General features: G+C 34.3%; 1 protein-coding gene and 1 pseudogene across 1 annotated transcript; both read left to right on the top strand.

Annotated features, from left to right (window-relative positions):
* The first annotated feature begins 50,142 nt into the window (after window positions 1-50,142).
* On the top strand, window positions 50,143-109,254 carry LOC139849232 (F-box protein VBF-like; annotated as a pseudogene).
* Window positions 109,255-118,548: 9,294 nt separating this feature from the next.
* On the top strand, window positions 118,549-120,514 carry LOC139885691 (putative pectinesterase/pectinesterase inhibitor 22). The gene is made up of 2 exons (XM_071869443.1): window positions 118,549-119,497; window positions 119,704-120,514. The coding sequence occupies exons 1-2, from the start codon at window positions 118,549-118,551 to the stop codon at window positions 120,372-120,374; spliced, it is 1,620 nt and encodes a 539-aa protein (XP_071725544.1). The 3' UTR covers window positions 120,375-120,514.
* The last annotated feature ends 23,665 nt before the right edge of the window (window positions 120,515-144,179 follow it).

The raw sequence follows: 144,179 nt of genomic DNA, 5'->3' as shown, positions 1-144,179 counted from the left end.
TCCCAACAACAATAATAACCGCAACAACAACAACAATCAGAAGCAACTATGCCAAAGGTGTGAAAAGAATCACTCGGGGTTCTGCACCAAATTTTGCAACAAGTGTAAAGGAAATGGTCATAGCGCGGCGAAGTGTGAGGTCTACGGACCAGGGGTTAATAGAACGAAAGGAACAAATGGTGTCGGAACGAGTAATGGTGGAGCAAGTAGTGTCGGAGCAAGTTATGCCAATGTAGTTTGTTATAAATGTGGAAAACCAGGCCACATTATTAGAAATTGCCCGAACCAGGAGAACACGAATGGACAAGGCCGTGGAAGAGTTTTCAATATTAATGCGGTAGAGGCACAGGAAGACCCGGAGCTTGTTACGGTTACGTTTCTTATTGACAATAAATCTGCTTACGTTTTATTTGATTCGGGTGCGGATAGAAGCTATATGAGTAGAGATTTTTGTGCTAAATTAAGTTGTCCATTGACACCTTTGGATAGTAAATTTTTACTCGAATTAGCAAATGGTAAATTAATTTCAGCAGATAATATATGTCGGAATCGAGAAATTAAACTGGTTAGCGAAACATTTAAGATTGATTTGATACCAGTAGAGTTAGGGAGTTTTGATGTGATAATCGGTATGGACTGGTTGAAAGAAGTGAAAGCGGAGATCGTTTGTTACAAAAATGCAATTCGCATTATACGAGAAAAAGGAAAACCCTTAATGGTGTACGGAGAAAAGGGCAACACGAAGCTACATCTTATTAGTAATTTGAAGGCACAAAAACTAATAAGAAAAGGTTGCTATGCTGTTCTAGCACACGTCGAGAAAGTACAAACTGAAGAAAAGAGCATCAATGATGTTCCCATTGCAAAAGAATTTCCCGATGTATTTCCGAAAGAATTACCGGGATTACCCCCACATCGATCCGTTGAATTTCAAATAGATCTTGTACCAGGAGCTGCACCAATAGCTCGTGCTCCTTACAGACTCGTACCCAGCGAGATGAAAGAACTGCAAAGCCAATTACAAGAACTTTTAGAGCGTGGTTTCATTCGACCAAGCACATCACCGTGGGGAGCTCCTGTTTTGTTTGTCAAGAAGAAAGATGGTACATTCAGGTTGTGTATCGACTACCGAGAGTTGAACAAACTTACCATCAAGAACCGCTACCCACTACCGAGAATCGACGACTTATTTGATCAACTACAAGGCTCGTCTGTTTATTCAAAGATTGACTTACGTTTCGGGTATCATCAAATGCGGGTGAAAGAAGATGATATTCCAAAGACTGCTTTCAGAACACGTTACGGTCATTACGAGTTTATGGTCATGCCGTTTGGTTTAACTAATGCACCAGCTGTGTTCATGGACCTTATGAACCGAGTGTGTGGACCATACCTTGACAAGTTTGTCATTGTTTTCATTGATGACATACTTATTTACTCAAAGAATGACCAAGAACACGGTGAACATTTGAGAAAGGTGTTAGAAGTATTGAGGAAGGAAGAATTGTACGCTAAGTTTTCAAAGTGTGCATTTTGGTTGGAAGAAGTTCAATTCCTCGGTCACATAGTGAACAAAGAAGGTATTAAGGTGGATCCGGCAAAGATAGAAACTGTTGAAAAGTGGGAAACCCCGAAAACTCCGAAACACATACGCCAGTTTTTAGGACTAGCTGGTTACTACAGAAGGTTCATCCAAGACTTTTCCAGAATAGCAAAACCCTTGACTGCATTAACGCATAAAGGGAAGAAATTTGAATGGAATGATGAACAAGAGAAAGCGTTTCAGTTATTGAAGAAAAAGCTAACTACGGCACCTATATTGTCATTGCCTGAAGGGAATGATGATTTTGTGATTTATTGTGAGGCATCAAAGCAAGGTCTCGGTTGTGTATTAATGCAACGAACGAAGGTGATTGCTTATGCGTCTAGACAATTGAAGATTCACGAACAAAATTATACGACGCATGATTTGGAATTAGGCGCGGTTGTTTTTGCATTAAAGACTTGGAGGCACTACTTATATGGGGTCAAAAGTATTATATATACCGACCACAAAAGTCTTCAACACATATTTAATCAGAAACAACTGAATATGAGGCAGCGTAGGTGGATTGAATTATTGAATGATTACGATTTTGAGATTCGTTACCACCCGGGGAAGGCAAATGTGGTAGCCGATGCCTTGAGCAGGAATGATAGAGAACCCATTCGAGTAAAATCTATGAATATAATGATTCATAATAACATTACTACTCAAATAAAGGAGGCGCAACAAGGAGTTTTAAAAGAGGGAAATTTAAAGGATGAAATACCCAAAGGATCGGAGAAGCATCTTAATATTCGGGAAGACGGAACCCGGTATAGGGCTGAAAGGATTTGGGTACCAAAATTTGGAGATATGAGAGAAATGGTACTTAGAGAAGCTCATAAAACCAGATACTCAATACATCCTGGAACGGGGAAGATGTACAAGGATCTCAAGAAACATTTTTGGTGGCCGGGTATGAAAGCCGATGTTGCTAAATACGTAGGAGAATGTTTAACGTGTTCTAAGGTCAAAGCTGAGCATCAGAAACCATCAGGTCTACTTCAACAACCCGAAATCCCGGAATGGAAATGGGAAAACATTACCATGGATTTCATCACTAAATTGCCAAGGACTGCAAGTGGTTTTGATACTATTTGGGTAATAGTTGATCGTCTCACCAAATCAGCACACTTCCTACCAATAAGAGAAGATGACAAGATGGAGAAGTTAGCACGACTGTATTTGAAGGAAGTCGTCTCCAGACATGGAATACCAATCTCTATTATCTCTGATAGGGATGGCAGATTTATTTCAAGATTCTGGCAGACATTACAGCAAGCATTAGGAACTCGTCTAGACATGAGTACTGCCTATCATCCACAAACTGATGGGCAGAGCGAAAGGACGATACAAACGCTTGAAGACATGCTACGAGCATGTGTTATTGATTTCGGAAACAGTTGGGATCGACATCTACCGTTAGCAGAATTTTCCTACAACAACAGCTACCATTCAAGCATTGAGATGGCGCCGTTTGAAGCACTTTATGGTAGAAAGTGCAGGTCTCCGATTTGTTGGAGTGAGGTGGGGGATAGACAGATTACGGGTCTGGAGATTATACAAGAAACTACCGAGAAGATCATCCAAATTCAACAACGGTTGAAAACCGCCCAAAGTCGACAAAAGAGCTACGCTGACATTAAAAGAAAAGATATAGAATTTGAAATTGGAGAGATGGTCATGCTTAAAGTTGCACCTTGGAAAGGCGTTGTTCGATTTGGTAAACGAGGGAAATTAAATCCAAGGTATATTGGACCATTCAAGATTATTGATCGTGTCGGACCAGTAGCTTACCGACTAGAGTTACCTCAACAACTCGCGGCTGTACATAACACTTTCCACGTCTCGAATTTAAAGAAATGTTTTGCTAAAGAAGATCTCACTATTCCGTTAGATGAAATCCAAATCAACGAAAAACTTCAATTCATCGAAGAACCCGTCGAAATAATGGATCGTGAGGTTAAAAGACTTAAGCAAAACAAGATACCAATTGTTAAGGTTCGATGGAATGCTTGTAGAGGACCCGAGTTCACCTGGGAGCGTGAAGATCAGATGAAGAAGAAATACCCGCATCTATTTCCAGAAGATTCGTCAACACCTTCAACAGCTTAAAATTTCGGGACGAAATTTATTTAACGGGTAGGTACTGTAGTGACCCGAACTTTTCCATGTTTATATATATTAATTGAGATTGATATTTACATGATTAAATGTTTCCAACATGTTAAGCAATCAAACTTGTTAAGACTTGATTAATTGAAATATGTTTCATATAGACAATTGACCACCCAAGTTGACCGGTGATTCACGAACGTTAAAACTTGTAAAAACTATATGATGACATATATATGGATATATATATATAGTTAACATGATACTATGATAAGTAAACATATCATTAAGTATATTAACAATGAAGTACATATGTAAAAACAAGACTACTAACTTAATAATTTTTAAACGAGACATATATGTAACGATTATCGTTGTAAAGATATTTAATGTATATATATCATATTAAGAGATATTCATACATGATAATATCATGATAATATAATAATTTAAAATCTCATTTGATATTATAAACATTGGGTTAACAACATTTAACAAGATCGTTAACCTAAAGGTTTCAAAACAACACTTACATGTAACGACTAACGATGACTTAACGACTCAGTTAAAATGTATATACATGTAGTGTTTTAATATGTATTTATACACTTTTGAAAGACTTCAATACACTTATCAAAATACTTCTACTTAATAAAAATGCTTACAATTACATCCTCGTTCAGTTTCATCAACAATTCTACTCGTATGCACCCGTATTCGTACTCGTACAATACACAGCTTTTAGATGTATGTACTATTGGTATATACACTCCAATGATCAGCTCTTAGCAGCCCATGTGAGTCACCTAACACATGTGGGAACCATCATTTGGCAACTAGCATGAAATATCTCATAAAATTACAAAAATATGAGTAATCATTCATGACTTATTTACATGAAAACAAAATTACATATCCTTTATATCTAATCCATACACAAACGACCAAAAACACCTACAAACACTTTCATTCTTCAATTTTCTTCATCTAATTGATCTCTCTCAAGTTCTATCTTCAAGTTCTAAGTGTTCTTCATAAATTCCAAAAGTTCTAGTTTCATAAAATCAAGAATACTTTCAAGTTTGCTAGCTCACTTCCAATCTTGTAAGGTGATCATCCAACCTCAAGAAATCTTTGTTTCTTACAGTAGGTTATCATTCTAATACAAGGTAATAATCATATTCAAACTTTGGTTCAATTTCTATAACTATAACAATCTTATTTCAAGTGATGATCTTACTTGAACTTGTTTTCGTGTCATGATTCTGCTTCAAGAACTTCGAGCCATCCAAGGATCCATTGAAGCTAGATCCATTTTTCTCTTTTCCAGTAGGTTTATCCAAGGAACTTAAGGTAGTAATGATGTTCATAACATCATTCGATTCATACATATAAAGCTATCTTATTCGAAGGTTTAAACTTGTAATCACTAGAACATAGTTTAGTTAATTCTAAACTTGTTCGCAAACAAAAGTTAATCCTTCTAACTTGACTTTTAAAATCAACTAAACACATGTTCTATATCTATATGATATGCTAACTTAATGATTTAAAACCTGGAAACACGAAAAACACCGTAAAACCGGATTTACGCCGTCGTAGTAACACCGCGGGCTGTTTTGGGTTAGTTAATTGAAAACTATGATAAACTTTGATTTTAAAGTTGTTATTCTGAGAAAATGATTTTTATTATGAACATGAAACTATATCCAAAAATTATGATTAAACTCAAAGTGGAAGTATGTTTTCTAAAATGGTCATCTAGACGTCGTTCTTTCGACTGAAATGACTACCTTTACAAAAACGACTTGTAACTTATTTTTCCGACTATAAACCTATACTTTTCTGTTTAGATTCATAAAATAGAGTTCAATATGAAACCATAGCAATTTGATTCACTCAAAACGGATTTAAAATGAAGAAGTTATGGGTAAAACAAGATTGGATAATTTTTCTCATTTTAGCTACGTGAAAATTGGTAACAAATCTATTCCAACCATAACTTAATCAACTTGTATTATATATTATGTAATCTTGAGATACCATAGACACGTATACAATGTTTCGACCTATCATGTCGACACATCTATATATATTTCGGAACAACCATAGACACTCTATATGTGAATGTTGGAGTTAGCTATACAGGGTTGAGGTTGATTCCAAAATATATATAGTTTGAGTTGTGATCAATACTGAGATACGTATACTGAGATACGGGTAGGTACTGTGACGACCCAGAAATTTCCGACCAAATTTAAACTTAATCTTTATATGAATTCGACACGATAGGCAAAGTCTGTAATGTTGAGTCTCAAAAATTTTGAACTGTTTACATAGATTCATATATACCTTTGACTATTCCCGACGATTCACGAACAATTGAATGAATATATATATATATATATATATATATATATATATATATATATATATATATATATATATATATATATATATAAGTGTATATATAATATTAATAAACTATATTGTGATCAATTTAAATTAAAATTGTATAATAACAAAGTTATCAGTAGGATGAATATATATAAATAGATATATGATATTATTATGACACTATATATATATATATATATATATATATATATATATATATATAAGATCTCTAATAGTAATTATTATATTATAACATTTATAAAATATATAAATATTAAATATTCAATAGATGTATTCATATAATATATGATATAATTACTAAATATTATATAATTAATAAATGCAATTACAAGTGTAAGTATAGTTGTTATATTATTATCATTAATAATGTTAATATTAAAATCAGTATTATTAATAATACTATATAACGCACAAATATGAAAGTTGATACATTTGATTTGTTATATTATCATTATTGATATTATTGTTACCATTATTAATATCATTATAACTTGTAGAAAAATTATAGTTTTGGATAATATTATTACTATTATCATTAAGAATTATTATTATTAATACTATAAACTATTACTATTATCCTTATTATTATCATTATAGTTATTAGAGAGTAATAATATTTATAAGTATTATCATTAATAACATGATCATTATCATTTTTATAAGTAAAACTATAATTGTCACTATTTAATATCATTAATATTATTATTATTGATATTATTATCAGTATTATTATTATTATTATTATCACTATCACTAATAATATTATTATTATTATTACTATTATATTATTAGTATTTTTAGTATTATTATTATTGTTAATTGTTAATAATATTAATATTATTATTATTATTAATTATTAATATTAATATTAAATATAATATTTATTCTATATCTCTATCTATCATCTGTGTATTTTTTTTCCTCTTCTTTTAGTTATTTTTCTTTCCCTCGTGATACAACAGTCGATCTCCACCATCACTAAATAACAAAGCAATCAATTCAATGTTTTCTCAATTATAAATGTAGGATAAATCATTCACGCACAATATAAGTCCTAATTGATATTCGAATCATTTGAAAACAAAATTTATTTTTTTTTCTTTCTTTCTTCTTCACGACAGGTTAAAATTCAGAATTTAATTCCGAACCAATCATCAAAAATTAATAATGCAGAGCTGTTAAGGATCATCTAGTGAAGCACTCTATAATTTTTCGAGCTTTAATTCATCAAATTGTTTGTTAATTTGGTAGTCAAACTTTATGATAAAAATTCAAATAAATTTTCCATGAACGAATTTGAATTGCCTGTTATGATTAATGTTCAATTGAGGATTAACGAAGTTTCTCTGATGGAATTACTATCTATTTCAAGTAGTAATTATAATCAAAAGTGTCCAGAAGATTAAAATCAAGATTTGATTATATATATATATATATATTTTACAAGTACAGCATCTGTTAAAAAAAAATTTCTTATCTTTCTGGTCCATCGATCAAACCCTCATAACAGGATTGTTATTTTAATTTCAACCCTAAAGTTAAACATGTAACTTGATGCTACGAATTGCTTCTGGTCGATTGGATTACGAACAGAAGGAAGAAGAAAGGAAGTAAAAAGAAAGAGGGTTAAATATATTTTGGTGTGGGTTTAATCATAAAAACGGGGACGGAGGGAATGGTAGGAGAGTGTTACGGGGAACTAGAGGTCTCGGGTTCGAACCCGGTGTGAGGCATTTCTTTTTAATAAACCTTATAAAGGTAGTTTCTTTTTTTTAAAAATTATTATTATTATTATTATTATTATTATTATTATTATTATTATTATTATTATTATTATTATTATTATTATTATTATTATTATTATTATTATTGTTATTGTTATTGTTATTGTTATTATTATTGGTATTATTATTATCATAAATATATATAATTTACTATTTTAATATAAAAATAACATAAATATATAATTTACTACGCATGTATTCTCACTTGTGTTTTTTTTTTACTACGAAATACAGTACTGTGAGTTTCATTACTCTCTGTTTATATATATATTTAGGACTGAGAATACATGCGCTGTTTTTATGAATATTTTACGAAATAGACACAAGTGATCGAAACTACATTCTATGGTTGGATTATCGAAATCGAATATCACCCCTTTTTAGCTTGGTAACTTAATAATTAGGAAACGGGTATGGCCCCTAATTGACGCGAATCCTAAAGATAGATCTATGGACCTCGACAAGTCCCATCTGGGGTACATATGCTTTAGTACTTCGAGATTATTATTATTATACAGACGAGAGGTTCTGTTTGGGGATATCCTATGCATTAAAGTTAAGTCGGTTATCAAGCGTTCACCATATGAATCATTTTTAATTCGAGGGTTACACGTGTTATTTTGTACTCGGGTTACGTGTACAATTAAATATATGAAATCTTGTGGTCTATTAAAATGATGAAAATGAATGTTTATGATAAACTAATGAACTCACCAACCTTTTGGTTGACACTTTAAAGCATGTTTATTCTCAGGTATGAAAGAAATCTTCCGCTGTGCATTTTCTCACTTTAGAGATATTACTTAGAGTCATTCATGACATATTTCAAAAGACGTTGCATTCGAGTCGTTGAGTTCATCAAGATTATTATTAAGTTAATTATATTTGGATATATTATGAAATGGTATGCATGCCGTCAACTTTCAATGTAATGAAAGTTTGTCTTTTAAAAACGAATGCAATGTTTGTAAAATGTATCATATAGAGGTCAAGTACCTCGCGATATAACCAAATGTAATGTATTCGTCCAGATGGATTAGGACGGGTCCTTTCACGCATACATATACTTAATTATATATTATATAAATTAACTTTTTAATGTATTTTTATAAATATCCGCAGGTAAAACATGCGGGTAATGGGTATCCGTTACTAAAATTTCATTAAAGTGTACATTTTGTAAACCCGCGGGTTTACCCGCGGGTCGCGGGTACACGCGGGTTGCGGGTACGGGCAGAAAGGTTTACCCGTTGGCGGGTGAACAGGTACTCACGGGTAAAAAAGAAAATCTGGCGGACGGGTCGTGGGTACCAAGGACCCGTGCCCATCGCTCGCGGGTGCCATACTTAGTTTGGACAAGTTCTTTAATTTATTTAAGCATAGGCCCATTATTGGTGTTTAGGCCCATCTCTATGAGCCTTCATATAAAAGGCTAATGTTGAATTATGAGAATCAATATTCAGTTGATTCTCAATCTACATACACACATACATACTGTAGTGACCCGAACTTTTCCATGTTTATATATATTAATTGAGATTGATATTTACATGATTAAATGTTTCCAACATGTTAAGCAATCAAACTTGTTAAGACTTGATTAATTGAAATATGTTTCATATAGACAATTGACCACCCAAGTTGACCGGTGATTCACGAACGTTAAAACTTGTAAAAACTATATGATGACATATATATGGATATATATATATAGTTAACATGATACTATGATAAGTAAACATATCATTAAGTATATTAACAATGAAGTACATATGTAAAAACAAGACTACTAACTTAATGATTTTTAAACGAGACATATATGTAACGATTATCGTTGTAAAGATATTTAATGTATATATATCATATTAAGAGATATTCATACATGATAATATCATGATAATATAATAATTTAAAATCTCATTTGATATTATAAACATTGGGTTAACAACATTTAACAAGATCGTTAACCTAAAGGTTTCAAAACAACACTTACATGTAACGACTAACGATGACTTAACGACTCAGTTAAAATGTATATACATGTAGTGTTTTAATATGTATTTATACACTTTTGAAAGACTTCAATACACTTATCAAAATACTTCTACTTAATAAAAATGCTTACAATTACATCCTCGTTCAGTTTCATCAACAATTCTACTCGTATGCACCCGTATTCGTACTCGTACAATACACAGCTTTTAGATGTATGTACTATTGGTATATACACTCCAATGATCAGCTCTTAGCAGCCCATGTGAGTCACCTAACACATGTGGGAACCATCATTTGGCAACTAGCATGAAATATCTCATAAAATTACAAAAATATGAGTAATCATTCATGACTTATTTACATGAAAACAAAATTACATATCATTTATATCTAATCCATACACAAACGACCAAAAACACCTACAAACACTTTCATTCTTCAATTTTCTTCATCTAATTGATCTCTCTCAAGTTCTATCTTCAAGTTCTAAGTGTTCTTCATAAATTCCAAAAGTTCTAGTTTCATAAAATCAAGAATACTTTCAAGTTTGCTAGCTCACTTCCAATCTTGTAAGGCGATCATCCAACCTCAAGAAATCTTTGTTTCTTACAGTAGGTTATCATTCTAATACAAGGTAATAATCATATTCAAACTTTGGTTCAATTTCTATAACTATAACAATCTTATTTCAAGTGATGATCTTACTTGAACTTGTTTTCGTGTCATGATTCTGCTTCAAGAACTTCGAGCCATCCAAGGATCCATTGAAGCTAGATCCATTTTTCTCTTTTCCAGTAGGTTTATCCAAGGAACTTAAGGTAGTAATGATGTTCATAACATCATTCGATTCATACATATAAAGCTATCTTATTCGAAGGTTTAAACTTGTAATCACTAGAACATAGTTTAGTTAATTCTAAACTTGTTCGCAAACAAAAGTTAATCCTTCTAACTTGACTTTTAAAATCAACTAAACACATGTTCTATATCTATATGATATGCTAACTTAATGATTTAAAACCTGGAAACACGAAAAACACCGTAAAACCGGATTTACGCCGTCGTAGTAACACCGCGGGCTGTTTTGGGTTAGTTAATTGAAAACTATGATAAACTTTGATTTTAAAGTTGTTATTCTGAGAAAATGATTTTTATTATGAACATGAAACTATATCCAAAAATTATGATTAAACTCAAAGTGGAAGTATGTTTTCTAAAATGGTCATCTAGACGTCGTTCTTTCGACTGAAATGACTACCTTTACAAAAACGACTTGTAACTTATTTTTCCGACTATAAACCTATACTTTTCTGTTTAGATTCATAAAATAGAGTTCAATATGAAACCATAGCAATTTGATTCACTCAAAACGGATTTAAAATGAAGAAGTTATGGGTAAAACAAGATTGGATAATTTTTCTCATTTTAGCTACGTGAAAATTGGTAACAAATCTATTCCAACCATAACTTAATCAACTTGTATTATATATTATGTAATCTTGAGATACCATAGACACGTATACAATGTTTCGACCTATCATGTCGACACATCTATATATATTTCGGAACAACCATAGACACTCTATATGTGAATGTTGGAGTTAGCTATACAGGGTTGAGGTTGATTCCAAAATATATATAGTTTGAGTTGTGATCAATACTGAGATACGTATACACTGGGTCGTGGATTGATTCAAGATAATATTTATCGATTTATTTCTGTACATCTAACTGTGGACAACTAGTTGTAGGTTACTAACGAGGACAGCTGACTTAATAAACTTAAAACATCAAAATATATTAAAAGTGTTGTAAATATATTTTGAACATACTTTGATATATATGTATATATTGTTATAGGTTCGTGAATCAACCAGTGGCCAAGTCTTACTTCCCGACGAAGTAAAAATCTGTGAAAGTGAGTTATAGTCCCACTTTTAAAATCTAATATTTTTGGGATGAGAATACATGCAGGTTTTATAAATGATTTACAAAATAGACACAAGTACGTGAAACTACATTCTATGGTTGAATTATCGAAATCGAATATGCCCCTTTTTATTAAGTCTGGTAATCTAAGAATTAGGGAACAGACACCCTAATTGACGCGAATCCTAAAGATAGATCTATTGGGCCTAACAAACCCCATCCAAAGTACCGGATGCTTTAGTACTTCGAAATTTATATCATATCCGAAGGGTGTCCCGGAATGATGGGGATATTCTTATATATGCATCTTGTTATTGTCGGTTACCAGGTGTTCACCATATGAATGATTTTTATCTCTATGTATGGGATGTGTATTGAAATATGAAATCTTGTGGTCTATTGTTACGATTTGATATATATAGGTTAAACCTTTAACTCACCAACATTTTTGTTGACGTTTTAAGCATGTTTATTCTCAGGTGATTATTAAGAGCTTCCGCTGTCGCATACTTAAATAAGGACAAGATTTGGAGTCCATGCTTGTATGATATTGTGTAAAAACTGCATTCAAGAAACTTATTTTGTTGTAACATATTTGTATTGTAAACCATTATGTAATGGTCGTGTGTAAACAGGATATTTTAGATTATCATTATTTGATAATCTACGTAAAGCTTTTTAAACCTTTATTGATGAAATAAAGGTTATGGTTTGTTTAAAAATGAATGCAGTCTTTGAAAAATGTCTCATATAGAGGTCAAAACCTCGCAACGAAATCAATTAATATGGAACGTTTTTAATCAATAAGAACGGGACATTTCACATACGCCTTTCTCTCTCAAATATTAGGGTTTACATTCAATTCATTCTTCAACTGATTGGATTGTTAGAGTCTATTAACTTGAACATATTGTTCAAGTTATTCTGTAATAGTTAGTATGTGTTTTCATATTGTATGAGATTTCTGAGTGTTCATGTATTCTGGATGATTTGATTTGATTAGAGTATTGATATTGTTGATTGAATCTTCATCTGTTATATTTCTTGACATGGTATCAGAGCCAGGTTATGGCATTGCAGACTTGGTCATTCCTCAAGTCCAGTTTTACACATTCTTCAAAATAAGTTGAACATTGACAAAAAGGACATTGAAATTCCTTGTGAAATATGTTTGAAAGCAAATCAAACTAGGGATCCTTTCCCTTTAAGTGAGCATAAAACAACTGGGTTGGGAGATTTACTTCACATGAATTTGTGGGGACCTTATAGGGTTGTCAGTAAGGAAGGATATAAATTCTTTCTTACAGTTGTAGATGATTTTACTAGAGCTGTGTGTGTTTTCTTGTTAAAAGCAAAAAATGAAGTGGTAGATAACATAACAAATCTGTTTCACCTAATCAGTACACAGTTTAATAAAAAAGTTAAGATCATAAGAACTGATAATGTACTGAGTTTGTAAATTTTCAAATGTGTAATTTAACCAATTCATTAGGAATTATTCATCAAACCACTATTCCTTACACACCCCAACAAAATGGGGTGGCTGAGAGGAAACACAGACACCTGCTTAATGTAGCTAGGTCTCTTATGTTTCAAGGGAGAATACCTCTAAGTTTATGGACTGAATGCATTCTAACTGCAACATATCTTATCAACATGACTCCATCCAAGATTCTAGTAGGCAAAACTCCTTTTGAAATGTTTCATGGTTTTGAACCAAACCTCTCTCACTTAAAAAACTTTGGTTGTCTTGTTTTTACAAAGTTTTTAAATTAAAATGACAAGTTTGCTTCAAAGTCTGAGAAATCCATTTTTAGTGGTTATTCTAGTGTCAAAAAAGGTTACAAACTGTGGAGTCTTGAAAGAAATCTTATGTTTTATTCCAGAGATGTTAAGTTTTTTGAAGAAGTTTTTCCTTTCAAACTTGTCAAGTTAAAAGTTTCTGAAACTGATTTTGGTCCTTTAAATACTCTAAATTTTTTTGATCTATATTTTAATGAAAAAGATGCTAAGGTTTATGAAAGTCCCAATGATGAAGGGACAGGACTATCAGATGAAGATTGCCAGGTGTCAACCCCTACTGCTGGTAATCCCATTGTATGGTGGAGGTAACCTTGGTGATAACTCCTAAATTATACAGTTTTTTTTAACATTTTAAGGAGTTATCTTAGAATTTTAAAGTCATTTTAATCCTAAAACACACTAAAATAGGTAAAATAGAGAAAAAGGTAATTCTAATAATTTTATTAAACTTATGTATCAAACGGGATTAAAAACAAGAAAAATTGCAGAAAAGGCTATGAAGCCGCCGACATGGATACAAGGAAGCTGCCGCCTTGAGAAGAATATTCCAGAATGTTCTAGAATTGATCGCAGAATTTGATGAACTTGTTGACCAAGCAAAATTTAGTTAAAGCCGTCGGCTTCACACTGAAGCCGCCGGCCTAAATTACACGATTTCTCGACTTGCCGACCAAGTTCAAGTTAAAAATGAAAACCAAATCAAAAAGATTGCTGGATCTTTGAAGCCGCCAGCCTGCCATCAAAGCCGCCTGCTTGACTAAGACGGTTACGCGTTTGTGCTTGCGGATCAAGTTAAACTTGCAAAAGGAGTCATCGACCCAAGGAAGCCGCCGACTTGGCCACCGAATCTGAAAAGTATAAAGAGAGGTCTCATGTTTCAGTTTTAAATATACCTTCAATACTTAGATATCAGTTTCTTTTTTCTTTTAGGGTTTTTCTCTAAAACCCTTAGATTAGGTTTACTTTCAATTGTAATCAAGATTATCAAAGTTATTTATTCAAGTTCTTTTCATCTACCTTTTGAGGTATGATTCTATCTTTATTTTATCGTTTGGTCTGTTTTATTTACTTTAATTGTTTCTGTTCGTCTTCCACTATGAACTAAATGTTCGTAGTGGTTACTTGGACGAAAACTAAACTTTGTCTGGGAATCAGATGAAGACGCCGGCTTCCTCAGTTAAAGCCGTCGGCTTTACTGAGACAAAGCCGCCGGCTTCATGCTTCATCCGTACAGTCTCTGGTTCTTTTCTAGATCTGTATAGTCGAGTTTCTGTAATGATGTTTGAACTGTTTTGAATCTGTTATGCTTTAATATACTTGTTTTCCATGCTTAATGATTAGATAACATGATTTTAGGGTTGATTAATACTTAGTCCGATGATCTATTATTCGATTCATGCTACTTGTTTAGATCTAGTCCTTCAAACTTGTTAAATTGAATTGCATGTAACTAGGTTAAACAACATAATAGTGATAAACTTGTTTAATTTGATTTACGCTTATATAATAGAGTTTGATATTGTTAGGCATAATCGAAGATCCTTTGTTTGAATTTGTTTAATTAATGATTGCATGAAAACTTAGTAGTAATTGACTTTCAGCTAGTAACTTGAGTTGATCTACTTAGTGTTTAATAGCTTATATAATTTGTCAATCTATTTGCATATTGATCCGCATCATAAGGTTGATATGTATCATGTAATTGAATTGAACATGAAAATTGAGATGTTAGTTATGCACATCACATATCTAGCATATGCTTTAAGTCCTACCTATTGAATAATATGCAACACTTAGCTTTGCCTGTTAAGGGATAATAGTTGGTCTATGATTATTATCTTACTTTGTGTTAATATAAGTCATGAAACTTGTCTAATATGATTCATGTATGAGTATTCGTTCATGTAACTGCTTTTATTTATAATTGTTTGTTTTGAATCTTCAATTCCTTATTATTTCAATTGTTTTGTTTATCTTTAAATCATCTCTTTCCTAAGAGATAAGAATCTATCCTATTAAAAAAGACATAAAAATCTATCTTTAATTCTTTATTAAGAATTAAACTATATAATAAAACAACTTATAACGCATCTACGCTCTCTTGGGGCGATAGCATAAAATACTACATCTGATCGGGTTTTGTTGCTCGTTAGGGTGTTAAAGTGTATTAATAAAGGTTTTATAAATTTAAAAGTTGAAATAAAAAATTAAGCACTATTGCATACACTTTTGACACATCACTTGGTGACTCCAGTAGTGATAATGATCATTTATATGATATCCCTGAGGGCAATTCTAAACAGCTTAATTCAAATATTAATTTGGATGAGCCTGCTGAACTTGAACCTAGGAGATCTGATAGGCAGTCCACCTTTCCTAGAAAATATGATGATTATATTATTGAAGGCAAGGTTAAATATGGAATTGAAAAGGTTGTTAACTATTCCAACTTGTCATAATAAATATTGTTTCATCTCAAGTCTAAATAAATCCATTGAACCTAAAGCATATAGTCAAGCTGTTACAGATCCTAATTGGCAAACTGCAATGAATGATGAAATGGAAGCATTATATAGAAATAAAACCTGGATCTTAACAGAGTTACCTAGTGATAGGAAACCAATAGGTTGTAGATGGATTTATAAGATTAAGTATAGGTCTACTGGAGAAATTGAAAGATATAAAGCTAATCTTGTTGCTAAGGGTTATAGTAAAAAAAAAAGGCATAGACTATGATGAAACTTTTTCACCTGTGGTTAAGATGGTAAATGTTAGGTGTTTGTTAACATTAGCTGTACAAAATGACTGGAAATTGTTTCAGTTAGATATTAACAATGCTTTCTTGTATGGAGATTTAACTGAGGATGTTTATATGGAGCTTCCTCAAGGTTATTTTTCTGAAAATGAAACAAAAGTATGCAAGTTGATAAAATCTGTGTATGGTTTAAAACAAGAACCTAGGCAATGGAATGAAAAGTTAACTATGGCTTTAAAAGAACATGGTTTTAAACAGAGCATAAATGATTATTCTTTGATTGTTAAGAGTAGTGGTTCTTTGTTTATGGCACTTTTAGTTTATGTGGATGATATTGTAATTACAGGCAATAATGTAACTGAGATTGATAATTTTAAGACATTTCTATAAACAAAGTTTTTAATAAACGACTTAGGAGAACTTAAGTATTTTTTAGGAATTGAAGTTTTAAAAACTGAAATTGGTATTTGTTTGTCTCAAAGGAAATATTGCATTGAGTTATTAGATGAATTTGGGCTTGTTGGTTGTAAACCAGTTGGTGCACCATTAGAGACTAATCTTACTATATCATCTGAACCAACTAAAAGTGATCCTCTTCTTGATAATGTTACTGAATATCAAAAGTTAATAGGTAAATTAATTTACTTAATCATGACTAGGCCAGATATTTCATTCTCTGTTCAATGTTTAAGTCAGTTTATGCACTCACCTCTTCAATCACATCTTAAGATTGCTCTAAGACTGCTTAGGTACTTAAAAGCTTCTCCATGTAAGGGAGTTTTAATTACCAAGTCTGATTCAACTTCTCTAGTTGCTTATGCAGATGCTGACTGGGGTAAGTGCACTTCTACTAGAAAGTCTGTAACTGGCTATGCAGTTTTCTTTTGTAATTCACTTGTTTCTTGGAAAAGTAAGAAGCAAGCTGCTGTATCCAGATGCTCTACAGAGTCTGAATACATAGCAATGGCTTATGTGACATGTGAAATTTTATGGATTATAAAAGTTTTAACTGATTTACATTGTAACAACTTGTTACCTGTTAGACTTTTCTGTGATACTAGATCTGCAATTCAACTTGCAGCTAATCCTATTTTTCATGAAAGGTCAAAACATTTTGAAATAGATTTACATGTTGTTATGGAAAAGTCTGTTTCAGGAGTTATTGAAATTGTTAACATAGATTCAGAAAATCAAATTGCAGATATATTCACAAAGGGGTTGGGCATTAATCAACATAACTTCTTTTGTGATCATTTGAATCTTGTTGACATATTCCATGCTTAGATTAAGGGGTCATGATAAATATATATCTAATCTAGCATGGAATATGAAATATTTTGTTACTTATTATGTTAGTGTGTTTCAGGAATGTTAGAATGATCAAATGCATAAGCTTATGGTATTTTGCTGTTTCTGGAATGTGAGTGTTGATAGCTGAAGGTCTGATGATCATGATTGTTGCAGATTGGGCTTGTTGCAGCTTATGGACTTAATTTATATCTCTACATGGGCTGTTTGGACAAGTTCTTTAATTAATTGAAGCATAGGCCCATTATTGGTGTTTAGGCCCATCTCTATGAGCCTTCATATAAAAGGCTAATGTTGAATTATGAGAATCAATATTCAGTTGATTCTCAATCTGCATACACACACACATACGCCTTTATCTCTCAAATATTAGGGTTTACATTCAATTCATTCTTCAACTGATTGGATTGTTAGAGTCTATTAACTTGAACATATTGTTCAAGTTATTCTGTAATAGTTAGTGTGTGTTTTCATCTTGTATGAGATTTCTGAGTGTTCATGTATTCTGGATGATTTGATTTGATTAGAGTATTGATATTGTTGATTGAATCTTCACCTGTTATATTTCTTGACAGGAAACCTTCATCGAATAATGAAGGACCTAACTGATACAGACAAAATAAACAGGATAGGCTCGAAACTAGTAAACGTCACAAATCGACGCTTACTCTAACCGAGCCAAACTAATACCAAAAACGCTAATACTAACTAAATGTGTGTATTTAAACTTCGAATTTGATTTTATGATGTAAATATTCGTCTATTATTAATACGCAAATTTGATTGAATATCTTCAAATATGTTACTTTAGTTCACAAAAATATATAATTTATTTACAATTTTTGATCAATGTATTTTGATTAATTTAATTACATTTATTTAAGATATTTTTATTTAATAAGTTTTAACGTTACTAAACTACTTCTAATACACGTATATATACACAGTACGATGAATTTATATTAATTAATTGTTGAAAGTATGAACCAAAAATATTAGTTAATTGTTTGAAAGTATGAACCCAAAACATAAATAGTAAAAGGACCACAATGCTAACAATTTAAAATCAGTTTCAAATTGTAACGTGTTTATCGTCTATATTAAACTTTACTTTCTGTAATTAATGTGTGAAGGTAAGAGTAGTCTCAACGGCAGTGTTCTGGGTGCCGCCCAGCCATCCGCCCTCCTGGGCGCCGATGGCAGCGAGCCGCTCAGGGGTCTGCCCAGGTGGTCGCCCAGGTGATTGTGTTGCATGTCGTGTTTTCATAACATTTCTGTGGACGGATGATTTGGCAAAAAGTGACCGTTTGAAATAAAAAAAATAAAAAAGTGTAAAGGCTAGCTGCTGCAACGTATCTATTAACTACACTCCATTTCTACATTTTACACAACTACATACTACAGTCCACACCATGTCGAAGCCGATGTCGAACCCGAAGAATAACCCGTGGCCGATGTTCGAGGGAAAAAGTGAGGTGTCCGAAAGTTCCTTGGACCGACTTGGAAACAAAAATTTTAGCCGAGCGTTATGTGTATGTTTCCGAACATCCGTGTAACATCCCGCCTTTTTCCGTTTACTTTTCCATTTAACTATTTAAATTCCGTTATATGTTTATGACATCCCTCGTTAATACGCGTTTTAAAATATCTCGTTTAGGTAATTCACGCACCCGAATGAAACTAGAGGGACCATTGTTGCCAAGAGAGCAAAGAGGTGACTAGGTCAACTAGTCAACCCTTCACTCTCATCCATTCATTAATTCCCTCTCTTTTTCCATTTTCTTCACTACTTTCTTATTTTCTCTCAAAACACCATTTCAAAGAATCATCATCTAAATCCAAGCTAGCGGGTGTCTTGCAAAACAAATTACATATTTGGAATCCTTGCAACTTCCTCTTCGATTCCATACCGATTTCATTACGTTTGGGTAACTTTCTAAAATCACTAGATTTTGGGTTCTTGATGTTTTTAACTTATAAAGTTGTTAATTAGTGTCTATGGCTCAAGTCTAACATGAATATATGATTTATATGTTCGATTTTGTTATTTGAAGTAACTAGCATGAATATAAACTTTGGTGTGTTTGATTTGGTGATTTGGTTGTGTGGATGATGTTAAATGTTATAAATGCATGTATTAAATGTGTTCCTAACATCACTAGCTTCAATTTGATGTGTAGGTTGTTTTAGAAAACTTCATAAACATGATTAGTGATTTTGATGTTGTTGGTTAGGGTTTGATAGAATTGAATGTGAACATTTAATGTATTGAATGCCATGAATTGTGGTTGGTAAGTGGTTAGTTAGATTGTATGCTTGATTACCTATGAAACGGCGTGTCATATGTATGCATTTAATTCCCGAATCCTATTTTGTGCATTTATGAACTTGAGTATTAATTGAGCATTAAATGTTGGAAAGTCGGTTATTGTGTGATGACCCAGAAAATTCTGACCAAATTTAAACTTAATCTTGTATGATTAACGTTTCCGACACGATAAACAAAGTCTATGAAGTTAAATCTCAAAATTTTGAACTGTTCAATTAATCTTCGATTGTTCTCAACGAAACGCGAACAATTATATATAGATACATATACTATAACTTGAAAACGTAACAAAGTGTTGAGGATATGATACTGTGCATTAAACTTATTGGTTTAATTATCTGATTGATATATTTAACTACAGAGTTAAAAGATTATGCCAAACGATTCAAGTAAAAGATATTTACCGAGTCTCTTAAGAATTATGATATTATTACGAGTCTCTGTTGAGAGGTCCACTTGATTTGAGAAATCATTCATTTTAACGGTATTCGGAATAAATGGTGAATTATTTGTTTAAATAACGTAATTTGGACACATACAATAATAAGGAATATTAACTGTTAAGAATTAATTATATGAATAACTTGCGATACGTATTTTAAAACGTGTTTATAAATATTGAGAATAGATATTAACTTGGTTATGAAACATTTGATAAATACTATTATATTAATAAATAACGAGAGAATGATTTATAGAAGTAAATGACCAAAATACTCTAAAGTTTAAGATATACTCTGGGTGGTATAATTTAGGGATAATTTAAGCCTATATTTTGACAAAGGTACGTGTCCCAGAATGAAAATTACAAGTTTTCTCAGCGTACGAAGGGACACTCGAAAAACCGGAACCGGGACATAAGTCGCGTAACAACGTACGACTTATCGAAACAAAAATTACAAGTTAACTATGCATGTGAATTTAATATAATATATAATTAATTATATAAATTAAATATATTATATATATTATTAATTATTATGTCGACAAACAAAAAAACAAAAATATGTGAGCTGGATCTGACGGCCATGCGATCGCATGAGAAATAGGCATAAAACCCATGCGATCGCATGGGCATCAGAATCAGGAATTATGCCTATAAATACCAGGTTTCTGCGCGAGTTGTTTTACACATATATTACTATGTGTAAATTTATTTATTTAAATTATTATTATTATTATTATTATTATTATTATTATTATTATTATTATTATTATTAAGATTATTATTATTTATTTTATTATTATTAATAGTATTATTATTATTATTATTATTAATTATATCATTTAAAATACTACGACGAGGTCATGAGCGTGTCACTTTCAAAATGGGTTTTCAAGTGGGATAGAGCTAAGGAAACTATGGATTATTACTAAGGAGGTTATGGGTATTGTTCGAGGGTTTTGCTCATAAGTCAAACCTAGTGTTTATCATCTCCGTTACTTCTACGTACTATCCTACAATATTGAATCTCAATATTGATACGTAAGCACTCATATTTTATCTTTTATATATTAATTGTGTATCCATGTCTAGTGCTCGAGTATATATATTTATACATACGTGTATGCTAAATTTCGTCGTTAAATAGTTTATAATAGATCACGAATTAAATACATATATTACTGGTAAAAGGTATATGATATACATGTTTTTGGAAAGCTGACGAAAAATCAATAACTTTTCATTTAGATATCGAATAATTTCGATGAATCGATTAAAAGATATGAGCAACTGAATTATGATTGAAGTTAATTGAAATTGCTTTTGAATCTACAATTAAGATTTAAACAACTTGTTTACGAGATTGATAAATTGGATTTTTGAATATTACCAACCGAGTAAATGAATCCTTATATAAGGTACGTCTCGTTTTGTTAAACTATTGTCAAAATTGACTTTTTGAAACGACTTTGGATAACTTTTATATGTCGATCTCGAGCATTAGGATTGTGATACACTATGACCTGACCTAGATTGATAGACATTTATTGACCAACATATGTTCTCTAGGTTGAGATCTACGATTCTTTGATATACCGAGTTTCGGTTACATTATGATGAACAACTGTATGTGCTGCTAAGGTGAGTTTCATCTGCTCCCTTTTTAATTGCTTTTGCAATATATATTTTTGGGCTGAGAATACATGCACTTTATTTTAAACACAATGGATAAAAGTACATACTAAATTCTACACTGAGTTTGAACCGAAAATCCCTTAGCTTTGGTAACTAGTAACTGCCAGTTATAAGAACTGGTGGGCGCGAGTAGTAGTATATGGATCCATAGGGCTTGATATCCCCGTCCGAGCTAGATCACTAGCCTTTTAACGGACGTATGCTATTTGAGAAGCGTACACGTTGGTTTGCGTGTATTATTAAGATGATTATACAAAGGGTACAAATTATATATACGTTAAGTTTAGTTACCAGGGTGCTCAATTTCGTAGAATATTTTGATAAACGTTTCTGGATGAAACAACTGAAATCTTGTGATCCATCTTTATATACAGATTATGCAAAACATACAAACTATGAACTCACCAACCTTTGTGTTGACACTTGTTAGCATGTTTATTCTCAGGTTCCCTAGAAGTCTTCCGTTGTTTTCTTATATGATAGACAAGCTATGTGCATGGAGTCTTATATGGCATATTTTTCAAGAAAACGTTGCATTCACCAATTCATCATCATGTACCTTATTTTGACTGCATTGTCAACGGAAGTACTATTGTAAACTATTATATACGGTGATTGTCTATATGTAGAAATCATCAGATGTCGAAAACCTTTGATTTAAATATTCATTTATGGTATGCCTTTTCAAAAGAATGCAATGTTTACAAAACGTATCATATAGAGGTCAAATACCTCGCAATGAAATTAATGAATGACGTGTTCGTCCATTTGGATTTGGAGCGATCGTCACAGTTGGTATCAGAGCGTTGGTCCTAGCGAATCAGGTCTTGCATGAATGTGTCTAACTGATAGTTGTTAAGATGCATTAGTAAGTCTGGACTTCGACCGTGTCTGCAAGTTAAAAGTTTTGCTTATCATTTCTTGTCGGAAATTACATGCTTATCATTATTAAGTCTAGACACGTTTTCCTGCATTTATTGCATAAATAGTGTATAGACAAAAATTCATATCTTAGCGTATCTGTTACTGTAAACTTTTCCTGATATCTTCCGAAAATTTCTCCGTGATTTATGGAATTTGGTATTATATATACATATGTAAATTATGTATTGAAGAATACCAAACTAAATTCTATAATCTAATTCATATCAAAAATCATCTCCCTATTTATACAAGATGGATCCCGTATCTAGTTCAAACTCTGACAGCTATTCCGATATGGATATTCACCTGAATTCCGAAGACAGTGTAACCGGAATGGATCAACCAATTAGCCATCATCTATTCTGGATGAATTGGGGATGAGTTCATAGCCTACTTAATTATTGGAGACAAGAAGAAGGCGATCCCTTTCACCCACCACATTGCCCTCTTGGCGAAGAACCTGAAGCACTTACCGGCGAACCTATTCGAGACACCATTTTCTCTCTCATTTCCAGAGTATCTCGTCACGATAATATACTATCTCAAATTCTGGATCTTATTCATCCGCTCGTCCGAACCACCAATCATCCCGGTGTAGTAGAAGAAGTCAACGAGCTTCGTGCTCGGGTAGTGGCTTTGGAGAATATGGTGCAAGGGTTACAAACACCAGCAGTATCACCGGCATCAACAGTACCACCGACAACAACACCAACAGTACCATTACCACCACCAACAACATCCGCATCGCAAACCTCAACTTCACAATCTGTTCCACGAGCATCAACGTCATACGCACTGTAGTTACCAAGAAATACCAGCAACAATAACCGATGAAGTATTAACTTATTTCCCCTGAAGAAATTTTATGTATATTTAATATATATGAATTTTGAAATCAAAATAAATATTTTCGTACTAAGCTATTACGTGTGAATCTTAACTGGTAGGTACTACTCGGTTAGTTCATATTACTAATATGCAATGATGTACATCCTTCATTAACGGCTTAATCATCGATAACTATAATCTCTATTTCAATTCAATGAATTTCATTTCATAATAAACCAAGTGTATTATTCAATAACATGGTTGATTTTACACTTTCATCTTCGATGCACTCGAAACTTTCTAGAAAACATCATTTGCACCTTGCGAAGTTTGCAAGAATTCCACGAATATCAACACCCTTCACCAAGGAATATCAATAAGAATAAATAATAAAGTATTGATTTCATTAGTGAAATACTCCGCGAAGATTATGTAATCTCTAATGTTTTAGAGATTATTCATTTCTAATTCAAGTTAAAAATCAAATGAGCTTAATATGATATTAACTCATTAAATCTGTATTACATCTGAAGAAATATACATACATATATTTTCATAAAGACTGTACTGAAAATTCTTTTGTACAAAATATTAATTGTGAAATCTTTAAAGGGTAGGTAATACTCGGGAATATATAAGTTCACAATTAATATGTTACACTGTACATTCTTCAACTTTGATTCAAAAATTATTATCTATGCTCACAGCGATATACAATTGTTTCCATACAAATTCAATTACATATTCTGATATTGACGGATCAGAATCCAAGTCAAGATTTAACGGGTGACATCATTCTTAGATCTCTACATCTTTCAAAGCTATACTTTGACTTCAAAAATGTGAAAGATCCTTTAGCATTGTTATTACTAAAAATAATCTTGCCATCCTTTTCAAAGTATCCAGTTTTATCACACTTTCAACCAGTCAACTTCGACTTTTCAGATTAACCTTATTGTAACCTTGACATATACGTTTTTGTTACCGGGGAACCTTTTATGTCCCACCACATTAGCAGTAAATTTACTAACAACTTCATTAATCCTTGACCTTCTAAAAAATCATTATACTCATTAAAACCCTATCATGTACTCATCCACATCTTGTAACAATAATTGTCATACCAACTACCGGGAATTAGCAACCAGTATTTTGAATTTTGCAGCAATTCTACGCCAACAGTTATATATATACATATAATGTCTATCTTCTAGACTTACATACTTCGAATGTAAAGTTTCTGAAAAACACACCAAACTACGAAACTAGTTCTACGAATTTTGGAAAAATGCTGATGAATCAGCAAAAACTATAAATGACTTTAACAGTCGAAAGTTTGATGATAAAGAGTAGTGTGTTGGAAAAGTACAGAAAAAGAGAAGGTTTGAAACTGGAAACGGGTTGAGCAAAGTATGAAGGAAGCTGTAGACAAATCACAAGGAAGAAATCTACCTTCAAAGAATCCAAATGATTCAGTGTCTGCTGAAACCATTAGTAAGAATCTTACTTCTTATTCCAAACCTTCACAGACAGATTTTCCGCATCATCCTCCGATATTAAAAATTCTAAGATATCATCGTATTTTCCATTATAAATATCCTCCATATTTCTGAAGATATTTTCATAACTATTCTTATCTGAAATCATTTATCTCTTCACGCTATCTGTGTTACATCATAAAAGAAACTATTTTAGTTTCTAATTTCTGAAAATTTCGAAAAATGGATGTTTTTGAAGTAGTGTTGGGAATTGAAGCATGAGTTAGTATAATATAATGACATTTGATCAACGTGATTATATTACAGTAAGTCATGCTGAGTTTCTAATGGAACGTGATAAAGGTTCACAGATCATACCCTCATTATGCACCATGTTACATAACTCTTTCATTCTATATAATCTCTAAAAATATCAAGAAAATATTTTCTTAATGATTCGGTCTTTTTCAAGGTATTCTGGTAATTTGGCAAGTCAGATTGTGCTATTACCGTTTCTTTCTTAGAACATAAATTATGTTCATTCCGAAATGTATAGCTACGAATTTAGAACCATTATTCGCTTGACTTAAAGTCGGGAAGAGAAAACGAAAGCATGAAGCTCCGAAATATAATGGAAAATATAAAGCCCGAAAACAACCCCGAAATTTACAAACCGTGTATATCAATACGTATTGCAACGTAAAGAAACGGGAAAATTAATAACACTATAACCCCAAGATAAAAGTAAAAGTAAATAAAATCCTCCGGTGGTAAATGAAAGAGAAGAATGACAGATATGAAGGTTAGGAGTATATCAAGAATCAGAACTGGATGAAGCAATTCACAATCTTTTGGAAGTATGAAATGAGGAAGAAGATGTGGGAGTGGTGAAAATAATGAAACGGAAGTGGGCAATTTATAGCAAAATATCAGACATAACAATCGAGGCAGATTACGCAATTAATCAAAGGAAATCTTAATTTTCTTAATTCCCGAAGAATCAAATCTTATTTAGATTATGAAGATTTTCTATTCCTTAAATTCCGGAAATCAATCGTTACTACGTCAAGAGATAAGACGCATCTCTATTCTCCATTTCACTTTATTACGACGGCTTCTCTCATACGCTTCAAGTAATTGGATTGTTTTATCCATATTATTCAACGGTGATAAAACTCTATTTATCGACTCATATTCGTCATAAAAACTTTTTTTTATTGTTAGCCATGACAACCTCACTCAAATTTTCGGGACGAAATTTCTTTAACGGGTAGGTACTGTGATGACCCAGAAAATTCTGACCAAATTTAAACTTAATCTTGTATGATTAACGTTTCCGACACGATAAATAAAGTCTATGAAGTTAAATCTCAAAATTTTGAACTGTTCAATTAATCTTCTATTGTTCTCAACGAAACGCGAACAATTATATATAGATACATATACTATAACTTGAAAACGTAACAAAGTGTTGAGGATATGATATTGTGCATTAAACTTATTGGTTTAATTATCTGATTGATATATTTAACTACAGAGTTAAAAGATTATGCCAAACGATTCAAGTAAAAGATATTTACCGAGTCTCTTAAGAATTATGATATTATTACGAGTCTCCGTTGAGAGGTCCACTTGATTTGAGAAATCATTCATTTTAACGGTATTCGGAATAAATGGTGAATTATTTGTTTAAATAACGTAATTTGGACACATACAATAATAAGGAATATTAACTGTTAAGAATTAATTATATGAATAACTTGCGATACGTATTTTAAAACGTGTTTATAAATATTTAGAATAGATATTAACTTGGTTATGAAACGTTTGATAAATACTATTATATTAATAAATAACGAGACAATGATTTATAGAAGTAAATGACCAAAATACTCTAAAGTTTAAGATATACTCTGGGTGGTATAATTTAGGGATAATTTAAGCCTATATTTTGACAAAGGTACGTGTCCCAGAATGAAAATTACAAGTTTTCTCAGCGTACGAAGGGACACTCGAAAAACCGGAACCGGGACATAAGTCGCGTAACAACGTACGACTTATCGGAACAAAAATTACAAGTTAACTATGCATGTGAATTTAATATAATATATAATTAATTATATAAATTAAATATATTATATATATTATTAATTATTATGTCGATAAACAAAAAAACAAAAATATGTGAGCTGGATCTGACGGCCATGCGATCGCATGAGAAATAGGCATAAAACCCATGCAATCGCATGGGCATCAGAATCAGGAATTATGCCTATAAATACCAGGTTTCTGCGCGAGTTGTTTTACAGATATATTACTATGTGTAAATTTATTTATTTAAATTATTATTATTATTATTATTATTATTAAGATTATTATTATTTATTTTATTATTATTAATAGTATTATTATTATTATTATTATTAATTATATCACTTAAAATACTACGACGAGGTCATGAGCGTGTCACTTTCAAAATGGGTTTTCAAGTGGGATAGAGCTAAGGAAACTATGGGTTATTACTAAGGAGGTTATGGGTATTGTTCGAGGGTTTTGCTCGTAAGTCAAACCTAGTGTTTATCATCTCCGTTACTTCTACGTACTATCCTACAATATTGAATCTCAATATTGATACGTAAGCACTCATATTTTATCTTTTATATATTAATTGTGTATCCATGTCTAGTGCTCAAGTATATATATTTATACATACGTGTATGCTAAATTTCGTCGTTAAACAGTTTATAATAGATCACGAATTAAATACATATATTACTGGTAAAAGGTATATGATATACATGTTTTTGGAAAGCTGGCGAAAAATCAATAACTTTTCATTTAGATATCGAATCATTTCGATGAATGGATTAAAAGATATGAGCAACTGAATTATGATTGAAGTTAATTGAAATTGCTTTTGAATCTACAATTAAGATTTAAACAACTTGTTTACGAGATTGATAAATTGGATTTTTGAATATTACCAACCGAGTAAATGAATCCTTATATAAGGTACGTCTCGTTTTGTTAAACTATTGTCAAAATTGACTTTTTGAAACGACTTTGGATAACTTTTATATGTCGATCTCGAGCATTAGGATTGTGATACACTATGACCTGACCTAGATTGATAGACATTTATTGACCAACATATGTTCTCTAGGTTGAGATCTACGATTCTTTGATATACCGAGTTTCAGTTACATTACGATGAACAACTGTATGTGCTGCTAAGGTGAGTTTCATTTGCTCCCTTTTTAATTGCTTTTGCAATATATATTTTTGGGCTGAGAATACATGCACTTTATTTTAAACACAATGGATACAAGTACATACTAAATTCTACACTGAGTTTGAACCGAAAATCCCTTAGCTTTGGTAACTAGTAACTGCCAGTTATAAGAACTGGTGGGCGCGAGTAGTAGTATATGGATCCATAGGGCTTGATATCCCCGTTCGAGCTAGAGCACTAGCCTTTTAACGGACGTATGCTATTTGAGAAGCGTACACGTTGGTTTGCGTGTATTATTAAGATGATTATACAAAGGGTACAAATTATATATACGTTAAGTTTAGTTACCAGGGTGCTCAATTTCGTAGAATATTTTGATAAACGTTTCTGGATGAAACAACTGAAATCTTGTGATCCATCTTTATATACAGATTATGCGAAACATACAAACTATGAACTCACCAACCTTTGTGTTGACACTTGTTAGCATGTTTATTCTCAGGTTCCCTAGAAGTCTTCCGCTGTTTGCTTATATGATAGACAAGCTATGTGCATGGAGTCTTATATGGCATATTTTTCAAGAAAATGTTGCATTCACCAATTCATCATCATGTACCTTATTTTGACTGCATTGTCAACGGAAGTACTATTGTAAACTATTATATACGGTGATTGTCTATATGTAGAAATCATCAGATGTTGAAAACCTTTGATTTAAATATTCATTTATGGTATGCCTTTTCAAAAGAATGCAATGTTTACAAAACGTATCATATAGAGGTCAAATACCTCGCAATGAAATCAATGAATGACGTGTTCATCCATATGGATTTGGAGTGATCGTCACATATTGCAAATGATATTTTTGGTTGATGAAATGTGTTTAGTTGTGTTCTTTGTCAAATTAGCTTTCCAACGATATAAAATGCGTATCATAAGTGTTTACGGTTTGTGATTTGTGTTTGATCGAAGTTCGGAAAAAGACTTGAACAATTGAAACTAACCAGGCACCAGCACACGTTATGTGCCGCGGTGCGGCCAGCCTATGTCGCGGCGTGACATAAGGCGTGTCCAGGTTCTGACCTCCTTGGTCAAAATAAGAAAAATGTTTGGCACGCTATGGACCTCCGATTCACATGAGACTTGTTCTAACATGCTTATATATGAATAAAAACCTCAGAAAAATAGTTCGGGACCCGACCCGAACGTGTTGACTTTTTCGTTCACTTTGACCGACCAAAGTTTGACTTTTTGTCAAACTTAACCAAATGATTATGCAATCTTTCTAACTTGTTTCTATACTTGTATCTTGCATGAAACTTGGACAATTTGATTCACATGCTATTATGATCGAGTCTTAACGAGCCATAGGACTAATTGAACATCTTTAACCTATCGTGTTTACCGTTATTGATACGACCTATTTGTTTAGGTCAAGACTAGCATTGTCCTTTGCACACGTTACTTTGTGAAGTACTTTCCATACGTGCACTCAAGGTGAGATCATAGTCCCACTTTTGCTCTTTTGAACTTACATTTGGGATGAGAAAACATAAACGTTTCTTTTTACTAAGTGAACACAAGTACATGAAAACAAACATTCTACATACGAGTTTGAACAAAAATCCTCAATTCGATTATCATTAGTTACACTTGTCGGGTGTAAGCGAGAACTTATGTTATATGGCCATATGGGTTTGACAAACCCTCATTCAAACGGTTCGCTACCGCTTACGAATGAAATATATTTTCGAGAAACAGTGTATGTTCTAACACTATTGTGATGGGGTTCTATGGAAGGAATGTTAAGCACTGATAATTGGGTGCTCATGAAACAAACTTTTGGAATGTATTACTATTATATCAATGTTACAAATCTTGTGGTTCACTTGTACTTACTTACTTAAACCTATGATTTCACCAACGTTTTCGTTGACAGATTTCTATGTTTTTCTCAGGTCCTTGAACGTTTTGTGATACATGCTTCCGCTCATTACTTTTGATACTTGCTTGGATGTCGAGTATATACATGCATACATGGAGCATCTTTTGGCTACTTTTAAATCGTGTCTCATAGATTTCAATTGTACTTATAACTTTGTAACGTAACTTTTGGATGAACGATTCTTGTAAACTTGGGAACAAATCTTAACTTTTGAAATGAATGTGACATATTTTCGGTCAAACGTCATTTTAAAGACTTATGACCACGTAATGGGACCTAAGTAGCCGGCGTCGTCAATGACGATTTTGTCGGGTCGCTACAGATGGTATCAGAGCGTTGGTTGTAGGGATTTAGAGTTCATTGGTGTCAACCCCGAGTCATAGGGTGCATTAGTGAGTCTAGACTACAACCGGCATATAGACTTGAAGTAGGAATTACTTGACTACTTGTGCATTTATACTCGAACTCTTCTATCATATCTAATTCTTATTCAATCTTAATCTCACGTTACTTGATTTAATTGACGCGCCAACTTGACTATATGAAATAGTGTCGAATGCACATATGAATTAGGGTAATATAATTTCCGGGATTATATTACGGTGACTCATATGAACATTCCGACATTATGACATAAAGAATTTAAGGTGAGTCAAGGAAAATTTCTCTCTATCCTTATTCCATATCATGATTAGTATTTTTGAAAATACTAATCAACGGTATTCTTGTGTTTTGAAGGGACAATGCCTCCTCGTCGTGTGCCACGCCATGAGACTCCTGAACAAGCTCTACAACGAATGGTAGCCACCGCCATAGAGGCGGCCATGGCCGGTCACTCCTCCAACAACAACAATAACAACAACAACAACAACAACAACAACAATCAAGGAGCCGGTAACTCAAGCGAGGGATGCTCCTATAAAGCCTTCATGGGGTGCAAACCTCATACTTTTGATGGGACCGGGGGACCAGTTACTCTCACTCGATGGTTCGAACAAATGGAGGCCGTCTTTAGCATAAGCGGTTGTCGGGACCAAGATAAGGTCAAATACTCCACTCACACTTTCGCCGGTGTCGCCCTCACATGGTGGAACACCTATGTACAATCGGTGGGTACCGATGAAGCTCACGCCCTCTCTTGGGTCAACTTACGGGAAAAGATGATCGTCGAATATTTCCCTCGTGAAGAAACCCGAAGGCTCGAACAAGAGCTAAGAACTTTGAAAGCGGTCGGAAATGATCTCAAGGCTTATAATCAACGATTTTCTGAACTAGCCTTGATGTGCCCAAACCTTGTGAACCCTGAAGCTTTAAGGGTTGAACTTTACATGGATGGTCTCCCAAAGAGCATCAAACATGGGGTAATGTCATCCAAACCCACTAATCATCAAGAAGCTTTGAACATGGCCCGCAAGTTGATAGAAACGGTGGATGAAATCGTAGTGCCGGCACCTAAAGCCGAGGATAAGTCGGGTAACAATAAAAGAAAGTGGGAAACCCCCCAATCCAGCAACAACAATTTTGCCAAGAAGCCTTACACCTCCGACGGCAAGAAGGGTTATGCCGGAAACCTACCTCTTTGCATCAAATGCAACAAACATCACTTTGGCGAATGTGGCAAGCTAATTTACTATCAGTGCCAAGGAGTTGGTCATAAGGCCAATGAGTGTAAAAGTGTCGCCCCCATCACTCGAAAGGGGCCCAATGCACCAAAAACGGGCACTTGTTACGAATGTGGCCAAACGGGCCATTATAGAAATGCATGCCTGAAGAAGAAAGATAACCCCAACACACGCGGCCGAGCTTTCAACATCAACACCGAGGAAGCCCGAGATGACAATGAATTAGTCACGGGTACGTTTCTTCTCAACAACACTTATGTTACTTGTTTATTCGATTCGGGTGCCGATAAATGCTTTGTATCCAAGACTTTGATTCATTCTTTTAGCACTCCACCACTCCCATTAGATACCACTTATACCATTGAAGTGGCCAATGGGAAACTATTGAGTGCCGACACATATTACCGAGGGTGTATGTGACGATCGCTCCAAATCCATATGGACGAACACGTCATTCATTGATTTCATTGCGAGGTATTTGACCTCTATATGATACGTTTTGTAAACATTGCATTCTTTTGAAAAGGCACACCATAAATGAATATTTAAATCAAAGGTTTTTGACATCTGATGATTTCTACATATAGACAATCACCGTATATAATAGTTTACAATAGTACTTCCGTTGACAATGCAGTCAAATAGATACATGGTGATGAATTGGTGAATGCAACGTTTTCTTGAAAAATATGCCATATAAGACTCCATGCACATAGCTTGTCTATCATATAAGCAAACAGCGGAAGACTTCTAGGGAACCTGAGAATAAACATGCTAACAAGTGTCAACACAAAGGTTGGTGAGTTCATAGTTTGTATGTTTCGCATAATCTGTATATAAAGATGGATCACAAGATTTCAGTTGTTTCATCCAGAAACGTTTATCAAAATATTCTACGAAATTGAGCACCCTGGTAACTAAACTTAACGTATATATAATTTGTACCCTTTGTATAATCATCTTAATAATACACGCAAACCAACGTGTACGCTTCTCAAATAGCATACGTCCGTTAAAAGGCTAGTGCTCTAGCTCGGACGGGGATATCAAGCCCTATGGATCCATATATAACTACTCGCGCCCACCAATTTTTATAACCGGCAGTTACTAGTTACCAAAGCTAAGGGATTTTCGGTTCAAACTCGGTGTAGAATTTAGTATGTACTTGTATCCATTGCGTTTAAAATAAAGTGCATGTATTCTCAGCCCAAAAATATATATTGCAAAAGCAATTTAAAAGGGAGCATATGAAACTCACCTTAGCAGCACATAAAGTTATTCATCGTAATGTGACCGAAACTCGGTATATCAAATAATCGTAGATCTCAACGTATTAATATTGAGATTCAATATTGTAGAAAAGTACGTAGACATAACGAAGATGATAAACACTAAGTTTGATTCACAATTATACCCTCGAATATTACCCATAACCTCCTTGACAATAACCCATAATTTCCTTAGCTCTAGCTTACTCGAAAACCCGTTTCGAAATCATTTGGACATCCCTCCGTCTTGATATTTTATATATATTATTATTTTTGTATCGTAAAAATAATAATACTAATACTATTAATAATAAGATTAATATTAATAATCTTAATATTAATAATAATAATAATAATAATAATAATAATAATAATAATAATAATAATAATAATTATAAATAATAAATTAAATAAATAACATAAGTAATACGGAGTAATATAAAGAGTGTGAGAAAACTGAACCAGAAGTCGAGCAATTTATAGCACCTTTCCTGAAAAAGCACCCCATGCGAGTGCATGGGATTTTAGTGCAAATCTCATGCACTTGCATGAGCTCATGCACTTGCATGAGTTTTATGCCTATTTCCCATGCGATTGCATGGCCGTCAGATCAAGCTCACATATTTTTTGTTTTCTTGTTTGTCGACATAATTAAATATAATATATATAATATATATAATTTAAATAATTAATTATATATTATATTAAATTCATGTGCATAGTTGACTTGTAATTTTTGTTCCGATGACTCGTACGTTGTCACTCGACTTATGTCCCGGTTCCGGTTTCTCGAACGCATTTTCGTACGCTTAGAAAACTCGCAATTTATGTTTTGTGACTCGTACCTTTGTCAAAATATAACCTTAAATCATCCATAAACTATACCACTCAAAGTTTATCTTAATCTTTCGAGTGTTTTGGTCATTTACTTCTATAAATCATTGTCTCGTTATTTATTAATATAATAATATTTATCAAACGTTTCATAACCAAGTTAATATCTATTCTCAATATTTATAAACACGTTTTAAAATACATATCGCAAATTATTCATATAATTAATTCTTAACAATTATTATTCTAATTATTGTATGTGTCCAAATTACGTTATTTAAACAAACACTTTATCGTTTATTCCGAATACCGTTAAAAAGGAATAATTTCTCAAATCAGTGTGGTCCTCACAATAGAGACCCGTAATAATATCATAATCCTTAAGGGACTCAATAATTATCTTTTAATTCAATTGTTTGGCATAATCTTTTAACTCTGTATATAAATATATCAATTAGATAATCAAACTAATAAGTTTAATGCACAGTATCATATACTCAACACTTTGCTACGTTTTCAAGTTATGGTATATATATGTATCTATTTACCTATAATTGTTCGCGAATCGTTGAGAACAATCGAAAGGTAATTGAATAGTTCAAAAATTTTGAGATTCAACTTTACAGACTTTGCTTATCGTGTCAAAAACGTTAAAGATTAAGTTTAAGTTTGGTCAAAAATTTCCGGGTCATCACAGTACCTACCCGTTAAAGAAATTTCGTCCCGAAATTTGAGTGAGGTCGTCATGGCTGACAATAAAAATGTTTTCATGATGAATACGAGTTGGTAAATAGAATTTTATCACCATTGAATAATACGGATAAAACAATCCGATTACTCGAAGCGTATGAGAGAAGTTATCGTAATAGAGTGAAATGGAGAATAGAGATTCGTCTTATCTCATGATGTAGTAACGATTGATTTTCGGAATTTAAGAAATAGAAAATCTTCATAATTTAAATAAGATTTGATTCTTCAGAATTTAAGGAAATTAGGATTTCCTTTGATTAAATGTGTAATCTGCCTCGATTGCTATGTCTGATATTTTGCTATAAATTAACCTCTTCCGTTTCATTTATTTTCACCACTCCTATAATCTTCTTTCTTATTTCATACTTACAAAAGATTTGTGAAAATGCTTCATCCAGTTCTGATTCTTGATATTTTCTTGGCTATCATATCATTCATTATTCTTTTTCATCTGCCACCAGAGGAGGTTATTTTCTTCTACTATTACCTTGGGGTTATATTGTTTTTCATTCTCTCGTGTCTTTATATTGCTATACGCATTGATATACACGGTTTGTAATTTCGGGGTTATTTTCGGGCTTTATATTTTCCATTATATTTCGGAGCTTCATGCTTTCATTTTCTCTTCCCGACTTTAAGTCAAGTGAATAATGGTCCAAAATTCGTAGGTATGGATTTTGAAATGAACATAATTAATGTTCTAAGAAAGAAATGGTAATGGCACAATCTGACTTGTCAAATTACCAGAATACCTCGAAAAAGACCGAATCATCAAGAAAAATATTTTCTTGATATGTTTAGAGGTTAAATAGAATGAAAGAGTTATGCAACATGGTTCATGATGAGGGTATGATCTGTGAACCTTTATCACGTTCCATTTGAAACTCAGCATGACTTACTGTAATATAATCACGTTGATCAAGTGTCATTATATTATACTAACTCATGCTTCAATTCCCAACACTACTTCAAAAACATTCATTTTTCGAAATTTTCAAAAATTAGAAACTAAAATAGTTTCTTTTATGATGTAACACAGATAGCGTGAAGAGATAAATGATTTCAGATAAGAATAGTTATGAAAATATCTTCAAAAATATGGAGAATATTTATAATGGAAGATACGATGATATCTTAGAATTTCTAATATCAGAGGACGATGCGGAAAATCTGTCTGTGAAGGTTTAGAATAAGAAGTAAGATTCTTACTAATGGTTTCAGCAGACACTGAATTATTTGGATTCTTTGAAGGTAGATTTCATCCTTGTGATTTGTCTACGGCTTCCTTCATACTTTGCTCAACCTGTTTTCCAGTTTCAAACCTTCTCTTTTTCTGTGCTTTTCCAACACACTACTATTTATCATCAAACTTTCGACTGTTAAAGTCGTTTATAGTTTTTGCTGCTTCATCAGCATTTTTCCAAAATTCGTAGAACTAGTTTCGTAGTTTGGGGTGTTTTTCAGAAACTTCACATTCGAAGTATGTAAGTCTAGAAGATAGATGTTATATATATATATATATATATATATATATATATATATATATATATATATATATATATATATATATATATATATATATATATATATATATATATATATATATATAACTATTGTCGTAGAAAATGCTGCGAGATTCAAAATACTGATTGCTAATTCTCGGTGGTTGGTATGGTAATTATTGTTACAAGATGTGGATGAGAACATGATAGGGTTTCAATGAGTATAAGAATTTTTTGAAAGGTCAAGGATTAATAAAGTTGTTTGGTAAATTTACTGCTAATGTGGCGGAACATGAAAGGTTCCCAGTAACAAAACGTATATATCAAGGTTACAATAAGGCTTAATCTGAAAAGTTGAAGTTGACTGGTTGGAAGTGTGATAAAACTGGATACTTTGAAAAGAAATTGCAAGATTATTTTTGGTAATAACAATGCTAAAGGATCTTTCACCGTTTTGAAGTCAAAGTATAGCTTTGAAAGATGTAGAGATCTAAGAATGATGTCACTTGTTAAATCTTGACTTGGATTCTGCTATGTCAATATCAGAATATGTAATTGAATTTGTATGAAAACGATTGTATATCGCTATGAGCATAGTTAATAATTTTTGAATCAAAGTTGAAGAATGTACAGTGTAACATATTAATTGCGAACTTATATATTTCCCGGGTATTACCTACCCGTTAAAGATTTCACAATTAATACTTTGTACAAAAGAATTTTTATTACCATCTTTATGAAAATATATATATGTATATTTTCTTCAGATGTAACACAGATTTAATGAGTTAATATCATATTAAGCTCATTTAATTTTCGGCTTGACTTAGAAATGATTAATCTCAAAAACATTAAAGATTACATAATCTTTGCGGAGTATTTCGCTAATGTAATCGATACTTTATTATTTATTCTTATTGATATTCCTCGGTGAAGGATGTTGGTGCTCGTGAAATTTTTGTGAAGCTTACAAAGCACAGATGATGTTTTCTGAAAAGTTTCGAGTATATTGAAATTGAAAATGTAAAATCAATTATGTAATTTATTAATACACTTGGTTTATTATGAAATGGAATTCATGGAGTTAAAACGAAGATTGTAGTTAACAATGGTTAAGTTGTTAAGGAAGGATGTACATCATTGCATATTAGTAATATGAACTAACCGAGTAGTACCTACCAGTTAAGATTCACACGTAATAGCTTAGTACGAAAATATTTATTTTGATTTCAAAATTCATATACATTAAATATACATAAAATTTCTTCAGGGGAAATGAATTAATACTTCATCGGTTATTGTTGCTGGTATTTCTTGGTAACTACGGTGCGTATGACGTTGATGCTCGTGGAACAGATTGTGAAGTTGAGGTTTGCGATGCGGATGTTGTTGGTGGTGGTAATGGTACTGTTGGTGTTGTTGTCAGTGGTACTGTTGATGCCGGTGATGCTGCTGGTGTTTGTAACCTTTGCACCATATTCTCCAAAGCCACTACCCGAGCACGAAGCTCGTTGACTTCTTCTACTACACCGGAATGATTGGCGGTTCAGACGAGCGGATGAATAAGATCCAGAATTTGAGATAGTACATTATTGTGACGAGATACTCTGGAAATGAGAAAGAAAATGGTGTCTCGAACAGGTTCGCCGGTAAGTGCTTCAGGTTCTTCGCCAAGAGGGCAATGTGGTGGATAAAAGGGATCGCCTTCTTCTTGTCTCCAATAATTAAGTAGGCTACGAACCCATCCCCAATTCATCCAGAATAGATGATGGCTAATTGGTTGATCCATTCCGGTTACACTGTCTTCGGAATTCAGGTGAATATCCATATCGGAATAGCTGTCAGAGTTTGAACTAGATACGAGATCCATCTTGTATAATTAGGGAGATGATTTTTGATATGAATTAGATTATAGAATTTAGTTTGGTATTCTTCAATACATAATTTACATATGTATATATAATACTAAATTCCATAAATCACGGAGAAATTTTCGGAAGATATCAGGAAAAGTTTACAGTAACAGATATGCTAAGATATGAATTTTTGTCTATAAACTATTTATGCAATAAATGCAGGAAAACGTGTCTAGACTTAAGAATGATAAGCATGTAATTTTCGACAAGAAATTATAAGCAAAACTTTTAACATGCAGACACGGTCGAAGTCCAGACTTACTAATGCATCTTAACAACTATCAGTTAGTACATTCATGCAAGACCTGGTTCGCTAGGACCAACGCTCTGATACTAACTGTGACGATCGCTCCAAATCCATATGGACGAACACGTCATTCATTGATTTCATTGCGAGGTATTTGACCTCTATATGATACGTTTTGTAAACATTGCATTCTTTTGAAAAGGCACATCATAAATGAATATTTAAATCAAAGGTTTTTGACATCTGATGATTTCTACATATAGACAATCATCGTATATAATAGTTTACAATAGTACTTCCGTTGACAATGCAGTCAAATAGATACATGGTGATGAATTGGTGAATGCAACGTTTTCTTGAAAAATATGCCATATAAGTCTCCATGCACATAGCTTGTCTATCATATAAGCAAACAGCGGAAGACTTCTAGGGAACCTGAGAATAAACATGCTAACAAGTGTCAACACAAAGGTTGGTGAGTTCATAGTTTGTATGTTTTGCATAATCTGTATATAAAGATGGATCACAAGATTTCAGTTGTTTCATCCAGAAACGTTTATCAAAATATTCTACGAAATTGAGCACCCTGGTAACTAAACTTAACGTATATATAATTTGTACCCTTTGTATAATCATCTTAATAATACACGCAAACCAACGTGTACGCTTCTCAAATAGAATACGTCCGTTAAAAGGCTAGTGCTCTAGCTCGGACGGGGATATCAAGCCCTATGGATCCATATATAACTACTCGCGCCCACCAGTTTTTATAACCGGCAGTTACTAGTTACCAAAGCTAAGGGATTTTCGGTTCAAACTCGGTGTAGAATTTAGTATGTACTTGTATCCATTGCGTTTAAAATAAAGTGCATGTATTCTCAGCCCAAAAATATATATTGCAAAAGCAATTAAAAAGGGAGCATATGAAACTCACCTTAGCAGCACATAAAGTTGTTCATCGTAATGTGACTGAAACTCGGTATATCAAATAATCGTAGATCTCAACGTATTAATATTGAGATTCAATATTGTAGAAAAGTACGTAGACGTAACGGAGATGATAAACACTAAGTTTGATTCACAATTATACCCCCGAATATTACCCATAACCTCCTTGACAATAACCCATAATTTTCTTAGCTCTAGCTTGCTCGAAAACCCGTTTCGAAATCATTTGGACATCCCTCCGTCGTGATATTTTATATATATTATTATTTTTGTATCGTAAAAATACTAATACTAATACTAATAATAATAAGATTAATAATAATAATCTTAATATTAATAATAATAATAATAATAATAATAATAATAATAATAATAATAATAATAATAATAATAATAATAATAATAATAATTATTATTATTATAATAATTATAAATAATAAATTAAATAAATAACATAAGTAATACGGAGTAATATAAAGAGTGTGAGAAAACTGAACCAGAAGTCGAGCAATTTATAGCACCTTTCCTGAAAATGCACCCCATGCGAGTGCACCCCGGTTTCTCGAACGCATTTTCGTACGCTTAGAAAACTCGCAATTTACGTTTTGTGACTCGTACCTTTGTCAAAATATAACCTTAAATTATCCATAAACTATACCACTCAAAGTTTATCTTAATCTTTCGAGTGTTTTGGTCATTTACTTCTATAAATCATTGTCTCGTTATTTATTAATATAATAATATTTATCAAACGTTTCATAACCAAGTTAATATCTATTCTCAATATTTATAAATAAGTTTTAAAATACATATCGCAAATTATTCATATAATTAATTCTTAACAATTAATATTCTAATTATTGTATGTGTCCAAATTACGTTATTTAAACAAACACTTTATCGTTTATTCCGAATACCGTTAAAAAGGAATAATTTCTCAAATCAGTGTGGTCCTCACAATAGAGACCCGTAATAATATCATAATCCTTGAGGGACTCAATAATTATCTTTTAATTCAATCGTTTGTCATAATCTTTTAACTCTATATCTAAATATATCAATCAGATAATCAAACCAATAAGTTTAATGCACAGTATCATATACTCAACACTTTGTTACGTTTTCAAGTTATGGTATATATATGTATCTATTTACCTATAATTGTTCGCGAATCATTGAGAACAATCGAAAGGTAATTGAATAGTTCAAAAATTTTGAGATTCAACTTTACAGACTTTGCTTATCGTGTCAGAAACGTTAAAGATTAAGTTTAAATTTGGTCAAAAATTTTTGGGTCATCAAAGTGTACTTTAAACATTTTGGGTAATGAGTTTGAAATTGACTTGATACCCATGGAACTAGGAAGCTTCGATGTAATAATCGGTATGAATTGGCTAGCCAAAACGAAATCTCACATCCTTTGTGATCTTAACGCAATCCGGATTCCAATCGAGAACGGCGAATCTTTGATCGTCTATGGCGATAAGAGTTGCACCGGACTCAACCTCATTTCATGCATTAAAGTTAGAAAACTACTCCGTAAGGGTTGTTTTGCGATCCTTGCTCACGTTAAGAAAGTCGAGTACGATGAGAAGCACATCGATGATGTGCCAATTGTTAGTGACTATTCCGATGTATTTCCCGACGAATTACCGGGTCTTCCACCTCATCGACCGGTTGAATTCCAAATCGATCTTATTCCGGGAGCCGCACCCGTAGCACGTGCACCATATAGACTCGCTCCATCCGAAATGCAAGAATTGCAAAGTCAAATCCAAGAACTACTTGATCGTGGTTTTATCCAACCTAGCCATTCACCTTGGGGCTCTCCGATTTTGTTTGTTAAAAAGAAAGACGGATCCCTGCGAATGTGCATTGATTATCGTGAACTAAACAAATTGAAGGTTAAGAACTGATATCCTCTTCCTCGCATCGATGACCTCTTTGATCAACTACAAGGGTCTTGTGTATATTCGAAAATCGATCTTCGCTCGGGTTATCATCAATTAAGGGTTAAGGGGAAAGATGTCTCCAAAACCGCTTTCCGAACTCGTTATGGTAGTTATGAATTCCTTGTCATGCCATTTGGTCTCACTAACGCACCGGCGGTATTCATGGATCTTATGAACCGCGTGTGCAAACCGTATCTTGACAAATTCATGTTCATCGATGATATTTTGGTTTATTCTAAAAGCGAAGAAGAACACGAGGAACACCTCCGACTTGTGCTTGAACTTTTAAGACAAGAACGACACTATGCCAAATTCTCCAAGTGTGAATTTTGGTTGAAGGAAGTTCAATTTCTTGGTCATGTTGTAAGTGACCAAGGTATTAAAGTCGATCCATTAAAAATCGAAGCCATTAGTAAATGGGAGACTCCTACAACTCCTACTCACATTCGTCAATTCTTGGGTCTCGCCGGATACTATCGTAGATTCATCAAGGATTTCTCTTTGGTTGCTCGTCCTCTAACCGCGTTAACTCATAGGGGAAGAAAATTCGTTTGGACAACCGAACAAGAATCCGCATTTCAAATCTTGAAAACGAAGCTAACCACCACTCTTATCTTGTCACTTCCCTAAGGCAACGATGATTTTGTTGTGTATTGCGACGCCTCGAAACATGGTTTTGGGTGTGTGTTGATGCAACGAACGAAAGTCATTTCTTATGCTTCTCGACAACTCAAAATTCATGAACGAAACTACACGACACATGATCTCGAACTCGGAGCCGTTGTCTTTGCACTTAAAATGTGGCGACACTATCTTTATGGAACCAAGAGTACAATCTTTACCGATCACAAAAGTCTCCAACACATCTTCGATCAAAAGCAACTAAACATGAGACAACGAAGGTGGATTGAAACCTTAAACGATTACGAGCTTCGTTACCATCCCGGAAAGGCAAATGTAGTAGCCGATGCCTTAAGTCGAAAAGAAAGAGCGGTGCCTCTTCGTGTCCGAGCTTTAAACATCACCATTCACACCAACCTCAATAGCCAAATTCGTGTAGCCCAAGACGAGGCTCTTAAGGATGAAAACATCTCTCTCGAACACTTGAACGTCCTCACCTCCCGATTCGAAGTTAAGGAAACCGGACTCCGATATTTACTTAAAGATCACGACCCAATCCGACGTCCTCCAAGTCGAGTTAAAAGTCAAAGGGATTCGTACTCATCCAATGTCGCGAGTCGTATGTCATCGGACGAAGTTCGGATAAAGATAGCTCAAACCACCGAAGCTTCTCAACTAGCGGCGACTAAAACCATGGAAAATGAGTAGTTTATTTTTAGTATTTTATTTTTATTTATGTCGCATTTTATTTTAATTATTGTAACGTTTTTCTATTTTAATGAAATTTTAGTTTTATATTAATACCTTTTATGTTTAATTTTAATTATTTAATTGTTTAGAAAAATAAAATAAAAAGTAATTAAAAAATATGGAAGAAAGGTGTAATTGTTGGGAGGGTTTAGTTCTGGGTTTAGTCCTGGGAAGGAAGTGCTGATATGGCGCTGATGTTGCGTCTGGTCCTGGAGGACTAAAACTAAACCATTGTAACCTCTCTAATTCATGGAAAATTTGAAATACTATTATTATTATTATTAAACATTGAATGTTAAGGCTATATATGGTGAGTAATTTTCATAGCATAAAAAACATATTCAATGAAGTATATACGTATACTGTATACATACATACACATGAGTAATTAATCTTTTAATTATACTAATGCAAATACTAATGCTATTTTTTTTTAAAGATATTAACATACAATTATTTTATTATATAGTATAGTCGTAAGTCGTATAGATATAGATAGATGATATAATATAGAGATAGATAGATATAGATTGACGTATAACTTAGATTTTAGTATTCTGTACAACTTCGTATTAAAATCCTATATGTAAATCTGGTTAGTAAATATTTGATCGCTATAAAAATCTGCGTCTACACCCGACACACTTATTTAATATTAATTTACACTATTTTTCCGATAGAAGTAGATTGTGTCACGATTCAATTCCAATTATAACTACTAAACCGTATATATTATATATTTATTTAACACTAAAATAATTCATAGAGTAGTTTATTAACACACAAGATCACTTCCATGGTTAATTTGCTGCTAATAATTATATTCACAATCACTCTCTCAGGGCTGCCGGAAGATACTAATAAGATGGCTAAAACAAATTTGCAAGTCGATAAAATCGAGTTCGTCGAGAAAGAAGACAAGAGGAAGAAAAGAGCTGAAGAAAACACAAACGCCGATTTACAGACAACGAGAAGCAAACGGCGCAAACAAGCTAAAAAGAGCCCGAATGCAGCCAAGACGTTTAAGTGCAAGGTTTGCGATAAGGTGTATAATAGCCACCAAGCTTTGGGAGGCCACAGTGCCTCCCATAAAAGACAGATTGGAGCTGATAGTGATGATCAGCTCCAGTCTGATCAAAAGTCAAAACTGCATCATTGCAAGATATGCAATAAGGGGTTTGAAATTGGTCAGTCATTAGGGGGCCATATGCGGATGCATTGGAAGAACCCATCGAAGAACAAAAAGGAAAGTTCGAATAAAAAAGTTAAATCGAAAATAGTGAAGAATGATGAAGAAATTATCAAGGAAGAAAGTTTGAATACAAGACTTGTGTTATATAATCATGGAGAGTGTTCTTATCCTTCTAGTGCCATTACAAGTAATTTAAACGGTAAAGAAGGTTTTGATTTTGATCTGAACTTGACACCTCAACAGAGTGAATCGTTTGATGACGATTGAATGCATGATCATGAGATCTCGTGATCATGAACTCTGTCTTTTAATTTTCTAACTTGATTAGTTATAAATTTTTATTTGTGTTCAAGAACTCAGATTTGAGATATGTAGATGTATAGTTATAAGTTTTAATGGAGAGTATACTTTTTTTGTCGTCCCTGTTATTGAATTCTCCTAGTTTTTGGTGGTACCGATGCATTAATTACTTGTTTATTGCTGCGTTTCGGATGTTAGTTTGTTACATGACTTGCTTTCTACGTTTGAGATTTATATTATGTGTACAAAAAAGATATACTATAAAACAAAAACTATAGGATGAAAAGGATAATGATGATTTGGTGGCGTTTCAGTTATTGGGCCTTATGTTATTATTATAATCCCTTACATCGTATACCATGTTTTGGGCCAAGATTGACATAACCGATCCAACGGGCTGATTTTAATTCCATAAGCATAGACTTGCTATGAGAATTCGGAGGATTCCTTCGGCATCAATGCATTGTTGAAATGATGGCAAACAACAACAGACAGCAAAAACAAGATATCTTATATATAAGCTCGTTAATTCTCTAATACTCTAAATTTAGTTGATAAAATTAATTACTATTACTATATTATCTATTACACAAAAATTATGAATAGTTAACCATCCAGGCTTTTCTGAGTGGCCACCGAGTTGCCCAATGAAGCACACCACCCAGGTTCAATCCTTGGCTCTGCCAAATTGTTCAAAAAGTTAAAACTCGTTCTCGATAGAGCAACTTGGTCATTTAATGGACTTCCCACTAGAAACGGAAGTCATTCAGGAGCTTCAGCTTACTCTTTCAAAGGAAGAAGAAGCTCAAGAAGAGAAAAACAACCGATATACAGCCGCAATCCCTCCCTAAGGGGAGAAAGTCGCTCGGTAGTAGACAACTCGCTAGCTCAGTAGCTTCAGTCTTCTACTACTAGTCTAATTGGTAATTCAACTCTGCTTCAGTCTCTTATTCATTCGTATCAGAAGCTTGGGGATCATGCTATCGGTCCCATCCAACACTTCTAACACTCGATGCCCATAACAAACCTCTATGCGGTTGAAAAAACCCAAACAAGAAAAGATTCGGGATGGAAATCAATGGGCGCAGACAGCGGACGCATTTACAAGAGGGTGCGCATAATGCGCAATTCACCCGGTACCAGGTCTCGCGCTTGGGGGCTTGATTACCCGAGGTTTTACCTTCTATGGGGGAGCCAATGTGGTCGTTCATATGAGAGTTTCCTTGCTTACTAAAAAAAATTATAAATAGTTCTGAGGGTATTTTCGACTTTTCACCCTTTTTTTTTCTTTTCCTTTTAACTAAATTTCATTTCACCACAAACACCTCCCACACTTTGTTCAAAAATTAAAATCGACCCCCAAAACAAGGGGTAAGTGTCAAAATCAACATTTTCATAAAAAAATCTTAAATAAATCCCACTCAAATATTCAATGGGTCATATCTTCTCCCTCGCAACGAGTTAAATTTTTCCGACACCATCGTTAAACTCGAAATAATTTTAGGAACACAATGTCACTAGCTATAGGCAAAACGGACGCTTTTTAAAAAACGCTAAATATTTGGGGTACTTTTCATACACGTTGATTTTTCACTCGCAGGCTCCGTAACTATTTTCATCTATTAACAACAAACACATATGGGTCTTATTATTATGTTTTAATTATTTAGTGATTTTTTAGATATGTCTCAATAAATCTTCTACTCTTAAATCATATAAAGTGTTAATATAAGATAACGACTTAATTGCGTTAAATTTTTAAAAGTCAACGATTCCATAGCTCCGTAACTATTTTCATCTATTAACAACAAACACATATGGGTCTTATTATTATGTTTTAATTATTTAGTGATTTTTTAGATATGTCTCAGTAAATCTTCTACTCTTAAATCATATGAAGTGTTAATATAAGATAACGACTTAATTGCGTTAAATTTTTAAAAGTCAACAATTCCATAGCGAAACGCGGAGATGCACATATATTGTTAACTTAAAATAACATTTAAATCTTTGACGGATTATACATTTTAGTTCGACTCGAATTGCGCTTCAACGACATGATCGTTAGCCACATGCAACTTCTAACGTGCGATGAAGGGCTACACATTTTCTTGAATCCAACTCCCAAACCAGACTTCTAGTCTTCACGGTCCCCTAGGCTCTAATACCATTTGTATTTTGCCTAACAACATGTTATATAAATTAGCACACGAGTTCTAATACTATGAAACCAATTGGTGTTAGATCATATTTTCAATTTGTTGGTTTGTTACCAATCATATTTTATTACACTCCCTCACCACACTTCGTCATAACACGTACTATAATAAGAACTCTCTTTCCACAATACTTTCACGTCTCATGACACTAAACCAATTCTAACCATGACGCCGTCATAGACACTTCCTCAACGCCACACACTACAAGAAAAATCATTTTTTGTGACGAGATTTCTCTCCGCAATTAAAACAAAAAATCGCCGCAAATGATTAAAAGCGGCGATATCTCGCCGCCGAAAACCTCGTCACCTTATGTTCGCCGTCTTAAATATTTTGCGACGAGTTTTAGCGGCGAGCCAAAGTGGGGCCCACTTTTCTTAAGAAAAGGAAAAAGAAAATGGGAAAACTTTTTCTGCGGCGAGCTTTTAAATAGAGAAACTTCCTTTTTGCGGCGAATTTTTTGCGGCGATATGCCTTTTGGCGGTATTTTTTGGGAGGGAAAAACTTGGAGGGAAAAAAGCCGATTATTAGCGGCGATATATGTCGCCGCAAAAAAAAAAAAAAATAACGTTTGACCGTCTATGAGAAAAAGAAATGTGACAACCCGGAAATTTTTGACCAAATTTAAACTTTATCTTTAAATGATTTAATGTTTTCGACACGATAAGCAAAGTCTGTAATGTTGAGTCACGAAAGTTTTGGAACTATATTCATGTAATCAATTATTCTTTGACTGTTCTCGACGATTCACGAACAATATATATATATATATATATATATATATATATGATTTCAAGTTATTTATTAAACGATAGTAACATTCGATTATTGATTTGATTAATATTTAGATAAGTTAACTAAAACGTTTAAAATGAACCAGTAAAACACTAATTTGCTACATTATTTTTGAATTGCTACAGTACCCGAAAAGCTACAGTGTTTTTGAAAATCACTATTTGTTAGTGTGTTTTCGAAAATCGCTATTTGCTACAGTAACTTTGCTACAGTAAAACACTATTTCAAAATGAAAATGTATATATGTATATGTATATACTACGAGACGATGATTTATAGAAGAAAATAATCAAAACACTTAATTGATTAAAGCTACACTTCGAGTGACATAGTTTATCAATGATTAAGTTTAATTTTTGATAAAAGTACACGTCGCGTAACGAAAAGTACTAGTTTTCTAAGCGTACGAAAATGCATTCGAGAAACCGGAACCGGGACATAAGTCGAATGACAACGTATGAGTCAACGGACCAAAAATTACAAGTCAACTATGCACGTGAATATAATATAATATATAATTAATTATATAAATTAAATATATTATATATAATTAAATAATATGTCGACAAACTACACGATAAATCAATTGTGAGCTGTAATCTAGTCCCATGCGATCGCATGGGAATGTGGCTTGATAGCCATGCGATCGCATGGCTATGGAATCCAGGAAAGATTTATAAAGCGAGCTCGTTTCTCATTTCTCTGATCACTCTATCTCTAAATCTCTCAACTCTCTGTATATATTTATAATTAATATTATTAATATTATTATTATTATTATTTAGTATGAGTATTATTCTTAGTAGTATACATAAAATACTACGACGAGGTCATGAACGAGTTATTTCAAAACGGGTTTTGCGAGCGGGATAGAGTTAAGGAAACTATGGGTTGTAGCTATGGAGGTTATGGGTAATGTTCATGAGTATTGTTCGCAAGTCAAACCTAGTGTTTATCATCTCCGTTGCGTCTACGTACTTTCCTACAATATTGAATCACAATATTGATACGTGAGCATTCATATCTTATCTTTTATATATTAATATTGTATCCATGTCTAGTACTCAAGTATATATGTTTATGCATGTTTGTATGCTTTAATTTTGTCGTTAGATAGTTTATGATGAATCACGAATTTGATACATATGCTACTGATATAAAGTATATGATATGCATGTTTTTGGAAAGCTGGCGAAAAATTATTAATTTTTCATTTAGAAATCGCGTGATTTCGATGAACGGATTAAAAGATATGGTCAACTGAATTATGATTAACATTAATTGAAATTACTTTTGAATTTGCAATTGATATTTAAACAACTTGTTTATAAGATTGATAAATTGGATTTTCAAATATTACTAATCGAGTAAATGAATTTCTATATAAGGCCCGTTTTGTTTTGTTGATCAATTGTCAAAGTTGACTGTCTTATCATGTTTTAAAGTTTTATAAACACTATAATCTGATTTTACAAGTATTGAAAAACTATATGAAATAATAAAACATGTTTGATTGCCATGATAATTCAAATATAATATAGCTCCTGAAATAAATAATATTTTGAGTTTGATAAACTATAATTTCGTTCAATTATCAAGACTTATACTATGTTAATAAACATGTATAGATTTAAAGATCATAGTGGGTCAGTTTGACTTTTGAGATGACTTTTGTTAACTTTTGCATGTCGGTCTCGAGCATTAGGATTGTCATACACTATGACCCAACCTAGCTTATTAGACATGTATTGACCAACATATGTTCTCTAGGTTGAGATCTACGATTAATTTTGCATTCCGAGTTTCGGTCACATTTCAGTGAATGACCTTATGTGCTGCTAAGGTGAGTTTCATTTGCTCCCTTTTTAATTGCTTTTGCAATATATATTTTGGACTGAGAATACATGCACTTTATTTTAAACGCAATGGATACAAGTACATACTAAATTCTACACTGAATTTGAACCGAAAATCCCTTAGCTTTGGTAACTAGTAACTGCCAGTTAAGAACTGGTGGGCGCGAGTAGTTGTATGTGGATCCATAGGGTTTGACATCCCCGTTCGTTCCAGGTATAGAGACCCTAGCCTGAACTATAAAGCGGACGTATGCTATTTGAGTTTAGTACACGTTGGTTTGCGTGTATTGTACATGTTGGTTGCATGTATGTTAAAACAGGGGTACTTATTATATAGACGTTAAAGTTTAGTTACCAGGGTGCTTAATCTTGTAGAATATTTTGATAAACGTTTCAAATGAAACAACTGAATCTTTTGATTCACCTTTACTATTCATATCACATGTTTTTCCCGTCATTAGTATATTGCACTCTATGTTTCTCATTAATTAAAATATATCCACTTCATCAACCTTTTAAGCACTATAATTATGTTGCTTTGAATCTCATTCATTCTAAACTCAAACAAATACAGCGTTTGAGCAAACAACTTGCAAATTAAAAAATAAAAACAAAATTGACGATATTACCACCAGTCAACCATGTACTTTTTCAACTCTAATTTCCCAGAAACATCGTACCACTTGATCCACCCACTCACATCCTATATCCTATATATATATAAATCATTCTTTTAACATACACAAACGAAGTTACTAAGACATAAGTTTACTAAGTACATAATTTTTTTGGAAACTAAAAAATGGACATCAGCAGAATGAACATGTTGCCAGAAGATTGTGTTTCAACAATTGTATCTCTAACATCTCCACCAGATGCATGCAGATTAATGCTTGCATCTTCTTCGTTACGATCGGCTGCTGAATTTGATATCGTTTGGGGACGATTTTTGCCTTCTGATCTCCATGACATTCTTTCAAGATCACAAATAATCAGTACTCAACTCAACTATTCTTCTAAGAAGGATTTGTATTTTCTTCTTTGTGATTCCATTCTCATGGATGGTGGAATTAGGGTAAGTTAAATAGTTAATTATACCAATTCCATGTTAACTTCTCTCGCCTGTTTAAGAAATAATAAGAATAAGATTAAATATATATTGTTTTAATTGATTAATTATATCTGATTTTGTTTTTTTATAATCCATGCAGAGGTTTAGTTTAAACAAAGTTAGTGGGAAAAAGTGTTGTTTTTTATCAGCAAGAGCACTTACCATTTCCTTAAGCAATGAGCCAAATCATTGGACATGGACCACCCATCCTACATCAAGGTTATCAGTTACTACCTTTTGACTTTTTGGTTAAACTTGATGTTTTTCAATTTCACAATCTTTACAAAAATAGTAAGTTAACTTCTCTTTAAAATGTGCACAACACAAATAATAATGAAGATGAAAAGTGAAAAAGTTTGAGATACTTTAATCTATATTTACTAATTACTAATTGAAAGTAATATATGTCGTGACTTTCATTAAACATCAAAAGGGTATATATACATGTACATATCTTGGTCACCAAGCTGGTCTAAGAGTCCTATTTACATTCAAATATTGACTTGCCATATATTGTATACAAAAGAATATTATCGGCTATTACTCCCCCGCAGTCGGAGCGAGAGGAGGACGAACGCCAAGACTGGAGCGAAAATCATCAAACAACACTCGAGGTAAGCCTTTGGTGAATATATCGGCAATCTGAAATCGAGTTGGCACATGAAGAATTCGAACTTGACCTTTAGCAACCTTTTCACGAACAAAGTGAATATCAATTTCGATGTGTTTAGTCCTTTGATGTTGAACCGGATTACCAGATAAATAGATAGCACTGACATTATCACAAAACACCAATGTGGCTTTAGAAACCGGAGATTGTAATTCAAGCAATAAATTCCGAAGCCAACATGTTTCAGCCACTACATTTGCAACGCCCCGATATTCAGCCTCGGCCTAGAACGAGAAATAGTAGTTTGACGTTTTGAGGACCATGAGATAAGATTATCACTCAAATAAACACAATATCCGGATGTGGATCGGCGAGTGTCTGGACAACCTGCCCAATCAGCGTCAGTATAAGCAATAAGCGCCTGAGAGGACATTTTTCGAATATGTAATCCCATAGTCAGTGTACCACTAATGTAACGTATAACTCGTTTTAACATGTGCATGTGATCAATTGTTGGCGCATGCATGTGTAAACAAACCTGTTGTACTGCGTAAGAAATATCGGGACGAGTAAACGTCAGATACTGCAAGGCACCTGCAAGACTACGATAAAGTGTCGGTTTGTGATAAAGTGTTCCACTAGTCGAACTGAGTTTTCCTTGTGTATCAATGGGAGTAGAAACATGATTACACGATTCCATTCCAGCACGAGCGATAATGTCATGAGCATATGCATGTTGTGTTAAAAATAACCCTGTCGTAGTGCGTTTAACCGAGATTCCCAAAAACGAGTGTAACGGCCCTAGATCTTTCATAGCAAACTCATTAGACAATAAGGTCAGAAGCTGTTTGCGCAAAGTAACAGAAGAGGTTGTAAGAATGATGTCATATACATATAATAGCAAGTAAGCAGTATCAGATCCATGATGATACGTGAATAACGAATGATCACATTTACTATTTCGAAACCCAATGGTAGTGGCAAAATCTGCAAAACGTTGATACCAAGCCCGGGGTGCTTGCTTCAACCCATAAAGTGACTTTTTCAATAAACATACATAATTTGGATGTGTCTTACTTCGAAAACCAAGTGGCTGGTACATGTAGACCGTCTCTGAAAGATTACCATGTAGAAACACATTCTTGACATCGAGTTGATAAATTTCCCATGATTTAGAAACTGCAATACTAAGAACAGTGCGAATAGTAGCCGGTTTAACAACCGGACTAAATGTCTCATGACAGTCGACGCCTAGTTGTTGAGAGCGACCATCACCTACCAACCGTGCTTTGTAGCGCTCAAAAGATCCATCAGATTTCATTTTGTGCCGAAAAATCCACATAGAACGAATAACCTGCATATCTGGTGTACGGGGTACAAGAACCCACGTCTTATTTTCCAACAAAGCTTTATACTCATCAGCCATGGCACTATTCTAATTTAGGTCAGACAGAGCGGTTCGAGGATTTGTGGGAATGGGGGAGAGTGTGGTCGTAGAGGACAAATCAAAAATAATTTTTGGTTTGGAGATACCCGATTTACCCCGAGTAGTCATAGGGTGCGTCGGAAGAGGAACAATAGGCGGGTTTGGTTTTGTGTGTACAGAATTATGAGGTGGACAAGATTGTGTGGAGTGGAGTGGGCTGGAAGGCCCAACAGGAGAGGAGGTCTGGGCTGGTGGCAAAGTAGGAGATGAAACAGGAAGTGGGCTTGATGGTCCAAGTGGGATAGTGGGAGTGGACTGAGGAAAAGAAACAGAGGGGGAAAAGAATAAAGGATTAAAAGGAGGACTAAGAAAATCATATGATGGAGAAGAATTATGTTAAGTTTCAGAGAATGGAAATCGTGTTTCATCAAAAATGACGTGTCTAGAAAGAATGAGTTTATTGCGCGAGAGATCAAGACATTTATACCCACGATGATGTGTTGGATATCCTACAAAGACACATGGTTGGGAACGAGGTTGGAGTTTATGTATTAGTTGAGATGGAGTAAGGGGATAACATAAGCACCCAAAGGTTCGTAGATGCTTATAAGATGGGATGCGATGATAAAGAAGTTGTGTTGGTGAAAGATTTTTAAGTGTTTTTGTAACACCCGCGTTTTGGGCCTAGATGAAATGACCATTGTACCCTTAGGGTATGGTGTAATTAGTGATTTTAATAATTATATGTTTATAATTATTTGATTATTTAGTTGAGACCAGTTTGTGACAAGGGTCACAGAACAGGTTCGTTTGTTGAATTTGGACTCCGTTAGGGCCTCCTAACGATGTACGAAAGATATTAGATAACTGGTAAATACCCGTGTGTCGCGGGGTATGGGTTTTAAACCCCTTAAGTGTATGTATCTGCTTCTTTCACCCATTTTTCTAGACTTTTCCTAATTAAGAACGTACCTAACTCCTTCATCCTCTCAAACCCTAAAAATCAAAGCTTGTTAGTTTGTTGAATTCGAGCTAGTAATCTGTTACTTGTGTGTTGGTGATCATCACAAGGTAAGTGCTTCGTCGATTCATGCTTTGATTCTTGTTCAAATTGGGTTTTTTTTGTGTTCTTGACTAAAAGTGTGAAATTGGGCTTGGATCTTCATGTTTGATGTTTGTTATGCTTAATTGATGTTAGAAATAGGTTGTATATATGTTTAGTAACTTTCTTGTGCTTAAAATTTGGTCAAAAATACTTAGAAATCGAGTTTTTGGGGAAGAAATCACAAAATCAGCGAAATTGGTTCGAAACCCAGTTTGCTACAGTACCCGAGTTGCTACAGTACCCCCGAGTTGCTACAGTACCGAGTTGCTACAGTATCACTATTTGCTACAGTGTCACTATTTGCTACAGTGTCGCTATTTGCTACAGTCCCACTATTTTCTACAGTGCCGAGTTGCTACAGTACCCCGAGTTGCTACAGTACAGAGTTGCTACAGTGTCACTATTTGCTACAGTACCTTTTATGAAATTGAAACGGGCGTAACTTTCAAAACGTAACTCCGTTTTTGATGAATAAACTATCGTTAGAATCGTAATAAAGAATACTTTTCAATGGTGAACTTTTAAGAAACTAGATCAAACTGTTTTTGGGTCGGAAAAGGAGTTTTAGTGTGTATGTCGTGTTTTGCACGCACCTGTATGCCATTATTGAATGGAGTCATGATGTAGACTTATAAAATTATGAATATATGGTGTTATGACCTAGTTTATAGTATGATTTGATTATACTATTGATTGAGATATGTATATTGACTTCGTTGTGTTGTTCTCAGGTGATAAGAACAAGGAAGAAGCTCAGAAGTAAGATAACTGAGCTTTAGCTGGTAATCGGTGAGTGGGATTATCTCCGGGTGTAGTATAGAGTAGCAAGTTGTGCTACTATGTTATACTGTTATAGTTGCTATGTGATAATGCTAAAAACGAACATATATTTCATAGCATTATTCCTCAAGAAAGACAAGCTTTTAGTTGCAATTGTTCTATTTACAAGTGATATTCGTTTAAATAATAAAAGGTGAAGACAAAAGACAGATTCGACGAATTGAAGACGCAAACGACCAAAAAGCTCAAAAGTACAAAAGACAATCAAAAAGGTTCCAATTATTGATAAGAAACGTCTCGAAATTACAAGAGTACAAGATTCAAAACGCAAAGTACAAAATATAAAATTGTACGCAAGGACGTTCGAAAATCCGGAACCGGGACCAGAGTCAACTCTTAACGCTCGACGCAACGGACTAAAAATTACAAGTTAACTATGTATATAAATATAATATAATATATAATTAATTATATTAATTATATATATATTATATATATATTATAAACCGTCGGTAAACAAAGAGCCAAACTCCTCTGAGCTGTAAAAGTAACCTCCGCGACTCGCGGAGTTTGAAGAGGTTTTCACCGCGAGTCGCGGAGCCCCAAAATTCGACTTTTCCTATAAAAGCAACCGAATTCTGATCGCAATTCATAATCTTTTTCTTCTTCTTATCATACGTAAACGATATATATATATATATATATATATATATATATATATATATATATATATATATATATATATAATTTATATTTTAATTTTAATTTTAATTATAATTCTAATAATAAGGGTATGTTAGCGAATATTGTAAGGGTGTAAGTCGAAATTCTGTCCGTGTAACGCTACGCTATTTTTAATCATTGTAAGTTATGTTCAACCTTTTTACATTAATGTCTCGTAGCTAAGTTATTATTATGCTTATTTAATCCGAAGTAATCATGATGTTGGGTTAATTACTAAAACTGGGTAATTGGGCTTTGTACCATAATTGGGGTTTGGAAAAAAGAACGACACTTGTGGAAATTAGACTATGAGCTATTAATGGGCTTTATATTTGTTTAACTAAATGATAGTTTGTTAATGTTAATATAAAGATTTACAATTGGGCGTCCCTATAAATTACCATCTACACTCGATCGGACACGATGGGCGGGGTATTTATATGTACGAATAATCGTTCATTTAACCGGACACGGGAATGGATTAATAGCCACTAGAATAATTAAAACAGGGGTGAAATTACATTCAAGGGTAATTGGTGTAATTGTTAACAAAGTAGTAAAACCTTGGTTTACACGCAGTCGATAACCTGGTGTATTCATTAAACAAAGTATTAAAACCTTGTTACAATTCGAATCCCCAATTAGTTGGAATATTTAACTTCGGGTATAATAATAATTTGACGAGGGCACTCGCACTTTATATTTATGACTGATGGACTGTTATGGACAAAAACCAGACGGACATATTAAATAATCCAGGACAAAGGACAATTAACCCATGGGCATAAAACTAAAATCAACACGTCAAACATCATGATTACGGAAGTTTAAATAAGCATAATTCTTTTATTTCATATTTAATTTCCTTTATTTTATATTTAATTGCACTTCTAATTATCGCACTTTTATTTATTGTTATTTAATCGCACTTTTAATTATCGTACTTTTTAATTATCGCAATTCTATTTTATCGCACTTTTATTATTCGCAATTTCATTATCGTTATTTACTTTACGCTTTAAATTAAGTCTTTTATTTATTTAATATTTTACATTAGGTTTTAACTGCGACTAAAGTTTTAAAATCGACAAACCGTCATTAAACGGTAAAAACCCCCCTTTATAATAATAATATGACGTATTACTTATATATATGTTTGTATTTTTATATAGCGTTGAGCTTTGTTTAAAGATTTCCCTGTGGAACGAACCGGACTTACTAAAAACTACACTACTGTACGATTAGGTACACTGCCTATAAGTGTTGTAGCAAGGTTTAAGTATATCCATTCTATACATAAATAAATATCTTGTGTAAAATTGTATCGTATTTAATAGTTTTTTTCCTAGTAAAATATAAACTATTTCGTATACCTTAGCTTCATCATCAAGTATTTTTGGCGCCGCTGCCGGGGAACTCTTAAACGCCGGAAGCGCAACGCTAATATAAAAAAAAAAAAAAAACTTTTTAAATATTCGAAAATATAAAAAGAAAAACAAAAATATAAATATTTTTAGGAGTTTGATAAATATTTAAGTTTTATAAAGTTTCTTTGTTTTTATAAAAACATAAGTTTTATTTAAATCAAGTTTTAAGATTTTTATTTATAAAATTATAAAGTGATTCTATTTTTATTTAAGTTTTAAATATAAGTTTTATTTATACACATATTTTTTTTTATAAACAGAAAAAATTAAAAACAGAAAATAAAATAAATAAATAAATAAAAAAAACGCGTTGAAGATATAACCTGTCAGCTGAATTTTGGAACCCCGCGACTCGCGGGGTTTGATGCTTTAATTGCCGCAACTCGCGGAGCTGCTCTGACACGCGAACAGGAAGCCCTAATCCTGCATTAATTACGGATAATTATTAATTATTATTATTATTTAACCCTAATTATTATTATTATTATTATTAGTTTTATTTTAACTTTTACTTTTTAATTAATTTGTATTTAGTATTAGTTAGTTTAATTAAATTGTAAAATTAGTAGTTTTATTAAATAAATAATATAAAAATAATATTTTTATAAAAATTGTAATTTTTACAACTTTTTGTATATTTTTATATTTTGTCCCTTTTTAATCGTTGTAGCATAACTTTTGTATTTTTAGCTCATATTTAATTTTAAACTTAGTTTTTGCCATAGTCATTTTTACTCCTAGATTTTTAAGCTTTGCCGTAGAATTCCTTAAGTGCTTTTTCTTTAGACTAAGATTTAGGTACTTTAGAATTTTGTGACACCTTTTTAAGTTTTAGTTTCTTTTTAAGTTATTTCCATTTGGGATTTAGTTTTTCCTGTAAGCTTTAATATTTTTAGACACCTTTTACTATGTATCAATCATCATTTCAATTAGTAATTTCAATTTGCGATTATAATTTTAAGTTAGTTGTAGTAATAAGGTTAGGTTAGTCAAGTATTTTTAAGTTTTATAAGTTTCTTTTATTTTTTCGTCACCTTTTATTTTTCAACCATTTTTCTTTTTCGACCTTTTTCGACGAGCTCTTTTTCTTTCTTATTTCTCGCTATTCTAGTTTTAGGACATAGATTTTTATTCTACTTCTTATCTAAATTTCTTAAAATTACGAAAATTTATTTTAAGTGGTTAAATTGATAGACATCAAAATTTTCTGGTTCGTAGTAATAGTTGGATTTGTACGTGGACCGGGTTATTGGAGCCAAACAGTCCTCAATTATATTGAGACCAAACGAATCCTGCCCCTCTGCTGCATCTTTTGGCTATTCGAAACGTGGGCAAAATCAGAAAAGTCTATTGATTGGATAACTTATTATAATTTTTCTTTCCTTTTTAAAACTAATAGGATATTCAGTGAATGCACCGAGCAAGACGTTCACCACCTTTTGTACGTTCACCACCTGTAACTCGATCAAGACATTTAGCAAATATTACTGCCGTTGATTTTTCTTTAGAATCGTCATCCAGTCGACCAAGTACTTCAGTTCAAATTTCCGATAATCCATTTTTTGAACCCGACCTCACAATTGAGAATCCGGAGAATATTCAGGAACGGTTCGTAGATCCTGAACCACTAAACTTTCCTCCGGAGCCACCAATCATTCAAACAGAGATTGTTGAGGAACGAACCATTAAATCAGAATCATCTAGTGATACCGATTCAACAAATTCAATTATGGAGAATCTGGAACCTTTAAGTATGGAAGACCGAATGAGAGCTAAACGCACTGGCCAAGGTCACGCAATTACTCATCCAGACATTAATGCACCAGATTATGAAATCAAAGGACAAATTCTACACATGGTGACTAATCAATGCCAATTTAGTGGTGCGCCGAAGGAAGATCCAAATGAACATCTACGTACCTTTAATAGGATCTGCACACTATTTAAAATACGAGAAGTGGAAGATGAACAGATATATCTCATGTTATTTCCCTGGACTTTAAAGGGAGAAGCCAAAGATTGGTTGGAATCGTTACCTGAAGGGGCGATCGATACATGGGACGTTTTAGTTGACAAATTTCTTAAACAATTCTTTCCTGCATCTAAAGCCGTAAGACTTCAAGCAGAAATTGTTACGTTTACACAGAAGCCAAATGAAACTCTATATGAGGCGTGGACAAGATATGGAAAGTTATTAAGAGGATGTCCGCAACATGGTTTAGACACCTGTCAAATAGTACAAATATTCTACCAAGGATGCGACATCACTACAAGAAAAGACATAGATATAGCAGCTGGTGGTTCTATTATGAAGAAAACCGAAACTGATGCTTACAAAATTATTGATAACACTGCTTCCCACTCACATGAGTGGCACCAAGAAAAAGATATCGTTAGATCATCTAAAGCAGCTAGAGCCGATTCTAGCCATGACTTAGATTCCATTTCCGCAAAGATAGATGCTGTGGAGAGACGAATGGAAAAGATGACTAAGGATATTCACTCAATACGAATTAGTTGTGAGCAGTGTGGAGGACCACATTTGACAAAAGATTGTCTCAGTATTGAATTAACAATGGAACAAAGAGAGAATATTTCATACATAAACCAAAGGCCTGGAAATAATTATCAGAATAATTATCAACCGCCAAGACCAATTTACAATCAAAACCAGAATTATAACCGAAATATTCCATACAACAACCAACAAGGTCCTAGCAATCAACAAGTATCCAATAATACTTACAATCAGCAAAGACCTAATTTTCAAAACAAACCACCACAACAAACCGATGATAAAAAGCCGAATTTAGAAGATATGATGACGAAGCTAGTTGAAACTCAAACGCAGTTTTTCACCTCTCAGAAACAAACCAATGAACAAAATGCTCAAGCATTTAGAAATCAACAAGCTTCTATTCAAAATCTGGAACAAGAAGTGAGTAACCTAGCAAGGTTAATAGGTGAAAGAAAACCGGGAAGTCTACCTAGTGATACAAATGCTAACCCTCGGAATGAAACAGCTAAAGCCATTACCACAAGAAGTGGTACAACACTTAAACCACCTGAAATACCTGTAACTTCTGATAAAGCCATTCCTACTCCACAAGAACCACAACCTGATCAAGATAAGGAAAAAGAACCGGTAGTTGAAAAGGTTAATGAAGATAACACAGTTAAGGATAAACCTTATGTTAAACCATATCAACCACCACTTCCTTACCCGAGTAAAATGAAGAAAGAGAGACTTGAAGCCGAGCAATCCAAATTTTTGGATATGTTTAAACAGATAAATGTAAATCTTCCTTTCATTGATGTGATTTCAGGAATGCCTAGATATGCTAAATTCTTGAAAGATCTAATCTCAAATAGAAAGAAAATGGAAGAACTCTCGGCTGTTACTATGAATGCTAATTGTTCAGCAGTGCTGTTGAATAAGATACCAGAAAAATTATCTGATCCAAGAAGTTTCACAATTCCATGTTTTCTGGGTAGTCTTAGTTCAATAGAAGCATTGGCAGACTTAGGTGCTAGTATAAATCTAATGCCGTATTCACTATACGCTAAACTAGACCTTGGAGAATTGAAACCAACCAGAATAAGCATACAACTAGCCGATAGATCAATAAAATATCCTAGAGGGATAATGGAGAACATGTTAGTTAAAGTTGGTACTTTAGTATTTCCAGTAGATTTTGTTGTTTTGGACATGAAAGAAGATTCTCAAGTTCCTCTCATATTAGGAAGACCATTCTTAAACACGGCTAAAGCAATGATAGACGTGTTCGGTAAGAAACTGACCCTAAATATAGAGGATGAGAGTATTACCTTTTCAGTTGATAGAGCAATGCAACAACCACAATCTACAGATGATACATGTTATTATATTCAAACTATAGATGCACATGCAGAATTATTAGAAGAATTTCCATAATTACAAGGAACAGGAGAATGTTCTTTAGGAGAAGGTAATGAACCAATTGATGAAGCTGAAATGTTAGCTACACTTATAGCTAATGGATATGAACCAACAACAGAAGAAATTCAAATGCTAAAAGAAGAAGACAGATATCGATATAAATCATCGATAGAAGAACCTCCGAAATTAGAGTTAAAGCCACTTCCAAACCATTTGGAATACGCTTATTTACATGGTGAATCTGAATTACCTGTAATAATATCGTCTTCTCTTACTGAAAATGAGAAATCACAACTCATTTCTGTGTTAAAAGCTCATAAACCAGCCATTGCATGGAAGATTCATGATATTAAAGGAATAAGTCCTTCGTATTGCACACATAAAATCCTTATGGAAGAAGGTCATAAAATGTATGTGCAACGCCAATGAAGACTAAATCCTAATATGCAAGATGTAGTTAAGAAAGAGATTATTAAACTGCTAGATGCAGGTTTAATTTATCCAATTTCTGATAGTCCATGGGTAAGCCCAGTTCAATGCGTGCCTAAGAAGGGTGGCATGACTGTCATTACAAATGAGAAAAATGAGCTTATTCCTACTAGGACTGTAACAGGATGGCGTGTGTGTATTGATTATAGAAAATTAAATGACGCCACCAGAAAAGATCACTTTCCCTTACCTTTCATAGATCAAATGTTGGAAAGATTAGCCGGAAATAGTTACTATTGATTTCTAGATGGATTTTCCGGATATTTTCAAATTCCAATAGCACCCGAGGATCAAGAGAAAACCACATTCACGTGCCCTTATGGTACTTTTGCTTACAAACGCATGCCATTTGGACTTTGTAACGCCCCTGCAACCTTTCAAAGGTGCATGATGGCGATTTTTCACGACATGATAGAAGAATGCATGGAAGTATTCATGGATGACTTTTCAGTCTTCGGTGATACATTTAAATCATGTCTAGTTAATCTGGAACGAATGCTAATTAGATGCGAACAATCAAATCTAGTACTTAATTGGGAGAAATGCCATTTCATGGTTAAAGAAGGCATCGTTCTTGGACATAAAATTTCAAAAGAAGGAATTGAAGTGGATAGAGCTAAAGTAGATGTAATTGCTAAACTTCCACATCCCACCAATGTTAGAGGAGTTAGGAGTTTTCTAGGGCATGCCGGTTTTTACCGACGTTTCATAAAAGATTTTTCAAAAATTGCCACTCCTATGAATAAACTCCTAGAAAAGGATGCTCCATTCATCTTTTCAGATGAGTGTATCAAATCTTTTAATATTCTTAAAGAGAAACTCACTAATGCACCGATCATGATAATACCCAATTGGAATCTACCATTTGAACTAATGTGCGATGCAAGTGATTTTGCAATGGGAGCCGTTTTAGGACAAAGGATTGAAAAACGATTTCAACCTATATATTATGCTAGTAAGACTTTACAAGGAGCACAAACAAACTATACAACTACTGAAAAAGAACTCCTTGCTATTGTCTTTGCTTTTGACAAATTTCGATCATATCTCGTTCTAGCAAAAACGGTGGTCTATACCGACCATTCTGCTCTTAGATACCTATTTTCAAAACAAGATGCTAAACCAAGATTAATCTGTTGGATCTTACTCTTACAAGAGTTTGATATTGAAATCCGAGATAAAAGAGGAGCATAAAATCTCGCCGCTGATCATCTTTCTCGTCTTGAAAATCCTGAATTAGAAGTTCTAAATGAATCGGCCATACAAGACAACTTTCCTGATGAATATCTATTGAAGATAGATTATAATGAAATCCCATGGTTTGCAGACTATGCAAACTACTTAGTTTGTGGATTCCTTGAAAAAGGATTATCGTACCAAAGATGAAAGAAATTCTTCAGTGATATAAAACACTATTTCTGGGAAGATCCACATTTGTTTAAAAGTTGTCGAGATGGAATAATACGCCGATGTGTATTCGGAGATGAAGCCAGTAAAATATTAAACCATTGTCACACAGGACCAACAGGAGGGCATTATGGGCCTCAACTAACAGCAAGAAAAGTTTATGATGCTGGATTCTATTGGCCTACAATTTACAAAGACGCACACCTTCTTTGCAAATCCTGTGATGCATGTCAAAGGGCCGGAAAAATAAGTCAACGTGATGAAATGCCACAAAATGTCATCCAAGTATGTGAAGTATTTGACATTTGGGGTATTGACTTTATGGGTCCATTTCCAAAATCTCATAATAATCTATATATACTCGTAGCCATTGATTATGTATCTAAATGGGCGGAAGCACAAGCTCTCCCAACTAACGATGCACGAGTTGTAGTCAACTTTTTAAAACGTCTTTTTGCAAGGTTTGGAACACCAAAAGCTTTGATAAGTGATCGGGGTACTCATTTCTGTAATAATCAACTTGAGAAAGTTCTTAAAAGATATGGAGTAACTCATAAAATCTCCACCGCATATCATCCACAAACAAGTGGACAAGTTGAAAACACCAACCGAGCCTTAAAACGTATTCTAGAGAAAACCGTAGGATCAAATCCGAAGGAATGGTCCATTAAATTGGAGGATGCACTCTGGGCTTTTAGAACAGCCTACAAAACTCCAATTGGAACCACACCTTTTAGACTTGTTTATGGAAAAGCATGTCATCTTCCAGTAGAAATTGAACACAAAGCATTTTGGGCTTTGAAGACATGTAATCTTGATTTACATGAAGCTGGACGTCTACGATTAAGTCAACTAAACGAATTAGAAGAATTAAGACATGAAGCATACGAAAATTCGTTAATCTATAAAGAAAGAACGAAGAAATGGCATGATAAAAGAATCAGAAGTTCAAAAGAATTTAAAGAAGGAGACAGAGTTCTTCTTTTCAATTCACGATTCAAGCTATTTCCTGGAAAATTGAAATCAAGATGGTCTGGACCATTCATAGTCAAAAGAGTTTTCCCATACGGAATGATAGAATTAATAAATTCAAATGGGATTGAATTTAAAGTTAATGGTCACAGAGTTAAACATTACATACATGGTCCGATGGAAGTCGACAACGAAGTTAATCACAATTTCGACACCACAGCTAACTAAGTGTGGGGAGAATCAAGTCTTTAAAGGATAATATGTATTTCTGTTAGAGTTAGATTGTCTGTTTTCGTGTAGTTCTCGAAAATGGAACCCGAATGGTCTTTCCCTAGCAGACCCTAAAGAACTAGTCTTCTCCCCCCATTCTGAATTTTTATTTTTTTTTAGGTTTTTACAAAATGAAGACTGCCTGTGAACTAAACCATGGTCTAATGCTACACGCTTTGATCACTAAACGTAATAATGACATACTACCGAGTGAATTAGTATCAGTAATCAGAGAAAGAATGGACGGAGTTAGAAAAGAATCCAGATGCGAAGATAATAAGTTACAATTTGGTAAAGGAAAATCAAAATCCGCAGCGAAAAGAAGAGCACGACACCTAGAAAGATGTCACAAATGCGGAAAATGGTCACATGGAGGTAAATGTTCAAATAATCAAACCTATTCAAATACCGAATTTGTTACTTTATGCAGAGACGGACCGTTCATATGTTTAGAAGAAAAGACACTGAATGCTCGAGGTTACGCCTATGTAGCCATGTAAAACTAATTAAACCGACTATCTTATGAATGGGATAGATCATATAACTAAGAAATCTATTTCACAGGTATGTCTGTACAGTTTTTATTTTTATTTTTATTTTTAACCTTTTGATAATAAACGCTAATTTGTTCGCTAAAAAGTATTAAATTGGTATTGAATAAAATTAGGTTTGGCGACCGAAATTATTGATATCATTCAAAAATTTATTACATCACTACGAAATTTAACGTTTATTCTTAAGGTATAAATATCTTTAAACAATCAACCCAAAATATTTCAAAAATTCGTCATGAGTTAAATTAGGTCTTGGAACCGAAATTACTTTACCGAAAAGAGGGGCGCATATTTTTGATAATATTTGATTGATTAAAGTGGGATAAAAAGACAAAAAGATTTTTAATTTTATTTTTTTTACCATGTTTTTAAAATTAATATTTAAATCTTAAATTAATATTGTAAACTTTGTAAAAACAATATATTTAAAATTGTAAATATTTGAAAAAATTAATATAAGTTTGATATGAATTTATAAATTTTTAAATTAAGTTTGGTGTGAATTTTTAATTTTTAAAATATAAATTTTTAATTTTATGCATTTCAAAGTTTAAGTTTGGTGTGAATTTTTAATATTAATTTTGAATTTTATATTTAAGTTGTGTGAATTTAAAAACAAAAATTTACTTTATCTCATTAAGTTAAGAATATGATTTTTAAAATTCGTCGTAAGTTGAAGAGTAGGTCTTTGAACCGAAATTGCTTTACCCGAGGGAGGGACGAGAACTTTTATTATAATTATTTTTAATCTTATTGAATTAAAGTATGCCAAAAACATTGAAAAAACCCAAAAAACTTAGCTTTTAAAACAATCGCTACAAAAAGACAAATTTTAAAATTTTGTCGAGGGACGGACTAGGACATCGATCCGAAACGACCTCGTCCTAAATAACAAGGGAAACAAAATTTTAAAATTAATTACTTAATTGTTTTAATAAGTTAATGATTATAAAAAAAAAAAAAAAAAAATACCAAACTCCGCGACTCGCGGAGTTTGGAGCTTAAATCTCCGCGACTCGCGGAGGGACCAAAACCCAGAAAAAAAATAAAACGTAAAAAACAGAGCAGTTCACTCCAACACCCAAAAATACTGCGAAGAACAGCGAACAAAAACCCCAAAAACCCGAAAAATACAACCCAAAATCACAATTTTTAACCGTTAATCACCAAATCTTTTACTAAAATCATGTTGAGAAGGATGCTATCTAAGAATTACTCAAGAAAAACGGTAAATTTCTACACCTAAACACCATTTAATTCGAAATTTGATGTTCTTGAGCAATTTTTTTTCCCAATTTGATTTTGATGCTTTTTAGTGTAATTAGACTTAAATTGTTTATGTATTATGCTTGTATAACCTAGATTGATGCTGTTTAACATGATTAGAAGCCTTAAACTTCAAATTTTGAATAATCTAGGGTTTGTGTTCTTGAGCAAATTTGGGGCTTTTTGATATAAACAGGTTATGGCCGATTTTTGTCATGAATTGTTGCTAAATTAAGTAGTGTAACATGTTTAGGTAGTTAAATGATCCAAACTTTGAGCCTAAACATGATTTTGAGAATTAAAGTGGACTTTTTCAAGTCTAAAATTCATGAACTTGATTTTTGAAAGATAATGCCATTTGAGACTTGTTTAATTGCTAGTAATGATTATTTTGACATGTTATTTGAGTTGAATGCTTATGAACTTGGCGAACATTTTCGTATATGCTTATTTGAAAAAGTGTAGATTTGATAAAAATGTGAAAATGAGCTTAAGTTTGATATAAATTGATAATGTCATTGTAATTATTTTGATTGATGATTTTGCTGACACTAATGCATATTTGGATGCACAAAAATTGTGTTTGATGTGTTTTGCAGAATGAAAGGGGTGAATCTTCATCCCAAGCCCGCAATGCTCCTGCTGAGAATTTGGAACAACAGGAGGTGGATAACTACTACAAGCAGGATATACCTCATCCAGTCATGACCTTTTCTGATATGCACTTGGAAGAGTTGCACCCGAACCTGAGATTTGACAGACTTTGGATAGATTATCCAAAATATCAACGGGGTTTGCATACTCTTCATTCTAAGGTTGTTGAGGTACCGAGGGTCATAGAATGGGGACCCTTAGAAGCTGTAGAATTGGCCGGGCCAATTAGGGAATTACTTGTACAGAGGTATGGTAATTCTTCTTTTAATGACTGGGTACATTTATTCACCATACGTAGACCTGTATATAAAGTATGGTGTGAAGAATTGTTATGTAGTATAGAGTTGAATGATCGGGTAGCTAGTTTAACCGATCGTTCTTTTATTAGATTTTTGTTAGGCGGTTCGATGCGCCACATGTCTCTACTGGACATGGCTCAGGCTTTACGTATATATACGCCTGAGGAGTTAGTGTCTGCCGATTGTAGAGGATTGATACTAAACGGTAGAAAGATAGATGAAAATTTTGATACACACGGTGTGTGGAGTCAAATGACAAGCCATCACCGTTTTAAAGGGGGAAATTACTCTTATTTGGATATAGATAGAGCCGAATTAAGAGTGATACATAGGTTTTTAGCTAATTCGATTACACAAAGGGGTAAGAACAAGGAAAAAGTAAATGAACAGGATTTGTTTTACCATATGTGTATTCGAGACAAAGCGCTGTAAGTATACCATATTGTGTGGGTTATTATTTATCAGCTATGGTTCGGGGGATGCGACCGCATAGCATAATAGGAGGTGGTATTTTTATTACTTTGATTGGTGAATATCTCGATGTGGATATAAGTCGGGGGGGATTATTAGTAGAAGAACCAGAACCCCGCGATACTATAGGTTTAAATGTATACCATGGTGCGAAAGTTTTGAAGAGGCGAAATAACGCCGCAGTACGATACCATGGTAGACATCCACAGGTGGAGAGAAACCAACAGCAAGGTAATGTAGGAGGGGGGAATGAGATGCAAGAAATGCATAGGTTTATAGCTTCTCAGGAATACGAAAATGCTAGACAGAGAGCATTTGAAGATTGGCAAGTTCATCAGAACCAAATCATAGCTCATTGCCAACATATAGGTAGAAACTATATTCCTACACCGAAACCCATCTTCCCTCCCTGGTCTATAGAGATGCAGCCACCATATCCTACGTATGACCCTGCCGAAGCATTCTATAGCACCTATGGTTATGCCTGGAACCCCTATTGGTACCAATATCATCCTTAGTTTACTTATTATTTTTTTTATTTATTTTGTAATTTGTAATTATTGATACGTTTAATACTTTTGTTAATATTGTAATCATTTTTATAATTATCTAACTTTTATTCTTAGATTTTAATAATTTTTGAATGTGGGGTAATATACCAAACTTCAAAAATATGTATATATGTTTGCAGTTTATCTTATGTACACAACAGGGTAAAACAACGCATTTTCAAAGACTGGCATTAAGTTCAGCAAAAGTAACTAATTTTGACGACAAGATGCAAAATATATGTGAAATAACAACAAGACGGAATGAACAAATGATGTGCACCATTTATCATTCAGCAAACAAACGCCAATATATTTGGAAACTTTGGTAAAATTTAATCATTTTCACACAAATCACCCTCAATAATTTAAATTGTTACTGATTTCTTGCAAATGAGGGCATTGCAAGATCTTAAGTGTGGGAAGGGGTTAAATTCTTTCGGATTTTAAAAATTTTTACTTTATACACTTGGTTACCATTAAAAATACTAGTAAAGCAGTAGTTGTATTAGAATTTAGTGCTCTCTGATAATAAAGAACAGCCATAGTCTTATATACTGACTACCCAATTCTAGTAAAATTTTTCAAAATTTTCAATTAAATGAATTCAAAATCATGTTTATACATATTTATGAACGATAAAACTAGGTTTTAACACCGAAATTATTGTTACCTCGGAAAGGACATAAATTGAGAAACAAACTAAAATGTTAAAATTCATTTAAAATGGAATAGAGGACGATAAAAAGGAAAATAAAAGCCAAGTGTGGGAAAATTCTCCAAGTTATTCAAAACATATATCACATATATCTGTAACAAATAACTGAAAATACTTTTGCTTTGAACTAAACTAAACTGTTTTACCCAATGAAAGAAAAGAAGAGATGGATCTACATGATGAATCAATTCCATCATTAAAAGGAAGTAAAGTCTTCCGAAAAAGACACGCGCTTCTTGATTTAGGTCATGAAGTTGTCGTCCAGACCAGCTGTAGGTTGACGAAAAATCTAGAAAAGTCATCACTAAAATCAGCAGGAAATCCACGGACCTCAGCATTAAACAGGGTCGCCAAGTGGTCAGATTTATCCTAACCATGAGAAGGATTTATCTCGTACAATGGGGGGGCACCATGCAAATTAGCTGGACAAGACTAATGAATCAGATCCCCAGAAAGAATAATCTCCTTAAAGATTAAAAATCAGCTTTTAAGACTGATATTACTCAATCCTTGAGATTGACCTTAAAGATTGAGAATTACAAACTCATGGAATTCAATGATATCTAAACTCGAGCTTGAACGAGAAAATATTTTGATCAAAATTACAAACCGATTTGTTTTCTGAAAACCCTATTTTTAATGCGTTCATTACCATTGAACGTAAAATCCTAGAAATTCACCTGGAATTCATTAGGTCACCTGAACTAAATCGGGTGTCAACCGTAAGAACGGTGGTTGCATAGTGGTCAAAGACAGGACCTTGTGCCATACCGAAAAATTATAAGGGTGAGCTTTACTATTGCTCCTACCAAGGATAGTAATTGCGTCCGACACGTTATAGACCATAATTAAAAGCATGTCAGGGGACATTGACTTAACAGTTGCTTGTTCAACGCTTTCCTTTCAACCGGACGGTAGTTTACAGAAAGGTAATATACGGGACAAGTAAACTGGACGTGTTGCTTTCCAAATACAAGGTTAGCAAGTGGGTGACACAAAACCGCAAGTTTGAGCTAAAATTTTCAAATCTGAAACCCACCAAACCCACAAAAATATTTTGCAAACACCGGTAAAGGGTTATTCCGAAAAACTTATCTAGGGTAAAAACTAGATTTAATTTTCAAAAGATCAAATATTTTCATAAAGATCCAATTTCCTTAATGGATCTAAATTTTTATAGTCATGTGGGACTGTAAACCATATCGTTACTACCATTGTTTATACCACCCTATAGAAATCACTAATGTACAAAGTGTGAAGAATAAAGAAGTGATTCTAGTATTTCAAGACGATATTGCTTGAGGACAAGCAACGCTCAAGTGTGGGAATATTTGATAATGCTAAAAACGAACATATATTTCATAGCATTATTCCTCAAGAAAGACAAGCTTTTAGTTGCAATTGTTCTATTTACAAGTGATATTCGTTTAAATAATAAAAGGTGAAGATAAAAGACAGATTCGACGAATTGAAGACGCAAACGACCAAAAAGCTCAAAAGTACAAAAGACAATCAAAAAGGTTCCAATTATTGATAAGAAACGTCTCGAAATTACAAGAGTACAAGATTCAAAACGCAAAGTACAAAATATAAAATTGTACGCAAGGACGTTCGAAAATCCGGAACCGGGACCAGAGTCAACTCTTAACGCTCGACGCAACGGACTAAAAATTACAAGTTAACTATGTATATAAATATAATATAATATATAATTAATTATATTAATTATATATATATTATATATATATTATAAACCGTCGGTAAACAAAGAGCCAAACTCCTCTGAGCTGTAAAAGTAACCTTCGCGACTCGCGGAGTTTGAAGAGGTTTTCACCGCGAGTCGCGGAGCCCCAAAATTCGACTTTTCCTATAAAAGCAACCGAATTCTGATCGCAATTCATAATCTTTTTCTTCTCTTATCATACGTAAACGATATATATATATATATATATATATATATATATAATTTATATTTTAATTTTAATTTTAATTATAATTCTAATAATAAGGGTATGTTAGCGAATATTGTAAGGGTGTAAGTCAAAATTCTGTCCGTGTAACGCTACGCTATTTTTAATCATTGTAAGTTATGTTCAACCTTTTTATATTAATGTCTCGTAGCTAAGTTATTATTATGCTTATTTAAAACGAAGTAATCATGATGTTGGGCTAATTACTAAAAATGGGTAATTGGGCTTTGTACCATAATTGGGGTTTGGACAAAAGAACGACACTTGTGGAAATTAGACTATGAGCTATTAATGGGCTTTATATTTGTTTAACTAAATGATAGTTTGTTAATGTTAATATAAAGATTTACAATTGGGCGTCCCTATAAATTACCATATACACTCGATCGGACACGATGGGCGGGGTATTTATATGTACGAATAATCGTTCATTTAACCGAACACGGGAATGGATTAATAGCCACTAGAATAATTAAAACAGGGGTGAAATTACATTCAAGGGTAATTGGTGTAATTGTTAACAAAGTAGTAAAACCTTGGTTTACACGCAGTCGATAACCTGGTGTATTCATTAAACAAAGTATTAAAACCTTGTTACAATTCGAATCCCCAATTAGTTGGAATATTTAACTTCGGGTATAATAATAATTTGACGAGGGCACTCGCACTTTATATTTATGACTGATGGACTGTTATGGACAAAAACCAGACGGACATATTAAATAATCCAGGACAAAGGACAATTAACCCATGGGCATAAAACTAAAATCAACACGTCAAACATCATGATTACGGAAGTTTAAATAAGCATAATTCTTTTATTTCATATTTAATTTCCTTTATTTTATATTTAATTGCACTTCTAATTATCGCACTTTTATTTATTGTTATTTAATCGCAATTTTAATTATCGTACTTTTTAATTATCGTAAGTTTATTTTATCGCACTTTTATTATTCGCAATTTCATTATCGTTATTTACTTTACGCTTTAATTTAAGTCTTGTATTTATTTTATATTTTACATTAGGTTTTAACTGCGACTAAAGTCTTAAAATTGGCAAACCGGTCATTAAACGGTAAAAACCCCCCTTTATAATAATAATATTACTTATATATATGTTTGTATTTTTATAAAAGTAAACTAATATAGCGTTAAGCTTTGTTTAAAGATTTCCCTGTGGAACGAACCGGACTTACTAAAAACTACACTACTTTACGATTAGGTACACTGCCTATAAGTGTTGTAGCAAGGTTTAAGTATATCCATTCTATAAATAAATAAATATCTTGTGTAAAATTGTATCGTATTTAATAGTTTTTCCTAGTAAAATATAAACTATTTCTTATACCTTAGCTTCATCATCAAGTATTTTTTTCCATCATTAAAAGGAAGTAAAGTCTTCCGAAAAAGAAACGCGCTTCTTGATTTAGGTCATGAAGTTGTCGTTCAGACCAGTTGTAGGTTGACGAAAAATCTAGAAAAGTCATCACTAAAATCGGTAGGAAATCCACGGACCTCAGCATTAAACAGGGTCGCCAAGTGGTCAGATTTATCCTAACCATGAGAAGGATTTATCTCGTAAAATGGGGGGGCACCATGCAAATTAGCTGGATAAGACTAATGAATCAGATCCCCAGAAAGGATAATCTCCTTAAAGATTAAAAATCAGCTTTTAAGACTGATATTACTCAATCCTTGAGATTGACCTTAAAGATTGAGAATTACAAACTCATGGAATTCAATGATATCTAAACTCGAGCTTGAACGAGAAAATATTTTGATCAAAATTACAAACCGATTTGTTTTCTGAAAACCCTATTTTTAATGCGTTCATTACCATTGAATGTAAAATCCTAGGAATTCACCTGGAATTCATTAGGTCACCTGAACTAAATCGGGTGTCAACCGTAAGAACGGTGGTTGCATAGTGGTCAAAGACAGGACCTTGTGCCATACCGAAAAATTATAAGGGTAAGCTTTACTATTGCTCCTACCAAGGATAGTAATTGCGTCCGACACGTTATAGACCATAACTAAAAGCATGTCAGGGGACATTGCCTTAACAGTTGCTTGTTCAACGCTTTCCTTTCAACCGGACTGTAGTTTACCGAAAGGTAATATACGGGACAAGTAAACTGGACGTGTTGCTTTCCAAATACAAGGTTAGCAAGTGGGTGACACAAAACCATAAGTTTTGAGCTAAAATTTTCAAATCTGAAACCCACCAAACCCACAAAAATATTTTGCAAACACCGGTAAAGGGTTATTCCGGAAAACTTATCTAGGGTAAAAACTAGATTTAATTTTCAAAAGATCAAATGTTTTCATAAAGATCCAATTTCCTTAATGGATCTAAATTTTTATAGTCATGTGGGACTGTAAACCATATCGTTACTACCATTGTTTATACCACCGTATAGAAATCACTAATGTACAAAGTGTGAAGAATAAAGAAGTGATTCTAGTATTTCAAGACGATATTGCTTGAGGACAAGCAACGCTCAAGTGTGGGAATATTTGATAATGCTAAAAACGAACATATATTTCATAGCATTATTCCTCAAGAAAGACAAGCTTTTAGTTGCAATTGTTCTATTTACAAGTGATATTCGTTTAAATAATAAAAGGTGAAGACAAAAGACAGATTCGACGAATTGAAGACGCAAACGACCAAAAAGCTCAAAAGTACAAAAGACAATCAAAAAGGTTCCAATTATTGATAAGAAACGTCTCGAAATTACAAGAGTACAAGATTCAAAACGCAAAGTACAAAATATAAAATTGTACGCAAGGACGTTCGAAAATCCGGAACCGGGACCAGAGTCAACTCTTAACGCTCGACGCAACGGACTAAAAATTACAAGTTAACTATGTATATAAATATAATATAATATATAATTAATTATATTAATTATATATATTATATATATATTATAAACCGTCGGTAAACAAAGAGCCAAACTCCTCTGAGCTATAAAAGTAACCTCCGCGACTCGCGGAGTTTGAAGAGGTTTTCACCGCGAGTCGCGGAGCCCCAAAATTCGACTTTTCCTATAAAAACTACCGAATTCTGATCGCAATTCATAATCTTTTTCTTCTTCTTATCATACGTAAACGATATATATATATATATATATAATTTATATTTTAATTTTAATTTTAATTATAATTCTAATAATAAGGGTATGTTAGCGAATATTGTAAGGGTGTAAGTCGAAATTCTGTCCGTGTAACGCTACGCTATTTTTAATCATTGTAAGTTATGTTCAACCTTTTTACATTAATGTCTCGTAGCTAAGTTATTATTATGCTTATTTAATCCGAAGTAATCATGATGTTGGGTTAATTACTAAAACTGGGTAATTGGGCTTTGTACCATAATTGGGGTTTGGACAAAAGAACGACACTTGTGGAAATTAGACTATGAGCTATTAATGGGCTTTATATTTGTTTAACTAAATGATAGTTTGTTAATGTTAATATAAAGATTTACAATTGGGCGTCCCTATAAATTACCATATACACTCGATCGGACACGATGGGCGGGGTATTTATATGTACGAATAATCGTTCATTTAACCGGACACGGGAATGGATTAATAGCCACTAGAATAATTAAAACAGGGGTGAAATTACATTCAAAGGTAATTGGTGTAATTGTTAACAAAGTAGTAAAACCTTGGTTTACACGCAGTCGATAACCTGGTGTATTCATTAAACAAAGTATTAAAACCTTGTTACAATTCGAATCCCCAATTAGTTGGAATATTTAACTTCGGGTATAATAATAATTTGACGAGGGCACTCGCACTTTATATTTATGACTGATGGACTGTTATGGACAAAAACCAGACGGACATATTAAATAATCCAGGACAAAGGACAATTAACCCATGGGCATAAAACTAAAATCAACACGTCAAACATCATGATTACGGAAGTTTAAATAAGCATAATTCTTTTATTTCATATTTAATTTCCTTTATTTTATATTTAATTGCACTTCTAATTATCGCACTTTTATTTATTGTTATTTAATCGCACTTTTAATTATCGTACTTTTTAATTATCGCAATTCTATTTTATCGCACTTTTATTATTCGCAATTTCATTATCGTTATTTACTTTACGCTTTAAATTAAGTCTTTTATTTATTTAATATTTTACATTAGGTTTTAACTGCGACTAAAGTTTTAAAATCGACAAACCGGTCATTAAACGGTAAAAACCCCCCTTTATAATAATAATATTACGTATTACTTATATATATGTTTGTATTTTTATATAGCGTTGAGCTTTGTTTAAAGATTTCCCTGTGGAACGAACCGGACTTACTAAAAACTACACTACTGTACGATTAGGTACACTGCCTATAAGTGTTGTAGCAAGGTTTAAGTATATCCATTCTATAAATAAATAAATATCTTGTGTAAAATTGTATCGTATTTAATAGTTTTTTTCCTAGTAAAATATAAACTATTTCGTATACCTTAGCTTCATCATCACAATGCTTAGTAGATATGTTGTAATAATGATCATCGTAGAGTTGCCATGCTAGTCGTAGGAACATTTGTTCGTAGTGGTAGTTGCTTAACAGTTGTGTGCACAAGTTGTAGTTGCCTGTTGGAACCTATTGTTGTTAGGTTCAGCTCAGAGAGGTCAACCTTGTTGTGGTTGGGTCCAGTTGGCTACTGTTTGTTGAGTGTAGTGCTGAATGACGCATCACCTGCGTGTGGATTTACTATACTGGGGATTCAGTAGTAAGGACTTTCGGTAGACGCTAGACTGATCAGCTAGTGGTCGTGTGCTCGTACAAGCCGCTGAGTCTCTAGTTGGAGCATAGTTGCTAGTTGATTATTGCCAGTTGATAGTTGCTAGTTATTAGTTGTCAGTTGCCTGTTATGGATTGTTGTAGTTGCTGTAGTTGTACAAGTTGGTACTGTATGCTAGATCTGTTAGATGATTCCATTCACTTAGCCTCGTGCTAACCCCCCTCACCTCCTCCCTTGCAGGTTTTCGATCTTAGTGCTGGTAGGGACGGGAGTTGGGTTGACGATATGTTTGACAAGACGAACTCTGATGTCTTAACTTTTATAAATATGTAACTAGTTATTTAACGTAACACCGGTTGTTTGTAATAAGTAACTAGCTAATGATTTGTGATAATCATGTTCGTAATTAACTAAGGGTATTTATGTGAATTAAGACTTCCGCTGTGATTTAAAAAAAAAAAAAAGCAGGGTGTTTCAACTTGGTATCAGAGCACAGGTTTGGCCGCATGTACATTGTGTTGAATGTCATGTTCCCAAACCTTGTGTTGTGTCAAACATATATGAGGGAACGGGTTAAGTGAATGTAGGGATTACATGTGTTAGTTGATAGGTACTAACCTGTTTTCCACTAAGAGTTTGTGTGAGATGTTGTGGTAGTACAGATATGGCAGATAATACAGGAAACGCAACTGGTCCGTCAGCCCCCGAAACATTCAGAGCCCCAGATGAAGACGGATATGTGTCAGAAGAGGATCCGCAGGAACAAATTTTAGATTTGCAAAGTAAGTTAAAGGAAGCACGTGATCGAATAAAGGAATTAGAACAATGCCAGGTAACCGTGAATCCAAGTGGTAGTGTACCGAATCAGACGATTAGTGGGTATCCGGTGCAGTCAAATAATTATCAGCAAATTGGAAGTGCTTTCCAACAACAGCAATGGTTACCACCTCAATATCAGTTTCCTCAACAGTTTCAGATGCCACCTCAGTTTAATCAACAGTTCCCAAATCAGATGTGGGGTCCGTATCAGACGCCAATGTTTCAACAACCAAAGAAATGTACCTTCAAACAGTTTCTGAATTGTAATCCACCAGAGTACTCAGGAAGTTTTAACCCAACGGTAACACTTAACTGGTTAAGAGAGATAGAAAAGGTTTTTGAGGCCTGTCAGTGCGAACCAGAATTACAGGTTATTTATGCTAGTCGTATGTTGAAAAATAGGGCAATGGTTTGGTGGGATACGGTTATTTCTAGTATACCAAAAGAGCAAGTGAACATGATTACTTGGGAACAATTTTATAGTAAAGTTTGTGAGCAGTATTGTTCGTCTTATGACCTCAATCGAATTAAGACGGAATTTCTGGCAATGAAAATGACACCTCAGATGACGATAGATGAGGTGATTGAGCAGTATATGGATAAATTAAGGTTTGTGCAACAGTGGGTTCCAGATGAGCAGTCCAGAATTCAGCACTTTGTTAATATAATTTTACCGGAGTACAGAACAATGGTTAGGATGGCGACGACGTTATCGCAAGCGTTTGTTATGGCAAAGATGGTAGAGGATGACGTCAGAGCAGCAAGGAATAGAATAGTAGGTTATGAGATGCCACAACAAGATCAGGTGATGAGTCATTCAGACTCTAGGTCAAAGAAGTCTGTTAAGTTGAAACAGAAGAGTGGGTCAGAACATAGTGGGTCAGTATCAAGTCAGAATTCTTGGTGCTATAGTTGCAGATCATCTCATAGTGGTCCTTGTTCAGATTCAACCAAAAGATGTTTGAGATGTGGTATTGTGGGGCACGAGATTCGAATGTGTTCATTCCAAGAGGATGTATGTTGGAAATGTCATCAAGTGGGGCATAGGTCAGCTCAGTGTCCGTATGTAAGAGGATCAGGTTCTGGGGCGGGGCCAGGAGCGCAGTCGGGATCAGTAGGTGGATCTTCTGGTTCTCCAGTTGGGCAGAAAAGAAAGAATCCACCTACGGCAACAGCAAGAGCTTATCAAATGGTTGCAGATGCAGATGTTGATTATGATGTGAATGCAGGTATGATTTAAAATCCTCGTACTGTTTAGTTGTATATATGTATGATTGTGTATATATACATATATGTGTGTTTTAGATTGATAAATCTTGTTGGTAGTGTAAAATTTATTTTGTTGTGCTATGTTGTTGTATGCTTAGTTGCGACCCTTGTGTGCCTGGTTGGGTAAGGGAGACCTTTAGGTTAATTTTGAGATTGAAAACTGTGACTTTGATAGAGATGTGTTGGGTACCCTGATGTAGTGGACTTTTTGTCGACATGAGATTATATGATAGTAACACTGTTGTAACAGATATGATAGAAAGAGGACTGTGCTGATTGGATAATTCCTTTGCTTAAATAGATGTATGATACTGCTAGTTGAGCGTATTTTTGACATTGATGAACATATGTTACGATTTCCTATGCTTGTTGGATGTGTAGTAATGTTGGTAGATTATATTTGAGTATTTGATGGACAATGTTTTGAGTAACTATGATTGGACAGATGTTGTGATTGATTAGTCATAAAGTAGTTAAATTAATTACCGATGCTTATTGAGGTGATTGATTGGACATAAGTTAGTGAATGAGACAAGTAGAATTTTTTCGTTACGAGCAACTCAGAATGAAGGTATGATTTAGGATAATATGCTTGTGTCTGGCCAACAGAAGTATATTGTGATAAATCATACGGAATTTCTGGGAAGCTGAAGGAAAATAAGGCGGCCTGTGCTATATTGGATTGTGATGTGACTGGATATGAGATGAATAACCTGAGAAGTTCTGTTGACTTACGAGGCAATTTCGTAGACATAGGTATAAATTTTAGCATGATGACTAATTCTATTGCCTAAGCTTTGGATAATTGGGAAAAGTGGACAGTATAAAGAGTTGAATTGGATGACAGATCGTGAAATTTATGATGCGGAATGGCGAAGAAACACGAATTTGACTCTGATTATTTGACTTGATCGTGTAATTTGTGGGCTTAAGTGGATTAACGGACGTTGATCGATGAAGATTATGACAACTTATTTTGTACCGGGAGTGTATTGACGTCAAGAATCTCATTTTCCTTTGCAATTGTGGTGGATATTGTCGGTATTGGGGATAAGATTGATAAAGTTAACCGTGTGTTTTGGCGGTTCGAGTAACAATTTTTGGGTTTGTTGACCATAGTTGACCCGATTCCGAGGACGGAATCTCTTTTAAGGAGGGTAGATTTGTAACACCCGCGTTTTGGGCCTAGATGAAATGACCATTGTACCCTTAGGGTATGATGTAATTAGTGATTTTAATAATTATATGTTTATAATTATTTGATTATTTAGTTGAGACCAGTTTGTGACAAGGGTCACAGAACAGGTTCGTTTGTTGAATTTGGACTCCGTTAGGGCCTCCTAACGATGTACGAAAGATATTAGATAACTGGTAAATACCCGTGTGTCGTGGGGTATGGGTTTTAAACCCCTTAAGTGTATGTATCTGCTTCTTTCACCCATTTTTCTAGACTTTTCCTAATTAAGAACGTACCTAACTCCTTCATCCTCTCAAACCCTAAAGATCAAAGCTTGTTAGTTTGTTGAATTCGAGCTAGTAATCTGTTACTTGTGTGTTGGTGATCATCACAAGGTAAGTGCTTCGTCGATTCATGCTTTGATTCTTGTTCAAATTGGGTTTTTTTTGTGTTCTTGACTAAAAGTGTGAAATTGGGCTTGGGTCTTCATGTTTGATGTTTGTTATGCTTAATTGATGTTAGAAATAAGTTGTATATATGTTTAGTAACTTTCTTGTGCTTAAAATTTGGTCAAAAACACTTAGAAATCGAGTTTTTGGGGAAGAAATCACAAAATCAGCGAAATTGGTTCGAAACCCAGTTTGCTACAGTACCCGAGTTGCTACAGTACCCCCCGAGTTGCTACAGTACCGAGTTGCTACAGTATCACTATTTGCTACAGTGTCACTATTTGCTACAGTGTCGCTATTTGCTACAGTCCCACTATTTGCTACAGTGCCGAGTTGCTACAGTACCCCGAGTTGCTACAGTACCGAGTTGCTACAGTGTCACTATTTGCTACAGTACCTTTTATGAAATTGAAACGGGCGTAACTTTCAAAACGTAACTCCGTTTTTGATGAATAAACTATTGTTAGAATCATAATAAAGAATACTTTTCAATGGTGAACTTTTAAGAAACTAGATCAAACTGTTTTTGGGTCGAAAAAGGAGTTTTAGTGTGTATGTCGTGTTTTGCACGCACCTGTATGCCATTATTGAATGGAGTCATGATGTAGACTCATAAAATTATGAATATATGGTGTTATGACCTAGTTTATAGTATGATTTGATTATACTATTGATTGAGATATGTATATTGACTTCGTTGTGTTGTTCTCAGGTGATAAGAACAAGGAAGAAGCTCAGAAGTAAGATAACTGAGCTTTAGCTGGTAATCGGTGAGTGGGATTATCTCCGGGTGTAGTATAGAGTAGCAAGTTGTGCTACTATGTTATACTGTTATAGTTGCTATGCTTAGTAGATATGTTGTAATAATGATCATCGTAGAGTTGCCATGCTAGTCGTAGGAACAGTTGTTCGTAGTGGTAGTTGCTTAACAGTTGTGTGCACAAGTTGTAGTTGCCTGTTGGAACCTATTGTTGTTAGGTTCAGCTCAGAGAGGTCAACCTTGTTGTGGTTGGGTCCAGTTGGCTACTGTTTGTTGAGTGTAGTGCTGAATGACGCATCACCTGCGTGTGGATTTACTATACTGGGGATTCAGTAGTAAGGACTTTCGGTAGACGCTAGACTGATCAGCTAGTGGTCGTGTGCTCGTACAAGCCGCTGAGTCTCTAGTTGGAGCATAGTTGCTAGTTAATTATTGCCAGTTGATAGTTGCTAGTTATTAGTTGTCAGTTGCCTGTTATGGATTGTTGTAGTTGCTGTAGTTGTACAAGTTGGTACTGTATGCTAGATCTGTTAGATGATTCCATTCACTTAGCCTCGTGCTAACCCCCCTCACCTCCTCCCTTGCAGGTTTTCGATCTTAGTGCTGGTAGGGACGGGAGTTGGGTTGACGATATGTTTGACAAGACGAACTCTGATCTCTTAACTTTTATAAATATGTAACTAGTTGTTTAACGTAACACCGGTTGTTTGTAATAAGTAACTAGCTAATGATTTGTGATAATCATGTTCGTAATTAACTAAGGGTATTTATGTGAATTAAGACTTCCGCTGTGATTTAAAAAAAAAAAAAGCAGGGTGTTTCAGTTTTACTAGGAAGAATATTGAGAAGGTAAGTGGACATGTCAAGAGCATGGTGCCAATAATTAGGAGGAACTGATGAATGAGAAAGGATACTCCTAATGATGTTGTTAATAGAACGGATTTTTCGTTCGGACTTGCCATTTTGAGAAGATGTATAGGGACATGAGAAGCGAAAAGTCATTCCGGTTTGGTTAAAAAAAAGTATGAAAGGTCGAGTTATTAAATTCCGTACCATTATCACATTGCAATGTTTTGATGTTAAAGCCAAATTGAGTTTTTACATATGTGTGAAAGGCTTTAAAAATGGAAAAGACGTTTGATTTATTTGCAAGTGGAAAAGTCCAAAGGTAGTTTGTATAATCATCAAGAAAAAGGACATAATATTTATGTCCTCCATTACTCATAACAGGAGAGGTCCACAAGTCACTATGAATAATCTCAAATGGTGCAAAGGTACGAGAAGTAGAGGACTCAAAAGGTAATCTGATATGTTTTCCAAGTACACATGAGGAACACACTTTATTAATGAGCTTGGAATTACAATCAATAAACTTATTATGACTAAGAGTTTTCAAAACATCAACGCCTGGATGACCTAATCGTTGATGCCATAAATCACAAGAAAAAGCAGTAAAAGTTGATGGAGACTGGAGTTGTTGCAGCAAGGAAGCATTGAGTGGATAGAGGTCACCGATACTGTTACAGCGCATGATGGGGGGTCCCCTTCGGAAAGTCCTTCACAGTAATACCAAAAGGATCAAACTCAAGAGAAAGATTATTGTCAGTAGCAAGACGACGTACGGATATTAAATTTTTAATAAGATTAGGTGCATAAAGAACATTAGATAAGAAAAGAGGACGAGTGGCTGATGAGATTTTAGTGTGGCCTGTCCCAAATATAGGAACACCGGTACCATTACCAACAACAATTTTGTTAGAAAAGCTCGAAGGAAAATATGACTGGAGTTTACCTTGTGAACCCGTCATGTGAGAAGTAGCACCCGTGTCCATGTACCAACTTTCATCCGGAGCATTGAGGTTCATGGTATACATAGCTTGTTCAATATCAGTGGGAGTAGAGGCTACTGATTGCACATAATTGGGCTGCTATTGTGGTCTTGGGCCGAGGCCAAGAAGACTTTGTTGGTTGTTGTTGCTGTTATTAATGGGCATGGGCCAAGATGTAGTAGGATGAGGGCATGGAGCTGCTGCCCAATGTTGATTCCATGGATTAGTCCAATATTGTGGCCCATTATTCCAACCAGGTGTGTATGAATTAGTCGACTGATAATTAGTGTAGGATGAATTTCGGCCACGACCCCGATTGTTAAAATTTCTTCCTCGATAATTCCCACGACCACGTCCGCGAGTCTGAGGATTATGAGGACGTGGTGTAAATTAACTTGCAGGAGAGGACTTACTTTGTAAAGAGTTGGAGCTGGTGGCCAAAAAACAGTCGACGATGAAGAAACTTGTTTATTTTTGCGAGATTCTTCCAATATTAACATGGATCTTGCTTCATAAAATGTAGGTAGCTTTTCGCGATGTGTTATGAGGGATTGAAGGCTATCATAAGAGTCATTAAGCCCGGTCACCAATTGGAGGAATAATCGATCTTCTTCAATGGTTTGACCAACGTTGGCGAGTTGGTCGGACAGAATTTTCAATTCCTGACAATAAGCTGATGCATCTGTGAAATTTTCAATACGGGTATTTGTAAACTGATGTTGAAGATGAACCGCACGTGAATGCTTATTGTCATGAAAAATATTTTTGAGATGCTCCCACGCTTGTTGTGTAGTCGATTCCGGTTTGAAGATGGTTTGTAACAGATCATTAGAGATCGTGCCATAGATCCATTGTAAAACAATGGCATCTAGGTGATCTCAAACAGCAGCAAAAGGTCAGTTATTGGATGATGAGTCTGTGGTGATCGTCAAAGACTGATCAGTTGCAGTAATAGGAATTATGTGATCAAGAACCTCGTATGCCCGGTAGTGGATTTGAAATAGACCTGTGATGTCAAAGCAGAGGGGTATATAAAATAGTTAATATTTTACTAGAAAAATACTATTAAATACGATACAATTTTACACAAGATATTTATTTATTTATAGAATGGATATACTTAAACCTTGCTACAACACTTATAGGCAGTGTACCTAATCGTACAGTAGTGTAGTTTTTAGTAAGTCCGGTTCATTCCACAGGGAAATCTTTAAACAAAGCTCAACGCTATATTAGTTTACTTTTATAAAAATACAAATATATATATAAGTAATATTATTATTATAAAGGGGGGTTTTTACCGTTTAATGACCGGTTTGTCGATTTTAAGACTTTAGTCGCAGTTAAAACCTAATGTAAAATATTAATTAAATAAAAGACGTAATTTAAAGCGTAAAGTAAATAACGATAATGAAATTGCGAATAATAAAAATGCGATAAAATAAAATTGCGATAATTAAAAAGTACGATAATTAAAAGTGCGATTAAATAACAATAAATAAAAGTGCGATAATTAGAAGTGCAATTAAATATAAAATAAAGGAAATTAAATATGAAATAAAAGAATTATGCTTATTTAAACTTCCGTAATCATGATGGTTGACGTGTTGATTTTAGTTTTATGCCCATGGGTTAATTGTCCTTTGTCCTGGATTATTCAATATGTCCGTCTGGTTTTTGTCCATAACAGTCCATCAGTCATAAATATAAATTGCAAGTGTCCTTGTCAAATTATTATTATACCCGAAGTTAAATATTCCAACTAATTGGGGATTCGAATTGTAACAAGGTTTTAATACTTTGTTTAATGAATACACCAGGTTATCGACTGCGTGTAAACTAAGGTTTTACTACTTTGTTAACAATTACACCAATTACCCTTGAATGTAATTTCACCCCTGTTTTAATTATTCTAGTGGCTATTAATCCATTCCCGTGTCCGGTTAAATGAACGATTATTCGTACATATAAATACCCCGCCCATCGTGTCCGATCGAGTGTATATGGTAATTTATATGGACGCCCAATTGTAAATCTTTATATTAACATTAACAAACTTTCATTTAGTTAAACAAATATAAAGCCCATTAATAGCCCATAGTCTAATTTCCACAAGTGTCGTTCTTTTGTCCAAACCCCAATTATGGTACAAAGCCCAATTACCCAATTTTAGTAATTAGCCCAACATCATGATTACTTCGTTTTAAATAAGCATAATAATAACTTAGCTACGAGACATTAATATAAAAAGGTTGAACATAACTTACAATGATTAAAAATAGCGTAGCGTTACACGGACAGAATTTCGACTTTACACTCTTACAACATTCGCTAACATACCCTTATTATTTAGGATTTAAAATTAAAATTAAAATTAAAATATAAATTATATATATATATTACGTATATATTGAGAGAGAGATAGATATTATGTTTTTAGAAAACGGATGCCAGAAGTCGCTTTAAATAAAATGTGGCCTGGAAAAGGGGGTCATGCGACTCGCATGAGTTTCCCCTTCCAGCCATGCGAGTCGCATGGCAAGAGATTCCAGCTCATGATCTTTTGTCTGATTGCTTGCCGACATAATAAATAAATAATATAAATATATAAATAATTTTAATAATTATTTATATATTATATTATATTTATATGCATAGTTGAGTAGATATTTTTGGTCCGTTGCGTCGGGCGTTTCTTCTAGGCTCAGGTCCCGGTTCCGGATTTTCGGACGTCCTCGCGTATTATTTTAAATCGCGTACTTTGCGTCTTGTAACTTGTACTCTTGTCATTTTGAGACGTTCCTCATCAATATTTTGAACCTTTTTAATTGTATCTTGTACTTTTTAGCTCTTTGGACCTTTTTGTCTTCAATTTGTCGAATTTGCCTTTTATCTTCTCTTTTTAATATTTAAACGAATATCGCTTGTAATTTGAACAATTGCAACTAAAATCTTGTCTTTCCTGAGGAATAATGCTATAAAATATGTGTTCATTTTTGGCATTATCAATATTCCCACACTTAAGCGTTGCTTGTCCTCAAGCAATATAGTCTTGAAACACTTGAGTCACTTCTTTATTCTTCACACTTTGTACATTAGTGACTTCAATACGGCAGTATAAACAATGATAGTAACGATGTGGTTTAAAGGTGGGTGTGTCTTTTTATGGTTGCCTCGGGTTTAGGTCAACGACACTGGCAATCAAATAGCCGATTTACTTTCGGTTTCCAAAGCAAAGTGCACATTTGAAAGGCGGTTTACAGTCCCACATGACTAATAAAATTTAGATCCTTTAGGAAATTGGATCTTTATGAAAACATTTGATCTTTTGAAAATTCAAGCTAGATTTTACCCTAGACAAGTTTTCTGATTTGATCCATCATCGGTGTTGCAAAATATATTTGTGGATCAATATTTTGGCTGAAAACTTTTAGGCTCGTGTAATCCACTGCTATCCCGGTATCGAATAGCACACATCCAGTTTACTTGTTCCGTATATTACCTTTCGGTAAACTACCGTCCGGTTGTAAAGGAAAGCGATGAACAAGAAACTGTTAAGGCAATGTCCTGTGACATGCATTTGATTATGGTCTATAACGTGTCGGACGCAATTACTATCCTTGGTAGGAGCAATAGTAAAGCTCACCCTTATAATTTTTCGGTCTGGCACAAGGTCCTGTCTTTGACCACTATGCAACCACCGTTCTTACGGTTGACACCCGATTTAGTTCAGGTGACCTAATGAATTCCAGGTGAATTCCTAGGATTTTACGTTCAATGGTAATGAACGCATTGAAAATGGATTTTCAGAAAACAAATCGGTTTGTAGTTTTTATCAAAATATTTTCTCGTTCAAGCTCGAGTTTAGATATCATCGAATTCCATGAGTTTGAATTCTCAATCTTTAAGGTCAATCTCAAGGATTGAGTAATATCAGGCTTAAAAGCTGATTTTTGATCTTTAAAGGAGATTATCCTTTCTGGGGATCTGATTCATTAGTCTTATCAAGCTAATTTGCACGGTGCCTCCCCATTGTACGAGATAAATCCTTCTCATGGTTAGGATAAATCTGACCACTTGGCGACCCTGTTTGATGCTAAGGTCCTTGGATTTCCTGCTGATTTTAGTGATGACTTTTCTAGATTTTTCGTCAACCTACAGCTGGTCTGGACGACAACTTCATGACCTAAATCAAGAAGCGCGTGTCTTTTTCGGAAGACTTTACTTCCTTTTAATGATGGAATTGATTCATCGTGTAGATCCATCTCTTCTTTTCTTTCATCGGGTAAAACAGTTTAGTTTAGTCCAAAGCAAAAGTATTTTCAATTATTTGTTACAGATATATGTGACATATGTTTAAAATAACTTGGTAAATTTTCCCACACTTGGCTTTTATTTTCCTTTTTATCGTCCTCTATTCCATTTTAAATGAATTTTAACATTGTAGTTTGTTTCTCAATTTATGTCCTTTCCGAGGTAACAATAATTTCGGTGTTAAAACCTAGTTTTATCGTTCATAAATATGTATAAACATGATTTTGAGTTCATTTAATTGAAAATTTTGAAAAATTTTACTAGAATTGGGTAGTTAGTATATAAGACTAGGGCTGTTCTTTTTTTATCAGAGAGCACTAGATTCTAATACAACTACTGCTTTACTAGTATTTTTAATGGTAACCAAGTGTTTAATATAAAAATTTTAAAATCCGAAAGAATTTAACCCCTTCCCACACTTAAGATCTTGCAATGCCCTCATTTGCAAGAAATCAGTAACAATTTAAATTATTGAGGGTGATTTGTGTGAAAATGATTAAATTTTTACCAAAGTTTCCAAATATATTGGCATTTGTTTGCTGAATGATAAATGGTGCACGTCATTTGTTCATTTCGTCTTGTTGTTATTTCACATATATTTTGCATCATTGTCGTCAAAATTACTTGCTTTTGCTGAACTTAATGCCAGTCTTTGAAAACGCGTTGTTTTACCCTGTTGTGTACATAAAATACATACAATACAAATATAATCATACATGTAATTTGAAATGGAACTTTGGCATCCCACTTTCAAATTATAAGAAAAATATTAGTACACAATAATAATAGAAATATCAAACATTACATAAACGTAATAAAAATGTTAAGTGTTTAAAATAATAAAAATATAAATTACCAACTTATCTCTACTGATCAGGAGGTGGGTTAGGAGGATAATTAGGATAAGGATCCCAATTCATGTTCGCGTCCGGGTTCCATGGCTGTTGATAGGTAAACTGGTATGCTGCGTCATAATCATATAAATCATAGGGTGGTCTCATTTCTGGCTGATGTGCAGGATAGTATGCGGGTCGGGTCGGATAATACATCTCGCAAGGCTGCAACTGGCTTATAATTTGGCGCTGATGATAATCCCATCGGCCATGCTCTCGTTGCCGGGAATGCTCGTAGTCATTCCGACGTTGCCATGCCTCGTACTGCATATGCCTATCATAGTTCGTCATGTATTCATCCTCCATACGAACGCCTAAATCAAGAGCAGTCTCCCGAACAACTCCTATAATGTTGTTCGCCTCCTCCATCTCGTCATCCGAACCTCTTTCTACCTGTCGCTGAGGTCCCTCGTATCGATATACCCGACCACGTCTCATCAATAATACCCTTGCACCGTGATAAAGGTTTGAACTTATAGTTTCACCTTCGTCCTCTATTTCGTTCATTGGACCCCCTTGGTGCTTATCCACACCTAAATACTCTCCAATGAGAGTAATGAAAATACCACCACCTATAATACTCCCCGATTTCATCCCCGAAACTACATTAGCGAGATAATAACCAACACAATAGGGAATGTTAACAAAACTCCTCGGGTCTCTAATACACTTGAGGTAGAACAAATCGTTTACGGTCAATTTCTCCTTATTCTTACCCCTTTGTGTAATTGTGTTTGCTAAGAATCTATGAATCACCCGGAGTTCAGCTCTGTCTATATCTAAGTATGTATGATTTCCACTGGCGTGAAATTCATTAAAGTGGGACATACGCCTCCAGACGGCGTTAATATCAAATTCCCTATCTATCCTTTCTCCTTGGGCAATCAGGCTATTACAGTCGGGGCTCAAAAGTTCAGCAGGGGTGTAAATCTGTAAGGCCCTGGCTAAATCTATCATGGACATTCTGTACATGCGTCCACCTAACAGAAATCTAATAAAGCTTCTATCATCTATCCTCCTAACATCACTGTTTAACTTAATAGTACTAAGTAATTCTATACACCATTCCCTATATATGGTTCTACGAATGGAAAATAGGCGCATCCAATCGTTAAACTGAGAATTACCATACCTTTGCACCAATAATTCCCGAATCGGTTCGGCAAGGTCAACTGTTTCCAAAGGTACCCAGTCAATTGCCCTTGGCATTTCAACAACCTTAAAGTAGAGAATGTGCATGTTCTTTTGATAATCTGGATACTCTATCCAACATCGATCAAATCTCAGATTTGGGTGTAACTGATCTTCATTAATGTCTAAACTCAGAATCATTTGATGTGGAGCGAATTGACGAAACTGATTCATGAATAATTGATCTTGATCGTGATATGGAATATGTTGCTCCTCATGTTCTTCTTCTTCTTGTTGCATATGTTGTTCTTGTTCATGAAACATTTCCGGTTCGGGCTCTGGTTGTCTGGACGATGATGCACCGTCCGTATCTGTATTTCTCTGCAAAACACATTAAACACAAAATTTGTGCATCCAAATATGCATTAGTGTTAGCAAAATAATAACTTGAAACAATTATGATGACATGTTCAATTCATAACACATTTTATACACATTTTCTTAACAATAACAATTCTACACTTTTACATACGAAAATGTGTACAATGTTTTATCACATTTAAACTCTTAACCATGTCAGCAATAATCATTATAGCAATTAAACACTTGTTACATGGCATTCAAATCAAACTAGTGCTCATTTTCATATTTTTGTCAAGTCTACACTTTGTCAAATAAGCATATACGAAAAATGTGCATCAAGTTCATAAGCATTTATCTCAAATAACATGCCAAAATAATCACTACTAGCAATGAAACAAGTTTCAAATGGCCTTTATATCAATTTAACCTAGTTCATGAATTTTTAGACTTAAAAAGTCTACTTTAATTCTCAAAATCATGTTTAGGCTCAAAGTTTGGATCAATTAACTACCTAAACATGTTACACTACTTAATTTAGCAACAATTCATGACAAAAATCGGCCATAACCTGTTTATATCAAAAAGCCCCAAATTACTCAAGAACACAAACCCTAGATTCCTAAAAATTTTAAGTTTTTTTAGCTTCAATTCATGTTAAATAGCTTCAATCTAGGTTATACATGCATAATATAACAACAATTTAAGTCTAATTACACTAGAAATTAACAAAATCAAAATATAAAATTTCTAGCTCAAGAACACAAAAAATTCGAATTTAAAGAGATTAGGGGTGAAATCTTTACCATTCTCCTGAAGGAGTTGAGACTACTGAATCTAGGCATGATTGTTGTGAAGTTTTGCAAGAAATTTGGTGAAAAATGATGAATTTTTAAGGGGATTTGGGAGAGTTTTCGTGTTTGTGTATGTGTGTTTGTGAAAGAAGCAGAACTCGACTGAAACTTGTATCTGACCTGTTTTTCTGGTCCATGCGAGTCGCATGGTTTTGCTCTTACCCCCATGCGAGTCGCATGGGGTGTAATTCTGGTATTTTTTTTTTTTTTTTTTTTTTTTTTGCATACTTTAAATCAATAAGATTAAAAATAATGATAATAAAAGTTCTCGTCCCTCCCTCGGGTAAAGCAATTTCGGTTCAAAGACCTAGTCTTCAACTTACGACGAATTTTAAAAATCATATTTTTAACTTAATGAGATAAAGTAAATTTTTGTTTGTAAATTCACACAACAAAAATATAAAATTCAAAATTAATAAAAAAAAATACACCAAACTTAAAATTTGAAATGCATAAAATTAAAATTTCATATTTTAAAAAAAAATTAAAAATTCACACCAAACTTAATTTAAAAATTCATATTATAAATTCACACCAAACTTATATTAATTTTTCAAATATTTTAAATATATTGTTTTTACAAAGTTTACAATATTAATTTAAGATTTAAATATTAAGATTAAAAACATGGTAAAAATAAAATTAAAAATCTTTTTGTCTTTTTATCCCACTTTAATCAATCAAATATTATCAAAAATATGCGCCCCTCTTTTCGGTAAAGTAATTTCGGTTCCAAGACCTAATTTAACTCATGACGAATTTTTGAAATATTTTGGGTTGATTGTTTAAAGATATTTATACCTTAAGAATAAACGTTAAATTTCGCAGTGATGTAATAAATTTTTGAATGATATCAATAATTTCGGTCGCCAAACCTAATTTTATTTAATACCAATTTAATACTTTTTAGCGAACAAATTAGCGTTTATTATCAAAAGGTTAAAAATAAAAATAAAAAATAAAAACTGTACAGACATACCTGTGGAATAGATTTCTTAGTTATATGATCTATTCCATTCATAAGATAGTCGGTTTAATTGATTTTCCATGGCTACATAGGCGTAACCTCGAGCATTCAGTGTCTTTTCTTCTAAACATATGAACGGTCCGTCTCTGCATAAAGTAACAAATTCGGTATTTGAATAGGTTTGATTATTTGAACATTTACCTCCATGTGACCATTTTCCGCATTTGTGACATCTTTCTAAGTGTCGTGCTCTTCTTTTCGCTGCGGATTTTGATTTTCCTTTACCAAATTGTAACTTATTATCTTCGCATCTGGATCCTTTTCTAACTCCGTCCATTCTTTCTCTGATTACTGATACTAATTCGCTCGGTAGTATATCATTATTTCTTTTAGTGATCAAAGCGTGTAGCATTAGACCATGGTTTAGTTCACAGGCAGTCTTCATTTCGTAAAAACCTAAAAAAAAATAAAAATTCAGAATGGGGGGAGAAGACTAGTTCTTTAGGGTCTGCTAGGGAAAGACCATACGTGTTCCATTTTCGAGAACTACACGAAAACAGACAATCTAACTCTAACAGAAATATATATTATCCTTTAAAGACTTGATTCTCCCCACACTTAGTTAGCTGTGGTGTCGAAATTGTGATTAACTTCGTTGTCGACTTCCATCGGACCATGTATGTAATGTTTAACTCTGTGACCATTAACTTTAAATTCAATCCCATTTGAATTTATTAATTCTATTGTTCCGTATGGGAAAACTCTTTTGACTATGAATGGCCCAGACCATCTTGATTTCAATTTTCCAGGAAATAGCTTGAATCGTGAATTGAAAAGAAGAACTCTGTCTCCTTCTTTAAATTCTTTTGAACTTCTGATTCTTTTATCATGCCATTTCTTCGTTCTTTCTTTATAGATTAACGAATTTTCGTATGCTTCATGTCTTAATTCTTCTAATTCGTTTAGTTGACTTAATCGTAGACGTCCGGCTTCATGTAAATCAAGATTACATGTCTTCAAAGCCCAAAATGCTTTGTGTTCAATTTCTACTAGAAGATGACATGCTTTTCCATAAACAAGTCTAAAAGGTGTGGTTCCAATTGGAGTTTTGTAGGCTGTTCTAAAAGCCCAGAGTGCATCCTCCAATTTAATGGACCATTCCTTCGAATTTGATCCTACGGTTTTCTCTAGAATACGTTTTAAAGCTCGGTTTGTATTTTCAACTTGTCCACTTGTTTGTGGATGATATGCGGTGGAGATTTTATGAGTTACTCCATATCTTTTAAGAACTTTCTCAAGTTGATTATTACAGAAATGAGTACCCCGATCACTTATTAAAGCTTTCGGTGTTCCAAACCTTGCAAAAAGACGTTTTAAAAAGTTGACTACAACTCGTGCATCGTTAGTTGGGAGAGCTTGTGCTTCCGCCCATTTAGATACATAATCAATGGCTACGAGTATATATAGATTATTATGAGATTTTGGAAATGGACCCATAAAGTCAATACCCCAAATGTCAAATACTTCACATACTTGGATGACATTTTGTGGCATTTCATCACGTTGACTTATTTTTCCGGCCCTTTGACATGCATCACAGGATTTGCAAAGAAGGTGTGCGTCTTTGTAAATTGTAGGCCAATAGAATCCAGCTTCATAAACTTTTCTTGCTGTTAGTTGAGGCCCATAATGCCCTCCTGTTGGTCCTGTGTGACAATGGTTTAAAATTTTACTAGCTTCATCTTCAAATACACATCGGCGTATTATTCCATCGGGACAACTTTTAAACAGATGTGGATCTTCCCAGAAATAGTGTTTTATATCACTGAAGAATTTCTTTCGTTTTTCGTACGATAATCCTTTTTCAAGGAATCCACAAACTAAGTAGTTTGCATAGTCTGCAAACCATGGGATTTCTTTATAATCTATCTTCAATAGATATTCATCAGGAAAGTTGTCTTGTATGGCTGATTCATTCAGAACTTCTAATTCGGGATTTTCAAGACGAGAAAGATGATCAGCGGCGAGATTTTCTGCTCTTTTTTTATCTCGGATTTCAATATCAAACTCTTGTAAGAGTAAGATCCAACGTATTAATCTTGGTTTAGCATCTTGTTTTGAAAATAGGTATCTAAGAGCAGAATGGTCGGTATAGACCACCGTTTTTGCTAGAACGAGATATAATCGAAATTTGTCAAAAGCAAAGACAATAGCAAGGAGTTCTTTTTCAGTAGTTGTATAGTTCGTTTGTGCTCCTTGTAATGTCTTACTAGCATAATATATAGGTTGAAATCGTTTTTCAATCCTTTGTCCTAAAACGGCTCCCATTGCAAAATCACTTGCATCGCACATTAGTTCAAATGGTAGATTCCAATTTGGTGTTATCATGATCGGCGCATTAGTGAGTTTCTCTTTAAGAATATTAAAAGATTTGATACACTCATCTGAAAAGATGAATGGCGCATCCTTTTCTAGGAGTTTATTCATAGGAGTGGCAATTTTAGAAAAATCTTTTATGAAACGTCGGTAAAAACCGGCATGCCCTAGAAAACTCCTAACTCCTCTAACATTTGTGGGATGTGGAAGTTTAGCAATTACATCTACTTTAGCTCTATCCACTTCAATTCCTTCTTTTGAAATTTTATGTCCAAGAACGATGCCTTCTTTAACCATGAAATGGCATTTCTCCCAATTAAGTACTAGATTTGATTTTTCGCATCTAATTAGCATTCGTTCCAGATTAACTAGACATGATTTAAATGTATCACCGAAGACTGAAAAGTCATCCATGAATACTTCCATGCATTCTTCTATCATGTCGTGAAAAATCGCCATCATACACCTTTGAAAGGTTGCAGGGGCGTTACAAAGTCCAAATGGCATGCGTTTGTAAGCAAAAGTACCATAAGGGCACGTGAATGTGGTTTTCTCTTGATCTTCGGGTGCTATTGGAATTTGAAAATATCCGGAAAATCCATCTAGAAAACAATAGTAACTATTTCCGGCTAATCTTTCCAACATTTGATCTATGAAAGGTAAGGGAAAGTGATCTTTTCTGGTGGCGTCATTTAATTTTCTATAATCAATACATACACGCCATCCTGTTACAGTCCTAGTAGGAATAAGCTCATTTTTCTCATTTGTAATGACAGTCATGCCACCCTTCTTAGGTACGCATTGAACTGGGCTTACCCATGGACTATCAGAGATTGGATATATCAAACCTGCATCTAGCAGTTTAATAATCTCTTTCTTAACTACATCTTGCATATTAGGATTTAGTCTTCGTTGGCGTTGCACATACGTTTTATGACCTTCTTCCATAAGGATTTTATGTGTGCAATACGAAGGACTTATTCCTTTAATATCATGAATCTTCCATGCAATGGCTGGTTTATGAGCTTTCAACACAGAAATGAGCTGTGATTTCTCATTTTCAGTAAGAGAAGACGATATTATTACAGGTAATTCAGATTCACCATGTAAATAAGCGTATTCCAAATGGTTTGGAAGTGGCTTTAACTCTAATTTCGGAGGTTCTTCTATCGATGATTTATATCGATATCTGTCTTCTTCTTTTAGCATTTGAATTTCTTCTGTTGTTGGTTCATATCCATTAGCTATAAGTGTAGCTAACATTTCAGCTTCATCAATTGGTTCATTACCTTCTCCTAAAGAACATTCTCCTGTTCCTTGTAATTCTGGAAATTCTTCTAATAATTCTGCATGTGCATCTATAGTTTGAATATAATAACATGTATCATCTGCAGATTGTGGCTGTTGCATGGCTCTATCCACTGAAAAGGTAACACTCTCATCCTCTATACTTAGGGTCAGTTTCTTACCGAACACGTCTATCATTGCTTTAGCCGTGTTTAAGAATGGTCTTCCTAATATGAGAGGAACTTGAGAATCTTCTTCCATGTCTAAAACAACAAAATCTACTGGAAATACTAAAGTACCAACTTTAACTAGCATGTTCTCCATTATCCCTCTAGGATATTTTATTGATCTATCGGCTAGTTGTATGCTTATTCTGGTTGGTTTCAATTCTCCAAGGTCTAGTTTAGCGTATAGTGAATACGGCATTAGATTTATACTAGCACCTAAATCTGCTAATGCTTCTATTGAACTAAGACTACCCAGAAAACATGGAATTGTGAAACTTCCTGGATCAGATAGTTTTTCTGGTATCTTATTCAACAGCACTGCTGAACAATTAGCATTCATAGTAACAGCCGAGAGTTCTTCCATTTTTTTTCTATTTGAGATTAGATCTTTCAAGAATTTAGCATATCTTGGCATTCCTGAAATCACATCAATGAAAGGAAGATTTACATTTATCTGTTTAAACATATCCAAGAATTTGGATTGCTTGGCTTCAAGTTTTTCTTTCTTCATTTTACTCGGGTAAGGAAGTGGTGGTTGGTATGGTTTAACATAAGGTTTATCCTTAACTGTGTTATTTTCATTAACCTTTTCAACTATCGGTTCTTTTTCCTTATCTTGATCAGGTTGTGGTTCTTGTGGAGTAGGAATAGTTTCATCAGAAGTTACAGGTATTTCAGGTGATTTAAGTGTTGTACCACTTCTTGTGGTAATAGCTTTAGCTGTTTCATTCCGGGGGTTAGCGTTTGTATCACTAGGTAGACTTCCCGGTTTTCATTCACCTATTAACCTTGCTAGGTTACTTACTTCTTGTTCCAGATTTTGAATAGAAGCTTGTTGATTTCTAAATGCTTGAGCATTTTGTTCATTAGTTTGTTTTTGAGATGTGAAAAACTGCGTTTGAGTTTCAACTAGCTTCGTCATCATATCTTCTAAATTCAGCTTTTTATCATCGGTTTGTTGTGGTGGTTTGTTTTGAAAATTCGGTCTTTGCTGATTATAAGTATTATTGGATACTTGTTGATTGCTAGGACCTTGTTGGTTGTTGTATGGAATATTTCGGTTATAATTCTGGTTTTGATTGTAAATCGGTCTTGGCGGTTGATAATTATTCTGATAATTATTTCCAGGCCTTTGGTTTATGTATGAAATATTCTCTCTTTGTTCCATTGTTAATTCAATACTGAGACAATCTTTTGTCAAATGTGGTCCTCCACACTGCTCACAACTAATTCGTATTGAGTGAATATCTTTAGTCATCTTTTCTATTCGTCTCTCGAAAGCATCTATCTTTGCGGAAATGGAATCTAAGTCATGGCTAGAATCGGCTCTAGCTGCTTTAGATGATCTAATGATATCTTTTTCTTGGTGCCACTCATGTGAGTGGGAAGCAGTATTATCAATAATTTTGTAAGCATCAGTTTCGGTTTTCTTCATAATAGAACCACCAGCTGCTATATCTATGTCTTTTCTTGTAGTGATGTCGCATCCTCGGTAGAATATTTGTACTATTTGACAGGTGTCTAAACCATGTTGCGGACATCCTCTTAACAACTTTCCATATCTTGTCCACGCCTCATATAGAGTTTCATTTGGTTTCTGTGTGAACGTAACAATTTCTGCTTGAAGTCTTACGGCTTTAGATGCAGGAAAGAATTGTTTAAGAAATTTGTCAATTAAAACATCCCATGTATCGATCGCCCCTTCAGGTAACGATTACAACCAATCTTTGGCTTCTCCCTTTAAAGTCCAGGGAAATAACATGAGATATATCTGTTCATCCTCCACTTCTCGTATTTTAAATAGTGTGCAGATCCTATTAAAGGTACGTAGATGTTCATTTGGATCTTCCTTCGGCGCACCACTAAATTGGCATTGATTAGTCACCATGTGTAGAATTTGTCCTTTGATTTCATAATCTGGCGCATTAATGTCTGGATGAGTAATTGCGTGACCTTGGCCAGTGCGTTTAGCTTTCATTCGGTCTTCCATACTTAAAGGTTCCAGATTCTCCATAATTGAATTTGTTGAATCGGTATCACTAGATGATTCTGTTTTAATAGTTCGTTCTTCAACAATCTCTGTTTGAATAATTGGTGGCTCCGGAGGAAAGTTTAATGGTTCAGGATCTATGAACCGTTCCTGAATATTCTCCGGATTCTCAATTGTGAGGTTTGTTTCAAAAACTGGATTATCGGAAATTTGAACTGAAGTACTTGGTTGACTGGATGACGATTCTAAAGAAAAATCAACGGCGGTTATATTTGTTAAACGATGTCTTGATCGAGTTACAGGTGGTGAACGTACAAAAGGTGATGAACGTACAAAAGGTGATGAACGTACAAAAGGTGGTGAACGTCTTGCTCGGTGCATTCACAGAATATCCTATTAGTTTTTAAAAGGAAAGAAAAATTATAATAAGTTATCCAATCAATAGACTTTTCTGATTTTGCCCACGTTTCGAATAGCCAAAAGATGCAGCAGAGGGGCAGGATTCGTTTGGTCTCAATATAATTGAGGACTGTTTGGCTCCAATAACCCGGTCCACGTACAAATCCAACTATTACTACGAACCAGAAAATTTTGATGTCTATTAATTTAACCACTTAAAATAAATTTTCGTAATTTTAAGAAATTTAGATAAGAAGTAGAAAAAATTCTAATTCCTAAAAACTAGAATAGCGAGAAATAAGAGAGAAAAAGAGTTCGTCGAAAAAGGTCGAAAAAGAAAAAAAATGGTTGAAAAATAAAAGGTGACGGAAAAATAAAAGAAACTTATAAAAACTTAAAAATACTTTACTAACCTAACCTTATTACTACAACTAACTTAAAATTATAATCGCAAATTGAAATTACTAATTGGAATGATAATTGGTACATAGTAAAAGGAGTCTAAAAATATTAAAGCTTACAGGAAAAACTAAATCCCAAATGGAAATAACTTAAAAAGAAACTAAAACTTAAAAAGGCGTCGCAAAATTCTAAAGCACCTAAATCTTAGTCTAAAGAAAAAGCACTTAAGGAATTCTACGGCAAAGCCTAAAAATCTAGGAGTAAAAATAACTATAGCAAAAACTAAGTTTAAAATTAAATATGAGCTAAAAGATACAAATATTACACTACAACGATTAAAAAGGAACAAAATATAAAAGTTATAAAAAGTTATAAAAATATTAGATTTTATAAAAATATTATTTTTATATTTTTTTATATTATAGTATTAAGTAAATAAATAATAAAACTAAACAAAAGTAAAAATAACTAAATAAATTAAAAACTTAATAATAATAATAATAATAGTTTTAGGGTTTAGAATAATAATAATTAAATAATATCCGTAATAAATGCGTGATTAGGGTTTGGATGTGGCCTGGTCAACCCCTTCATGCGAGTCGCATGGAATAAGGGGGTGGGTCATGCGACTCGCATGGACACCCTGAACTGGTTCAATTGGACTGGTTCAAATGACAGGTCACGTAATTATTTAATATTTATTTTTAATTTCTGTTTTATATATAATATAAGATATAAATATATAATTTAAATAAAAACTTAATAAATTACTAAAATAAAATACAAATACTTTAATATTTTGTAAATAATAAAGAAAAACTTAAAATACACTTTAAAATATGTTTTTTTTTTTTTAAACAAAAATATAAATTTTACAAAAACTAATTATAACTAAAAAAAATATATGGCGTTTCGCTTTGGCGATTCCCCGGCAGCGGCGCCAAAAATACTTGATGTCAAAGCAGAGGGGTATATAAAATAGTTAATATTTTACTAGAAAAATACTATTAAATACGATACAATTTTACACAAGATATTTATTTATTTATAGAATGGATATACTTAAACCTTGCTACAACACTTATAGGCAGTGTACCTAATCGTACAGTAGTGTAGTTTTTAGTAAGTCCGGTTCGTTCCACAGGGAAATCTTTAAACAAAGCTCAACGCTATATTAGTTTACTTTTATAAAAATACAAATATATATATAAGTAATATTATTATTATAAAGGGGGGTTTTTACCGTTTAATGACCGGTTTGTCGATTTTAAGACTTTAGTCGCAGTTAAAACCTAATGTAAAATATTAATTAAATAAAAGACGTAATTTAAAGCGTAAAGTAAATAACGATAATGAAATTGCGAATAATAAAAATGCGATAAAATAAAATTGCGATAATTAAAAAGTACGATAATTAAAAGTGCGATTAAATAACAATAAATAAAAGTGCGATAATTAGAAGTGCAATTAAATATAAAATAAAGGAAATTAAATATGAAATAAAAGAATTATGCTTATTTAAACTTCCGTAATCATGATGGTTGACGTGTTGATTTTAGTTTTATGCCCATGGGTTAATTGTCCTTTGTCCTGGATTATTCAATATGTCCGTCTGGTTTTTGTCCATAACAGTCCATCAGTCATAAATATAAATTGCAAGTGTCCTTGTCAAATTATTATTATACCCGAAGTTAAATATTCCAACTAATTGGGGATTCGAATTGTAACAAGGTTTTAATACTTTGTTTAATGAATACACCAGGTTATCGACTGCGTGTAAACCAAGGTTTTACTACTTTGTTAACAATTACACCAATTACCCTTGAATGTAATTTCACCCCTGTTTTAATTATTCTAGTGGCTATTAATCCATTCCCGTGTCCGGTTAAATGAACGATTATTCGTACATATAAATACCCCGCCCATCGTGTCCGATCGAGTGTATATGGTAATTTATATGGACGCCCAATTGTAAATCTTTATATTAACATTAACAAACTTTCATTTAGTTAAACAAATATAAAGCCCATTAATAGCCCATAGTCTAATTTCCACAAGTGTCGTTCTTTTGTCCAAACCCCAATTATGGTACAAAGCCCAATTACCCAATTTTAGTAATTAGCCCAACATCATGATTACTTCGTTTTAAATAAGCATAATAATAACTTAGCTACGAGACATTAATATAAAAAGGTTGAACATAACTTACAATGATTAAAAATAGCGTAGCGTTACACGGACAGAATTTCGACTTTACACTCTTACAACATTCGCTAACATACCCTTATTATTTAGGATTTAAAATTAAAATTAAAATTAAAATATAAATTATATATATATATTACGTATATATTGAGAGAGAGATAGATATTATGTTTTTAGAAAACGGATGCCAGAAGTCGCTTTAAATAGAATGTGGCCTGGAAAAGGGGGTCATGCGACTCGCATGAGTTTCCCCTTCCAGCCATGCGAGTCGCATGGCAAGAGATTCCAGCTCATGATCTTTTGTCTGATTGCTTGCCGACATAATAAATAAATAATATAAATATATAAATAATTTTAATAATTATTTATATATTATATTATATTTATAAGCATAGTTGAGTAGATATTTTTGGTCCGTTGCGTCGGGCGTTTCTTCTAGGCTCAGGTCCAGGTTCCGGATTTTCGGACGTCCTCGCGTATTATTTTAAATCGCGTACTTTGCGTCTTGTAACTTGTACTCTTGTCATTTTGAGACGTTCCTCATCAATATTTTGAACCTTTTTAATTGTATCTTGTACTTTTTAGCTCTTTGGACCTTTTTGTCTTCAATTTGTCGAATTTGCCTTTTATCTTCTCTTTTTAATATTTAAACGAATATCGCTTGTAATTTGAACAATTGCAACTAAAATCTTGTCTTTCCTGAGGAATAATGCTATAAAATATGTGTTCATTTTTGGCATTATCAACCTGCCCAAAAAGAGTATTGGCTTTTCTCCATCTCGAGGGTGATTGGGATAAAGTTTTTAATATTGTTAACTGTGATAGCTGGATGAATCTTTGATTCTGACATGTTGTTGATGGAGAGGGATTGGTATAGTGATTTATGAGATAAAGAAAGAAGAGCAGAAAGAGAAGAAATCAACAGAAGAATATCGATAGATATGTAGGATAAACCTAGGCGTATGATACCATGACAGAATTGATAAATCATATAGTTTAACAACATGCACAACATCTAAGTCTAAGAGATTGTAACAACCCAACCCATGTGCAATCGAAATATGAAAAAAAAAAAAATTGTACAGCATAGTGGCGCGGCGCGACACTGACCTGCTCGGCGCGCCAAAACGGCCTGTCCAACTTTTCCTTTTTTGTGAAAAAGATCGCCCACTTCCCGACATATTTAGATGAAACGCTTTTAACAACATATTCCAATATATAAAACTAACACGATTTAAACATAAAATAAGTTTTACAAAGCGGGGCCCACATCGACCCGAATTACGAGTTTATTACATAACGTGAGTTTCGACCGCAAAAAGTTTAAATACCAAACGACTCTACGAGCATGGTGTTTGGGGTTAAACTACTCAATTCTCGGTCAAACTCCAAAAGCTAATATCTCCAAAAGGGTCCCCTAACACAACGGGATCTTTACTCCAAACAAACACCCTTACCTTTGTCCATACCTGAGCCTATAAAAAGGTAAACAACGAGAGGGTAAGCAAAGCTTAGTGAATGCAATAATTACACATACATATATATAACCCATCTATTTGCAATCACATTCATTAAATACCTCGTACGAACTCGTAACTCAATTAGCATGTCATCGTACCCAAAACACTTAACAAGTCGTACGTTATCACAAAACCGCATTAGCATATACTCAACACAATGTATATATATAAACAATATGCTAAATAATCGACAATCTCAATATGGTTAACCATAAACGCTATGGTGCTACCGGCTCGTGGTTCACACCATTCGCAATTGAGTCATACTCTTTTATAGTGCTACCGGCTCGTGGTTCACACTCGATGCTACCGGCTCGTGGTTCACATCTTATTTTATAGTGCTACCGGCTCGTGGTTCACACTCGATGCTACCGGCTCGTGGTTCACATCTTGTCGCACACATGTTATGGCACTACCGGCTCAATGGTTCATACCATAACACCCACAAATAAACACGTCATATACACATACGTATAATTACTCCACTCACCTCAAAATCTCTTGTGAAAGATAATAAAGCTCGGAAATCTTCAATGTAACGTACCTATTACATTATACATAATATCAATCACAAACTCAAGTTGGTCAACCAACTAAAACTCCATTCTAGTGTTATCTTGACCCATGGTGCAATTTCGACCCATTTGCACCCTTAACCCTAATATTTGGGCTAACATCCCCAAAACCCTAATCATTAGCCAAGTTAGGTTTAAAACACATTTCAACACAAGTTTTATGCATTACACACCAACATTAACTAACTTAGGTCCATTTTGACCCATTTGACCAAATTAAGGTCAACACACCCATTTCGGGTCATCCACTAACCCACACAACGCCCATTTACTTATCTCTAGGTGTGCTAGTAATTGACTAACTAATTTAAGCTCATAAACACCAATTAATACCTTGAAAAACCCTAGTTAGTCATCTTTGAGTCTACATGACCCAAATTCACCTAAAACACCCAATTCACTAACAAATGGGTTTTAAGTTCCTCACTTACCCCAAACCCTAACCCTTAATCAAATTAAATAAGGAAAACAAAGTTAGAACATACCACCACACTCAAAACATAGCTAGAAAGTAGATGAACAACTTTAGAACTTGAGCTTAAGCAAGATTCCTTCTTCTTCTTCCCCAAAATGAGTTTTCCCTCACTAGAATATCACTCTCTCTCTAGAAATTAAATGGAGGTGATAAGGGTTGTTGAAGATGGAGTAAATGAAGCTCCAAGACTGATATAGGGCCTTTAATTCGGGCCCCCATGTGTAATTACCAAAAAGCCCTCAAAATGTCTAATTTAAAAAGGAATAAGTGAACTGTCAGCAATTGGCGCGGCGCGCCATTAACCTGCACGGCGCCCGGATGGCCTGGGCAGAATTTTTCTTCATTTTAAATATGTACAACAAAACCCCCACTTCAAGTATCATAAATACACTTATGTACACTACAAATATTTGGGTCTTACAACTCTCCCCCACTTGAATCGGGGCGCGTCCACGTGATCCAAGCCGCATGACAAGAAGGAAGATAAACCAACACGAATTTTTCGGGCTCCCACGTAAACTCGGAACCTTTACTCCGACGCCATTGAACTTTAAAAGTCCTCACTTCTTTATTTCTCAACCTTTTGACCTTCTCATCGAGTATGGCAATCGGCTCCTTAATATATTCTAACTTGTTGTTTAGCTCAATTTTGCCTAATAGTACCCAAGATGAATCATCCGCAAGACACTTGCGGAGATGGGTAACATGGAATGTATTAGGAATCCCCGCAAGCTCTTCGGGTAATTCTAAACGATACGCGACTTCACCAACAAGAGCTAAAACCTTAAATGGCCCAATAAACCGAGGAGCTAACTTTCCCCGTTTTCTAAACCGAATAATGCCCTTCCATGGCGAAACCTTAAGCATCACCATGTCACCTTCTTGAAATTCGATCATTCGCCTACGTTTGTCGGCATACGACTTTTGTCTATCTTGAGCCTTTTTCAAATGATCCCGAATCATATCAATCTTGCTATTCGTCTCTAAAACCAAATCGGTACTCCCGATTTCTCTTTGACCAATTTCACCCCAACAAATCGGAGTTAGGCACCTCTGCCCATAAAGCATCTCGTAAGGTGGCATCCCGATACTAGTATGATAACTATTATTGTACGAGAATTTCACCAAAGGTAAGTGCTCGTCCCAACTACCACCAAAATCAATAATACACGCCCGTAACATATCCTCCAAAGTTTGGTTCGTACGTTCGGTTTGACCGTCCGTTTGAGGATGATACGCCGTGCTCAATTTCAATTGTGTACCCATATCTTCGTGAAACTTTTCCTAAAACCGAGATGTAAAACGGGTATCTCGATCCAAAATAATAGATATAGGAACACCATGTCGAGAGATGACTTCCTTGATGAACAACTTAGCCATACAGCTTTTGGTGTTCGGATTTAACTTGCTCCCATTTCCACTTAGCCATATCTCGATCCGAAGTAATGTGCTCCCATTTCCACTTCGTGATTTCTAACGGTTGTAACTTACCATACAGCTTTTGGTGTTCGGATTTAACTTGCAAACACGTGACGCATTACTCAAGATACTTAACAACATCACGTTTCATGCCCGGCCACCAATACTCCTTCCTTAAATCAAGATACATTTTTGTTACGCCCGAATGAATGGAATACTTTGACTTATGTGCTTCACCAAGTAGCACTCGTCGATAATCCCCCATCTTAGGCACCCACACTCTTCCTTGAAAAGACAACAAACCACGCGAGCCCATAGTAATGAACTCCGATTGCCCCACTATTCGTTCCGCATGCTTGTTGTGAACGTAAGCCTCTATTTGAATCACACCAAGTTTTTCAAGAAAATCGTTAGTAATAATCATACGTAACAATCTCAATCGTAACGCCAGGTGGTGACTCTTTCGACTTAACGCATTCGCGACCACATTCGCCTTGCCCAGATGATAAAGTATTTCACAATCATAATCTTTTACTACATCCATCCACCTACGTTGGCGATAATTCAAATCTCGTTGATTGATGAGGTGTTTCAAACTCTTATGATCCGAATAAATCGTACTCTTGACACCATACAAGTAATGGCGCCAAATTTTCAACGCATGCACAACCGCCGCCAACTCAAGATCATGAGTCGGATATCTCATTTCGTGTTCCTTTAGTTGTCGAGAGGCATAAGCGATGACTTTACCTCTTTGCATTAGAACACACCCGAGCCCATTTAATGAAGCATCACAATAAACCGTCATGTCTTCCACTCCTTCCGGCAACACTAACACCGGAGCTTGACACAATTTCTCTTTTAGCAATTGAAAAGCAATTTCTTGCTCGTTCTCCCAATTAAATCTCGCGTTCTTCCTCGTCAATTTCGTCAACGAAGAAGCGATCTTAGAAAAGTCTTGGATAAACCGACGATAATAACCGGCCAATCCGAGAAAACTTCGGATTTCCGTAGGCGTAGTCGGTCGTTCCCAACTCTTCACCGTATCTATCTTCCTCGGATCTACTTGAATACCATTTTTGTTCACAATGTGGCCAAGGAATTGAACCTCCCTTAGCCAAAATTCACATTTGGAGAACTTAGCATACAACTTCTCCCTTCGCAATGTCTTTAACACACACCGCAAATGAAGTTCATGTTCTTTCATACTCTTCGAATAGACAAGTATGTCGTCAATGAACACAATTACCGACTTGTCCAACATAGGTTGGCACACTCGGTTCATAAGGTCCATGAATGCCGCCGGTGCATTCGTAAGACCAAAAGGCATAACTACAAACTCAAAATGCCCATAACACTTTCGAAAAGCCGTTTTCTCAATATCTTCCTCACGGACCCGCATTTGGTGATAGCCGGACCGTAGGTCGATTTTAGAGAAATACGTTGCACCTTGGATTTGGTCAAATAAATCGTCAATCCGAGGTAATGGATAACGATTCTTGATAGTCACTTTATTTAACTCCCGATAATCGATGCACATCCGCATACTTCCATCCTTCTTTTTCACGAATAAAACCGGAGCGCCCCATGGCGAAGCACTCGGTCGAATAAAACCCTTCTCAAGCAACTCTTGAGTTTGATTTAAAAACTCTTGCATTTCCGTCGGCGCCAAATGATAAGGAGTTTTAGCAATGGGGGTAGCCCCCGGAACCAACTCAATACGAAATTCAACTTGTCTTTCCGCCGGAACACCCGGTAACTAAACCGGAAAAAAACGTCTTCGAATTCACTAACCACCGGAATTTCACGAATGGGTGGTGGCTCATCACGAGTATCAACAACATGGGCAAGAAAAGCCGTGCCGCCACTATCAAGGAAACGACGTGCCCGTGCAAAAGTGCATATCGGCACAAGTCTTCTACGCTTTTCACCATGGATAATTAACTCTCCCCCACTCGGGGCTTTCACACGAATAAATTTTTCATGGCATGAAATATCGGCTATATTATGATCGAGCCAATCCATACCAACAACGATATCAAAATCACCCAAAGTCATCGGGATAAGATCAATCTTAAAGTTTTCGGCACAAAAAATGACATCACAATTTTTACACACATCAACCACTAGCACCGTTTTGCCGTCCGCTATTTCGACTTCTACCGGACGACTTAACTTAGCTAACGATCTATTAAGTCTAGGCACAAATTTTGGAGATACAAACGACAAATTTGCACCGCTATCAAATAGAATCCTTGCCGGATTTGAGTTAACCATAAAAGTACCTGAGACAACTTCGTTGGATTGCTTGGCCTCATCATTGGTCATCAAGTAATTACGACCCCTAGCCGTACCCGCCGCTCTCTCCAACTTCTTCACATGATCATTATTCAAATCGGGACATTTCGGCATCTTGTGTCCCTCTTTACCTCAATTATAACAAGTAAGCTTGGTCGACGCCTTGGTACAATCACGGGCTATGTGCCCTCTTTGATTACAATTATAACACATGGGTCCGAAACCTCCGGAAGCACCCTTCTTCACACTATTAACGCTTTCGGAGCCTTTCTTGTTCTTTTTATTTGAAAAGTTCGAATAACTCGAACCTTCAAACTTTCTCTTTGAAAAAGTGAAATCGCTTTTTCTTGGAACCTCCGGCTCAAAACCCCTAGCCAATTCGTATAAATCTTCAAAAGACTTAGCCATACCCCGGCTAATCTTACCCTTCAACTCATCACTTAAAGTACGGTAGAAATCTAGCATCAACTTGTGATCATCACCAACATACTCCGGACAAAAATGAGTCTTTGCCAAGAAGGTAGACTTGAGAGTAACCAAGTCCATTGAACCTTGTCGCAAATTATGCAACTCGTCCTGGATTTTATCAAGATCGGAAGAAGTTCGGTATTCTTGGAAAAATTCCTTCTTAAACTCCTCCCATGTCAAGCACATGCATTGCTCTTCACCATATAATTTGATTTTATCGTCCCACCACAACTTGCCCTCTTCGCGCAACATGCTAGACCCATACCTCGTCTTCTTCTCGAGAGGACACTCCGCTGTACGGAACGCCCCCTCGATATTGGAAATCCAACAAGTGCTTTTCAATGGATCCCTCACCCCATTAAACATTGGAGGTTGAGTATCCTTGAAATTTTTGTAGTGGAAGTCCCGCCTTCCACCCCCACCATTACCTTCACCCCCTTCGCCTCGAGGATAAATGTTTCTAACCTCTAAAGCCTCCTCTATTGCGGCTTTCATTCGTTCATTGATCATTTCGGTCACTTGTCCATCAACCGACTCTTGGAAGACCTTTCGGACATCGTCAAGAAAATTCTTCTTTAGCCTTTTAAAGATGGCCTCAACCTTGGCCGTGAGTTCAACTTCCTCACTCGTACTTCCGTCATTGATGTCGTGTCCATTTCTCATCTTCATTCTATAAAACGAAGTAAATTAAGCTACAAAACGAAAGGACTTAACACCTATGTATATACATATACACCACACTACCCCATCTTGCTCAACAATCTTCGTACATCGCTTGTTTGACACGATTTGAACCCGTAACAATGGTAGCTAATCATTATTACGCGATCATGTCGCATTAATTCGCTAGTACAACGTCTATCTCGCTTGATGATTGCTAAAACAACACAAAACAGTTAGTGCAAGGTTAATTCACATAAACACTAGCACTAGCAATTCCTGTTCCGACCCAAAGTCCTACAAGTCCCGCATAACGCGCACACACAATAAAGTCTAAGTCTAGACACCTATCTCAAGTCGCCTAAATCCCTTAGACCATGCTCTGATACCACTTGTAACAACCCAACCCATGTGCAATCGAAATATGAAAAATAAAAAAAAATATTTTGTACAGCATAGTGGCGCGGCGCGCCACTGACCTGCTCGGCGCGCCAAAACGGCCTGTCCAACTATTCCTTTTTTGTGAAAAAGATCGCCCACTTCCCGACATATTTAGACGAAACGCTTTTAACAACATATTCCAATATGTAAAACTAACACGATTCAAACATAAAATAAGTTTTACAAAGCGGGGCCCACATCGGCCCGAATTACGAGTTTATTACATAACGTGAGTTTCGACCGCAAAAATTTTAAATACCAAACGACTCTACGAGCATGGTGTTTAGGGTTAAACTACTCAAGTATCGGTCAAACTCCAAAAGCTAATATCTCCAAAAGCGTCCCCTAACACAACGGGATCTCTACTCCAAACAAACGCCCTTACCTTTGTCCATACCTGAGCCTATAAAAAGGTAAACAACGAGAGGGTAAGCAAAGCTTAGTGAATGCAATAATTACACATACATATATATAACCCATCTATTTGCAATCACATTCATTAAATACCTCGTACGAACTCGTAACTCAATTAGCATGTCATCGTACCCAAAACACTTAACAAGTCGTACGTTATCACAAAACCGCATTAGCATATACTCAACACAATGTATATATATATAAACAATATGCTAAATAATCGACAATCTCAATATGGTTAACCATAAACGCTATGGTGCTACCGGCTCGTGGTTCACACCATACGCAATTGAGTCATACTCTTTTATAGTGCTACCGGCTCGTGGTTCACACTCGATGCTACCGGCTCGTGGTTCACATCTTATTTTATAGTGCTACCGGCTCGTGGTTCACACTCGATGCTACCGGCTCGTGGTTCACATCTTATTTTATAGTGCTACCGGCTCGTGGTTCACACTCGATGCTACCGGCTCGTGGTTCACATCTTGTCGCACACATGTTATGGCACTACCGGCTCGATGGTTTATACCATAACACCCACAAATAAACACGTCATATACACATACGTATAATTACTCCACTCACCTCAAAATCTCTTGTGAAAGATAATCAAGCTCGAAAATCTTCAATGTAATGTACCTATTACATTATACATAATATCAATCACAAACTCAAGTTGGTCAACCAACTAAAACTCCATTCTAGTGTTATCTTGACCCATGGTGCAATTTCGACCCATTTGCACCCTTAACCCTAATATTTGGGTTAACATCCCCAAAACCCTAATCATTAGCCAAGTTAGGTTTAAAACACATTTCAACACAAGGTTTATGCATTACACACTAACATTAACTAACTTAGGTCCATTTTGACCCATTTGACCAAATTAAGGTCAACACACCCATTTCGGGTCATCCACTAACCCACACAACGCCCATTTACTTATCTCTAGGTGTGCTAGCAATTGACTAACTAATTTAAGCTCATAAACATCAATTAATACCTTGAAAAACCCTAGTTAGTCATCTTTGAGTCTACATGACCCAAATTCACCCAAAACACCTAATTCACTAACAAATGGGTTTTAAGTTCCTCACTTACCCCAAACCCTAACCCTTAATCAAATTAAACAAGGAAAACAAAGTTAGAACATACCACCACACTCAAAACGTAGCTAGGAAGTAGATGAACAACTTTAGAACTTGAGCTTAAGCAAGATTCCTTCTTCTTCTTCCCCAAAATGAGTTTTCCCTCACTAGAATATCACTCTCTCTAGAAATTAAATGGAGGTGATAAGGGTTGTTGAAGATGGAGTAAATGAAGCTCCAAGACTGATCTAGGGCCTTTAATTCGGACCCCATGTGTAATTACCAAAAAGCCCTCAAAATATCTAATTTAAAAAGGAATAAGTGAACTGTCAGCAATTGGCGCGGCGCACCATTAACCTGCGCGGCGCACGGATGGCCTGGGCAGAATTTTTCTTCCTTTTAAATATGTACAATAAAACCCCCACTTCAAGTATCATAAATACACTTATGTACACTACAAATATTTGGGTCTTACAGAGATCATCCTTTTCTAAAATCAATTGGTGATAGAGAGACTACTCCTTAGTCTTATATGCATACATTTGTTTTTGTCCATGACCGATGTGGGATAACTTCCCAACACGCCCCCTCACATCGAGGCGTGGAACGGTTGTAGAGATGGCGGCAGGAGAAGAAGAAGAAAGCCTGACTCAATCTCTTTGTACCGACGGCGGCACACACATGGGGGCCTGACTCGGACTCGCTGTAGAACAAACCGTTCACCTTAGCTCTGATTCCATGACAGTAATATATGTCGTGACTTTCATTTTACATCAAAAGGGTATATATACATGTACATATCTTGGTCACCAAGCTAGTCTAAGAGTCCTATTTACATTCAAATATTGACTTGCCATATATTGTATACAAAAGAATATTATCGGCTATTACTAATGTTAACTTATGTGTGACAGATTTTCTGAGGTGGTAGAGCTTAAAACGATATCCAATATAGAAATTGAAGGAAGAATTAATATGGAAGACTTATCTACTAACATAACGTATGGAGCTTATCTCATTTGGGTTGGAATCTATTCCATGTGAGACATCAGTTTCAACGAACAAATGTTCAGTTACCAACACAACGTATTTATGTCCTCTAGATGATAAAAAGAAACAACTTGAAGCGTTGCTTTTCATGAACCGGAGACAAATGATGGAGAAATGGGTGGTGGAAGGAGAAGGCCGACGTCCGATCAATAGACAAGATGGATGGATGGAAATTGAACTCGAAGAATTCTATGTTAGAGAAAAAATAGAGGAGGTAAAAATGAAGTTAATGGAAGTTAAGGGTCATCAACTAAAAGGTGGACTTATCATTGAAGGAATTGAAGTCAGGCCTAAATGTTAATCATTAATTAACTATTGACATACTATACACTCATTCTTTTTAACGAACTTACAGATTATTAATTATTTATCACGTAAAGAAAGTAATTTGTTATTTAATAGGATTTATGTAATATAAAAAATACAGAGTGATTCTTTATTTTTATTTTTTTGAAAGACAATACTATTTTATAAAAGAAAAAACTAGCGAGAAACTAAAAATACAAAGCGAAAAATATACAACGATTATCACGCTCTCAAACTACTCACTACACACCTCTCAACAAACACCGATTATAATATCATTATGCTACGTTTGTAAGTTTTTTTGGATACTTTTACTGTAAATTTGTTACATTTTAATACTATACAATCACAAAAAACTCTTAAATTCCGGGCATGCAATACTTCTCTGGCGAACTTGATTTTACAACTGATAATGCTAAAAACGAACATATATTTCATAGCATTATTCCTCAAGAAAGACAAGCTTTTAGTTGCAATTGTTCTATTTACAAGTGATATTCGTTTAAATAATAAAAGGTGAAGACAAAAGACAGATTCGACGAATTGAAGACGCAAACAACCAAAAAGCTCAAAAGTACAAAAGACAATCAAAGAGGTTCCAATTATTGATAAGAAACGTCTCGAAATTACAAGAGTACAAGATTCAAAACGCAAAGTACAAGATATTAAATTGTACGCAAGGATGTTCGAAAATCCGGAACCGGGACCAGAGTCAACTCTCAACGCTCGACGCAACGGACTAAAAATTACAAGTTAACTATGTATATAAATATAATATAATATATAATTAATTGTATTAATTATATATATATATTATATTTATAAAATAAATCGTCGGCAAACAAAGAGCCAAATGTGGGTGAGCTATAAAAACAAACTCCGCGACTCGCGGAGTTTGAAGAAGGAACGGGCCGCGAGTCGCGGAGCCCCAAAAACTGAAACTCCCTATAAAAGCAAACGAATTCTGATCGCAAAAACATATAATATATATCCATCCATCTATCTAAACGTATATATTTATATTTATATTTTAATTTTAATTTTAATTTTAATTTTAATCCTAATAATAAGGGTATGTTAGCGAATGTTGTAAATGTGTAAGTCGAAATTCTGTCCGTGTAACGCTACGCTATTTTTAATCATTGTAAGTTATGTTCAACCTTTTTAATTTAATGTCTCGTAGCTAAGTTATTATTATGCTTATTTAATCCGAAGTAATCATGATGTTGGGCTAATTACTAAAATTGAGTAATTGGGCTTTGTACCATAATTGGGGTTTGGACAAAAGAACGACACTTGTAGAAATTAGACTATGGGCTATTAATGGGCTTTATATTTGTTTAACTAAATGATAGTTTGTTAATGTTAATATAAAGATTTACAATTGGGCGTCCCTATAAATTACCATATACACTCGATCGGACACGATGGGCGGGGTATTTATATGTACGAATAATCGTTCATTTAACCGGACACGGGAATGGATTAATAGCCACTAGAATAATTAAAACATGGGTGAAATTATGTACAAGGACACTTGGTATAATTGATAACAAAATATTAAAACCTTGGGTTACACTCAGTCGACATCCTGGTGTAATTATTAAACAAAGTATTAAAATCTTATTACAGTTTAAATCCCCAATTAGTTGAAATATTTAACTTCGGGTATAAGGATAATTTGACGAGGACACTCGCACTTTATATTTATGACTGATGGACTGTTATGGACAAAAACCAGACGGACATATTAAATAATCCAGGACAAAGGACAATTAACCCATGGGCATAAAACTAAAATCAACACGTCAAACATCATGGTTACGGAAGTTTAAATAAGCATAATTCTTTTATTTCATATTTAATTTCCTTTATTTTATATTTAATTGCACTTCTAATTATCGCATTTTTATTGTTATTGTATTTAATTGCACTTTTAATTATCGCACTTTTTAATTATCGCAAGTTTATTTTATCGCACTTTTATTATTCGCAATTTCATTATCGTTATTTACTTTACGCTTTTAATTAAGTCTTGTATTTATTTATTATTTTACATTTGGTTTTAACTGCGACTAAAGTTTTAAAATCGACAAACCGGTCATTAAACGGTAAAAACCCCCTTTATAATAATAATATTACTTATATATATATTTGTAAAAGTAAACTAATATAGCGTTAAGCTTTGTTTAAAGATTTTCCCTGTGGAACGAACCGGACTTACTAAAAACTACACTACTGTACGATTAGGTACACTGCCTATAAGTGTTGTAGCAAGGTTTAAGTATATCCATTCTCTAAATAAATAAATATCTTGTTTAAAATTGTATCGTATTTAATAATATTTCCTGCTGAAATTTAAAGCTATTTTATATACACCTCGCATAACATCAACAACCATGAGAATTATGGATGTTCCGGCCTTCATCCACATTTTTACCAGCAACCATGTAAAAACACACAGATTAAATCTTTCAATCACAGGAAGAAAATCTTTCAATCACAGGAAGTCAAAGTTGCACTAAACTAAGATTCACAATCAAAAGATTATGAACCAATACAGTCGAATCACACAGACAAAGTCTTACAAACAAGTTCAACAGTTTTGAACTAGTTAATCACTCACAATAGCTTTCAGTACAAAGATGAAGATGAAAACCCTAGAACAAATGTTGGAGAGAAAATAACAGATACATATGTGAATAATAAATCAAAAAGAAAAAGAAAAAATAAATATATAATATAACTTAATTGCATCCAGGTCCCTGAAGTTATAAGTTGACTTATGCACACAAGAATCCCTTTTCCAACTTTTGCTACCAAACTTCAAGTATCAACAAACAGCAACTTTAGTCCCTGCACATTCTCAATCCATAAATAAATACAAAAATAATAAAAAAATGTTTAGATTAAAAGTTATATAATTCAATATCCTCCCTTAATCTAAACATTGAAAAGATTAAACAATGTCAACTTTTCACACAACAGATCATGTTGTGCCTTAGATAGAGCCTTCGTGAACATATTTAAAATATTCTCACTAGATGCTATATCAACGGTTTCAATAATACCAACCCAATTTTTTTCCTTACAAAATGAAGATCAATTTCAAAATGTTTAGTTTTTTCATAGAAAACATGATTTTTAGCAATTTGTAAAGTTGATTTATTATCACAAAAAATTTTTACAGGAATTTTAGTACTTATTTTCAAATCATTTAAAATTTCTTAATATCCATATAATTTCACAAGTGACAGATGCTAGAGCTCTATACTTAGCCTTAGCTGAAGACCTAGAAACAGTTGACAGTTTCTTGCTCTTCCATGAGACTAATGAATCACCAAGAAATACACAAAAACCAGTTACTGACCTTCTTGATGATGTACACTTAGCATAGTTCGAATCCATATAAGCAGATAACACAAAATTGTCATTTCTCTTTATAAAAATACCTTTACCTGGTGAACTTTAAGATACCTAAGAACTCAAAATGCAGCCTTCAAATGTGACTTTAAAGGAGCATGCATATGTTGACTAAGACAATGCACATCATAAGCTCTATCAGGTCTAGTTAAAATAATGTAAATCAACTTCCTAACAAGTTTTTGATATTCACTTATATTCTCCAAGGGCATATCAGTATTAGAGTGATTATCAAAACTAGACAAAACGACACCAGTTTTCATAGGAGTAATTGCAGGCTTACTATCCAGCAATCCAAACTCAAATATAACTTCCAAACTACATTTTATTTGTGTCATAGAAAGACCATTACCTTTATCAAGTAACTGAATACCAAGAAAATATTTTAAAAAACCTAAATCTTTAACTTTAAACTTTGTTTGCAAAAACAGTTTACATTTTTCTATATGTTCAATACTATTACGAGTTATCACAATATCATCAACATAAACTAACAAAAAAAATGCAACAGTTTGAGTAAAACCATATTCAAATAAAGCATCACAAAATTTCTCATTCCATTTTCCATGAGCTTGTTTTAAACCATAAAGAGATTTGACAAGTTTACAAACTCTTGTGTCATTTTTATCAAAATAGCCTTCAGGTAGTGACATATGCACATCTTCAATTAAGCTACCATATAAAAAAGCATTATTAATATCAAGTTGGTATAAAGACCAACTGTTTTGAACATCAACAGTAATAACAGTTCTGACAGTAACCATTTTAACAAGAGAGAAAAAGTTTTATCAAAGTCTAACCCTTCTCTTTGATTATAACATTTAACTACTAACCTAGCTTTATATCTCTCAACCTCACCATCAGATTTATATTTAATTTTATAAACCCATTTACTACCTATAGGTTTTCTACCATTAGGTAAATAAGTTATAACCCAAGTATTATTTCTATCAAGAGCTTTCATCTCTTCATTCATAGCTTCAACCCAGTTCTTGTCTTTGGAAGCCTCAAGGTATATTTTAGGTTCATGACCTCTATTTAAAATAGTTACAAAACAGTAATTTTCAGAACCAAGTTTAAAATAGTTTAAATAATTGTAAAGACCATACTTTATCGTATTATCAAGAACATAATCATTTAATCTTAAAGGTAAAGTAGTTTTAATACTAGTTCTCCTTAAATTATCAGTAACTTCTGTTGTTGTTTCAACACCAGAACTGCCCTTAGGGACAACATTTTGTTCAACAGATGTTCCTTCATAAGAAGTTGCATGTCTACCCCCACTTATTGATTCTAGTAAATCAACTTGTGTAGCATGTCTGCCATCATCCTTAGGACCGTTTCTCCCTTCATCATTGGGATTTATAAAATCATTTTGGTCTAAAACAGAAGTATCACTTAAATCTCTTTCATTTTTATTTTCATACATAACAAAGTCAAAAAAGTTTGAGTGGTTTAAATTGTTTTAATCAAGATTTACTGTGTATACATAATCAAGTTTGAAAGGGAAACATGTTCATAAAACTTTACATCTCTTGAAAAAGTAAAACACTTATTTTCCCAATCAAACAATTTATACCATTTTTGTGAAGTTGAAGATCCCATAAAAACACATTTAACAGACCTTGATGAAAACTTATCAGTATTATTCAAAACAATAGCAAAACAGAGACAACCAAAAGATTTTAGATGGGAGAAACTAGGACTAGAACCGTAAATCAATTCATAAGGACACTTTCCAGATAGAAACAGAGGATGGAAGCCTGTTAATCAAATAATTAAGTTGCAGTTAAAATACATTCAGGCCATAAGTATAAAGGAATTCCCCCTGAAACATAGGAGACCTTGCAAAATTAAGAAGGTGTCTATGTTTCCTTTCAACAATGCTATTTTGTTGTGGAGTATAAGCACAAGATGTCTGGTGTATTATACCTTTATTCTTAACAAAACTTCTCTATCGAGTAATATATAAAACGTTGTGTCAAGTAAAGGAGGTTAGGTTTGTATTTATAGTGAAACCCTAACCCTAGATTATCCCTTGATTCATTTCTAGATCCATCCGAATAACATTCATAAATAACGGAGTTATAGTTAAAAAAGGATTGCGTTTAATTTTGGATAATATTGTATCAGATTGATGTCGTGCGCGCCAAGCAAAGAGTGACAACGCGCCTCCAATCATACATAGTTCAGTTATTCAGGACGTGCGCGTTGCACGTGATACGCACGAGCGCCATGCGCGTAGGTATGCGTATCATTATATTACTTGATGAAAGGTTATGCCACTGAAAACACATTTTAAATTCAATTCATCTATATAATCTATAAGTTCTATTAAATTCCTAAAATGATGACATCATAAATAGACTTTTTTTCTTCATTAAAAAAATCAAAAAAGAAAAAGAAAATTTAGAGACCATGTACGTGATGTCATAATTCTTAATTAATTTAAAATTAAGTAATTAAAGAAATCTTTTATAAAAGGAAATACCAATATCTCACATTTACAAATTTTAAAGCATATTGTACAACCTTTATATAATAATTGTATTTTAATTTTTCTAAAAAGGTTTCAAAAGACATTTATTATTATTACTAATAATTGTTATTAAAAATATAAATATTCAACTTTGAGCAAACTTTATTATTATTATTATTATTTATTTTTATTATATTAACTATAATTATAATTATTATATTATTAATATTCAAATATGGATTCTCTTTACGAGATTAATTATGTTACATATGTATGCGAAAATACATGTCTCTATATATTTGTAAAAAATTATGACAAGTTTCTTACTCGAACGAGTCATTAAAAAAATAACTTTAGCATTTATATTTACTTAATATCTAAAACATTTCATTAAATTGTTTCGTTTAAACAAACCTGTGATTTCACGGGCCATTTCACTAGTTTTTATTATATATTATATAACACAAACATAAATATTTAAATTTGAAATTATAAAAAACTAGACTTTTAAATTCAAATCAGGATTATAATTTTGAGTGGGGGAATATTTTCTTTTCCTCCAAATTGTCATGGTTATTTGGCTGCCTAGCCAAGTTCCTCAATTAAACGCAATCCTGTCAAAACATAATCATATGAGTTGAGACAAGATTTAATTAGAGGTTTTTCATTAGGGATATCATAATTCACACTATTTTAATCGATTCACTAACTTCTTACAAATAATTTTTCAAAATATCCTTTATTTGGCTAATTGGCTGAGAGAAACCTCCCCATTTACCCTTTAATGTAATATAACCTGATAACCATTTTCAATTTTAAGTGTACAAGTACATGAAATTTTCACTTTTGACTTTAAAAAGTCAAATGCAGTACATTACACAATTTCAGATTTTACAAAAGAATCTTTTACTTTCAACTTCAAATGTAAATGTAATTATAACTTCAGTTCTAAAACTTTTATATGACCAAAAGTAATTTTTTTCATAGGTAGTAGATCTTGAAAATGAGGTACATCACCTTTGACCAGCAAAGTCAAAGTTTAACTATTACTATTTCTTGATGGATAATGAAATATGCATTTTTTTTATACTAACCTTGATGCAAAATGTTTAGTCCAGGTCCAGTGGTGTGGTTCCTCACCTAATGTAATAAAAAGTAGCTTTGTTTGCAGATTACTCCGTAAAACATAGGGGGTAACACTTTTTCCAACTTACTAGTGAAATAACTCGTGAAACCACGGGTTTATTTAAACGAAATAGTATAATGATATATTGTAGATATTAAGTAAATGTAAATGCTAAAGTCCATTAGTTTAATGACCCGTAGGACCACAGATTTCGACTAAGAAACTTGTCGTTGTTAACTTGGTCAGAATAAATGAACTACATTCATTCTCCCACCACATTCCTCTAATTTTTGTTACAACTACTATTTTCTTGTCATAATGATACTTATTTAAGATTAAAAGAGGGATTGAAAATACATGGTTCAACCTCGCAAAAATCATGATTATTTTTGAATTCTTCTATCATACTATATACCTTCATTTTAAATAGTCACAATGTGATATGAGGTATGTTATCGATTTTCAAATTCTTGTTTTTTAACAAACATACAATAATAAAACATTCAAGGTGTGATAAATTTCATCATCAAACACGCATAAAAGAGAATAATTCTTTGAAAAAACCATTAACAATGACATGAAGGTTTGTACCTGCTTTTTGGAAACAAAAGGTTATTGGATAATATGGAGAAGATCGAGAAAAATATTTGTAAAGGTTTGTACATATTGAGAAAAAGAGTTGTGATAATATATGGTGGAGATGCTTCGAGATATATATTTATAAAACAATAATACCGTATTAAATATTAAATGATATTTTATTAATTATTTTTGCCTTCCAAATCGTCATTCATATATTATCGGCATTTATTTGTTTTTATTTTGTATCTTTTTAATTAGAATTAATACTAATATAAAATTAAAATATTCTCATTATGAAAATTAAAGTGTAATTAATGAAAGGATAACATAATCATTTTAGAGCTTTATATTTGTTTTTTATTTTGTATTTTTTTAATTAGAATTGATATTAATATTAATATAAAATAATGACACCAACATTATGAAAATTAAAGGGTAATTAGTGAAATGATAACATCATTATTTAAGAGTTATATATATCCGAAACAGAAAATTATGGAGTAATACTTTATTTAAGTTATTAAATAATTAGTTAAGTACAATTTTTTAATTTTAAAATACTTAGGATTAATAACATCATTTAAGTGACATAGATTTTTTTTCTTTTTATTTTTGATTTTTTTTAACAAATGAATTAGCCTAATAATGACATCATTATTATAGAATTTTAATAGAGACTATATATTTTATTCATTAAAAAGCTCTACATGGATTAAGGTAATCAAAGAAAACGGGCTACAATTTATTATAAGGATAAACAAACAATAAAACATACGGAGTAAAAGTTGAAAATGTTCACAAACTACTTTAGACCATTTTTAACCGTGACAGTCATATCACAGTCAGTTAGTGCACTTTTTGATCAAAAAATGTAATTTATCTATGACATGACAATGTTAGTTTCTGACATTTGTTAACCGTTGTGTCAGTTTTTTGTGTTATATATTAGATAGAGTGGTGTATTAAATCTGATTGAAATTAGGTGGAAAAAAATTAATTAATTATAAAAAAATATATATTCATTGAATTAGAAAAATCATTGATTGGTTGCGGGTAAACTGACGATTTTTTTTGTGTCATAAGTCTGACTGACGCCCAAAACAGACGCCCTGTTAGGATCCGTCAATTTTCGTCAACTTTGCCATATAGACTGACAAATAGAGGGTGACAGACCGTTAAAAATGGTCTTAGCTAAATCGTGTTGGTACAAGTAAATAAATTGTCATTCAAAATTAACCTAAACAGAAAAAAAACAAACATACCAATATGTTTGCCCTGTGTCTCTGTACCCCTGTTGAAGGGGAGAATTGGGAAGTGGATCCTAGGGCTATCCGAGTTCACTTTCGTATTATATTATTATCGTAAGTTTTTCAAATTTACATCAAATTGACGTACTACACATGTTACAATTTTCGGGCGCCGATAGCCTAAAGTAAAATACTCCGTAAAAGATAGGTGTGAAATCCAACTCACACAAGAATATTTACACGTTACAGTATGTACCCAAAGTATAACTTTTGTTGGCCTAAAAGAATAATATAATATTTCTATTTCAAGATATGCCTTTTCTTCAACTACAAACATTCGCTTAAACTATTTCACAATTTCCTCACATTATAAATGAGTCTCCTTATTTCCATTCCAAAAACGTACATTAACAATACTTTTAATTTGTTGTCATGGAGACCCCAAATTTTGTTACTTTTTTACTCATTTTCTCACCCTTGATCACCCTTGTATCTACTCAAACCTTAAGCCATAATGAAAAACAAACAATGGAGAATCCATTGATCCTTCAAGTTTGTAGCAATATTCAAGATAGAAACGCGTGTCTATCGAACCTAAAATCCTTTCTCGACAACAATAGTCCGGTTGATCAAAAGCCCGACTCAATCTTGAAAGCCGCCCTCAAGGCGACACTCAACGAGACAAATCTAGCCATGCAAAAGTTCACCAAGTTCACATCTTTATCCTCAAGTTCACGAGAACAAATCGCGATTGAGGACTGCAAAGAACTTCTTGACTTCTCGGTTTCTGAGCTTACTTGGTCCTTAGCCGAAATGAAGGAGATTCGAGGCGGTTCACAAAACCCTCAATATCAAGGAAACCTAAAATCATGGTTAAGTGCTGCATTAAGTAACCAAGATACTTGTCTTGAAGGGTTTGAAGGAACAAGTAGACACCTTGAAACTTTTATAAAAGGAAGCTTAACACAAGTCACACAACTTATTAGTAATGTATTAGCTTTATATACTCAACTACATACCTTACCCTTTAAACCTTCTACAAATTATGGTGACAAAACTAATACCTTTTTCCCTAAGTGGATGTCGAAAGGCGATAAGCAACTGCTACTTGCAAGCCCAAATGGGATGCATGTAGACGTTGTGGTTGCGTTAGATGGATCAGGAAGGTATCGTTCGATTATTGAAGCTGTTAACGATACTCCTAATTATAGTATTAGAAGATATGTTATATATGTGAAAAGAGGTCTTTATAAGGAGAATATAGATATGAAGAAGAAGAAGACAAACATAATGCTCATAGGAGACGGCATTGGTGCGACTGTGATCACTGGAGATAGAAATTTCATGCAAGGATGGACTACATTTCGAACCGCCACTGTTGGTAAGAATCTTAAGGCTGTTACTACCGTGCATAAAAGTGTTGTACAATTTAATAACTGTCACTTTAAAATCAAATATTTTAATTACCTAAAAACAACAAATAATTAATTTAAGTATATTTGCATTGGTGTTTTAATTAACAAACATCATATATCTTGCACAAAACTTGATTATATGACTTACTTTTTCCTTGTGGATGGTTTGAAGCTGTCTCTGGCAGGGGATTTATAGCAAGAGACATTACATTTCGCAACACAGCGGGCCCACAGAGTCACCAAGGCGTTGCACTTCGTGTAGATTCCGACCAGTCAGCTTTTTATCGATGCAGCATGGAAGGCTATCAAGACACATTATATGCACATTCTCTACGCCAATTTTACCGTGAATGCAGCATTTATGGCACCATAGACTTCATTTTTGGAAACGGTGCAGCAGTACTTCAAAACTGTAAAATTTACACAAGAGAGCCTCTACCACTACAAAAGGTCACCATCACGGCTCAAGGGCGTAAAAGCCCTAATCAGAATACAGGGTTTTCGATCCAAGATAGTTTTGTGTATGCTACGAAACCGACTTATTTGGGTAGACCATGGAAAGAGTATTCTAGAACCGTGTTTATGAACACGTACATGAGCTCAATGGTTCAGCCAAGAGGGTGGCTAGAATGGTACGGGAACTTTGCGTTGAGTACGTTATGGTATGGGGAGTACAGAAACTATGGTCCTGGTGCGTCGTTATCAGGACGTGTTAAATGGCCTGGTTATCACATGGCTATGGATGCATCGACGGCTGATTCTTTCACTGTTCGACGTTTTATTGATGGTGTTTCGTGGTTGCCAGCGACTGGAGTAACATTCTCTGCGGGTTTATCGAATTGATTGTTGTTAATATACGGTGTTTGATCTTGGCCAGCTTCACAAACCTTGATTAATTTTACGTTCGATTGTTGTCATATATGCTTTAAATCTGATATATTATTTAGTCATTAAGTAAATAATCTCCATTGTGTACTATGTAAACCATGACAAATTGATGTGTAGTCTGTACTTCAATACAAAAGTATTTGAATACCACACATGTTTAATGGTAGCAGGGAAGGACTTGATGCTTCTAATTCTTGAATAATGAAAACATAATTGGTTTATGATAATAGTTTGAAACTTTCTTACCACTTTTTAGGAGTATATATATCATATTGTGTTTGTAAGTCACATTTGAAAACGATTTTGTGTGCACTTAAATTCACATATAAATATATTCACCGAGTGAAAACCCTTTACCCAAAAAAAATTCACATATAAATCAATATATGTTAAATTCACATAAAAATTGACCGAGAAAATGTAAATGCACACAAATTTAATTAAGAGAGTGCTAAGTTCGAGAGAGAATGAGAGGAGAGAGAGAGAGAGAGAGAGAGAGAGAGAGAGAGAGAGAGAGAGCGAGGTGAGAGATCTCAAAAATTTCAATCGGGCACGAAAGAGGTAAGGGATCGATTCAATGGAAGACTACAGGATTGTTTGAGAAGCCTATTCGGAATCCAATTGACTTCATTCATGTTTTTTAATTTCCCTGAAAGCTGGAATGTCTCTGAGCTGTGGAGAGTTTTCACACCATTCGGTGATGTTCGCGATATCTATATGGCTGGGAAGAGACTTAAGTGGGGACATCGATTTGCTTTTGTTAGATTTTCTCATGTCACTGATGCAGATCTTCTGCTATCTTCTGCTATCTTCATTGAGCAGAATCAACTTTGCTTTAGATTTTCCCATCAAGATTTTCAAGGCTCACGCGAGGAAAGATGACGTTGACTTAAGGGAGAAGATCAATAGAAAACAGGAGTTCAAAGCTCATATGAGTTTCAACCTCAGGGACCACAGGCCATTCAACCATGTGGTAGATAACCGCAGATTTGATCTTAGGGGAAAATTGAAGAAAACTATTGATTTGAGGGATATTTTGAATAGCATACATGGGGAGAAGTTCACTGAATCAAAGAAAACAATTAAAACGGTCCACATCATCGATTCATTGTGTGATGACCCGTCCAAATCCATTTGGACGAATACATCATTCATCGATTTCACAGTGAGGTACTGACCTCTACATGATATGTTTTGTAAACATTGCATTCTTTTGAAAAGGCACACCATAATTGAATATCAAATTTCAAGGTTTTTGACGTTTGATGCTTTTCTACATATAGACAATCACCGTAAATAATAGTTTACAATACTACATCCGTTGATAATGCAGTCAAAATAAGATACATGGTGATAATTTTGTGAATGCAACATTTTCTCGAATAAAGCATGTATGACTCCATGCACATAGCTTGTATCACATATAAGCAAACAGCGGAAGACTTCTAGGAACCTGAGAATAAACATGCTTAAAAGTGTCAACACAAAGGTTGGTGAGTTCATAGTTTTAATGTTGCGCATAATCTGTATGTAAAGGTGGATCACAAGATTTCAGTTGTTTCATCCAGAAACGTTTATCAAAATATTCTACGAAATTGAGTACCCTGATAACTAAACTTTAACGTTATTATAAGTACCCCTGTTTTAACATACATGCAACCAACATGTACAATACACGCAATCCTACGTGTATTAACCTCAAATAGCATACGTATGTTTTATAGTTCAGGCTAGAGTTTCTATACCTGGAACAGACGGGGATGTCAAGCCCTATGGATCCATATATAACTACTCGCGCCCACCAGTTCTTATAACCGGCAGTTACTAGTTACCAAAACTAAGGGATTTTCGGTTCAAACTCGGTGTAGAATTTAATATGTACTTGTGTCCATTGAGTTTAAAATAAAGTGCATGTATTCTCATTCAAAAAATATAGATTGCATAAGCAATTAAAAAGGGAGCAAATGAAACTCACCTTAGCAGCACATAAATTCATTCACCGAAATGTGACCGAAACTCGAAATGCAAAATAACCGTAGATTTCAACCTAAAGAACATATGTTGGTCAATACATGTCTAATAAGCAAGGTCGGGTCATGGTGTATCACCATCCTAGTGCTCGAGACCGACATGCAAAAGTTAACAAAAGTCATCTCAAAAGTCAACCTGACCCAATATGATCTTTAAATCTATACATGTTTATTAACATAATATAAGTCTTGATAATTGAACGAATTTATAGTTTATCAAACTCAAAATATTATTTATTTCGGGAGCTATATTATATTTGAATTATCATGGCAATCGAACATATTTTAATATTTCACATAGTTTTCCAATACTTGTAAAATCAGATTATAGTGTTTATAAAGTTCTAAAACATGATAAGACAGTCAACTTTGACAATTGATCCACAAAACAAAACGTGCCTTATATAGAAATTCATTTACTCGATTAGTAATATCTAAAAATCCAATTTATCAATCTCATAGACAAGTTGTTTAAATATTAATTTACAGCTTCAAACACAATTTCAATTAATGTTAACCATAATTCAGTTGACCATATCTTTTAATCCGTTCATCGAAATCACGCGATTTCTAAATGAAAAGTTATTAATTTTTCGATAGCTTTCCAACGACATGCATATCATATACTTTATATCAGTAGCATATGTATCAAATTCGTGATTCATCATAAACTATCTAACGACAAAATTAAAGCATACAAGCATGCATAAACATATATACTCGAGCACTAGACATGGATACACTATTAATATATAAAAGATAAGATACGAATGCTCACGTATCAATATTGTGATTCAGTATTGCAGGAAAGTACGTAGATGCAACGGAAATGATAAACACTAGTTTGATCTCACGAGCAATACCCCTGAATAATACCCATCACCTCCTTAGCTATAACTCATAATTTCCTTAGCTCTTTCCCGCTCGAAAAATCATTTTGAAATCATTTGGACATAACTTCGTCGTAGTATTTTATGTATAATACTAATAATTATTATACTACTGATAATAATAATATGATTAATAATAATATTAATCTTAATAATAATAATAATGATAATGATAATAATAATAATAATAATAATAATAATAATAATAATAATAATAATAATAATAATAATAATAATAATAATAATAATAATAATAATAATATAAAGATAAATATATATGTATATAGAGCAGAGAGATTTGAGAGAGGGATGAATGGATTCGCAGGAAAATGATCGATCTTTATAGATGTGGCCTGGACCTGACTGCCATGCGATCGCATGGCTTCCAAGGCCTTTTCCCATGCGATCGCATGGGACTAAATTACAGCCCACATTGTTTTGTTATCTAGCTCGTCGACATAATTTTATAATTATATATATAATATATATAATTTATATTAATTATATATATTATATTATATTCTCGTGTATAGGTGACTTGTAATTTTAGTTCCGATTACTTGTACGTTGTCACTTGACTTATGTCTCGGTTTCGGATTTTCAAACGTTACTTCATATGTTTTAATAACTTGTACTTTGAAATGTCCCGTTCATATTGATTATAAACGTTCCAAATTAATTGATTTCGTCGCGAGGTTTTGACCTCTATATGAGACGTTTTTCAAAGTCTGCATTCATTTTTAAAACAACCATAACCTTTATTTTATCGATAATGGTTTAAAAAGCATTACGTATATTATCAAATAATGATAACCTAAAATATACCGTTTACACACTACCATTACATAATGGTTTACAATAAGAATATATTACATCAAAATAAGTTTCTTGAATGCAGTTTTTACACAATATCATACACGTATGGACTCCAAATCTTGTCCTTATTTTAGTATGCAACAGCGGAAGCTCTTAATAATCACCTGAGAATAAACATGCTTAAAACGTCAACAAAATTGTTGGTGATTTATAGGTTTAACCTACATATTATCAAATCATAATAATAGACCACAAGATTTCATTTTTATAACACATCTCATATCAGGCATTTTGCAAACTGCATAGAGATAAAAATCATTCATATGTTGAACACCTGGTAACCGACCTTAACAAGATGCATATAGAATATCCCCATCATTCCGGGACTCTCATCGGATATGATAAATCGAAGTACTAAAGCATCCGTAACTCGGATGAGACTTGTTGGGCCAAATAGATCTATCTTTAGGATTCGCGTCAATTAGGGGCCATTTCCCTAATTCTTAGGCTACCAAGCTAAAAAGGGGCATATTCGGTTCGATAATCCAACATAGAAAGTATTTTCGATTACTTGTGTCTATTTTGTAAAACATTTATAAAATCGCATGTATTCTCATACCAAAAAAATAATAGATTTTAAAAGTGGGACTATAACTCACTTTCACAGATTTTTACTTCGTCGGGAAGTAAGACTTGGCCACTGGTCGATTCACGAACCTATAACAAATATGTACACATATATCAAAGTATGTTCAAAATATATTTACAACATTTTTAATACGTTTTAATGTTTTAAGTTTATTATGTCAGCTGTCATCGTTAGTAACCTACAACTAGTTGTCCACAGTTAGATGTACAAAAATAAATCGATATATATTATCTTGAATCAATCCACGACCCAGTGTATACACGTCTCAGGCTAGATCAGAACTCAAAGTATATATATTTTTGGAATCAACCTCAACCCTGTATAGCTAACTCAATCATTACTGCATATAGAGTGTCTATGGTTGTTCCAAATAATATATATACATGGGTCGATATGATATGTCAAAACATTTGCATACGTGTCTATGGTATCCTAAGATTACATAATATATTAGAATACATGTATGATACAATATAAGTTAGCTAGGATATGATTAATATAGATTTGCTACCAATTTTCACGTAGCTACATCAAGCAAAATTATCCAATCTTGTTTTACCCATAACTTCTTCGTTTTAAATCCGTTTTGAGTGATTCAAGTTGCTATGGTTTCATATTGAACTTAAGTTTATGAATAAAAACAGAAAAAATATAAGTTTATAGTCAAAAATACAGATTACAAGTCGTTTTTGTAAAGGTAGTCATTTCAGTCGAAAGAACGATGTCTTGATGACCATTTTGAAAAACATACTTTCACTTTGAGTTTAACCATGATTTTTGAATATAGTTTCATGTTCATAAGAAAAATCATTTTTCCAGAAGAACAACTTTTAAATCAAAGTTTATCATAGTTTTTAATTAACTAACCCAAAACAGCCAGCGGTGTTACTACGACGGCGTATGTCCGATTTTACGGTGTTTTTCGTGTTTCAGATTTTAAATCATTAAGTTAGCATATAAAATAGATATAGAACATGTGTTTAGTTGATTTTAAAAGTCAAGTTAGAAGGATTAATTTTGTTTGCGAACAAGTTTAGAATTAACTAAACTATGTTCTAGTGATTACATGTTCAAATCTTCGAATAAGATAGTTATACATATATGAATCGAATGATGTTATGAACATCATTACTACCTCAAGTTTAGTAGGTAAACCTACTGGAAATGATGAAAAAATAACTTGAGCTTCAAATGATCTTTGATGGCTTGGAAGTTCTTGAAATAGAATCATGATTCAAAAACAAGTTCAAGTAAAATTATTACTCGAATTAAGATAGTTATAGTTATAGAAATTGAATCAAAGCTTGAATATGAATATTACCTTGATTTAGAAAGATAACCTACTGTAAATAACAAAGGTTTCTTGATCTTAGATGATTGCTTGGAATGGATTACGAAACTTGGAAGTAAACTTGTAAACTTGGAAGTGTTCTTGATGTGTTCTTGAGTAATTGTTTTTATGATGATTATAGGTAATAACCAAAGCTTGTATTTGATGATTGTTGTTGGAAAAATAGTAACTTAGACGTTCATGGAAGAGTGTGTGTGTTTTGAGAGAGAATTGGGAAGAAAATTGGAAGTGAAATGGAGTAGGTGGTGAGTGGTGAGGGTGAGTGGGGTTAAAAGGAGTTCTTGTTTTTGTTTCCTTGCTCATAAGTCATGCTAGTTGTCTAATTGTTGGTTCCACATGTTTTTTGACTATCTAGGGCTGCTAAGAGCTGAATTATTATGTGTATATACCAATAGTATATACGTCTAGGAGCTGGGTATTGTACGAGTACGAATACGGTTGCATACGAGTAGAATTGTTGATGAAATTGAACGAGAATGTAATTGTAAGCATTTTTGTTAAATAGAAGTAATTTGATATGTGTCTTGAAGTCTTCCAAAAGTGTATTATTACAACATAATACACTACATGTATATACATTTAACTGAGTCGTTAAGTCATCGTTAGTCGTTACATGTAAGTGTTGTTTTGAAACCTTTAAGTTAACGATCTTGTTAAATGTTGTTAACCCATTATTTATAATATCTAATGAGATGTTAAATTATTACATTATCATGATATTATGATGTATTAATATATCTTAATATGATATATATATACATTTAAATGTCGTTACAACGATAATCGTTACATATATGACTCGTTTCGAAATCCTTAAGTTAGTAGTCTTGTTTTTACATATTTAGTTCATTGTTAGTACACTTAATGATATGTTTATTTATCATTTATCATATTTAAACATAGTGTAACAATATCTTAATATGATTCATATGTATTTAGTAAGACATTGTTATAACGATAATCGTTATATATATCGTTTCGAGTTTCTTAATTCAATAAACTCATTTTTATGTATATCACTCATTGTTAACATACCTAGTGAGATACTTACTTATCATAATTTCATGTTAACCATATATATATGTCTATATATATAACATCATATAGTTTTTACGAATTTGTAACGTTCGTGAATCGCCGGTCAATTTGGGTGGTCAATTGTCTATATGAAACCTATTTGAATTAATCAAGTCTTAACAAGTTTGATTGCTTAACATGTTGGAAATATTTAATCATGTAAATATCAATTTCATTTAATATATATAAACATGGAAAAGTTCGGGTCACTACAGTACCTACCCGTAAAATAAATTTCGTCCCGAAATTTTAAGCTGTTGAAGGTGTTGACGAATCTTTTGGAAATAGGTGTGGGTATTTCTTCTTCATCTGGTCTTCACACTCCCAGGTGAACTCGGGTCCTCTACAAGCTTTCCATCGAACCTTAACAATTGGTATCTTGTTTTGCTTAAGTCTTTTAACCTCACGATCCATTATTTCGACGGGTTCTTCGATGAATTGAAGTTTTTCATTGATTTGAATTTCGTCTAACGGATTAGTGAGATCTTCTTTAGCAAAACATTTCTTCAAATTCGAGACGTGGAAAGTGTTATTTACAGCCGCGAGTTGTTGTGGTAACTCAACTCGGTAAGCTACTGGTCCGACACGATCAATAATCTTGAATTGTCCAATGTACCTTGGATTTAGTTTCCCCCGTTTACCAAATCGAACAACGCCTTTCCAAGGTGAAACCTTAAGCATGACCATCTCTCCAACTTCAAATTCAATGTCTTTTCTTTTAATGTCCGCGTAACTCTTTTGTCGACTTTGGGAAGTTTTCAACCGTTGTTGAATTTGGATGATCTTCTCGGTAGTTTCTTGAATTATCTCCGGACCCGTAATCTGTCTATCCCCCACTTCACTCCAACAAATCGGAGACTTGCACTTTCTACCATAAAGTGCTTCAAATGGCGCCATCTCAATGCTTGAATGGTAGTTATTGTTGTAGGAAAATTCTGCTAACGGTAGGTGTCGATCCCAACTGTTTCTGAAATCGATAACACATGCTCGTAGCATGTCTTCAAAGGTCTGTATCGTCCTTTCACTTTTCCCATCAGTTTGTGGATGATAAGTAGTACTCATGTCTAGACGAGTCCCCAATGCTTGTTGCAATGTCTGCCAAAATCTTGAAACAAATCTGTCATCCCTATCTGAGATAATAGAGACTGGTATTCCATGTCTGGAGACAACTTCCTTCAAGTATAATCACGCCAACTTCTTCGTTTTATCATCTTCTCTCATTGGCAGAAAGTGTGCTGACTTGTTAAGACGATCGACTATTACCCAAATTGTATCATAACCACTTGCGGTCCTTGGCAATTTAGTAATGAAATCCATGGTAATGTTTTCCCATTTCCATTACGGGATTTCAGGTTGTTGAAGTAGACCTGATGGTTTCTGATGTTCAACTTTGACCTTAGAACACGTCAAACATTCTCCTACGTATTAAGCAATATCGGCTTTCATACCCGGCTACCAAAAGTGTTTCTTGAGATCTTTGTACATCTTCCCCGCTCCGGGATGTATTGAATATCTGGTTTTATGTGCTTCCTTAAGTACCTTTTCTCTCACATCTCCAAACTTTGGTACCCAAATTCTTTCAGCCCTATACCGGGTTCCGGGTTCCGTCTTCCCAAATATTAAGATGTTTCTCCGATCCTTTGGGTATTTCATTCTTTAACTTTCCTTCTTTTACAACTCCCTGCTGCGCCTCCTTTATTTGAGTAGTAAGGTTAGTACGAATAATTATATTCATAGCTTTTACCCGCATAGGTTCTCTATCCTTTCTACTCAAAGCGTCGGCTACCACATTCGCCTTCCCCGGGTGGTAACGAATCTCAAAGTCGTAATCATTCAACAATTCAATCCACCTACGCTGCCTCATGTTTAGTTGTTTCTGATTAAATATGTGTTGGAGACTTTTGTGGTCGGTATATATAATACTTTTGACCCCATATAAGTGGTGCCTCCAAGTCTTTAATGCAAAAACAACAGCGCCTAATTTCAAATCGTGTGTCGTATAATTTTGCTCGTGAATCTTCAATTGTCTAGACGCATAAGCAATTACTTTCGTTCATTGCATTAATACACAATCAAGACCTTGCTTTGAGGCGTCACAATATATCATAAAATCATCATTCCCTTCAGGCAATGACAATATAGGTGCCGTAGTTAACTTTTTCTTTAACAATTGAAACGCTTTCTCCTGTTCATCCTTCCATTCAAATTTCTTCCCTTTATGCGTTAATGCAGTCAAGGGTTTTGCTATTTTGGAAAAATCTTGGATGAATCTTCTGTAGTAACCAGCCAATCCTAAAAATTGACGTATATGCTTCGGAGTTTTCGAGGTTTCCCACTTTTCAATGGTTTTGATCTTTGCCGGATCTACCTGAATACCTTCTTTGTTCACTATGTGACCGAGGAATTGAACTTCTTCCAACCAAAATGCACACTTTGAAAATTTGGCGTACAGTTTTTCTTTCCTCAACAACTCTAGCACTTTTCTCAAATGTTCTTCGTGCTCTTGATCATTCTTTGAGTAAATAAGTATGTCATCGATAAAAACAATGACAAACTTGTCAAGGTATGGTCCACACACTCGGTTCATGAGGTCCATGAACACAGCTGGTGCGTTAGTCAACCCAAACGGCATAACCATAAACTCATAATGACCGTAACGCATTCTGAAAGCAGTCTTCGGAATATCATCCTCCTTCACTCGCATCTGATGATACCCAGAACGTAAATCAATCTTCGAATAAACTGACGAGCCTTGTAGTTGATCAAATAAGTCATCGATTCTTGGTAGTGGATAACGATTCTTGATGGTAAGTTTGTTCAACTCTCGGTAGTCGATACACAACCTGAATGTACCATCCTTCTTTTTGACAAAAAAACAGGAGCTCCCCATGCTGATGTACTTGGTCGTATAAAACCACGCTCTAAAAGTTCTTGTAGTTGGCTTTGGAGTTCTTTCATTTCACTGGGTGCGAATCTGTATGGAGCACGAGCTATTGGTGCAGCTCCTGGTACGAGATCTATTTGAAATTCAACAGATCGATGTGGAGGTAGTCCCGGTAATTCTTTCGGAAATACATCGGGAAATTCTTTTGCGACGGGAACATCATTGATGCTCTTTTCTTCGGGTTTGACTTCTTCAATGTGTGCTAGAATGGCATAACAACCTTTTCTTATTAGTTTTTGCGCCTTCAAATTACTAATAAGATTTAGCTTCGCGTTGCTCTTTTCTCCGTACACCATTATAGGTTTTCCTTTTTCTCGTACAATGCGAATTGCATTTTTGTAACATACGATTTCTGCACTCTCCTTTTTCAACCAGTCCATGCCAATTATCACATCAAAACTCCCTAACTCTACTGGTATCAAATCGATCTTAAACGTTTCGCTAACCAGTTTAATTTCTCGATTTCGACATATTTTATCTGCCGAAATTAATTTACCGTTTGCTAATTCGAGTAAAAATTTATTATTCATAGGCATCAATGGACCACTTAATTTAGCACAAAAATCTCTACTCATATAACTTCTATCCGCACCTGAATCAAATAAAACATAAGCAGGTTTTTCATCGATAAGAAACGTACCCGTAACAAGCTCCGGGTCTTCCTGCGCATCTTCCGCATTAATGTTAAAAACTCTCCCACGGCTTTACCCATTATTATTTCCCTGGTTTGGACACGCAGTTTTGTAGTGGCCCTTCTTCCCGCATCCATAACAAATAATGTGGGCATTACTTGTTCCTTTACCCGATGGTCCATAAATTTCACACTTCGTTGCATCATGACCCTTTCTATTACATTTGGTACATGTTGCAGGACAAAAAGTAGTTGGATGGTACCCCTTCACACCTTAGACACGGAATTTTCTGATTTTGATTACCAGTGTTGTTATTGAGATTGTTGTTGGGATTTTTGTTGTTGCGGTTGGTATTGTTGTTAGGATGATTGTTGTAGTTGTTGTTGTTGGAATGGTTTTTGTTGCGTTTGTTGTTGCGAAAAATGGTGCGATTGTGGTTGTTATTGTGGTGTTGATTGTTGAAATTGTGACTCTTGTCACTGGGTTCTTCCTACTTTCTCTTGACTTGTTTCATTTTGGCCTCCTCGGTCGCCTGCTCTTTAATCCTTCCCTCGATCTGGTTTATTAGTTTGTGAGCCATTCGGATTGCCTTTTGCATTGAAGTGGGCGCACTTGCACTCACATCCTCCTGAATTCTCTCTGATAACCCTTTTACAAAAGCATCGATCTGCTCTTCTTCATCTTCGAACACTCTTGGGCACAATAAACACAACTCGGTGAATTGTCATTCGTATGTGGTGATATCGAATCCCTTCGTTTGTAATTCTCTAAGCTCTATCTTGAGCTTATTGACTTTGTTTCTGGGACGGTACTGCTCGTTCATCAAGTGTTTGAATGATGACCACGGTAGTGCGTAAGCAGCATCTTGTCCCACTTGTTCGAGATAGGTATTCCACCATGTTAACGCAGTACCTGTGAAGGTATGCGTGGCGTACTTTACCTTATCTTCCTCAGCACATTTACTTATAGAAAACACAAATTCGACCTTTTCGGTCCATCATTTCAGTCTGACTGGTCCTTCAGTTCCATCGAATTCCAGAGGTTTACAGGCAGTGAAAGCCTTGTCGGAGCATCCTACACGGTTTCCTGTGGAGTTAACTCCACTGCTAGACCCTGAGTTATTGTTGCTTTGCATTGCAGCCTGTACTTCGGCTATATATGCTGCAGGGAAAGCACGGAAGTCTTCCTCACTCATGTTCAAGTTCTGACGAGTAGTCGGTGCCATTTCCTTCAAAAATAGCCAAAAGAATTAAGTTAATCATATAGAATATTAAGAGTAGTCAATAGTATTCCGTAGCATAATATGAACTCATTTATAAAAGCTTTTTCTTCATATTAGCGTTTTATAAGTTTTAATTCGGGTAATACCTACCCGTTAAGTTCATACTTAGTAGCTAACATACAATTTAACTACTACAATTCTATATGAAAAACTGATTATAATAATATTTCACATTCAAACTTTTATACAATATTTTGCAAACTTACAATACCGCTATTTTACATATAGCATAAAATATAGCACATAAAAACTCTAATACAAAACAGTTGTGAAGACAATTCTAGTTAATACGCAAGTCGTTCAACAAAGGCAATAAAGACACGTAATTCATACGTCCAGAAACAAGTCATGCATTCCGGTATTACTAAGACTACTTCCCATCCTTGGTCTTATGGAACATAACCGTTGTGATCGTTGACAAGACAGCATGTTGTAATGATGTCAAAGGGACGAGGGTTTCGTAATGTCCAACAGCCTTGTAATAATCTAAAAACCTTGTTTCTCGCCCCAACTACTGAATCCATCACTTGTGGAAAGGTTTTATTTAAAAGTTGTAATCTGATGTTCTTTTTCTCACTTTGGTGAGAAGCGAACATCACTAACCCGTAAGCATAACATGCTTCCTTATGTTGCATGTTAGAAGCTCTTTCTAACTCACGAAATCCTATGTTGGGATATGTTGAATCAAAATAGGTTCTTAACCCGTAGCGTAAAATTGCATTTGGGTTCCCCGCACTTAACGCTTTAAAGAAAACACGGCGTAACTTACGGTCTCCCCAATGTGATATACCCCACCTATCAAAGGAAAGCCTTTTATAAACTAAGGCATTTCTGGAAAGTCTTTCAAATGTTTGACAAGTTAATTTCACCATAACTAATTGTGCAGATGAATTCTGACCGACTCTAGACAAGATTTCATCAATCATATCCTCTGGTAGGTCTTCTAAAATATTCGGTTATCTACCCTTAACGTCCATTTTGTGTTTTTATACTGTAAAATAGACAAGGATTAGATTCGTAAAAGATAATTAACAAACAATACAAGCAATTTTTACATAGAACATAAAAGTACAAGCACACTATAATACATATAATACACAACATGATTACAACCCTCTAATCTGAATCACTGGTTTCTTCTTCTTCAGACTTAGTTCATTTTCCTAATTTTCTAGGGATATATGGTGTTCCTCTAATACGAGTCGTCGTTTTCCACAATGGTTTAGAAAAACCTGGTGGTTTAGAGGTTCCCGGGTTATTGTTACAATTTAGGAAATACGGATGTTGCCGATACATATAAAGTTCATCGGGGTTAGAATCATTTATCTATTTTTATACCTTTTCCCTTATTATTTTCTTTTGCTTTATTAAATTGGGTCGAGGTAATTTCTATAACATCATCAGAATCCTCATCGGGATCTGATTCATCGGAAAATTGGTAATCTTCCCAATATTTTGCTTCCTTGGCGAAAACACCATTGACCATTATTAACTTTGGTCCATTGGTTGGGGATTTTCTTTTATTTATCTGTTTTTCTGTGGTTCCTAATATTTCCTCCTCTGGTTCCTCTTCTTCCGGTTCCTCTTCTTCCGGTTCCTCTTCTTCCGGTTCCTCTTAGGGAATTTGTGAATCTTCCCAAAATATATTCGACTCTTCATTATTATTAGGTGAGTCGATGGGATTTATACTAGAGGTAGACATCTATCACACAATATCAAACACGTTAAGAGATTACTATATCACATAATATTTACACGTTAATAATATACAGTTTTCAACAAAAAATGTTAAGCAATCGTTTTTGAAGAAAACACGGTCGAAGTCCAGACTCACTAATGCATCCTAACAAACTCGGTAAGACACACTAATGCAAAAATTCTGGTTCTCTAAGACCAACTCTCGGATACCAACTGAAATGTCCCGTTCATATTGATTATAAACGTTTCATATTAATTGATTTCGTCGCGAGGTTTTGACCTCTATATGAGACGTTTTTCAAAGTCTGCATTCATTTTTAAAACAACCATAACCTTTATTTTATCGATAATGGTTTAAAAAGCATTACGTAGATTATCAAATAATGATAACCTAAAATATACCGTTTACACACGACCATTACATAATGGTTTACAATAAGAATATATTACATCAAAATAAGTTTCTTGAATATAGTTTTTACACAATCATACACGTATGGACTCCAAATCTTGTCCTTATTTTAGTATGCAACAGCGGAAGCTCTTAATAATCACCTGAGAATAAACATGCTTAAAACGTCAATAAAATTGTTGGTGAGTTATAGGTTTAACCTACATATTATCAAATCATAATAATAGACCACAAGATTTCATTTTTATAACACATCTCATATCAGGCATTTCGCAAACTACATAGAGATAAAAATCATTTATATGTTGAACACTTGGTAACCGACCTTAACAAGATGCATATAGAATATCCCCATCATTCCGGGACTCTCATCGGATATGATAAATCGAAGTACTAAAGCATCCGTAACTCGGATGAGACTTGTTGGGCCAAATAGATCTATCTTTAGGATTCGCGTCAATTAAGGGCCATTTCCCTAATTCTTAGGCTACCAAGCTAAAAAGGGGCATATTCGGTTCGATAATCCAATATAGAAAGTATTTTCGATTACTTGTGTCTATTTTGTAAAACATTTATAAAATCGCATGTATTCTCATCCCAAAAAAATAATAGATTTTAAAAGTGGGACTATAACTCACTTTCACAGATTTTTACTTCGTCGGGAAGTAAGACATGGCCACTGGTCGATTCACGAACCTATAACAAATATGTACATATATATCAAAGTATGTTCAAAATATATTTACAACATTTTTAATACGTTTTAATGTTTTAAGCTTATTAAGTCAGTTGTCCTCGTTAGTAACCTACAACTAGTTGTTCACAGTTAGATGTACAGAAATAAATCGATATATATTATCTTGAATCAATCCACGACCCAGTGTATACACGTCTCAGGCTAGATCACAACTCAAAGTATATATATTTTTAGAATCAACCTCAACCCTGTATAGCTAACTCAATCATTACTGCATATAGAGTGTCTATGGTTGTTCCAAATAATATATATACATGGGTCGATATGATATGTCAAAACATTTGCATACGTGTCTATGGTATCCCAAGATTATATAATATATTAGAATACATGTATGATACAATATAAGTTAGCTGGGATATGATTAATATATATTTGTTACCAATTTTCACGTAGCTACATCAAGAAAAATTATCCAATCTTGCTTTACCCATAACTTCTTCGTTTTAAATCCGTTTTGAGTGATTCAAGTTGCTATGGTTTCATATTGAACTTAAGTTTATGAATAAAAATAGAAAAAGTATAAGTTTTGTGCCGAACCGACAAAATCGTCATTGACGGCGCCGTCTACTTAGGTCCCGTTACGTGGTCATAAGTCTTTAAAACAACGTTTGACCAAAAGATATGTCGCATTCATTTCAAATGTAAAGATTGTTCAAAGTTTACAAGAATAGTTCCACCACAAGTTGCGTTACAAAGTTATAAGTACAAATGAAACTTATGCGACACAATTTAAAAGTAGCCAAAAGACGCTCCATGTATCCATATATACTCGACATCCAATGCAAGTATCAAAATAAAGAGCGGAAGTATGTATCATGTATCATTCAAGGACCTGAGAAAAACATAGAAATCTGTCAACGAAAACGTTGGTGAAATCATAGGTTTGAGTAAGTAAGTACAAGTGAACCACAAGATTTGCAACAATGAGATAATAGTAATACATTCCAAAAGTTTGTTTCACGAGCACCGAATTATCAATGCTTAACATTTCTTCCATAGAACCCCATCACAATAGTGTTTGAACATACACTGTTTCTCGAAAATATATTTCATTCGTAAACGGTAGCGAACCGTTTGAATGAGGGTTTGTCAAACCCATATGGCCATATAACATAAGTTCTCGCTTACACCCGGCAAGTGTAACTAATGATAATCGAATTGAGGATTTTTGTTCAAACTCGTATGTAGAATGTTTGTTTTCCTGTACTTGTGTTCACTTAGTAAAACGAAACGTTTATGTTTTTCTCATCCCAAATGTAAGTGCAAAAGAGTAAAAGTGGGACTATGATCTCACCTTGAGTGCACGTACGAAAAGTACTTCACAAAAATAACGTGTGCGAAGGATAGTGCTAGTCTTGACCTAAACAAATAGGTCGTATCAATAACGGTAAACATGATAGGTCAAAGATGTTCAATTAGTCCTATGGCTCGTTACGACTCGATTATGTAGCATGTGAATCAAATTGTCAAGTTTCATGCAAGATACAAGTATAGAAACAAGTTAGGAAGGTTGCATAATCATTTGGTTAAGTTTGACAAAAAGTCAAACTTTGGTCGGTCAAAGTCAACGAAAGTCAACACGTTCGGGTCGGGTCCCGAACTATTTTTCTGAGGTTTTTATTCATATATAAGCATGTTAGAACAAGTCTCATGTGAATCGGAGGTCCATAGTGTGCCAAACATTTTTCGTATTTTGACCAAGGAGGTCAGAAACTGGACACGGCTTAGGCCGCGCCGCGGCCCCAAATTGTCGCGCCGTGACAATACACGGGAACTGGTACCTGGTCAGTCTCAAATGTCCAAGTCTCAATTCCAAACACTTTCAAGCATAACTCGCAAACCGCTAATACTTAGAACTCGTATCTTATATCGTTAGAAAGGTAATTTGACAAAGAACACATCTAAATACATTTCACCAACCAAAAATGTTATTTGTAACAATCGGCTTTCCAAAGTATATGATCAATTAATGCACACATTTAATACACAAATTTGATAAGTGCACATTTATGATTCGGGCATTTAATGCATACATATAACATGCCGTTTTGTAGGTAATCGAGCATACAATCCAATTAAACACTTACCAATAATAATCCATGGCATTCAATGCATCAAAAGTCCATTTCAAGTTCATCAAACCCTAACCCAAATTCACCAAAATCAATAATCAAGTTCATGAAGTTTTCTATGGCAACCTACACATCAAATTGAAGCTAGTGATGCTAGTAACACAATTAAAACATCAACTTTTAACATCTAACAACATATGATCATTCTAAATTCAAGAACAACACAACAAAATTCAAGTTCATGCTAGTTACACTAAAACAACGAGATCGAGCATATAAATCATATATTCATGTTAGACTTGAGCCATAGACACTAATTAACACTTTTATAAGTTAAAAACATCAAGAACACAAAATCTAGTGATTTTAGAAAGTTACCCAAATGTAATGAAATCGGTATGGAATCGAAGAGGAAGATGCAAGGATCACGAATTTGCAATTTGTTTTGTTGCTAGCTTCCTAATCCGAATTTAGATGATGAATTCTTGTTGGTGTTCTTGAGAGAAAAAGGGAGTAGAAGAAAGATGGAGATGTTGAAATGAGAGGAGGAGGTTGAAGGTTTGACTAGTTGACCTAGTCAAATCTTTGGCCTCTTGGCAAGTTTAGTCCCTCTAATTTGGATCGGGTGCGTGAATTACCTAAACGAGATAATTTAAAACGCGTATTAACGGGAGATGTTATAAACATATAACGGAGTTTAAATTAGTATAACGGGAAAGTAAATGGAAAAGGCGGGATGTTACATTACCTACTCCTTAAAAGAAATTTCGTCCCGAAATTTAAGTAGGCGTAGTAGTCGTTGTTTCTTCCTCGAGATCTTGCGTTTCTGAATTCACGAATAGATGAGGATACTTCATTTGCATTTGATCTTGTCTTTCCCAAGTAAACTCGGGTCCCCTTTTGGCGTTCCAACGGACTTTAACAATCGGGATTCGGCTTTGTTTCAATGTCTTGACGGAGGTGTCCACAATTTCAACCGGTTCCTCCACAAAATGAAGTTTGTCATCAATAGTAAGTTCCTCGAGAGGGTTGACGATATCGGGTTCGGCAAGAAACTTTTTCAAGTTAGATACATGGAAGGTAGGATGAACGGAGTTCAATTGAGGCGGAAGATCTAAACGATAAGCAACGGTTCCAATACGCTCCAAGATTTCGAAAGGACCAATATACCGCGGATTTAGCTTCCCGCGTTTCCCAAAACGGATTACACCCTTCCAAGGTGCGACTTTTAACATTACTCGGTCACCGACTTGAAATTCAAGATCGTTGCGTCGTTTGTCGGTATAGCTCTTTTGACAACTTCGGGCCGTCCTAAGCCTATCTCGGATTTGAACGATTTTCTCGGTGGTTTCGTGAATGAGTTCGGGTCCGGTGATTTGCACGTCGCCTACCTCGGCCCAACAAAGAGGTGAACGACATTTGCGGCCATATAGCGCTTCAAAAGGTGCGGCTTTAATACTCGCGTGATAACTATTGTTGTAAGAGAACTCGGCGAGAGGTAAGTGCTTGTCCCAAGCTTTTCCGAAATCAACCACGCAAGCTCGTAACATGTCCTCTAAGGTTTGAATTGTACGTTCGCTTTGTCCATCGGTTTGAGGATGATATGCGGTGCTCATGTCTAAACGCGTTCCCAACGCTTCTTGCAATGTACGCCAAAATCTAGAAACGAAACGGCCATCTCGGTCGGAGATAATCGATAAAGGTACACCGTGTCGGGCTACGATCTCCTTAATGTAAAGTTGTGCAAGTTTCTCCATTTTGTCCGTTTCTTTCATGGCAAGGAAGTGTGCGGATTTGGTGAGACGATCAACAATAACCCAAATGGTATCATAACCGCCCGTCGTTTTTGGTAGTTTGGTGATAAAATCCATCGTTATTCTTTCCCACTTCCATTGCGGGATCTCGGGTTGTTGAAGTAGTCCGGACGGTCTTTGGTGTTTGGCTTTGACTTTGGAACATGTCAAACACTTGGAAACATAAGTAGCTACGTCCCTTTTGATGTTCGGCCACCAATATAGTTGTTTAAGGTCGTGGTACATCTTATTGGCACCGGGGTGAATCGAATACCTTGACTTATGGGCTTCGTCTAAAATAAGGCTTCGCAAGTCCCCATAACTAGGTACCCATATTCTTCCGGCGAAATATCGGAGTCCGGTTTCTTTAACTTCGAATCGAGAGGTGAGGACGTTCAAATGTTCGAGAGAGATGTTTTCATCCTTGAGAGCTTCGTCTTGGGCTACCCGAATTTGACTATTAAGGTTTGTGTGGATGGTGATGTTTAAGGCTCGGACACGAAGAGGCACCGCTCTTTCTTTTCGACTTAAGGCATCGGCTACTACGTTTGCCTTCCCGGGATGGTAACGAAGCTCGCAATCGTAATCGTTCAAAGTTTCAATCCACCGTCGTTGTCTCATGTTTAGTTGCTTTTGATCGAAAATGTGTTGGAGACTTTTGTGGTCGGTAAAGATAGTACTCTTGGTTCCATAAAGATAGTGTCTCCACATTTTAAGTGCAAAGACAACGGCTCTGAGTTCGAGATCATGCGTCGTGTAGTTTCGTTCATGAATTTTGAGTTGTCGAGAAGCATAAGCAATGACTTTCGTTCGTTGCATCAATACACACCCAAAACCATGTTTCAAGGCATCGCAATATACAACAAAGTCATCATTGCCTTCGGGAAGTGACAAGATAGGAGCGGTGGTTAGCTTCGTTTTCAAGATTTGAAACGCGGATTCTTGCTCGGTCGCCCAAATGAATTTCTTTCCCTTGTGAGTTAATGCGGTTAGAGGACGTGCAACTAAAGAGAAGTTTTCGATGAATCTACGATAGTACCCGGCGAGACCCAAGAATTGACGAATGTGAGTAGGAGTAGTAGGAGTCTCCCATTTACTAATGGCTTCGATTTTCGTGGGATCGACTTTAATACCTTGATCACTTACAACATGACCAAGAAATTGAACTTCCTTCAACCAAAATTCACACTTGGAGAATTTGGCATAAAGTCGTTCTTGTCTCAAGAGTTCAAGCACAAGTTGGAGATGTTGTTCGTGCTCTTCTTCATTTTTAGAATAGATCAATATATCATCGATGAACACAATAACGAATTTATCGAGATACGGTTTGCACACGCGGTTCATAAGATCCATGAACACCGCCGGTGCGTTAGTGAGACCAAATGGCATGACAAGGAATTCATAACTACCATAACGAGTCCGGAAAGCGGTTTTGGAGACATCTTCCCCCTTAACCCTTAATTGATGATAACCCGAGCGGAGATCGATTTTCGAATATACACAAGACCCTTGTAGTTGATCAAAGAGGTCATCGATGCGAGGAAGAGGATATCGGTTCTTAACCGTCAATTTATTTAGTTCACGATAATCAATGCACATTCATAGGGATCCGTCTTTCTTTTTAACATACAAAATCGGAGCGCCCCAAGGTGAATGGCTAGGTTGGATAAAACCACGGTCAAGTAGTTCTTGGATTTGACTTTGCAATTCTTGCATTTCGGATGGAGCAAGTCTATACGGTGCACGTGCTACGGGTGCGGCTCCCGGAATAAGATCGATTTGGAATTCAACCGGTCGATGAGGTGGAAGACCCGGCAATTCGTCGGGAAATACATCGGAAAAGTCACTAACAATTGGCACATCATCGATATGCTTCTCATCGGACTCGACTTTCTTAACGTGGGCAAGGATCGCAAAACAACCCTTACGGAGTAGTTTTCTAACCTTAAGGCACGAAACGAGGTTGAGTATGGTGCAACTCTTATCGCCATAAACCATCAAAGGTTCACCATTCTCGATAGGAATTCGGATTGCGTTAAGATCACAAAGGATGTGATATTTCGTTTTGACTAACCAATTCATACCGATTATTATATCAAAGCTTCCTAGTTCCATGGATATCAAGTCAATTTCAAATTCCTTACCCAAAATGTTTAACGTACACCCCCGGTAATATGTGTCGGCACTTAATAGTTTCCCATTAGCCACTTCAATGGTATAAGTGGTATCTAATGGAAGAGGTGGAGTGTTAAAAGAATGAGTCAAAGTCTTGGATACAAAACTCTTATCAGCACCCGAATCGAATAAACAAGTAACATAAGTGTTGTTGAGAAGAAACGTACCCGTGACCAATTCATTATCATCTCGGGCTTCCTCGGTGTTGATGTTGAAAGCTCGTCCGCGCGTATTGGGGTTATCTTTCTTCTTTGGGCATGCATTTATATAATGACCCGTTTGGCCACATTCGTAACAAGTGCCCGTCTTTGGTGCATTGGGCCACTTTCGAGCGACGGGAGTGGCACTTTTACAATCGTTGGCCTTATGACCAACTCCTTGGCACCGGTGGCAAATTAACTTACTACATTCGCCAAAGTGATGTTTCTTGCATTTGTTGCAAAGAGGTAGGTTCCCGGCATAACCCTTCTTGCCGTCGGAGGTGTAAGGCTTCTTAGCAAAGTTGTTGTTGTTTGATTGGGAGGGTTCCCACTTTCTTTTGTTGCCGCCCGATTTATCCTCAGCCTTAGGTGCCGGAACTACGATTTCGTCAACCGTTTCTATCAATTTGCGGGCCATGTTCAAAGCTTCTTGATGATTAGTGGGTTTGGATGACATTACTCCGTGTTTGATACTCTTTGGAAGACCATCCATGTAAAGTTCAACCCTTAAAGCTTCGGGGTTCACAAGATTTGGGCACATCAAGGCTAGTTCGGAAAATCGTTGATTGTAAGCCTTGAGATCATTTCCGATCGCCTTTAAAGTTCTTAGCTCTTGTTCGAGCCTTCGGGTTTCTTCACGAGGGAAATATTCGACAATCATCTTTTCCCTCAAGTCGGCCCAAGAGAGGGCGTGAGCTTCATCGGTACCCACCAATTGTACATAAGTATTCCACCATGTAAGAGCGACACCGGCGAAGGTGTGAGTGGAGTATTTGACCTTGTCTTGGTCCCGACAACCGCTTATGCTAAAGACGGCTTCCGTTTGCTCAAACCATCGGGTGAGCACGACCGGTCCCCCGGTTCCATCAAAAGTGTGAGGGTTGCACCCCATGAAAGCTTTATAGGAGCATCCCTCGTTTGAGTTACCGGCTCCATTGTTGTTGTTGTTGTTGTGGTTGTTGTTATTATTGTTGTTGTTGTTGGATGAGTGACCGGCCATGGCCGCATCTACGGCGGTAGCTATCATCCGTTCGAGAGCTTGTTCGGGAGTTTCATTGCGGCGTACACGACGAGGAGCCATTGTTCCTTCAAGACACAAGAATATCATTGATTAGTATTCTCAATAATACTAACCGTGATATAGAATAAAGATAAAGAGAATTTTTTCTTCGACTCGCCTTAAATTCTTTATGTCATAATGTCGGAACGTTCATATGAGTCACCGTAATATAATCCCGGAAATTATATTACCCTGATTCATATGTGCATTCGACATCATTTCATATAGTCAAGGTGGCGTGTCAATCAAATTTAACAACGTGAGATTAAGATGAACTAAGAGTAGATATGAGTAGAAGCGTTCGAGTATAAATGCACAAGTAGTCAAGTAATTCCTACTTCAAGTCTATATGCCGGTTGTAGTCTAGACTCACCAATGTACCCTATGACTCGGGGTCGACACCAATGAACTCTAAATCCCTACAACCAACGCTCTGATACCATCTGTGACGACCCGACAAAATCGTCATTGACGGCGCCGTCTACTTAGGTCCCGTTACGTGGTCATAAGTCTTTAAAACAACGTTTGACCAAAAGATATGTCGCATTCATTTCAAATGTAAAGATTGTTCAAAGTTTACAAGAATAGTTCCACCACAAGTTGCGTTACAAAGTTATAAGTACAAATGAAACTTATGCGACACAATTTAAAAGTAGCCAAAAGACGCTCCATGTATGCATATATACTCGACATCCAATGCAAGTATCAAAATAAAGAGCGGAAGCATGTATCATGTATCGTTCAAGGACCTGAGAAAAACATAGAAATCTGTCAACGAAAACGTTGGTGAAATCATAGGTTTGAGTAAGTAAGTACAAGTGAACCACAAGATTTTCAACAATGAGATAATAGTAATACATTCCAAAAGTTTGTTTCACGAGCACCCAATTATCAATGCTTAACATTCCTTCCATAGAACCCCATCACAATAGTGTTTGAACATACACTGTTTCTCGAAAATATATTTCATTCGTAAACGGTAGCGAACCGTTTGAATGAGGGTTTGTCAAACCCATATGGCCATATAACATAAGTTCTCGCTTACACCCGGCAAGTGTAACTAATGATAATCGAATTGAGGATTTTTGTTCAAACTCGTATGTAGAATGTTTGTTTTCCTGTACTTGTGTTCACTTAGTAAAACGAAACGTTTATGTTTTTCTCATCTCAAATGTAAGTGAAAAAGAGTAAAAGTGGGACTATGATCTCACCTTGAGTGCACGTACGAAAAGTACTTCACAAAAATAACGTGTGCGAAGGATAGTGCTAGTCTTGACCTAAACAAATAGGTCGTATCAATAACAGTAAACACGATAGGTCAAAGATGTTCAATTAGTCCTATGGCTCGTTACGACTCGATTATGTAGCATGTGAATCAAATTGTCAAGTTTCATGCAAGATACAAGTACAGAAACAAGTTAGGAAGGTTGCATAATCATTTGGTTAAGTTTGACAAAAAGTCAAACTTTGGTCGGTCAAAGTCAACGAAAGTCAACACGTTCGGGTCGGGTCCCGAACTATTTTTCTGAGGTTTTTATTCATATATAAGCATGTTAGAACAAGTCTCATGTGAATCGGAGGTCCATAGTGTGCCAAACATTTTTCGCATTTTGACCAAGGAGGTCAGAAACTGGACACGGCTTAGGCCGCGCCGCGGCCCCAAATTGTCGCGCCGCGACAATACACGGGAACTGGTACCTGGTCAGTCTCAAATGTCAAAGTCTCAATTCCAAACACTTTCAAGCATAACTCGCAAACCGCTAATACTTAGAACTCGTATCTTATATCGTTAGAAAGGTAATTTGACAAAGAACACATCTAAATACATTTCACCAACCAAAAATGTTAATTGTAACAATCGGCTTTCCACAGTAAATGATCAATTAATGCACACATTTAATACACAAATTTGATAAGTG

Source organism: Rutidosis leptorrhynchoides, chromosome 1, assembly GCF_046630445.1.
Source record: "Rutidosis leptorrhynchoides isolate AG116_Rl617_1_P2 chromosome 1, CSIRO_AGI_Rlap_v1, whole genome shotgun sequence".
Classification (NCBI taxonomy): domain Eukaryota; kingdom Viridiplantae; phylum Streptophyta; class Magnoliopsida; order Asterales; family Asteraceae; genus Rutidosis; species Rutidosis leptorrhynchoides.
This window is presented reverse-complemented; position numbering and strand designations above follow the sequence as displayed.

Excerpts from the sequence above, each read along its gene's own strand:
- LOC139885691 (XM_071869443.1), top strand. The coding sequence starts at position 118,549 with ATGGAGACCCCAAATTTTGTTACTTTTTTACTCATTTTCTCACCCTTG. Across the intron at positions 119,498-119,703 it reads ATTTCGAACCGCCACTGTTG|CTGTCTCTGGCAGGGGATTT; the intron begins GTAAGAATCTTA and ends GATGGTTTGAAG.